At 55.1% G+C, this 137,084-nt stretch overlaps 6 protein-coding genes and 1 long non-coding RNA gene across 10 annotated transcripts; 4 read left to right on the top strand and 3 right to left on the bottom strand.

Annotated features, from left to right (window-relative positions):
• Positions 1-67,412: 67,412 nt before the first annotated feature.
• On the bottom strand, positions 67,413-75,867 carry LOC143167470 (uncharacterized). Its single transcript, XR_012996554.1, has 4 exons — positions 75,787-75,867; positions 75,195-75,224; positions 72,549-72,629; positions 67,413-72,276 (listed from the first exon to the last, which is right to left on the bottom strand). It is a non-coding gene; the product is annotated as an uncharacterized LOC143167470 (long non-coding RNA).
• Positions 75,868-78,082: 2,215 nt separating this feature from the next.
• Positions 78,083-79,394, bottom strand: CRYBA4 (crystallin beta A4). The gene is made up of 5 exons (XM_076352621.1): positions 79,356-79,394; positions 79,112-79,230; positions 78,745-78,886; positions 78,459-78,601; positions 78,083-78,286 (listed from the first exon to the last, which is right to left on the bottom strand). The coding sequence occupies exons 1-5, from the start codon at positions 79,392-79,394 to the stop codon at positions 78,139-78,141; spliced, it is 591 nt and encodes a 196-aa protein (XP_076208736.1). The 3' UTR covers positions 78,083-78,138.
• Positions 79,395-83,721: 4,327 nt separating this feature from the next.
• On the top strand, positions 83,722-88,493 carry CRYBB1 (crystallin beta B1). The gene is made up of 6 exons (XM_076352620.1): positions 83,722-83,852; positions 84,528-84,687; positions 85,604-85,722; positions 87,475-87,607; positions 87,741-87,883; positions 88,164-88,493. Exons 2-6 carry the CDS (start codon positions 84,547-84,549, stop codon positions 88,342-88,344), a joined length of 717 nt encoding a protein of 238 aa, XP_076208735.1. The 5' UTR covers positions 83,722-83,852; positions 84,528-84,546; the 3' UTR covers positions 88,345-88,493.
• Positions 88,494-89,521: 1,028 nt separating this feature from the next.
• On the top strand, positions 89,522-108,722 carry TPST2 (tyrosylprotein sulfotransferase 2). 4 transcript variants are annotated; one of them, XM_076352926.1, is made up of 7 exons: positions 89,522-89,568; positions 99,148-99,216; positions 102,280-103,187; positions 104,822-105,020; positions 106,349-106,399; positions 107,492-107,540; positions 108,298-108,722. In XM_076352926.1, the coding sequence occupies exons 3-6, from the start codon at positions 102,352-102,354 to the stop codon at positions 107,519-107,521; spliced, it is 1,116 nt and encodes a 371-aa protein (XP_076209041.1). In that variant the 5' UTR covers positions 89,522-89,568; positions 99,148-99,216; positions 102,280-102,351; the 3' UTR covers positions 107,522-107,540; positions 108,298-108,722. The 4 variants fall into 4 exon arrangements, with proteins under 4 accessions (XP_076209041.1, XP_076209042.1, XP_076209043.1 ...); XM_076352927.1 differs by lacking the exon at positions 89,522-89,568 and adding an exon at positions 89,664-89,693; XM_076352928.1 differs by lacking the exon at positions 89,522-89,568 and adding an exon at positions 92,630-92,648.
• Positions 108,723-109,080: 358 nt separating this feature from the next.
• TFIP11 (tuftelin interacting protein 11) lies at positions 109,081-118,168 on the top strand. The gene is made up of 12 exons (XM_076353266.1): positions 109,081-109,323; positions 109,789-109,942; positions 110,626-110,782; positions 111,317-111,444; positions 111,930-112,082; positions 112,896-113,405; positions 114,121-114,227; positions 114,464-114,632; positions 114,837-115,080; positions 115,754-115,896; positions 116,161-116,326; positions 117,714-118,168. Exons 1-12 carry the CDS (start codon positions 109,127-109,129, stop codon positions 118,067-118,069), a joined length of 2,484 nt encoding a protein of 827 aa, XP_076209381.1. The 5' UTR covers positions 109,081-109,126; the 3' UTR covers positions 118,070-118,168.
• An 847-nt stretch (positions 118,169-119,015) lies between these two features.
• Positions 119,016-120,990, bottom strand: SRRD (SRR1 domain containing). Its single transcript, XM_076353159.1, has 7 exons — positions 120,848-120,990; positions 120,722-120,762; positions 120,499-120,635; positions 120,313-120,411; positions 120,019-120,173; positions 119,724-119,769; positions 119,016-119,407 (listed from the first exon to the last, which is right to left on the bottom strand). Exons 1-7 carry the CDS (start codon positions 120,988-120,990, stop codon positions 119,126-119,128), a joined length of 903 nt encoding a protein of 300 aa, XP_076209274.1. The 3' UTR covers positions 119,016-119,125.
• Positions 120,991-121,075: 85 nt separating this feature from the next.
• Positions 121,076-136,790, top strand: HPS4 (HPS4 biogenesis of lysosomal organelles complex 3 subunit 2). The gene is made up of 13 exons (XM_076353267.1): positions 121,076-121,174; positions 122,153-122,243; positions 122,795-122,938; positions 123,962-124,069; positions 124,454-124,570; positions 124,699-124,793; positions 126,456-126,528; positions 127,249-127,282; positions 127,911-128,007; positions 128,496-129,426; positions 132,734-132,866; positions 133,759-133,867; positions 135,448-136,790. The coding sequence occupies exons 1-13, from the start codon at positions 121,134-121,136 to the stop codon at positions 135,617-135,619; spliced, it is 2,145 nt and encodes a 714-aa protein (XP_076209382.1). The 5' UTR covers positions 121,076-121,133; the 3' UTR covers positions 135,620-136,790.
• The last annotated feature ends 294 nt before the right edge of the window (positions 136,791-137,084 follow it).

Raw genomic sequence — 137,084 nt, 5'->3', positions numbered from 1 at the left:
CCATGTGGTCTCACTCGTGGCATATCGCAGGCATGGGCTTTCCTGCCTCGTGCACCGGGACCATCCTCACCCCCGTAGGCATCGGTCCTCTGCGGCTCAAGGTGCTGGCGGCTGCTCTGTCGCCTCCGAGCTCCGTGCCGGCTCCGGAGCGCGGGACCGTGCATGTGGGCTGGCCAAGGTTTTTCTCTCTGGGGAGCGTGCATGGCAAAAGCAAAGCGCGGTCTGTTCAGAGAGTTTCCATGGAGCTCTGCTCCCCTGCTACGTGACAACAGATTTGGGCGTCTCCGTCCTTCACACAGCCCGTTCGTAGCGGCTCTGGCTGTGACTCTCTCACAGAGCTTTACTGGAAAGTCGAAACTGGCAAATGGGCACCAAGTTTCTGAGAGCACATTTCTGAGATTAATTACCATTCTCTTACTGCTGGGGAGAGCCTGTGGCTCAAACCCCATTAGGTACAACCCGCACGCCAACCGTCTCGGCACCCGTGGGCTGCCCAAGCGGAGCCCACCCCCATCCCCGAGCGACTGCAGCAAACTGAACTACGCTGAGATCTGCTCCAGGTAGCAAAGGCGCTGAAACCTGGGACAATGTCCGCTTATATCCATTAGTTGCTCACGTATGCCAGATGGGGATGCCCACGTCCATCAGTGGCACGGGGTGAAGAAGGGGCAACACAAACCGCTCCTCATGGTGACGGGTGTCGTGTGGGACTGGGTTTTCAAAGACTGCATGAGACCCCAAACAAGGGTATTGTAAAGCATTGCCACTAGCAATGTAGAAACCCCTCTTTCCCTTTTGTTTTCTTTTTCTGTGCAGAACCAGTAGCCCCCACCCCAGCCGGCCCGTGTCGGCACCAGAGCCGGCAGCAGGCTCAGCAGCAGCAGCCCCGCACCCGGCCGGCGCTGTGAAATCAGGTTTTGTTCCATCCCAGAATGCCTCTCCTGGTGTCGGTGCCTATTTTGCCTAACCATGAAATTACTAGACTGCCCTTAAATACACTCCTGCAAATGAGGACACCGGAAAAAATGCAATAATTGTGACAGTAACTCACTAGGCCAAGCCTGACATGTCTCTAATTGCCTGCTAAAATTGTCTCTGTCTCCTAAAGTGCAAATTATCACCCGAAATGACAAGAATAATGAATGAGTAACTCTGATGTAATGCAACAATTAGCCCTTAAAGACACTGTCTAATATGCTAATTCTGAACACCCACTCCTTGTTATTAAGTGGCTGATAATTATTTAATTATCTATCTGCCAGGATGATTTACTTCGTTTATTTAGCTGCAGATGCAGGGCAATAGCACTCGGGTTTGGGGTCAGGAGGAGGCATCCCAATCACTGGCCGCAGCGCCTGCCTCCGCACACCGTGTCCAACTGCCTGGCTGTCTTCTCTAATCAGCAGTGTCAACGAAAGCAACAGCAAACAAACAGGCTGTACCTGTGTGCAGAGAGTCCCTGCTGCTTACAGGTCAGAGAGATGTCAGGCGAGATCTTCAGTGAAAAATTGCTATTTCTGCTTTTATTCTGTGCTGTCAGAGCCATCCTGTTGCAGCGCATGGTGATGGGTGAACCTCCAGCTTCTGCTTTGGCTCCGCTCGCCCGGTGGATTGTTTTCTGGCAATTTTGTGATGATATGTTTGAAGGTCAGAAAGCATCTTTGTGCTGGAAGTGTCTGCCATCCCTAAATAGCCTTTGCTGCTTCATATCGAGGCAAGGGAAGGCGATGAGACCACCAGGCATCTTCCTGCATCACTCCCATCTCCCAGAAAACAATTAATCAGGGAGAGCAGGTGAGCGCTGTAAGATGCTGGCTTCATATGATCCCCTTGGACCAGTAAGAGGAGCAGAAAATCTATTGACCCGGTCCAAACGGTTTGACTTGGAGTTCAGGAGTGACCGCGGTGACATTACGGCGGCAGAGGGCTTGGGCTGTGTGACACCCTGGAAGGAGAAATGAAAGTTAGTGCAAGCTCTGTCTGCGGGAGAGATGCTACGGCCTTAACTAAATGAAAGCAAGACAAGGAACGCCAAAGACTTTCCATTAGAGACTCAATTCCTTTTTTATTCAACAAACTCTTCCAAAAATTCCCGATTAAGCACAGCCTTTGTAAAAAAAATAACTTTCTATGAGGTGTAAATCCTTTCTTGCCCCAAACACCGTCCAGGGGGACTACACTTTCTGTGAATTAACACTGTCTCCAGCAGTCAGAGGCTTTTTTAATTAGCGGATAGCCCGAATCCTTCCCAGATATATGTTCTGCTTCCCTGTTTGCCTATGACTAATACCAGAGACATGCCAAAGCTTTGTTTATTGCAGCTATTCTGTATCTTGGCCTGTCTTTTCTTTTGTCCTGGGTAATTAAAACACAGTATTTATACCTAAACGCAGGCTCAGTCCCAGGGTACCTGTGAAACCCGCCCTGCCCCTGCGTCCCCACCGTGGCTGTCCATGAACTGCCGGGCAGTGGGTCCCTGGCCAGTGAAATCCCGGTGACACAAGGCAAGGGACCACGTCCCGGGTTTTCGTCCTGAGCCGCCACATCTGAGCGCGCCTTTGACGAGATACTTGACTGAGGTCACCATATTCTTCACTCGACCTCATTAATGCACCATTGGCGATGCCATTAAGGCTGTTGAACTCGAGGTCCCTTCGGTCCCAGCAAAACCTGGACATACTGGTGGGACTGCTTGTTTTCCCGCATTAGCCTTCACATCTCTGCCGGTCGCTGAAGTGCAGTCCCTGGAGAGGCTCCGCAAGGCTGGAAAACATGAACACGTGGCTTTTCCCGGCATAATCCCCTTTCCTCCCCATCACAAGCGTGCAGCACTGCGGGCCTCGCTGCGCCGCTGGTGGGCTGGGGCCGCCCGCTGCCTTTGCTGTTGGAGATTGCCACCTCTGCCCCTCAGAGCGCCTGAGGGCTTACAGGTGCCTGTTATCTTGTTGCACATAATATTAAAAAAACAGCAAACACCACCACCACCACCCCCCCAGATTACGGGCAAAACGCTTTGGAGAAAACCTGTGCCACTGCGCTGGCAGCCAGCAGCAGAGGTGGCCGGAGCATCCGCTGCTCACCAGCCCTGCGGCGGAGGGAGATCACCTTCCCACGCAGCCTGGGCGGCATCGCCTGCTCCGGCAGGAGAGGGCTGGAAAATGCCCCTGACCCAGCACTGCTGCCCACTGCACGGATCGGCGATGAACAGGGAGTGTCGCACACCCTCTGATGCTTTGAAGCATGTATTTTCGGTGCACGCTGGAAGCATGTTTTCCTACGGAACAAATCACTCTCTGGCTACGGCAGAGCAGAGTGATGGACACGGGGGAGGAGGGTGAGCGCACGAGCTGGTTTCTGCTCCGGGATCAGCACACCCACTGCAAAGCCCTCAGCTATCCACTCTGCCCATCTGGCAATTAGCATAGCATTATTTATAATGTTTAATGTACTACCTTGCTGTAATGAAGAAGAATTCTGGTTCTCGGCTTCTGTGGTGAATTTAGTTGACTTTGGAGATTTTTTAATGCAGTAATAACTCCACACTCCCTCTTCCCCTGCGAAGCCAGGGAGCTGTTCATTATCTGGATTCTGTCTAGAAAGGACTTTTTATCATCAAATTCCCAGGACAGAAGCAGAATTTAATCTTCCAACTGCAGCTGAGCCAAAGACCAAAGCCACCTCAAGGTCACCTGGCCCGAGGAGCGGCTGGGCAGCAGCGAGGGGACCCGGCGGAGGTTACAGGGTGGTGGCAGCACCGGGAAGGTGCCAGCCCTGGACAGGGGACAGCCCAGGGACAGCCCTCGCTGCCCTCCCTGCTGCCATTAACGTGACTCTCACCCAAAAATAATGCTCGGGCGGGGGAAAGGCAGGAGGTTTGTGCTGCGTGTCGGGCTCTGAGCGAGGCAGTGCTCAACTGCCGTTCTCTAGGGAAGGGGAAAGGGGATGCGTGGTGGGGTGGGTGCAGCTCCCTCCCTCCCACTGTGGCTGCTGCGGGATGCCTGTGAGGTGGGCAGGCGCCATGCAGGGGTGCCGGCTGCCGCAGCCCCCCAGCCTTGGCTTTGGTGACGAGCCGGCACTGTCGGCAGTGGGGGAAGCAGCTCACGGGGATGGAGGATGCTCCCAACAAATGCTAATTTTCCCTCTTTCTTGCAGCATGAACACCAGGGGCTGGTGGCTGCAGGCAGCCTCCCCTGGGCGATGGCTGCCGCGTTTCTGCTCCCTGCACGCCTGCGGTCACAGGTTTTCCTAAAACCCATTGCTGAGGAGCAGAAGGGAGACTGGGCTCCTTTGCTGTCTTGGCCAATTCTTGATTTTTTTCTGCAATAATTTTTCTTTCTTCTTTCAAGAAGACTTCTTTCCCCCTCCCCCTTTTCTTGCAAACCCCCCTGATACGATGAGTTAAATATCAACTACAATAAGTCAAAAAATTCTGACAGAACCAACAGACCCAGCACCCATTTCAGACTCTTCTCAAAGTGATAACAATTAAGACCTGGACAGTTTGATTTTTTTCTTCTAAACAAAGAATTAATGATGCATGAGAACCTGGGGGAAAATTGCTAATAATTTATGATGGCACTTTTAGGTAAGGGTAGTAAGTTTTGTAAAGTGAGGGGAAGATTTGAAAGGTAAACACTTTGAACAGCAGCCTGCGTAGCTGCTCTGTCAATTTAGAATCTACTACATACCATTAACCAACCTAAAATAACTCCTATGGTAATAACCCTTCAGATACAAATGCTTGTGCAGACAAAGGTATTATTAAGTTAAATTACCCTAAAAGTGTCAGATTGACAGAAAGGTTCAGTCAGTGGTTTGGCAACCAAGGGCCTAAGTGACGCGAGTAAACAGTTGCAAATGCTTAGTTCCAGGAACCCAGTTTGCCAGGCTCAGAAATGGGATTTCAGTTTTCTTCTGCAAGTATTTTAAGCACATTGCCTTCTGGAAGATATTTCAGTGCCTTTTGGAGAGGGCTGATGCTCCTGGCCTGTTCTCAGGGACAGAGCTTGAAGGACTTCTTGCAGAGCAAGGCAGTAGCGGGGCTGGCTGAAAGGCACCAAGCAGCCCCTGCACGGTCCAGCCCACGACCCTGGGTCTTTCCGGATGCATTGCACAGCCCCTGCACCCACCCGCAGAGCAAAGCCTTGGGATCCCTGCGGAGAGGGATGCTTGGGATCACAGGCTGACCTCTGGATGTGCTTCCTCTGAGAATTCATTCAAGAAGCTAGGGGTTGGGGCTTATCAAAAGCACCTGTTCATCTGAAACACTTGCATTTCCACGGCGTTTACCTCCCTAGCAGATTTACAGACAACAGCTCTCTTCAGCCCTTGTCCTGCTGGGATCCCCTCTGGTTTGAACCCTACGCCAACTGCGGGTGACCACGTTGGCATCCAGCCCTCCCTTGGTCTCTGGGGATTCGCCTGGAAGGTTGTGCATCACGGAGACCAGGCGTGCTGACCCCCAGCCCTGGTTAGGGTGTTGGGGTGTCGTTTAAGAAAGTTTGCAGCATCTTTCTTGCGGCACTGGGGGGCTGGAGGCACAACGCCCACCGCCAGCACAGCCCGTGGTCCCCCGGGTGGGACATTCCTGCTGCGGGGTGAAGCATCACCTTGCAGTCAGCTAGCCAGCCTGGCACCGGGCCTTTCACAGAATCATAGAATCATAGAATCATTAAGGTTGGAAAAGACCTTTAAGATCATGGAGTCCAACCATCAACCCAACACCACCATGTCCACTAAACCATGTCCCTAAGCACCTCATCTACACATCTTTTAAATACCTCCAGGGATGGTGACTCAACCACTTCCCTGGGCAGCCTGTTCCAATGTTTAACCACTCTTTCAGTAAAGACATTTTTCCTCATGTCCAATTTCCTAAGAGCTTATCAGCTCAAGAACCAGCAAACCACCCCTCGCTGCAGAGCAGCCCCGACAGCGCTGCTGGCGTTATTTTCCCCAGCTGTAAATCCCCCCCGTTCACACCCCATTATCCGGAGGGTCTGGCACTACCTGGTCTGGCTCCGCGCCGAGGAGCCGGGGGGAGCCGGGGGAGCAGCGCCTGGGGCTGGGGGAGGGACTGGTGGCCCCCGCAGTCCCCGCAGGGTGACCGGGACCTCGGCGGCTGCAGCCAGGTCGAGTCCGTCCGTCCCACCGGGAATGCAGGGTGCGGGCTGGGTGGAGGGGCGGGAGGATGCTCGCCCCCCCCCGAGCCCCGCTCCCGGCTCCTTACCCGAGCGGCCCTAGCCCAGGAAAGCCCGAGCTGCCTCCCTTCCTGCCGGGCTGCAGCAGCACCAGGCTGAGGAGCCTTAATTAAAGTTACTGTACTTGCTTTTATTATAAAACATGCTCGTCTCGGCTCCACTGCTCCACTGAGAGATTTCAGCTCCAGTGTCGAGCTGAGGTAGAAAGCATATTTTAAGAGAGAAGTCTAAGAATTACTGTTCCCCGAGATGTCCTGTCCTCCCTGATGCAGATTCTGACTCCTGTTCCACACTCTGAAGCAAGATAAGCCATAATTAATAATTAATACCAAATAATCCCTTACATTCCTAGAGCTCCGCTTGTCCTGAAGGATCCCCCGGCTCGAGCTGTTCACGGGGACGTGCAGGGAGGGCACCGGCCGTGGCGCAAAGGCTTCTGCCGCATCCTTGGCAGAGGCACTGGGGACCGGCCTCACGGTGAAGTCACTTGGATGGGGGCAAGGTAGAAAAACCTGGGGTCACATTCATGTCCCTGGCCTCGGCCGCAGTGGGACAGAAAGGAAGAGGTGTTTCAAGCTCTTGTCACCGCAGAAAGCTGTCGGTGTTGATCCGCAGGGGCTAAAATTCATGGCAGGGCCTGAAATGGGGAGTGGCAGGAATGGGTGGAAGACCGGCTTTTTGAACAGTGTGAAGTGGGTATTTCCATGGGCCTGTGTTGTTCGCACAGGTCTGGACGTTGGGCAAGGCGGGTGGGACCCACTCTGCAAAACGTGGTGGAGATCCACCTCGTTGCTGTGACAGTCAGTGGAATGTCAGACCGCAGCGGAAAGGGTTTCCAGCCTCGGTTTTCTTCTCTACCACATTTTCCTTGAAAAAAGAAAGACCGCCTCTGTGGTTACAGACCATGGGAAGTTAAAAAATTTTAAAACATTCCTACGTCCCTCCACGTTTTTCGGTCAAGGATGAGCATTCTCAGGATGAAATCCAGCCGCGGAGGCTGCCTGGCCCCCATGCGTGCAGGCGGATCGCTTCCTTCCCAGAGCCCCGGTGAGTTTTGCATCCTCTTCCCTTCAGGAGGAACTCCAACAGGTGGATGCCACACCGTTTTCTCCCCCTCTCTCTCATTTTTCTCTTTTTTTGCATGTTTTTCCCATCCTGGAGGTACCTTTGAAATCTCTCAACGTCAACTGGAATCAGCTCTAGCTTATGCCTTGGCTAATAAATTAAAAATGCCACATTCTCCCAAACTGCATTATTACCGTTTATAATTTTGATTGTTAATTTGCATACGAAAATTAGTCCTGTGACATGTGTGAATTTTATTTGAATTTTATTCTTGAACTAATTATAAACAAGAATGCCACATTATTTACATAACTAATTATTGTTCCTTCTGTTCTCCCATTTTTAAATCACAGTCCCATTCTACATTGGTTAACGATGCAAATGAACAATAAGAGAACATTTCTAAAGTTTCTGAATTTGTTCTATTTGCATCAAATACAAATTCCTTTGAATGGGAGATAATATGCTTTTCCATTTTAATGGACGTAAATTAGGCTGATCTTAATTTATAGTTAATTTGAATGAATAATTCCTGTCTACCTGAGTGTATTTTTTCAGAGGCCAATTGTAGGTGTTTATTAACCCATAAATCTGCTTTTTGGTATAAACAAAGGAAAATTTTGTCCCCAAAAAGTGATTTTCTGCCTTCATTTTGAAGCGGATCCTCTCATTTCGCTTGCTACCTGCCTGTCTCAGACCCGGCGCTCGCCGTGCTCCTGAGCGCGCTGCCTGCTGGGAGGGCGACCCAGTGGCACCGGCCCCGGCCCCACGCGTTATGCAGGGAGCAGCACAGCCCCGAAATGTGGGGCTCCTTTTATCCATCTTTCTGCAATCCATGCACAGCAGGGCTGCCTCAAACACCGACTAGTTCAGCAACCAAAACAGCCCCCGTGTTCCCGGGGATGGCACCCCTGACATCGCCTCTGGCTGCAGCAGGGACGGGGCATGCCCTTGGCCAGAGGGAGCACGCTGCCCCGCGCTCTGCCAACCAGCAAACTCCCGGCCCCACCAAGGGCTGCGAGCCCACCCGCTCTGCTCATACCGGGAGAGCAGGCTAATTGGCTGTAATGGGATTAGGAACCTAATATGTTACGATCGGAATGAGAATTTAATAAACTCTAATGTGAACGTGGGGGAAAAAAAAAAACAGCACAGCTTCAAATACTTCCCTGTGCCAGAAGGGAAGAGATAGCTGTGATTAGACCAGCAAACCGGGATCATTATTTCCAGGTACTCTGGCAAATTTTAATCACACAAGTCAGACATAAGAAAGATGGTGTTTAAAGCAGTATTTTAGGCACAGAGAGGGGCTGGAGGACCAGGGCTTACAGCAGGAGTGGAACCAGCTGGGTCTGGCGTGGGGAAATGCTGCTGACGGTTCCCCATCTCCGAACGGCAGCACTTTGGGTAGACAACAAGATAGATGAAGTGTGGGGCTGTTCCCCTTTGCAGGACTCAGCGACTCCCGTACCGTACCGCCCTGTTTCGCAGGAGGGTGACCCCAAAGCCTGTGACACCCAGACCGGCTCCCGGTTGGGGCTGGAGGTTAAAGCTCGCACGGCTCTCAGCAGCAGAGGCTGACCCGAGGTCGGGATGAGATACATCTTTAGGCTTTAGGGAAGACGTGTTCGAAGGCATTTGATGAAAGTAAAATGTCTAGGGAGGTAATTAGTCCAAATTATCAGGACTGTTGCATAGTGAAATGTTGGGAAAGTACATAGATACTACAGAATCCTTAAAAAATTAGCAGGAATGGTACAAAGTATGAAGCATCAGGGTAAGTAAATGTTTGAGTCCTTTCTCCCTGGTGCAGATGGTCTCCACGCTTCCTTGCTCGCTTGGCTCCAAGCACCCCCAAGTCAGCGGGCACCCCTCGGTGCCGGTGCCGGAGCACTGAATTGCCGTGGCAGGGAGAGGCCATGCCCCCTCCGGCACCTCCTCCGGGCTCTGGCCGGCCGATCCAACAAAAACCTCCCTGCCCACGGCTGCGACCGGCCAGCCCGAGGGGTGCGGTCCAGGAGAGCTGATACATGATGCACGTTTTTAAAATGGCCTCTAAATAAATATGTGTCTTAAAAAAAACACCTCTAAAAACATATCTATCTGATAATCATTAAATTGGCTCCCAAGGAGCTGTTATGTTCTATGTGGTAGAAAATATGAATTTTAAAATAGATCCTAAATACTGCTTTTATACGATAGAGCGTTACAGCTCACAAAGAGCCGTCACAGTCTAGCAGGTGGATAATACACATCTTAAAAAATTGTCTCAATTCTCGCACACTTACAGAAGTGATAAATCTCGAAGCTCGGGAAGCTGCAGGGAGGCAGCCCCCATTCCCGAGCTGGCAGCGGGGGCAGGAGGCCAGCCCCAGCGCCCCGAGCATCCCGCGGGACGGCGCGGTGCTCCCATCGGGCTCCTGTGCCCAGTCGCAGAGGCAGCACGGTGTGAATCGTGGCTGAAGGCTTCCCGCAGTGCCGGGAGAGCACCAAGTATCATGTCCCGGTACCTGCAAACCTGTGCAAAGGTGTCGTTGAGCTGCAGAGGGACTTGTATTCCTGCATGTACATACGCATATTTTTAATTAACCTCGGTATTTTCCATATTAACTCAAATAACACTCTAACAATTCATGGGCCAATATGGGAAGACTGGGCTTAAAATGTCATCCTTATCCCAGCAAGTTGTCACTTCTGCTTGTGAACTTTCTGCCGAGGCAAACTTGCATGAGAGGCAAATGGCATTTTCTTGAGTACCACTTTTTTATTGTTTTGAGTACAACAAAGGTTCAGAACAGCCCAGGGAGGAGGAACCCGTATTACTGGGCTGCCCCGTGCCTGCGGTCCCAGCACCCCGGACCAAGTTCAGCTCTGCTAAGCGCCGTTGCCTCTTTTCCTGCATTTAGCAAAAAACAAAATGCAACGGACAAAGTTTTTATTCAGCTTTTATTCAGCTCTGATCTCTGCATGACAGGGGAATGGAGCTATTCTATCTCTCCTGTTTAATATAACAGGAACTCAGAATAATTGTTCCTGGATTCTTCAGGCCAGATTCAGCTCCTATTAAAGTCAATAATTAGATTTTTATCATCAGTAATTGGAACTGCTGCCCAGCCAGCTGAGCTGCTGTCCTCCGTAACCTGTGCACATGGCAGGGACGGTCTGGGCTATCTCAGCTGCTGCGGGAACAACCAGCACCGGGATATTTTTTAAACATTCTCTGACTGTTACACGCAAAATCCAAAAATATTAGGGAGATGCTTTTCTTCCTAGTGCGGTATGAGCACATCAGAGGGCATCTCCACCTGCCCCAAAGGTGGCACTGCTCTCCTGAGCCAGCGGCAGGACGTGGGACCACGCTGGACCGACCGGGTGTGGTCCAGGGGATCAGTTTTTAATCGGGTGATGGTCTTGCCAGCTGCCGGCTGGCCAGCTGTGCCTGCTCCCCCGTGCATGCTCCCGGAGCAGATACCTGCACTCCTGGCTGCAGGCAGGGCTGCCAGTACCTGCCATGGGGCCAGGGGGACCTGGGAGAAGCTTGGTGGGTGCCACCTTGCGTGGTGGCCGAGGTCAGGCTTGGCGGTGCTGCAGGTCCTTGTCCTGAAGAGCGGGAGGTGCCAGCGGGTTGTCCCTATGGCCTGTCCTCACAGGGAGGCGAGGACTGGAGCTCATTTAGCTGGAAATTTCAATCAGGTTAGTGACCTGGAGGTAGTTTTTGGTTTTACTAATGCGATTAGAGAATCTAATTGTATTAATCACAATCATATTATATTGCCAATAATTAAATTCCCTTTGACACAATTGTTTACAGTTCCATTGCTTATTAATTAGTCTAACATCATTAGTCACTTCTGTAATGGGGAAATGACTCCCCAGTAGCCCCTTGGAGTCACTGGGCAGGAGCTGCTCGGGACGTGCAGCCCCTCCCGCAGCCGGTCCTGCTGCGGGGCAGGGTCAAGGGCAGGGGCAGGGGCTGGGGCAGGGCTGAGCCGAGGGATTTCCACACTCGGGTCCCCACTTGTACAAATGCGCACGCGTGAGGGAGTCCAGGGGCTCAGAGGCCACCCCTGGAGGTCAGCTCCAGGCCTGCCTGGCTCTTCCACCGGCATAACGAGGTGGTAACAGGCAAGGCAGGACCAGCTATCCATGCCTTTCCTGACAGACGTTTGTCCTTCTTGTCCTGAAAAGTGCCATTATCCTTAATCCAAAGCCGAATCTCCCTTTCTTTCATGCAGTCCTCACCTCTTGCCTGCAGGAGCCAGAAGTGCATGACTTTCTTCTTCAGCTGCCTTTTACATTTCCAAAGCCCATCCTCTCCTCTCCCCTCAGACTTTTCTTTTGACCAAGCAAAAGCAGCTTCCTCTGTCTTTCCTTTCACCCCCTCATTCCAGTTGCTTTTTAGATTATTTCACATGGCTCTGCTGAATTCCTCTGCACCAAATGATTTGTAAGTAAAGATATAAATACAAATGGGGAGGAAACTCTTCTGAATCTGATGCTAATCAACAGAGGAATGGGTTGGGAATGCAAAGGCAGCAGGCTGTCTGGGAATGGCCATGAAAAATAGGATTCATAATTCCTCGAAGGAAAAAGGAAGAAACGCGAAGTGAAAAGAGTGGACTTTTAAGAAAGAGTAAATTCAGAGAATGAATAGGCATAGTATCCTTGGAAACAAAACTAATACAAATACAAAAAGAAAGGAAGCCAGTATCAGAAAAGAAGCCAGTTTCTTAAATAAATTATTTTAATACACATAAACAAGCCATGTCAAAATACAGGAATCGCAAGATTCTTAGTGACTTCAAGTGCACAAAGGAAGTGTCTGTAAAGCAGAGATCAGACTGAACTGCTGGGGTAAGGATGAAAGCACTGCCCAGGTACACACAGCGAATGCCAAGAGGCTGAGGCACGGGATGAAGCACAGCTCGGGGGGGGGGGGGGGGGGGTGTGCGGTGTGGGACGAGCACCGGTCTGAACATCACGGGGAGAAAGGTTCCTTCCCCATTCAACAGAGACGGGAATCTGCAACAGGTGAAACTGCTCAGCTTAACTACAATGCCCACAAAAACACTGGGGGACAAAAAAAGTAGCAGTGAGGAGATCAGAGGGAGATGGATGATGGTGGGCAAGTCAGGAGCCAGAGCTGCCCTTGCCTTTGGACAGCAGTGTCAGAGCGGCAACATCACTTTATGGTCAGCCAGGCTGCCCTCTCCTCCCAGTGCCTCCAGCTGGCGAGTTCACCGTTTAAGGCGAGGGTTTTGGCGTTACTGGTCTCTAAATGCAGGACTTTGTGCTTTCTGCTATTCTCTTTCATCCTATTTCTGTTACTTAGGTCAAAGAGGTCGTCCAGTGCTTCCTATGTGCTGAGCACTTCTACTAGATCTGAACTGAGATGTCTCCGTCTTCTTTTTCCTTAGAGCTCAAGGGTTTTTTTTTCAGAGTTCACATCCTTTTCATGGCTTCTTTGCCTTGATCGGAGATATTTATGGTGGATCTCTGAAGAAGGTGGGATATGAGGGTCAGCTCCAGCTAGTCCCTGACCCCGCACTCCTGGCCCGCGGCAAGGGCTGTGGAGGGGTTGGTACAGGCAGCAGGCAGAGCCTGGCAGCTGCCTGCAAGGCGAGGGCCATCACGGGATAAGTGCCAGCGGTCCAAGCACCGGGGCACCGTCCCAGGGCACAGAAAGTGGCAGCGGGAGGGGGGCCTCACTTGGGAATTTGAGCGGGGGAGAGGCTTTCCCAGCACAAGCCGATGGCTGTGTGAGGGGTGTTTAGCACAGTGGTTGCAGCACAGTTAATTGCTAATTGGATATAAAGCTCCCCGTGATAAGCCCTGTCAAGTTGTATCACCACTGCTGAAGTGAATTCATCACTTCTGCGTTGCTCATGGAGTTGCTATTATTGTAATTATAATTACGTATTTCATATGCTCCTTCACAATACCTCGCAGCTGCTTGCTAATTAGTCCTCCCATGCCCCTGCTCCTCCGCTCGGGCCACGCTCCCCTCGTCCTCCCCAGCCAGCCCCCTGCTTCCCAGTTTAGGGTTGGGGAAGCTCACTGGGGCGCAGACATGATGGGAGGGGCTTAATTGGAGCCCTCTGTTCCCGTCCTGGGACCCGTCCTTTCCGCACAGCAGCAAAACAATTTGAGTGTTCAGCCCACGCTAAAGGCTTGGGGCAGTGGGAGGTCAGTTAACTGCAAATAATTTCTCAGTGGCACCCCTGCTCGCTCACCCCTGTGCACTAAACGTTTGATGTCCCTGCGTACAAAATGCTGTCGACAGCTCGCGCCCACCGCGTGGGCACAACATGGTCTGATCCTGCCCGGCGCTCTGCAGGTCTGCCTGGCCCCGGGCTCCTGCTCCGGCTGCCTCGGATCCCGCTTGTGATTAGAAATTGCAATTCCAGACTGGGAACTTTTAATAACGGTGCACAGAGGAATGCCCGCAAGGCTAAATTGCTTAATTTGCATTGTCTTGGAATATTTTTGCATATCATAAGGATCTGTATTTTTGCTTTGCCCTTTTCCCCCTTCCTCCCCTCCCCATCTTTTTCATTAGGAAATGGAAGTGCAAAGCCCCACAGGTTAGATTAATCACACATTGCACATGAACAGAGGAGATTTGCCTAATCCTGTGCCAGTGTTGGGTCTCTGGAAGATGGCACTGGCCCCACGAGTGGGGTCCATGAAAGATGATGACTCGATTGCTGGATGCTTCTGCAGCAGTCCCCCACCTTGTCCCACGGGACCTCTGTGTCCTGCCAGTTCAGGGCAGCAGGAGCTGGGTCCTGCTTTGGGGAACTGGGTGTTTTTGCAGGATTTCCTGGCAAGTCAGCTCTGTTTGGAGAGGTGTGCTGCAGCCACTGGCATCCAGCGAGGGGGAGCAGCCTCCTGCCCCGGCTGCTGGCACGGTGCTTGGCCCCTTCCCAGGTGGCACTGCCATGGGGCTGGCGCTGCGTGACCCACACCTCCCTTCCAAGGACCTGCCAGCACCAGGAGTGTGTACCCAAGGACACACGGGGAAATGCCACCTCCCTCCTGCCTGGGCAACCAAGGCGAGGGTGGGCGGCGTGGGATGTCTCTGGGACACATCATTTTTCTAAGAACAGATTCAGCTTTTTCAGACTAAAACAAATGTCTGTTAGTCTGCCTATGCGTGCTCGCTGCTTAGCCTTCCCGTGCTCCCAGGCTGGAGTTACCAGCAGTAAACGCGGCCAAACCCTGCTTACTATGCATCGGTAATGAGAGCGCAGGATTGATGGATGCTTGCTGAGCCGTCCTTCCCTGAAACAGAGGCCACAGGGAAAACAGAGCAAAGTAGGAGGAAAATCTGCTGGAATCTAATTGTGGAGGCAGGGGAGATACAAAGGGAGAGGCAAGGATTGATAGCTGTCTGGTCTGCTGCACCTTTGAGGAATCATTAACATCTGATTAATTAGTTAAGGTCTGCTTTGCAAATGTAAAGCGCTGTACAAGTGCAAAGTATAAACGGGGTGATCCAGAGTAGCTGGCGATGGCACTCGAGGTAATGGGAGACACTTTAGAGGAGAGGCAGGGAAGAGGGAAGGAAGAAATGCCAGTTGAACACGTAGCTGTACACTAGAGAAATGCAGCCTGAGCTCCGGGCTGGGCAGCACCGGGGGGGCTCGACTCGGTCAGAGGGGGCTGTCACCAGCCACAGAGACTGCAAGGGTCCACGGGCACGGCACGGCACGGCACGGCACAGCGAGGCAAGGGAGCTCAGCTGTGCTGTGCTGTGCTGGCTCTCCCTGCTATGTCCTCTTAGTGCTGCTTTACTTAAAAGGCTGCTAATTATCTCCTAGGGCAGTAATGGTGCTGCAATTATTCCTGCAAAGTGATCCGGTAAGCAGCTGGTGGTTGCTCTCTGTTTGGACTGAGGTTCGCATCCTCCGTGCATCCTGCGATCTCCCTCCTGCAGAACTAACCTGCGGCAGAGAGATTCCCTCCCCTGGGAGCCGGACCTCCAGCCTTGCTGGGCCCTTTTAGCTGAGCTCTCTTTAGTTCGGGGTTGGTTTTTTTGTTCCTATATTAAAACAAACACTCTGAAGCCTCCATGCATCTGTCAGGGGTAAGCAGTGCCCACCCAGCACTGCTCATGTCACTGCAGGTACGTGCAGGTTGTCAGCACCATTTTTCCAGCACAGTTCGGGTTCCTGCCCCTGTCCATCCCCAGCGCTGGGGGCTCAGGGACACCCGGGGGGTGCGGGGGAGCACCCCGGTATCGCTGATCCTGGTATTGCTGTCCCTGGTATCGCAGGGCGAGGTCAGCCCCGGTCGGGGTCCTGGCTGCTGCAGCCGCAGCGTGTGGGCCGTTTTGCAGGCAGGTGGCATCCCTGCGGGGTTTGCCTGGATCCTGCCCCCGTGGTTCTGCCTGTCCGCATTCGGGAGAGAGAGGACGACTGGAAAGCCTTTTGCCAACTCCGTAACCAATATCCATCCTATTAAATAGTTAATACACTTAGATATATTTTAATAAACTCTATTTAATGGCCATACATTAATTGTCTGATTAATTCTAATAAATCCTTATTTGAGATGCTTAATTTAGAGTGTGACTGATTGTCCTGTCATGGATGGATTATATAATTGTTGTCTGGAATGAGATACTTCAGAAGATACTGGACAAAGGCAGAAATCTGGGAACTTCTCTGATAATTGAAAATCACATCAGCATGAAGAACGCTGCCTGCAGCAAGCAGGGCCGGGGTGCGAGGCAGCGGGAGGCAGCTGCCTTCCCTGCTGCCGCAGGATGGGAGAGCCAGGAGGGACGAGCACGTCCCATGGGATGCGGGGACATCTTGGACATATCTTGGACAGCCCCAGGTATCTCCCTTCCTCTGGGTCCCTGTGTCCTTTAGCAGAGGGACCCCAGCCCTGCCTGGACCCCAGTCCCCGTTACCATCGGCTGTGAGGGGTCTGGGCAGGGGCAGCTCAGGGTGGCAGCTGGGACGGAGAGGGGACACTGGCACCCGGGATGTGAGGGGCTGTGTAAGTGTCTGCTAATGGCCCTGGAGGACAGAGGTGCCTCCGTCTGAAGGCCGGCAAAGGTGCCAGGCCAGATGGATTTGATACTAATTTACTTAAAACGGGAGGTGATACCATTTAGGAACCGCTGGCTGTGTTATTGAATTTGCTGCTCGTTCCCTGAGGAGCGAGGAGAGAAGCAAAGGTTACCCAGTGTTTACACTTGGTGACATTTCTATGAATAGCTGTTAAAGACCAATTTTCTCTCTTGCTAGTGGTTGCAGAAATGCCAGCTGAGCTGTGCGAGGGAGATGCACCTGGGCCCCTGGCTGCCCTGGGACCGGCTGGGGTCAAGGAGGCCCCCAGGGACCCCAGACTCGTGCCTGAGTGGGTCCCTGGGCCACCACCTTGGCAGGTGCTGGATGCCGCAGAGCATCAGGGGACCCATCACAGATACGGCGGGTAGCGAGGCTGCTGCTGCAGGAAAACCCCTCCAGCTAAACCTGCCCCCGGCCGTGTGGGGCTGGGGGGGCTGCGGTGGCTTGGGGGGATGCAGCAGCGCAGGGACCCTGGCCCCGCTCCCTCCCAGGGGCTGCAGCCGTGCCCTGCCCAGTGCCGGGGGAAGGAGGCTTGATACTGCGGCAGGTCCGAGACAGGACTGAGATCAAAATCTCACTTTTCAGTAAATACAAATTCGTAGCGGTTCAGCTGGTGGAGATGTTTCACTTCAGCCATTTCAAAACATGAGGGTTCAGTGCTGACCTCTGTTACGTACTTTTACTATAAATTAAGCAAATATCAGTACAGACTATTTCAAACAAAATCTGAACTGCTTTGTTAAATGTCAAAACACAAGTGCTTTGACACTGAAGTGTTGATGTTTCACTGTTTGCAAGGCTCTTTTTTGGGGGAAAAATGAAAAACTTGAAGCTAACCCCTTCCCAGGAGTGTCGGGACCAAACTCCTTCTGAGAAGCTCAGCAAGAAATTCCCAATTCTCTTTCCTTTTGTGGCTGTTGCTTTCACATTTCAGTCCCAGGGTTTCACACTCCTTCCAGGTGCCCCAAGCCCAGCGCCCGGGGCAGACCCTGCCCCGTCCCGGCCCCCTCCCATCCAGGCCTTTCGGGTTTGCCCAAAGCTGTGCACACGCAGGCTCGGGATTAATGAAGCATTTTGCACGCTAGGGAGGGAGGAGGGAAACCCAATGCACACCCTCTTCCTTCTTTTTCCTTCGTACAAATTCTGGATTTCATTTTAGTGCAAGCTCCAGCTTTTCAGTTTATCACGGCCAAAGTGAATTTGTAATCATACAATTATCCTCCTGCTAAATTAATATATTAAAATGTTCAAACAATTGTTCCAGTAATTAAACAGACAGATATTAGAGAAAATGAAGGCATTTTAGTCCTGCTCTATGGAATGTGCTGACCTTTCCCCTTTCTTAGCTGCTACTCAGACAGTGTAGAAATGATTGGATAATTGGATGGTTCATGTTCTTCTGAAATCACTAAAGCAAAAGAAAGACGGAATCACCCCAAAGTTTGCACTGCGCCATGCTGTGTGGTTTTGTTAATTAGATGGCTTTTTTTCCCCTCCACCTATTGTTAAAATTTAGAAATTATCGTCTACAAAAATTGTGAAGGTCACCCCTTAACCTCGCCAGTGCTCGCGAGTGTGCATCCCCTCTCAGTTACAGCCTGTGCCATGCCGGGACACTGACCTGCGATGGCCGCACGCTGCCTGGCCACGAGCCTCCAGGCACCGCTGTCCGGAGGAACATCCCTTCACCAAACTGTCCGCATGGCATCGGCCCGGTGCCTGTGAGCATGACGGCCACAGGAACAGAGCAGGGAGCTCGCGCCGGGAGTTTTGCGGCCGAGGGAGAGCACTGCTCCTTTCTTGCAGTGTCATGCGGGTGCCCGTGGAGCTCAGGCCAAAGAACCTTGCTCTAAGCAACAGCAGATCTCTTAGCAAGACATCTGCTCTTGATTTGAGAACTTCAAGTGATGGGGATTCCAGCACGTTCCTAGCTACGACGTCTCTAGCTGAGCTAAAGATCCCCTTGGTTTAAAACACATCCCGTCTGAATTTCCCAGCTTCAGCTCCCGCCGCTGCACGTTGTGCCCTTCTCGGCAGGGCGAAAGAGCCGCCCACGACCGGCAGGCTCAGCGCCATCGAGGGTCCCTGGCGAACGGATGTCCCCAGCCCCAGCGGCTGGCGGCCGGGTGGTGCTGCTGTCCTGGCCGGCTCGTCCCCGCGTCCTGCAGCTGGGGCTGGCTGTGCCCCTGGGGCGGGCAGGACTTGGTGGCAGTGCTTCCCGCAGGGACAGCTGTCAAAAACCAGAGAGAGGTGCCTTACCGGGACCTGGTGCCACTCAGCCACACAGGGATGCCCTGAGCTGGGTCAGGGTGCTGCTCTGGGGCATTCGGACAGGAGAAGAGGGAAGGTGCCGTCCCGCGGTGCAGCGCTCAAGGGAGTGTCCCGTGTCACCCCTTCCCCGGGGTGCCCACCCCAGTGACAGCACTGGGCTGGACCTCACCCCATATGGGCACTGCTGCCTGCCGTGCTCCCTGCTCCCTGTGCCATGGGCAGGAGCTCTGCCAGCACCAAACCAGCCCTGGGAGCCCACCGGCACCCTCGGCCGGAGAGAGGGAGCAGCTGTGGCAGGGCAGGGGTGCTGGGGGTGGCTGGGGGATGGTGGGTGCTGCCCTGTCCCACCCTGGGCTTGCACAGCGGGGCAGTGGGACCCCCAGGGAGGCCCCCGCATCCACCCCGGAAAGAAGGAGCCAACCCAGAGGCTGTGCCCACACTTCTGGGTGCTGCAGAGCCACAAGTGCGTGTGTCAGAGCCCAGCAACATTATCAGTATTCAGCAAATGGAGCAGGTGCTGGAAATGCCGAGCTCTTCTGGAGGAGCTTGCACGTCAGGAGGGTCAAGTGGCTGCTTTGGTTTCCATTTATCAGCTCTTATTTTCAGGGCCTTACAGTTTGGACAAACTAATATTAGCAGGGTTCATGGGGAGAGTATGCAATACAGCATTCAGGAAATCATTCATCTCCCACCACTGTCAGAGACCAGCTTACAGACAGGCATAAATAAAAGTTTTATTGTCTTGCACCATCACAACACACCAAAGCTGAGGGGAAAAAAAAAATGCAACAGATAATTTATTCAGCAAATGTTATCCTTTCATTAGCTGCTCACAAGCCAGTGCTGACATTCGCCACTGATGGCATTCCTAAATAACACCCGATTCCTCCTCTGAACCACCTCTGAGAGAAGAGCACATTCACCGCCTGGAGCCCGCACTGTGCTGGCCGCTGCATCCCCCGGAGAGAAATGCAGAGTACAACCACACACTCACAGTGCTGGGCTCCAGTGGTCCTGTAAAAATGCCGCCTGAGGAGCCGAGCCAGCCCCCTGCGGCTGCAGAGCCAGGGCCGGGGCTGGCCTGCCTTGCTGCTGCCTCGATTAACTGTAAATTCGTTTGGGCTTATTTCTATTCTCTGAACAGACGACTTGTATAACTCACGAATGCAGAAGGAACTGTGAAATGCTGACTGCAAACTCGTGTTCCTGACTTTCCAATTGAATATTACCTCAAATGCATCTTCAGTAAATATTTGCCCTAATATGTATTTTCCTTGTGTGTTTGCATCAGAGGAGCACAAGACGCTTCGCTCTCTGCACACAGGGACGTGGCCGTCGGGCCACACAGGGAGCGAGGGGCTCGTGGTGACCCCGCGGAAGGGTGGGGAGTGCTGTGGCACTGGCACCGCAGCTCTGTGGCATGGCCCTGCCCGGCGTGCTGGCAGAAACACGGGCTCAGCCCCGCAGCCCCGGTGTCTGCCAAGCCCTGGAGCCCTGAAGAGTTTTGTGCGAAGGCAGCTCGCGGAGACGCTGCTTGGCTTGGAGCTGGAGTGGCGGGTGGAGAGCCAGCACCAGCTCTGTCCCCCCCGGCAGAGATGTCTCAGCTACATGGACAACCACCCTTTGAAGGTGGCAGCGTCCCAGCTGAGCAGGGCCGGCACATTCCAGTTATGGGATGGAAGATCCCATTTCTATGGTGGAAAATCCTCCTTCAGCCAGTCTGGATGGAAGCGATGGTGTGAGCTGGGCTGCGGGTGAATCCTGACTGAGGATGAGACCGTCATCCCTGAAGGATGCTCCCGCGGCTGGAGGAGGACGTTGCTGCCTGCACGTCCAGGCACAGGGCTCTGGAAAACATCCGCTGCCTTGTGAGACCCCCCTGCTCCCCCTGGTCCCCCCCCCCCGGCTGCCCCCACTGCCTGCGCTGCAACAAAGCCATTGCAAAGCCCCAGCCACCCCTTGCTCACCCTCGCGGCAGGGTCCCAGGCACGTCCCAGTGGTGCCCAGTGCGGGGGAAAGGGACCTCAGAGCTGGCTTTGAACTGTCACGGGAATGCAGAGAAACAAATAAATAATTGTAAGAGAAATGTTGAATTCTGAGGGGAGGCACTGAGCAGGTGGAAGAGAAAACAGACTATGGATGCTTTCTCATCTGCCTCTATAATGCGTGCACACACACACACACACACTATCTATCTATCTATCTATCTAATTATCCGTCTGTCTACATATCTACCTATATATCTATTTTTTCATAATACTTATTTTTTATCACCTTTCTATTTTCTTCTACTGTATTTTGACTGGTCCTATAAAGTTTAGAGAGGGAGTTGTGACCTTTTCCAATGTGCTACAATTAATTTTTACTTCAGACTTATAATGAACTACTATTATCCATCACATGCAGATCACTGCCTTATACTAATAAATCATGCCTCACTGTATCACCAGCTGTACTAAAGGTTAGACAACCCATCCCCTTCAGAGCATTCAGACATGCTTGCTATATTTTTTTAAGTGCAGGCAGCTTATTAGCCATAATAGTTTGTGGAATTGGAGCAGAAAGGGTCCACTTGGAGCAGCTAGCTGGAGCATGTCACGCCGTAAAGCTGTGCCCAGGAGTAATATACTTTTAGTGTATTTTTAATTGTGCTGCTGCTTTTCAAAAGATAACTGCTAAGCTGAGGTGAGTCGCTGTCCCGGGGAGATCATAGTGACAACAAACAGAGCTGTGACAAACTCCACGGGCAGTGCAGACCCCGCTGCCGTGGGGGCAGGAACCCCCCTCGCAGCTGGGGGCTGGGGCTGGTGCCCCCCAGGCTTTGCCCTCTGCTCACTTTCCCCTCCCTCCCTGCGGCAGGCATCCACCCGCAGATACCCACCCTGCAAAATCCCCCTCCACCCCAGGCACTCTCGGCTCCGGCTCCTCGTGCCCCTCTGCCATGTCTGGGGGCAGCACTGGCCGAGATGGATGCTGCCCACCATGGATGCTGCCCACCACCGATGCTGCCCACCACCGATGCTGCCCACCATGGATGCTGCCTGCCGTGGACTCTGCCCACTGTGGTGCTGGGCGCCCGGTTTCCTTAGCAGTTGTGATGGTGGGGAAGCTCTGCGGGATCCTTCTCTCTCCCAGGAGGATTTCTCCTGCCTCATGCAGCATGGCGAACAGACTGAGATGTGAAGTCTCCAGTTCAAATGCAATGTGACACAACCTAATGGAGTAAATACAGGTACAACCGGCACTTAAGGTGCTCATAAACTATGTATTGTTTCTTTTTGGATTGCACTGATGTTATTGCAGATACTGTATGAAGTCTGAAATAGGATCACAGCAACTTCACTGCTCCCTTTCCCAGCTCCTTTTACTGAGGGGAAATTACTCGGCTGACATGCTGCATCCCCATCTTTTAAATGTATTTATTGTTCTATAACATTTCATACACTTCATATGCGTTCAGGATATTCAATATACCTGCCAGAACTGAGAGACGCATCAAGCACACAGAAGCAAGGGAAGATAGTCGAAGCCCAGTGAAGCTGCAGTGCTCGGTGACACGGCGGCAGGGCTGGGCATGGACCGGAGGTTACAGCAGGCTACCAGGCACCCTGGCTTTGCGGGGACAAACCTTGCGCCCAGACCAGATGGCTCCGTCCCTGTGCCTCCCCCCCCCAGCTGCCCTCACCCCTGCTGCTTTTGGCAGAAGTTGAGCGCAGCCTGCCCGGGGGGCTCGGGCTCTCCTCCCCAACACATCCCCTTGGCCCCAGGTTCACAGCCTCATGCACGGAGCTCCAGGGGGTTCACAGCACCACAGCGGCTGCGGTTGGAGGGGACGCATGGTTCCTGTACACGGCGGGATGGTGGGAAGCAGGAGAGCCTGACAGTGTTATTAATGATATTAGTTAGTTTAAAGTTACTTAATAGTCCCTTTTTAATCTGAAAGGTGCAGGACCCAGCACTCAGCCCTGGTCTGCTTCCATTAAGATTCAGTGACAAGTACAGAAACAGCTTAAAGTATTGAAATAGAAATTGCTGGTGGAACAGGAGATTTAATGTTAAAATGTTTTAATAAAATAAACCCTTAAAAGCTTCCATTAGTTCACAATTGTCCTGCAGATCCTTGTTAACTTTCTATATATAATACCAAGGAGCCTCGCGTACAGCAGCTGGAGTGCCAGGGACGCTAATGAGAGTATCAGGGATAAGAGGGACCCATGTGGCTGCACGCACTGAGCACCGCTGCTGCCAGCAAAAGCTCCCAGCTCTTAGCGGCTCACAGGGCACGGTGGCACCGCTCTTCAGTCCCTGCAGGTGGGAATGGAGGGAACAGGCACAGCAAACCCTTCTCCCCGCGCCCCGACCCCGTAGCTGTTTGCCAGCACCACCCTCCCGAGTGCTGCATCTCCCAGGGATGGGACAGTGGTGATGTTTTCGGGGCAGAGCCTGGGGTCTTCTTGTGGCTTAACCAGAGCAGAAGGATGTCTGCAGGCTGAATCGGCCCCTCTCTGGCATGGGCATGACTGCTGGGACACGCAGTGTTTGGGAGGGATCCCAACGCAGCAGTCAGGGCAGCCGGAGTCGGTTCAGCAAAGCCTCCTGTTCTCCCTAGTCATTAGCATGCGAATGAGTTCGTTATGTGCTGCCTCCTATTCCTGTTACCAGCCTTGGCACCAGAGCCGAGAATGAGAGTTTTGATTACTCATCTAATCTGCAAAGGCAGCAGTCAATGGCACAACTTGGTGTCACCCCTCTGCTCCCGTCGTCCTGCGGCGGGGCAGCTCCTTGGCACAAGACCCTCACCGGAGAAGACGTTGGCTGCCAGACCTGTGCCGAGCCAGACCCACATCGCAGTAAAGATGTGGCACATCCCGGTAAGAATGTGTCCCATCCCGCCTCTCCTGCAGCCCCCGTGTGCCAGGGAGCCTGGGTAGCACCTGCCCGTGGGTTACTCGTGCCGGGTCTGGGGCAGGAGCACCTTGGCAAAGGGCACATCACAGGGATGCCCCGGCACAGCCCCAGTGGGAGCATCACCAGGGCAGGGCTGGCTGGGCTGGGCTGGGCTGGGCTGGGCTGGGCTGCCCTGCAAGCCCCGGGGAGCCCGGCCAGCGCCGAGGCCATGTGTCTGCATGTGTGTGTGAGTGTGTGTGCGTGTGTGTGTGTGCGTGCGTGTGTGCGGTTTTTGGCACAAAGTACACGCCGTGCACTTCTGTGGGGCTTAAAGTAGACATTGCCTTTAAACACTCTAAAGCGCACTGTTTAATTTGAATGAAATACACTAAATAGCATGGTGTCAGGTGTAATTACATGTTACCAGCAGTGTGCCAGAAGTAAGTTGCTAACACATTGGCATGGTTACTGTACACTTGGGTGAATTTCAAATACAGTTTTGTTAGTATTGGATCTAAGGGAAAGAAGCCAAGTCTGACTATTGAGGAAAACAAGTGGAAGTGCTGTAGACTCATTATTCATCTCTGCTCCTGTAGCTCTTGGATCGAATAACACGCTCCTCTTCCATTGTAACGGAGCCTGCTATCTCACCGGCTGCCTTCCCTCTCCCGCGCCCCGGTGCCTCACCGAGGGGCTGTGGGCACGGCGGGAGCAGCCGGCAGCAAACCGCCAGCGAGGAGCCCGTGCCACCCCAGCTCAGCAGCGCTTTGTTCTGCAGCGGGCAGGGGAACACTGTCCCTCAGCTGACTGTCCCTGCCCTGACTTTGCTTTCTCCCTCCTGCACTGCTGCTTTGGTTCTCCCCTCATGCAGAAAACAAGCCACGGGTGGGTACGGTCCCATCATGCCAGGCACTGACTGCAATCCTCGGGAGGGACCCGAGCAAAACTCAGGGCTTGGGTGCAATCTCTTGGTGCTCAGAGCCTGGGTCTCTGGCGCTTTTTGCAAGGTCAAGCCATGACTAAGCGACTGGCAGAGACGGGAGCAGAGCCAGGAGCCCCCACCTCGCCGTGAGCATCCTCCCGCGAGCATCCTCCCGCGAGCATCCTCCGGCGAGCCCTGCACTGCGCTGCACCAGCCCCGAGGCTCCTGGTTCCCCTTCCCTGGGAAGCGCTGGCGGGCAACAGCCCTTTGCAGCTGGAGTCTGTTGGGCAACCAGCCACACCGGGGCTGCCGTTTAGGGCTGGTACCAGGGACACCGAGGCGGAGGGGCCCTGCTTTGCCCGTCTGTGGGGCTGCTCCCGCCACTGGGCTGCAGCCAGCCCCAGCTTCAACAGGTGCCGCGGTGCTCTCAGCTCCCGGCCACCGCTCACCGCACAGACAAAGCTGCCATCTGGCTGGTTACGGGACTCACATTAAAATGGAGCTATGGCTCCCTAAGTAAAATATTGATGAAGAAGGCCCGAAGCTAGGAATGAAGTAGCCTGACTGTATTTCCTTCCCATTTTTAATAGCTCACTGCTTCATGCCAAGAAGACTAAAGAGTGGTTTTTGGCTCTGGATGAAAATGATTTCAATTGGGTAGTGAGCCTGTCATTTGCATCTTGAATAAATAGGTTCTAACAAGAAGAGATCTGTTTAATGGAGAGATTTGGGGAATTCACGCTGAACCCTGCCTGAGTTAAGGTCCTGAGACAATAATTGGGATGAGCAGACTAAAGCCGAGAGCTCTTCATGAGACTAGACAGCGTATGAGGTTTTAAGTAGAAATTGAACTGTACAACTCTGTCAGTGCATCTGGAATTGGAAATGGGATGTTTATAGGCCTGGGAATTCGCGCTCCCTGCACAAATTGTATATTGTGTATAATAAGCTGGCCTGACTTGTAATGAGCGTGGCTGGAAATTAAGAGACATCATTACACTTTGAGCAGCAAATTGCAGGCTTCCCTGTTATGGCAGAGGCATTGGCTTGGCTCCTGCTGCCAGGTTAGCGGCACTCACAGCCGTGTCACTCACACCGCTGGTAAAAGGCAGAGCCAGGCGGGATCCTGACGGGAAGGCAGCACTTGTGGGGGCTCTACACTGCCTCGGGAGCACATGTCCCCTGTCTGGGGATGGGGACCCTCCTGGGAGCAGCTCCAGCGCTTCCCAGGGAGCCCCTGCTCTCATGGGGCTGGCACTGGCAACCCCTGTGCCACCCCTGGACTTGCTGGGGTCCCCGATTGATGGTGCTGGGGAAAAGCAGGCGACAGAGTGCTGCTCCTCCTCCTCCTCCTCCCTCGTGGCCGTGGCCAAGGAGCTCGAGGCAGAGTGGGAGCAAAAAGGAGAAACAGGCATAGCTGGAAATGGAGACCTTCAGCTCCCAGGTGAAACTCAGGAGCCGGGGACATGCACTTCAGAAGAGTGGGAGCTCCCGTGGTAGTTCCCAGTGTCGGTGATTTGGTGGGTGGTGTGTCCTGGACCCAAGCGAGGCAATGCCACACAGAGCCATGCTGTCGGTGAGCCGGGTCTGCTGGGAGCGGAGCTGCGTTACAGGACTACAGCTCCCACAAGGCACCATGGCAGCGAAGGCCTTGCAAAATACTTCAATTCTTGGCTATAATATTTTGGCTCAGAAGAACTGTGCTTTTCAATTAAAAGTGAAGATTTTTAAGAGAAAACTGATGCTGTTTGTAAATAAAACAGTAAAAAACCCTCTGTTAGAACCCAGTAGGTGCAATAATTTTCAGTGGCTCCGAAACAAATCAAATTCCTGCTCAAACTGTTGCAAGTTGATGAGGCAGGATGGGCATAAGTAGAAAGAGAAGAGTCACAAGACTTTATTTTTTAAGCCTGTTTTAAAGTGGTGTAAGCTGATGAGGAACCCATCGGAGCCAGAGCCTCCCCAGCTGAGCGGGACAGGGTGCTGCCGCGGCTGAGCAGGGCAGGGTGCTGCCGCAGCTCCCGAGTGCTGCCATTCTCCACAGCTGACTGCGGCAGCGCAGAGAACAGCTCCGGAGATGTTACGCTCACCCTGTCAATGTGTACTTGGGGAGTCCTTAATCCACGGGTCGCTGACATGATAAACAATAATGTCTCTTTTGGAGCTGTTACGACTTATCATGTTAATGGGCACTTAGGGAGTCTTTAATTGGTGATTTGTGCATGCACTGTCACAAAATTTTAAAACACATTTACCATCATTTCTGGGGTGTTTTAGAAGCACCAGTTCACTACACTGAGAGATGAACAAGCAAACCCACCTAAAGTCACCCGCCCCGCCTGTGCGCCTGCTGCTTCAGGCTCTGTCTCACAGGGAAAGGGCTGTTGCTGCCTTTATAAAACCTGTGAAGAACCAGGCCGAGAAGGTAGTGGCACCAAGAAGTTCCTCTTGGCAAGATGCTCTGTACCCGCGGCGCCCCGGCGGCGAGCCTGGCGGGTCGCTGGGGAAGGCTGGCTCGCTCGCCCACTGCAGATTGCCTCTCCGGCAGCAAACCGGTCCTGCCAGGGATTCACCGCCGGGGCTGCAGCACAGCCGGGTGTCGGGAGCACAGATTAAAAAGTAATAATGCCGAGAGCTCTGCAAACATCCACCCCAAAGACCTGTCTTCGTCTGTCTAATATTTGGTTTTGAATAGCAGAATAAAGAAATCTTCCTTACTACCAGGCTGAAACTATTTCTGCTCTGCCCCACCCAGGTGCAAAATGCATGGCTGAATTACCGAGTTACTGGTCTAGCACTGGGGTAACTGGGTAAACTGGGCAGCCTGAGACAGAGAGGAGGTCAGAATTGCAGGTTCACCCTCAAGAGCAGGTTGCCCTCATGGAGATGTTCACCCTGCAGACCCCAGACCCCACCCCGAGGTCCTCTGGAGGGGGTTTGCCCACACACCCCATGTGCAGGCTGCGGGGACACCCGCCAGCACGGTGCCCAGGGACCACAGGGTGCTCTTGAGCTCCTCACTGGGGCGGTGAGCACCAGCGCCAGGAGAAACCATCCTTAATGGCACCTGCCCTTGCTGTCAAGTTCTCCTTCATCAGGAATAAAGCGTGTGTCAATGCATAATTAAAATTCTGCATATTTTTAAAACAGTGCTTTCTAAATAGAGCTCCAGTCATCTACAGCAATTAATCCAATCAGCCCGGTGCACTCGCCGTCTTCAGGTGAGTTCATCTCTCGCTCTTCCCATCTCTATTTTTTCCCTAACTCTCCTCCCAACCTTGCTGGTAACAGGAGTGGATTGAGCCAGAGGACTTTAACTGATGAAGTTACCATAGCAATGCTATTCGTCACTGCTTTGCCATTTCCAGCTCATATTCTGCTTTCTGTTTATACAAGGACCTGACTGCGAGCAGCTCCAGTGCCGGCTGGCCGCCCGGAGAGCTGCCGGCAGCCAGCGAGCCCAGCGGAGCTGGGACGGGCGCTGCCTCGCCAGGGGCACCAGCCACCGGCCCCCGCAGGAGCGCGCCCCGGCACTCTCTAACCCTGCTCCCCGGAGGGCTCGGGAAAGGGCAGGCACCGCATTTCATAAACCCTGCAAGGAAAAGCAAAATCCAGAACAAAAGAATAATGCTGGATGCTGTTTAGTACCTGCCATCAAACAGTGACAGCCCTAAGTTAATTAAGATCCAGAACCCCTGGGGAGAGGTGGCACTGGAAGATGCAGACAGAGGAATGCCGGCGCCCAGTGACCTGAAGGAGCCCAGGCACTGGTGCGACCGGCCACCACGTGTCCTCGGTGGATTTGGGAATGGGGTGGTACAGTCCCGCTCACCAGGCAAAAGCCTGGCTGGAGCACACCCTGCGGGGACCACGTCCCTGCCGTCCCCAACCGCCTGGTGCTCGGGCAGTGACCCTGCCACGGTCCCTCTGGGGAGCTGGCCCCAGGGGACCTCCCTCCGTCCCCGTCCCCTTGGGCAGGGTGGGGAGGGGGGCTCAGGAGTGCAGACACCTCCCGGAGGTATCCCTCGCACATGTTGCTGTATTCGTCACACGGAGCAAGTGCCCAGCTGTGTGGGATGAAATGAACGCGGGGCTTCCAGGGGACGCTGGGCGTTGGTTATTGTTCTGCCAGTGTGAGCTTGTTCGCATGAGCATCATCTGGGAGCTTGGGAGGGAAAGAGCATGATAGAGTCTGAAAAATTCATCGAAATGTTGGGTTCCAGCCAGAGAGAAAACATCGCTGAATGGCAACATAAGAGGAAATTGTCCCATAACATTCAGAGAGCACTTCAGTATTTGTCCTCTTTATTTTAAAGCGTTGAGGATCTTTGGGAAACACTCTGCAATGGGTCTTTTATAGAGGATCTAAATTAAACTTCACTTAATATTATAAGCAATAAATCCTCATTGTCGGGTTTTGTTTAGCAGGTATAAAAATGATTGGTAGGTGCTGTAGCTTTTTCCTGAGACTGGAAGATCAGTGTTTTTACTGTACAGCTTTATCCTCAGCGTGTGAGAAGGAGAGACCTCCTCCCAGCCCCGGGCGCATCCCGATGCAGCTCTGCATGGGAAGCAGGTTGTCTCCCACGCTCCGCTCCTGCAAGAAGATGGGCCAGGAGGCTCCTGCAGTTTTGGGACAGATGCACGTTTTCACGTGATTCCAGGAGCTGGAGCTTTGAAGAAGCCATCAGCTTCTTTGAGGAAGACCCCAGGCAACCCACAGGCTTTGGAGGCTCCGAGGGGGCACAGGGAGCTCATTGCTGGTATTAGGGGTCTTTAACACACGGAGCAGCCCTGGCTGCCTCCTGGCCCAGATGCTGCAGGCGGGCGCTGGAAGTAGCAGGGAAATTACCTGGACACCACAGAGCATATGTACCCTGGCCTCTTTTTTTAGCCAGTGTGAGGCAAGTAAAACAAATGAGAGCATTGAAACATGAAATACTTTTTCTTGCTTGAGCTTTCTGCAAACTGTGGTTTTACTGGAGTTAAGGAAATACGTTAGGTCATTTTTTAATTTTTTTTTTTTTTTTAAACTCTGACAGTGTCTCTAGGCTTAGCTGCCTGTCCCTTGAGGTGACCAGTCCAGAAAACCTAAGTCCTTTTGCACTGGGAGTGACCTGATTCCTGTGGCCGTGCCGCTCACTGGCGTGCACCGCTGGTCTCACCCAGGGGCGCGGGATAAAGCCCAGGCAGGCTGTGCCAGGAAGCGCTGCCTGCCTGCGGCTGGCACCCAGACGAGAGGAGGGATCCTCTTTTTTTCTGGAGCCTGCACAGCAGCGCCTGCCAGCAGCCTTTAAAATGATAAAAACCAATTTAGTGCCGTTTATGATGGAGGAATAAGAGAAATCATATAACAATTACTTACAGGAGATTTACCCCATTCTATATATTTAGGCTGAATGTGGCATTTCCAATGACGTCCCATCTGTGCTCCTGGGCCAAGCCGCTGCACTGGGGATGCAATTTCAGAAGAGATCTTTAGGTGCAAATTGATTTTGCTATGAATATTTATGCAGCGTGTGAGTCTGCGCGTGTGCTAAAGGGGGAAATGTGGGGCTCGGCGTGGAATGCCGGAGCAGCCGCCTGCCTTCCTTTTGCCTGGAATAATAACTGGAATATTTATAATCTTCCCATGGATGAAATGCCTGCAGGGAGGGGGTATTCCTGGCACGGCCGGGCTGCTGGAGGCAGCCAGGGTGGGACACCGGGCAGCGGCGGGGCTTGCCCTGCGGCTGATTTGGAATGCGCACAGCATCCCTGCGCCATGCATTCCCCGGCAAGAAACCCAGGAAAGACAAGAAAAATGAAGGCAGGCGCAATCTCATTTTCTGAGGGCTGCAAGTCAGCCAGGAAATGGCTATTATTCCATCGACACTGTCGGTATTAAGTTATTTCCTTCACTAAATACGAGAATGTTCATGAATATCTATTGAGTTCCAGGTACTGGCGTCTCCCAGCACTGCGGCTCACTGATTGTAGCTTTATATTCCTCCGACAACACACCTCAATCTCACATTGAAGTGAAAGACAATAGTATTTTAAATTGGTTAATAAATCTCTAGATTGATGCTCCTGGAAGGCCCAGGAACTTCATCTCTATTACACGAATAAAAGTGATAACATTTTAACCACTGAAGTGCTAGGAATTTGGGAAGATCCTTCCTGATGCCCTTCAGGGCGGCCGCGTCCCTGCGCCAGGAACGCATGTCAGGTGCGGCCACCACGGGCTCTGTCTTTGGGGGGGGAAAGTGTTTGTTTTTCAAGAAATTAATCCCATCCGGGCAGGACGAGGCGATTGCGCTGTCTTGGCTTCTTTTTCCTTACTCAAGCCTCCACTCGGGCCCATATAAGGAGTGGAAAATTCTCTTTTAACACACAAAATGGAAGCGGCTCAGCTCGCCCGCGGCAGCCGCGGCCCTGCTGGGAGCCTTATTTGGCTCTGGGGATCCCTCTGCACCTTGTCCCGGCCCCGGCACCCTCCCTGCGCCCTTCCCAGGCACCAGCAAGCAGCACACAGGGCATTGCAGGGAAAAATGCATTTATACCCTGGGCATCGCCCCCAGCCCGGAGGGGGCTGTCCCCATCCAGCGATGCCGCATGGGTCCCGTGCGTGCTGCTGGCCGTGCGCAGCTGCAGCTCGCACACACCTCCGCAGGGTCCTGGCTGGCTGCAACCCTGCCTGGACCCCGCTGCTCCCCCTGCCCCTGCCCCACGCTCCCCTGGGGCTGGTTTGTGCATCCCCTGCCATGTGCTGGCCAGGGCTGAGCTGTGCCGGTGCTGCAGGTGAAATGTCAGTGGGCAATTTTCCGCTCCTCTCCTCCCCAAGATCTCCTTTTGTTTGTGTGTCGGGAAGCGGAGCGCCGATCCCTGCCTGCTGCCGGTACCAGCCTGCACGGCTGGGGTGGAAGGTGCAGGATGTGGCCCCTCCCAGTGGTGCCGGTGCCAGGCGGTGCACAGCCCTGCTGAGCACGGCGTGACCAGCACTGCCCCAAACTCGCAGTGGTGCCTTTGCTTGGCACCACTGATGCCACTGCTAAATAGGATTTGGAAGAAATAGAGTCCTCTTACTTCTATGAATTCTTATAAATTATAGGGAGATGAGAATATTTTAATATAAACCAGAGTATTTCAAGTACAAAGAGCTGTTCTGAAAATGTATTGAATATTTTTTCACTGATGTTTAGTGTCTGTAAGATTCCTCAGGGAGTTTACAACAAGTGGAATACTTAAGGATATAGTGCCATAGGTTCTTTCAGTATTTTCTTTTCAAGGAAAGTAACCTCTGAATTATCTAGGAAGTACATGAACAACATGAAAGGAAGATTATGCACAGAAAGAAAAAAATATGCAGAGAATTCAATTATGCAAAAAAAGTGATGTGCTTTGCTTAATTCCCCAAACACATCCCCGCACTGTAGTCAAGACAGCAGAACTCAACGCATGCAGACAAGGTTTCCAGGTCACCCTCCTTGGGTCTTTCTGATCATTTCTTGTTACCATTGCTTCTGTATTGTAGGGTGCTTTGCAGGCATTAGAATATCAGGGTTCATTTATGTCTCTCTCCTGTGCTCTGCCGGGGCAGGGGACCCAGCGGGACCCAATTCTGGAGAGAATCGGGGTGGAAAATCATAGAAACATAGAATCATTAAGGTTGGAAAAGACCTCTAAGATCATCGAGTCCAACTGTCGATCCACCACCACCACGTCCACTAGACCATGTCCCTAAGTGCCGCATCTACATGTCTTTTAAATACTTCCAGGGATGGTGACTCCACCACTTCCCTGGGCAGCCTGTTCCAATGTTTAACCACTCTTTCAGTAAAGAAATTTTTCCTCATGTCCAAATCCCACCGTTTCTGGTGGCTCAGGCCAGCTCTGGCTCCGGGGTTACAGGGCAGCTTGGGTCACGGCCCTCCAGATGGGAGGGCAGATGCTGGGGGTTCCCTGTCCAACTACACCCTCCTTATTTTCTGTGGAGACACACTTTCCAGACCCATCATGGCCAGTTTTGCTTCTTAAAGGCATTATTTACCATACAGACAATGTAACGCTTGCTCTTCAGCCTCTAGTGCATCCGTCCCCAGCTGTGTGCCCTCCCAGCGGCTGAACAAGGGGCGATGCTGCGTGATGCAGCTGATCAGCCGGCTCCGGCTTTTGGAGACTCCCGTACACGTGACTGCCCTCTCTGCTCTTGGCCTTTGCACGACGCACTGTGCATCCCTGGGGATGCTCAGACATGTTATAGATAAAGTTTAACAATTGCTGATTTGCCTTCAGTTTTTCTTAACCTGGAAGTGTCCAAGAAGGCTGTTGCAACGCTGCAGGCTGGGTGGGCTTGCAGGGACCATCACCTCCACAGGAACCTGGACCCGCAAAGGGTGCGGGCAGCAGACACTGAGCATCACCGCGCCTGGCCCATGGCATCCCCGCCACCATGGCCGTATCCAGCCCTGTCAGCACCCCTGTTGCAGCTGGGTCTGTTCACAAATGAAAAAAATCAGTATCTTTCTACCCGAGCAGCTCAGCGTGACTGCCGGCAACGGCGATGGGGCACTGGCTGGGAAGACCGGGGAGGCTCAGCCATAGGATGGTGGGCGCGATGGGTGGGAAGCACTTGGGTGGGTGGGAAGCACCCAGGCCCTGCTCAGGGGTGATGGGTGATGGTTCTGCTCTTTATTCACACGTGCTTTGTCCAGGCTTGCTGTGAGGTCCAGGGCCAGAGGCGCAAAGGCAGGGGGAAGGCAAAGAGGAGCTTTACAAAAGCATCTGAGCCTTTAAGAGCCCAATTCTTGTTGCTCCAAAGAAGAGAGAATGAGAGAATTTAGGTGTCCAGCCAGAATGAACATTTCCTTTCAGATGAAAAAGAGCTTGCTCTGAACCTTTCCTATGCCCATCACATCACCCCAGCCTGCTCTCCCCATCCACCATTAACCCTCGGTGCCTATGGCCACCGTATCCACCCATCAGCCTGTCCACACACCTCTGTAAGGGCTTTCTCTGCCAACTTCATCCTCTCCATCTTCTGCCAATGGAGGGACCCTGAGAAGCCTGGCAGGTCCCGCCACCCCGGAGCGGGCTGAGCCCGAGGATACATGTCCCGCCTCTCTGACATTCCCCTTTCTCAGCCAGCAGCCCTATTCGGATATCTCCTACTTGGCAATTGCTCCGGACTGCTTTTCTCTGATTTTATTACTCTGCAGACACTGCCACTTGCAGACCTGTTGTGGCACAGCCGCTACTCCTTCAGCGAGGTGACCCGGCGGTGCTGCACGCTGCAGCTGGGGACATGCTGGCTGTCCCACGGCGGCTGCTGAGCATCGGGGTGCTGGGCAGAATCCCCCCTGGGCTGCAGGGCTGCGGGGAGGTGGCTGCATCACGGTTCTGCACTTGTTCCATTGCTGGCTCAAAGAGTTTTGCAACTAAAACACCTTTCCAGCCCTGCCTCAGTTTTATTCTCATCCCTTTCTTTAGCGGAAGAAACATCCAAGTGCAGAGCATCTTCAGGCCAGGGGGTCCCTCCCCTGTGCCCCAGATCCTCCTCTTGCACGCACCGTGCAGCCAAGTCAAGCAGGGTTACTCCAGCCATGGGAGCTCCTTGGTCTCTTGTTGCCGGTGGCAATGTCATCAGGCAACCTGGCTGCTAATGGGCATGGCGGTGTCACCCTCCAGGGCTGCATCCTCGTGGGCTTGGGGATTCACAGGGAACAGGGCTGGATTTTGCCTGGTTTGCACAAGTGTTTTTGTCTTTGCAGTGCCCTACGAGTCAGCGGGGAAGCAGGAGGTAATGGAAAAGGAGGGTTTGCCCGTTGAGCACACGGGGGGGGAAGAGGCGTTGAGAGCAGCACAGAACAAGAAGTTCAAAAGGGACATTTCAGTCCACTTTTAAATAAATCTCTTCTTTTTGTGCCTACAGCAGTGGCCTGCTGTGCCTGTGCAAGCGTAACTGCAATGTAACTACCCAAAAGCGGGGCGGGCCCCAGAAATGTGTGATGTCTCCAGCTGTAAAATACTTGAAAAAGGAAAAGCAAAGCAAGGAAGAAGCAACTGGTTCGTGGTGGGGAGAGCCCTTCACTCCACCGCCGCTCTGAAGGGCTGTGCTGTGTTTCCCACCGCAGGTGGGGCTTTGCCGTGCACTGCCCAGCCCTCCTGCTGCCGGCGCAGGCAGCTCCCCTGGCAGGGTCTCTGCCCTGGGTTTTCCAGCCTTCCCAAGGCTTCTCCTCTGGATCTGCTCATTGCACAAACTGTGCCTTTTCTCTGTCTCGGCATGCTCAAAATTTTTCTATTAAAAAAAAAAAAAGAATAGTACTTTTCTACTGTTTCAGGGGAGCAAGGGAGAACAATTTAACGATGTTGTGGCTCTTCAGAAAATTTTCCAGATGGCTTTTCCTTGCACACGCTTGGATTGGTTTCACACCTGCTGGTCTCTTGCAGGGTGGTTTCCAGCTCTGCTGGGAGGCAGCGCCGGGGGTGCACGCCGATGCCTTGCCCCAGCCTCTCCCCTTGGGCAGGGCCGAAGGCACTCACTGCTGCCCAGCGCTGGAAAGCAAAGTTCTGCTTCCATCCCCAAAAAGCTGGGCAGGGCCGTGTCCACAGGGTGCAGGGCAGGCTCAGCCCCGAGGCCACGGAAGAAGGCGAGATGCCAGATAACACGGCTGGATGCCTTCGGCACTGAGGGAACTAACCACTCTTTTGCAAATTAACATTTGCCGCTTCGATGCAGCAGAGTTTTGATAACACAGGGGTGCTGTTTGTTTGTTTATTTATTTATGGCCCCATTAGTTGATATATTTGCATTGAGTCTTGGGGAAAAAAAAAGTGTCTTCTCCGAACTGAATGAAATGAATTATTTCGACCTAACTTACTAATTAAGACCTCATTAGCAGCCCAAATTTGTGATAGATCAGCAGTGGACTTGGCACAGTGGTTTAATTTAATGATTTCTTGCATTACTTTGTTAATCATCTTTAGTCTGATTTAATTTATGCCAATGTGACTATCCTAATTTCTAATTAAGGCATTGATGGCAGGGACACCACCACTGCATAAGAATTTCAATCAAGGATAGTACAAAAGCGGCCCCTGCTTCTTATTTCTCGAGGGATGGTGGGCGGGTGGAGGGCTCCGAGCCTGCGCCCAGCCCGGTGCACGCTGGTGCCTGCAGCCCGGAGTCGGGCACCTCTGGCTCCGGCTGGGATTTCTCCTCGTATTCCCCAAGTCTGAGCTGATCCCAGAGCTCTGCAAAGCACCGGTCCCTGCTGCAAGGTGCCGCTGCTCCGGGCTCGCTTGCTGGGGCGGGAGATGATGGGCGGGCGAGAAGCGTCAGCACAGGATCAGCCATGGAAAATTAGAGAGTTTGCAGGAAAGAACATCTGCTAATGCAAAACGTTTATGCTAGTCGATATAAATTTATTTAGTGCAATAAATGACATAATTGAATTTTTATTTCCTTAATATATTTCACTAAAATAACTAATATTTTGAGTATCCCTGGCCTACAGATGTCTTTCATAGGAACGTATTTCCTGTAATATTACTCTTGTATAAAACTGACATTTAAACGGTTTAATAAATGAGCAGTTGTTTGACTTGTTTCAGTTTCAATACATTCTGGTATATTAATAAAATATATTTCAAAAGGAAGCTCGATAGACCATGCTATAAAAATTCGTGATTTATTAGAGATACATTTGCTATTAGTTGGGACAGATACTCAAAATGTCATTAAGGTTAAAATAATAATCAATCAAACTAATTAGACCCTATTTTTCATATGCAAATATAATTAAGCATACATTTCTCAATAACTTTAAAGAGAATTATTGAAGCTGCACAAAGTGTGCTGAGTCCTTACTTGAGCTAATGAAATGACAGCGTCTTCACTTGCATATGCAAACAAAATTGATTAGCCACTTTGCACTTCGCCTAATAACTCAGGGAGCGGCTGGTGGGGAGCCGGGGCTGCGTGTACGGGGGCCGTGGGTGCAGCCGCTCCGGGACCCCTCCACCGCCCTGCCCAGCCCCTCGGACCCCTGCCTCCCCTGGGACCTGGGCTGGGGTTTGGCCAGGGGTGGAGGATGCCTTTGCCCTGCCCCGGTGTCCCGGGCGCCTTCCCGGCGCAGTTACCGCGTGGGGCTTTGCAGATAATAACAGCATCTGCAGATATGGCTTACCGTTGTTTGCTGATGTTTTCCCTGGCAAATCATTCTGACTGTTTATTTCAAGGGAAAAATACCATTTTGCTATGAGAAGGGTTAATAAGAGATGTTTATTTATGAACTCAGCATATTACTGTTGCATAATTTGAATACAGTGCCTATGAGCTTTTTTTATTGCATGCTATAATTTCATTTTTAAAGCTTTCCCTATGCCATACTTTAAAAATGATATCGCAAACAAGAAATAAATTCTGTTTTGCAGCTGTGCTAACTATATTTACCCATGGGATACACTATTTTGTCCTTGACATAAATCCCTTGGGATTTCACTCAGAATTACTTTGGCACGCCACATTCACTACATCAGGGTATTGTACACCAAGTCTATCACGGGGACTCTGGCTGAGCCACCGGATCGCTGTGAAGAGAAAGAGGCACTTGTTTAGCATATTACCATGAAAATCAGTCAACTCGCACATTAACGATTGTCAAGAAACCCAGGCGAGCGAAATAAGGGAAATAACTGCAGATTAAACCAGCGAGGATCCCCCAAGCAGAGGAAGAGGGGTACGGGGGGGTGATGCCCTCCCACCCAGCGCAGACCGAGCATCGCCGTGCTGGTCCTTCTCCCACTTGTCCCATCACATGGCTGTTGTGCCCATCCCTGGGCACCGCCCAATGTCCCCGGGTCCTCCCCGGGTCTCCTTCCATCCACAGGGCGGGGGGCCTCGGTGCTGCTGTATGTGACATATATTTGTTTCTTTTTTTTTTCCAGAATTTGCAGCACCTCGAGGCTTTATCCATCGCTGCTCCGTATGCAAACAGGCAGGTAATCAACATCTGAAGACATGAGCGTCTGTCAGCAGCTCAGGTTCCTGCCCAGCCGGCAGCTCTGCTCCTACAGCCCCAAGGTGGTTAAGCCACCTCTGGATACGGATCTTGCTGTTAATTGGGGGCCTCATTTTCTGCAGGTGTCAGGCTCCAGGACATCAGATTTAACGAAATTCAACTTCCCCACTCAACTGTACAAGCAGAAGCACCGGAGCTGCCATGAAAGGGGGTTTGTGCCTTTTGCACATGGCGGGAACCGGTAGCAGATATGACACTGTCAGCATCTCTCAGGGGACACGCATATTTTTGTCGATCATGTAGCATCAGGTTCTTGTGTCACTGCATTATGGAGCTTGATGGTACTTAATACACCATGACAAGGTGTAACATCAGAAATGGAACACAAAATGAGATCAAACGGCATCGTGGTCCCCAGAGGGCCCGATCAAATCCAAGGTATGGAAATTTGAAGGGAAAAAAAATGCAAACTCTCCCCCCCATAGAAACCTTTTGAATCCTATTATCCTGGGCAGCCAGCAGGCGGGCTGGACTCCCATGGCGAGGAGGATGTGGGGCCCCGTGGGGTGGCCATCTCACCCCGTCCCAGCATGCCACAGGACCCGCAGACCTCCCCGGCCCCAGCCCCGCAGCGGGGAGCAGCCCCAGCGCCTGCGGTCCCCACTGGAGGGGGGGCACCCTCAGCCCCGGCGCTCACCCTGTGCCCGCTCCCCTGGGCTTTCCTCGCCGGAGCAATGCCGGCCCTTGGCACGCACCGAGAGCTGCTCGCCAGCCTCTCCACTTCAATATCCAGTTGATTAAATGCCCCCCCCTTCATATCCATGCAATAACATCACAGAGGGGGCAGAGCAACAGGCTGTCGGCCACGGGCAGGCAGCTCCGGCTGCAGAGCTGCTGGCACGTGTGCTGCCGCTGCCCGCGCCTGGCTGGGTCAGGCAAACAGCCGGCGGTGATAAATAACACAGCGGAGGCATGGGGGATGGCGCATGGTGGGGGGGACCGGGGAGGAGGGGGACCAGGGGGAGAACAGGCAGTTGGGAGAGCAGGCCGTGAGGTGAGGAGTTTCGGGAGGAGAGCCAGAAGAGACCCAGCAAATCCATCAACGAGGAGGGGGGCAGCCCCATGCGGAGGGGGCAAAGTGGGGGGTGAAGGGGACCCATCCTGGGGGTTGAGTGTCAAACTGCTGCCGTGTCCCCTCCCGGGGCTGAGCAGGGTGACCCCCAGGACCAAGGTCCTGCCCTGGCTTCGCTGGGTGTCTGCAGGCAACAATTGACCCGAGTGGGCAGTGGACAGGGAAGGTGTTTCTTGGGAGGGACCCTGACGGGAAGTTTCTGATCGTACAAGCAGGTTCCTTCAGGAAAACGGGTTAAGGACAGAATACTTTAGGGGAAGAAAAAAAAAGAACAATTTTTCACATATCTCAGCAATTTTGAAAAAAGGAAAGAAGCCATTTTTCAGCAAAGAAGAACTCTTTTCATTTGGAAAATGTTAACCAGATGTTCACAAAACGTACGTCATGGAAAGAATGAATGAGATCCCTTGGTTGGGACTAACCCCACATCCCCGAGGAGCTGCTGGGCTGCACTGCTGGGCTGCTTTTCACCGAAAACAAAGGCAGATGCACTTTGGAAGCCACCACTGGCGAAAGAGTTAACACCCAGCGCCCGATGGACGTGGTATAAACCGCAGTGGGTGAAGAGTGTAATTGCAAACACACGCTTGCTGTCCCGAAGAAAGGGCTTCCTTCATCCCGCCTGGCTCTCAGGCACCCGAGCCCACACTCGGTCCTCTGCCGAGACTAATTTCATCGACAGTTCGTAGCCCCAGACGCCGTCACCATCCCGGGTTAAGAGCAGCCACTTGCTGCTCGCAGTAGCTGTGTCTCACCCCCACGCTCTGATTAAAGCTCCCGTTGAGCAGCTCCTGGTGTCCCACTCCCAGTGCCCTGTGCCAGGTGAGCACGACTGCTTGCAAGCCGCACAGGCGCCCTGGGATGCTTATGGGAACGCCAGAGCCATTGAAAAATCAGTAGTGATTCAAATGCAGAACCACTGAAGTTTGCAGAGTTTTAGGCAAACCAGTGATGCCATTTGCAGCCCAAAGCACTGTGTGCCTAACGGCACTGCTGCAGCCACACCGTGTCACCGCTGTCCCCATCTGCTTACGTGTCACCACCACGCTGGTCTCGGTGCCTGGCTGTGGCCGGTCAGTGCTGAGCTGGCGGAGGCACTGCCGCCCTGGCCAGCAGCGCTCTGTGCTGCCGCTCTCACTGCTGCCACGGCCCCTGTTCCCGGCGCGGGCACCGGCACATGGCTCCCACCTCACCCTGCTGCCACGCAAGAGCCAGCTGCCCCGTGCATGCCCAGTGCTGGCCCGTCCTGCACCCAGACAGGGACAAGAGGGCTGCAGCCCATGCCCCCAAAGCCCTGGGGCAGAAAGGTCCGCACCGATGGTGCCCCGGACGTCTCCGTTGGCTCGCAGCCGTGTGCCCGGCCAGGCTGCGGTGGGTGCTGGTGATAGTGGACGTACCCAACCTGCTGCTATATTAACCTCTTTTTCCTGCTCCTGCCGCCGGAGGGAGTTGCCAGACAAGGGGCCCGAGGGGGCGGCTCAGTGGGGGGTCTCCTCCCGGCCGGGCTTGCTGAAGCCCCGCACCAGACTGGAGGCCCCCGGCTTCAGTTCGCCTGGCTGGCCCAGGGGCTGGGGCTAAACTGGAGGCTGGGGAGCTCTCCAGTGAGATTAAGGGCAGGTGATGACTTTTTTTTTCCTGCAAATGACAATTGCCACTGTGGATGTATTTGCATTAGGAAAAAGCCACGCAGGTACGCAACCACACACACACAGAGCTGCGTGCCCGGCAGAGCCAGAGGCAGTTTGGGAGCAGTGGCAGCAGCGCCGGAGTCAGGGCTGGGCTGGAGCCAGTTAGTGCAAATTATGCAGCAAGCCCCAGAGCATCTGCGCTTTTACACTCCTGTCTCTTGTATTTTTTTTTAGTGGCAAAAACTAAGTCCAATCAGAACAAAAGGCCAAGATAGCATCTAAACAACAGCCAGCGCTCTGCAAGGAGGGCTAATAACCGTGTGCAGGGATCCTGGCACTGGTTAAATGAGGAGTTTTCAGCCTCTGGCTTCACCCAGGGCCATGAAGATCAGCAAATCGCTAATAGGGCTGAATCTTCACAAGCAGCTGAATGGAGAAAACCTGCCAGAGGCTGCTCCTGTGCTGTGCCCCGGCCCCAGCAGTGTCCCGGGTGGTGGCCAGCCAGGCCCCCTAAACCCCGCTAGCCCCTAAGTGACAGCAGCACAGACCAGGAGGCGAAGTTGTGAATAAGCTGAGATACAAACCGGGTGAAGGGACTTTGCAACACTGCAAGGTTAATACTGCAATTAAGTGACTTTGTCTATTTATGACGAATAATAATCATAGGTGGTTTTTCTTTGGTTGCCTCAATCTGTCTGTCTCTCCACCCATCCATGTTTGCGCTGTCTCTCTCCTTCTCCTCGGACTACCCGAGTTCATTGCTCTTGCAGCAGAGCAGCTCCTTGCAGAGCGGTTTGTTAGCACAAATGGATTATGATGTTGCATCTGATGAATAGTATCTGTAGCAGCTGCCGAGGGTACAGCACAAACAGGAGCAATTAACACGGCTTCTGAATGAAATGATAACCCAGGACTGCCAAAGCGAAGCTGTCCCCATGCCCCGCAGTGAAGCTCCCTCCAGCCACGCAGGATGTATTGAAGCAAGAAGGGTGGCTCACTCTTCCTCCCTCCTAGCTGCCCACTTGGCCGTCTGAGCTGCTCACCCCTGGTGTCCTCAGCCCCTGCTCCCAGGCATCTCCCAGCCGCTTCTCTGCAGCCCCATGTTCCCCTCTCCCCTTTTCCCAGGGCCACTCCTTGTCCGTGCACCCACGGAGGCTGAAGCTGGGCTCCGCCACCGAGTAGCCCAATTGCCACCTTGGGGACGGACCCAAGCATGAGCGTGGCATCTGGGACCAGCCAGCTCCTGGGACGCATTGCAAGCCTGGTTAGGAGTTAGTTGTCTTTAGGCAGTTGTCTATTAACTGCCAGGCTGAGGGTCACGGACACATCCCAGACAGCAGGTACAGACCTCTCCATCCTCATGGCCAGCATCACCGGTTCTGCTGCACCACTGCTGGGCAGGGTCCGTTCCCGGCAGCCACCAGCAGTATCCATGAACACAACCCCAGGATCCTTCCAGGGGCATTCCTGGGGCTCGTTTGCACAAGCTTTAGTAGCAGCAAGCATCCTCCCGGCTCCCCAAGGCAGGGGAGGACAGCAGGGTGGCCTGAGGACATGCTGGACCTCTCAGCAGATGGCCGCGAGAGCTGCGATTCCTCTGCACGAGGGGCCGGGAGAGATGCCTGTGAGATGAATGCCTGCTGGGGCGAGCTTCGACAGTCGTGTGTCTCCATTTCATCACTAATATACACAATTAATAAACTTAATTACACGTAAAATTGCGGCAGCTGAAAAATGAGTGCAATTCTTTCTCCTCCAGCTTTGCACCAAGCCTTCGCTGAGGACATGGGATGCAAAGACGTCACCACAGCAGCTGGCCCTCCCCGACCACCCATCCGGCCACACGGCCGGCGTCCGAGAGGTAAAGCCCAGGTGTGTGCAGGAGCCTGGCACGAGCTCTGCGCCGGGAGGTGATGGGAGCCATGCAGACAGCCACACGGCAGAGCTCTTCCCTTCCTTTACACCATGCCCTCTGTTTGGAAACCCTCCCCAGAGCCCCCTTCGTCTTCGGCAAACCTCTCCCGCAGGGCCTGTTTGCTGGGTCCTCAGCGCCGGTGCGGGCGCGGAGCTGCCTCGTCTCTCTGATTTAGACTGGGCAGGGATGTTTCTTTGTGTCTGTGATGTGCTGCTCGCTGCACAAAGTAATCAATCCCTGTTTGCTGGAGGATTAAATGAGTCCACAATGCAGAACATCGCCCCGTGCAGACAGTGCTGATCCCTGACACCCTGCTCTGATCCCTGGGGGGAGAGGAGAGGAGAGGAGAGGAGAGGAGAGGAGAGGAGAGGAGAGGAGAGGAGAGGAGAGGAGAGGAGAGGAGAGGAGAGGAGAGGAGAGGAGAGGAGAGGAGAGGAGAGGAGAGGAGAGGAGAGGAGAGGAGAGGAGAGGAGAGGAGAGGAGAGGAGAGGAGAGGAGAGGAGAGGAGAGGGATGGGTGCACACAGGGATGTCAGGGCTCACCCTCTGGAGGGCTGCAATGCTGCCCAGCTCCCTCTGGGTGCACTGTCATGGGAAGACAAAAGAGATGCATGGTTGGGTCACTCGCACCTCACACGGGCGTAAGCAGCCGACGTGGTGCAGCCAGGAGGGTTGGGACACCGGATCTGGAGGTATTCATCAGCCACCATCTCCAGTAGCCTTGTCTGGAGGAGAAAGGGTTAACGGCTCCCTTCAGTGCCGCAGCACTAAAGTTCATTACTTTTGCTAATTGCTTTGAAGTCAGTGATTCAGCAGCTAATGGAAAATGTATCTCTAGGTAATAGATTAATTGGCCACTGCTGACCAGTTTGCAACAGGGTGTCAGGGAAGGGGCTGCAGCCCCGTGCCGAGCCGCCTGCGCCGGGCCACCCAGCACCACTGCCTCTGGCAAAATGTGGTTTCCTGGTGCCTGGCTGGTGATGCTGCACCGCAGCGGGTGGGTCCCAGCCCAGGAGGCCGCAGGGAGCCGCAGCAGATCCGGACGCTGCACCCGCGCAGGGGATGCTGCTGTGTGACTGCAGCCCGGGGCTGCTTTAACAGGCAGCTGGGCTTCGCCTGATAGCAAGGTGGCCAGATGCTGCACTGGGTGGCAGCTCAGGTAAAGGCTTTCACTCCTGCCTTGTGACAAATGCTTTTCTCTAATCTTCGAAGAATTAACATGTTGAAATAATTTGAATGCAGCCCTTTTAATGACACCGCTGGTGTCACCAGAGAAGCTTTACTTTCCCATATAATGAATGTGGCCATAAGTACTTTGCAACCATATGGTGGTTATGTTTAATAAAGGACATTTTGTGTAATTAAACAGTTTTATTAAGGCATTATTAGCCCTTTAAGTTGAAAAATAGCTGAACAGAGGTGTAATAAGGTGCTAGCATCTGTATTTGGTGAACAGATGGATGGGAAGCTCCCATCCTTGTGCCAAGCGCCCGGTTGCAGGGCCAGGAGCTGCACCGTGCTGCGAGGTGCAACCAGGAGCTGCAACACAGGCTGCCTCACATGCTGAATGCCAGGCAGCTCCGTCCGCAGTGGGTTTTGCTCACTGCCAGCACTGGGTCTCAGGACCCTGCCATGCACCCTGGGGCTGTGCCGCACTTCTAGGGTGCCGTTACTGATGTGCAAGGGGACTACCAACTGCCAACCCTGCTGGCACCCCGTTTGCAGGCACAGCACCAGGGTTGTGCCGCCGCATGCACCCGGGAGCGCAGCTACGGCCGGGACGCTGCCACACCAGTGGGATCCTGCTTCCCTTCCCCAGCGCTGATTTGAATAATTCAGTGTGGTCTCGTCTCCGGGGCACCGTTGTCTTCAGCGAAGGCAAATCAGCAACCTGGACAGCCTGTTAAGAGGGCCCCAGCCTGCTGTCTTCTTCTGTAAATCAGGATTAATGAGACGGTGGAGGAAACTCAAAGCCCAGCACAGCTCCGCCGGCAGCTCGCGCCGCGCCGCAGCCGGGCTCACAAGCGGCGGCTGCCTTCATGTCCTCGGGCAGTGGCGGTGCCAGCCAGCAGTGTGCCAGTGACCAGCCCTCGCCCCGCTGCTCCTCCCCACTTCCCACCGCAGCCGCGGGTTCTCCGCTGCCGGTGGCGGGGCTGTCCCACCGAGCCCAGCCTGTGCCATCACACCCCCGGCAGTGCCACGTGGCCGCTGACCCCCCAGCACACACCCCGGGGCTCGGCAGGGGGAAGACGCTGTTTGCAGATAAGCAGGGTGGCTGGTGCAGGGGCACAGCGTGGCAAGGTGGACTTGGCAGTGTTAGGTTTACAGTTGGACCCGATGATCTTAAAGGTCTTTTCCAACCTAAATGATTCTATGATTCTGTGATTCTAAGGCACCGTGCCACCGGGGCTGGCCTGCGGGTGGGATCCTGCATGGACCAGATGCCGGTACCCAGGGGGCCGGGCTGGAGCATCCTCTTTGGAAAGTGCCTGTGCACCATCCCCAGCGCACGGTGGGTTTCGGCCCCACCTTTGTACCAGGAGGTTGTGCCAGGGCCCCTTAGCAATTACCCTGCCATCGCTCAGCCGTGCTCCTGCCAGATCTGGCAGCCAAGGTCTCCCCTTCGGCTGCCGTTGCCCCCTCTCGCTGGCACTCATCATCCTTTCGGCCCTGAGACTCCCCTGGAAGCAGGACAAGAGATGGGGAAGAAACCCTGCAGGAGAGCTGCCTGTGCCACTGCCCTGCGCTGGCAAGCCATGCCCTTGCACCGGAGAAGGGTTGGACAAGAGGGGCTGGGAGGGATCCTGCAACGCAGGCATCATATTTGGTGCTGTTTTGCGGTTGTAAGGAGATGCAGGGTTTGTGTTAGACCCCACCAGCTCTGGAGAAGAGGAGCCATGGGCACAGCCAGCTGCTCGTGCAAGCACTGACCAGAGGGGAGACAGGCGTGACATTGCCGGTAACAGTTTTTTCTCCATCTGAATTTGTGCGGCCTGTCCTCTAATCATTTGTACGTTATCCATCATCCTCTGCCTCCCCATCCCTGCTGTCGCACAGCTCCAGGCAATCTATCTTACAGTTAAAAAATTGTCTCTCTTACACAGGCGCTTTCAAACAAGACAAATAGAAAGAATAAGATCTGGTATTGAGATGCTGTATACAGGGTGTGATACATAAAGCGGCGGGTAAAAGATCCCATCTGATTGTCGGGAGCAGATCTATGGTGCTGTCAGCGTGGCGCAGTCCCTCTGGAGGGGGACAAGCAGGATTCGGCCCCAGCTGAGCAGCAGCATCTCCTCACCGCCACAGCCCTGGGGGCCTGAGCAGCCCGGCTGGCCCCGGCACAGGCACCACGCAGCCAGACCAGCTGTCCTCGGCAGCTTTCCCGACACTTGAGGACGAAGTCTGGCAGCCCGGTGCAGAGCCCTCCTGCACGACCTACCTGCGGTTCCCAGTCTGCTGGGACTGACCCTATTGCTGTGGCTGCTGTTGTTATTCAGCCTGTGAAACCACTCACATCTCGGGTATTTTGAACTTTGCTCTCAGTTGGTCCAGATCATGTTGGGCAGGAGAGGCAGGGAGGGCAGGCAGCACCGCGGGCTGAGCCCACCGCAGCTGCTCCAGGAGTCGGATGGAAATCTGAACACAGAGAACAGCTCAGACCTGACAGTCGGGGAAAAACTATGTGTTTCTGGTACCAGCAGAGATGTACCTGGCCTCTGTTAAACTCTGTTCCTGCAGCGGCTGAGTGTTGCCTTATAGGATTTCTCTTCTTTCTGTAATAAAATTATTGTAATCCCCGTGGTCTTTCTCTTCCCTGGGCAGAGCTATCCGGCGGTGGCTGATGCCACGGGGAGCGATGCCCTCAGTGCAGCGGCTGTACCAGTACTTGTGTGTGCAAAGCTGATGGCGACCTGTGCAAATACTGGGTGTGACCCCAGGAAGCCGGCCTGGGGCATGGAGCTCCCTCATCGCTAACTCGATTAGTTATAGTCTTAATAAGATGCTGATGAGACCATCGACACACCATGGAAGATAAGAGGGGTGCCCGCCAAGCACCCCGCCTCCCCCAAACATTTTCTGCTAAAACACACCTGCTTTTGAGGTGGAGTGGATGAATATATGCTTAGAGCCTGTCAGTGTCTGCGCACGCTCAGAATAGCTGAAGAATCGGGATGAAACACTAAACGTTCCCCTTCCAGCCTGGTTCCTGGGGGTGTGAGCACCCAGGGAGCCGCGGCTGCCAGCGGGAGCCGTGCTGGTGCCGGGCTGCGTGGGCGCTTCCCGAGGCAGTGGGGAGCGGGGGACGCTGCAGCTCTGTTGTGATGCAGAACCTCGCTTTCTCCTTGCTCCTTAATGAGACAAAATAAATTTACGTGGTGCCGGATTCCCCCCCCCTTCCCTCCTCTCACACTAAAGCAAAGGCAGTTTTACGCTAGTTTAGACAACCTCCGCTCTCGCCTGAGCCGCGAAGCTCACAAGCTGCCTGCATTTTTATGAGCTGACTTGTTATATGCTGTGGAAGTATGCAAAATATGTCAAGCCCAAGCAGAGATTTGAATCGAAATGACTCTAATTACTTGTAATAATTTTTGCATTCCAACATAAAACAATGTTAAAAAAATTCCATTACAATAGTTAAAAGACAAATCATTTAGCGAGTCCCTTACTTTATTGCTTTATTAGACAATTTACTTCGCAACATTTTGAACATGTGATTGGGCGATCGCCCAGAGCTATTCCACTGTAAGCTGCTTTAACAGAGAGTTCATCCCTTGTCATTAGTCAAAGAGTCAAACACCATCACTGTAGGACCAATGGCCTTGTCAAATTAGCCACCGCCTCCGGTCGTTAGTGTGGCACCAAACTGGGAGAAAAGCTGGGTCCTCTCCCCCCTCTCCTTCCTTTCTTCGTCTCTAAAATAAGCCGGGTTGATTCCTCCTTTGGCAAGAGCGGCTGACGAGGATCACGGCTGCGGGAGCTGCCCGGCCCTCGGGGAACACCCAGCTCTGTGCAGCCCCAGCGCGGGATGTGTGAGCAGGGGTGGACCAAATTTATTGTAACTGGTGCGAATATCCCTGGGGGATTCATTGCAGCCTTCAGCTGGAGGCTGGCCACGGGCGATACCTGGAGCCCCAGCCGGGCAGCCGGCCGGAGAGTGGGGTGAGCGGGGCGAGGCTGCGGCCGAGCTCTCGCACGGAGGCGTCCCTCGCCGAGACTCACCGGTGGCCCGAAATTTTACTCTTTTCTCAGTGGGAAACTTCCCTGAGCTGGTCCTGCTGGCTACGCGATAGGTTTGCAAAATCTTATAACGATGCTAAAGCAGAAGGTGTCTCATTATCTGGAATAGAGCAGTGTTTTAGCAGCAAAAGAAACTAAATAATGTCTCGTTACTGCAATGAAACTGTGTCCCCTCCAGTCATTAGTGTTTGGGACTAACCCGGCTACCAGGGATGACTAATTCAGCTGCAAGCACCAGCTGATGGCCCATAACTGGTTTTTAGCACTTTTGGGTTAATGATTCCATAAAAATAAAGCACTGCCTGTTTTCTTTTTCTTTTCTTTTCTTTTCTTTTCTTTTCTTTTCTTTTCTTTTCTTTTCTTTTCTTTTCTTTTCTTTTCTTTTCTTTTCTTTTCTTTTCTTTTCTTTTCTTTTCTTTTCTTTTCTTTTCTTTTCTTTTCTTTTCTTTTCTTTTCTTTTCTTTTCTTTTCCTTTCTCTCTTCTCTTCTCTTCTCTTCTCTTCTCTTCTCTTCTCTTCTCTTCTCTTCTCTTCTCTTCTCTTCTCTTCTCTTCTCTTCTCTTCTCTTCTCTTCTCTTCTCTTCTCTTCTCTTCTCTTCTCTTCTCTTCTCCTCTCCTCTCCTCTCCCTCTCCTCTCCTCTCCTCTCCTTCCCTCTCCTCTCCTCTCCTCTCCTCTCCTCTCCTCTCCTCTCCTCTCCTCTTCTCTTCTCTTCTCTTCTCTTCTCTTCTCTTTCTCTTCTCTTCTTCTTCTTTGCTCTGCTCTTTTAAAATTTCTATCACTGCACTGGGAAGGCTGTTAAGTCTTCCAAAGCCCACCACTAATCTCTTTCTCTCTGACCGTGCCTGAACTAGGCAGTTCAGTGCTCAGCTTTTCCGTGTTCCCGCAGCCGCCAATGTTTACAAGTCCAGCACCCACTGCAAAGGGTCCAAGCCTATTACCTTTGCATTTTTGCAAATATCTTCCATTTTGCTGCTAAGTGCAATGTGTATTGCCAGGGCAGGGGCACCCTCTCCCAGCCCAGGGCAATGCTGACATCAGAAGCAGGAGGGAGGCAGCGGAGCTGGCTTGTGTGCAGCAATGACCCCCGGACCCTCCGAACCAGGGCGTGGGGAAAGGCTCAGACCTCCCTGCGCTGGAAGACAGAGACATCCTCTGCCCAGCTGCCGCTGCCTCTTCTGCACATGTGGGGTTTCATCTGCTTGGATGGTGCAGAAGGTGTTTAGTCCAGGCACACCTGGAAGCCCTTCCCCACGCGTGTTCAGGCTCGGAGCCGCTCTAAGAAGGCGAGGCTGCCCAAGCGCTGCGTGTGCGACGGACTCACCCCAGGGACCATCAGGGAGGGCAAGAGCAAGGAGCAGCGTGGTTCAGGATACGCAGCCGGACACACGGGAGGGGCGATGTTTACTCAATCCCAAAAATTTGAAAACACCCTCTCCTAAGAATCTTATTAATGATAAACTTGCATTCTTTTCAAATACTAATAAACACAAAAGATTATGCAGAGTAGAGAGAAATAAACACACATCAGGAATGCCCATTCTCACAGTATTTTGGAAAATTTAGCATAAACCACCAGTACCATGTGAAGAATGTACATAAATATGAATTACATCATGCATCTCTTCCTTATACATTTAGTTTCCTAATTTTTTGCCACCACAACTTGGGTTTTCTTGCCATTCGATGCTGTTATGATTGTTTCAGCGTTCAGGTCCTTGTTAATCTGCATTCTGCACGTGGCGCAATGCACGGCTGTGGCACACGTGGCCCCCACGTGCCCCCGGGGCTGGAGCTTCAGCAGCTCCATCGCTGCATCCTGGCCCTATCACATCTTGCATCACACACAATCGTCTGCCTCAAGCCTGATCCGCACGGTGGTGGGATGGGATGGGATGGGATGGGATGGGATGGGATGGGATGGGACGGGACAGGACACCTTGCTGAACCTCACCCAGAGACAGCCCGGCCAGCCCGGCTTGCAAGTGGTTTCAATAAGCCAAGTTCAAGAAATGAGGCGACACAGTGCAGGTGTGGAGGTGCCAGGGTTTGAATCTCTGCAGCCGGGCACCTGTCAGTCTACTGCTTTTACAGCATCTGATCCTGGTAGTTTGGGCTGCAAAAATACTATAATTTTTATTCTAAAAGAATAATTAAAAAAAGATAAGACGTTGCACAAACTGCATCAGCAAATTCACGGGAAATTCCACTCTGAAGATGGGGTTTGGGATTCCTGGGGGTTTTTTGGGGAAACAAGAAGTGGCTCAAAACGAGCCCCGCTGGCAGGGAAAGCAAGGTTGTCACTGCCGTGTGGTGGTGGCCTCGGCTCCCCACAGCACCATGGTGCTCGGACCACCGCAGGCACATCCCAAACCTCCCAGGAGCTTGAGCTGCTTCCCCCTTCCTGGGGGCGGATCAACAGTGCGGTGCGGACCCACGCACGTGCTTTCGCCCCATGCAAACGGAGGGACCAGGCGATACACACAGCACCCACAGAGCCCCGGGGCAGAATTAATCTCTATCCCAGCAAATCAACATGCATTTATGCCAATTTCTGTCTTATCCATGAAGCGTGTAGGATAGATTCTAATGACTGAATGGATGATTATGAACCATTCCTCTCATTTACACCGTGTGCGTCAGCTACCAAGAGTGTTTTCTGGCTTTGCTGAGGAGGTCAGGCAGTGACCAAACCTGCCTACACTAGCCAAAGCAGGCAAGAACTTTCAAAAGGTCTCCTGGCTTTCGAGAAAATCCTCCCCTGCGGTCACTCAGGTGTGCAGTTTCTCCAGACAGAGCTTGCTGTGCTTTGGCATGTCTTCGCACAGCACCAAGCGCAGCAGGGAACTGATCCCTGCCTGGGCCCTCAGCACCAGGATGGTGGAAACAGCCCATGGGGAACCTGCTCCCAATCCCAGCAGTGGCTGGCAGTGGCACGGTGTCACGCTCAGCACAGCCAGGCAGGGATGCAGCCTCCCGCATGCCCCAGATGAACCCTGGATTTGCAGCTCCTGTGTCCAGCCTTTGTCCCCCTGCATCCTCCCACTCCCCCCAGCCCCTGCGCTGCCGCTGGAAGCTGCTGACCTGGGAGGCACCTCACCAGGCTGCTTCACACACACTGGCTGGGGACCCCCAGGGACCCTCAGCCACAAGCAGGAGGCTCGTGCCTCTGTGCCCGCTGTGGGACCACTGCCAGCCGTGGCTCAGCACGGCCGCTCGTGCTGCTGAGGAGTGTTCCAGCTCACCGCCTGCATCTTGGTTTGTGTTTGTACAGCAAGGGAGCTGACACGCACCAGCCGTCCTGCCGCTGCTCCCACGCCGGTGACACGCTGCAGCTCTGTGCGTGGTGACAGGGGAACTCGCTCTGGCAGCAAGCTCCAGCTGCTGCTCTCACCGAGCTGCGCTGTGGCAAAAACCACCTTGTGCCATGTCACTGGTGGGATTCATACTGAGTGAGGGTTCGTGTGTGAGGGGAACACCCACGCTCGCCATGGCGCAGGGTCTGTGCCCAGAGCAGGCGATGGGCTGGCCCTTGGGGCTCACACAGACGAGCACGCTGAGCCCAGGCATCTCCCCTGGCTCTGCTGGCTGGAGCAGCTAGTGTGGATGGCAGAGAGGTGCAAGGCGTTTGCTGCTGGTGAGATCTGCCCCCAGACTTTGCACTCAAAGCCTTGGTGCAGGCAGCTGCCAAGCTGGAGGTGCGGCCTCTGGATGCATGCAAAACCGCAGGCGGCTCTCTGCGTGTCGGAGCCGGGGCAGGACCACCGTGCACCGCACACCTGCCCATACCCACGTCCGCATCACCAGCATCCTCCCCAGGGGCTGGCGCCCACCCTGCACCCCGGGAGCTGGTCCGGTGGATGTGACTGCAGCCGCTCTGCTGCAAGGTTGCTGCCATGGAGCAGCTGGGCAGGAAGCCCTTACACCCAGGGGGCTTTGGCCCCGTGACAGTGCAGCACCGTGAGGGCAGGGGCTGTCGTTGGGCCACGCTGCCAGCGATCGTGAGGAAGGGAGCGTTAAGCACGTGTCAGCGGCAGCCAGCCCAGCCCTTCATTTAGACAGATTAAGGAAGTTGCTTATTGCCTGTGACATAATTTAGATGAATGGTGTGGGTAATCCATCAGGCAGACCCCTGCGCAGGCCCTGCGAGCAGCCGGTGGGGGATCCCATTACCTTACATGTGTTAACAGCCAAACTCCTTTGTATAAACAACAAAGTGGCTCTCCTGAAAAGGCCGATTTTCCCTCATTGTCTGGGAGAGGACCGGCGGGTCGGCGGTGATGGATGGCGGCTGCTGGCAGGGCGGGATGCGGCCGTGCCGCGGGTGAAGAGGGACATCGTGTGGGGATGCGCCGATGCACCGCAACGTGCCATGCTGTACCACTGCACTGCCGCACGCCGCACCGCTGCACCGCTGCACCGCTGCATGCTGCACCCCCGCACACTGCATGGCTGCATCACTGCACGCCGCGTGCTGCATGCTGCATGCGGCACACCGCACCGCTGCACCCACATGCTGCACAGCCGCACGCTGCATCACTGCACACCACATGCAGCACACTGCACACAGCACTGCTGCACTGCCACTCCTGAGCACCGCGCTCCCCCCCAGCAATGCTTCGCCCAGGCTGGATCAGCAGCACCCGCACCGCTGCCAGGCTCCCTGGGGAGCACCGGCTGCACCAGCCCCTGCTGCCAGCACCTGGCTGATGGAAGCCGCATCTGAGGGGAAGCTCAGCTGCTCCGTTGGGGTGTTTTCTTCCCCTTTCACTGTTGTTTCTGGGGTACAACTGAGTTGTGCCCTTGTTCCCTTCCACAGTTGCACATCAACAGGTTTCTAGCTGCTTAAGCAAAGTGATTTGGGGAGAACATTTATGGCTCGTTCTTCATAAATTCTGAGGTGAGACCTGACTAGTGCAGTGCTGCAGGTGGGGAATCAAGAGCTGAGAAGTCACAAACCTGGCACTTTGGGGCGTCCCCAGTAAAATTAGCTGGGCTGTAAGACACCCCTTGCTTGCTCTGCTCTCTGCAGGGTGCAGTGAGCACTGAGAGCAACGCGTCAAGACACGCAGGTAATACGGGAAAACACGAGCTGTAGTGCTGGTGGGATAAAACTGCAGGAGAAGCGGCAGCTTTTCCTCTCCCACCCCCTCGGGTGTTTGGTTTGGCTGCCCCACTGCTGCATGTCCCCGGGGAGGCTCGCCGGGGCGGGGGGCTCCCGCAGCCTGGCTGCAGCAGCCTCTCCTCCTCCCTCTGGTGTTATGCTCAGTGGTCTCATGGAGGCCAAGGTGTCCTCAGGCTGCAGCCACCCTCGCATTAATTAAACAAGGTTTGGGGGGGGGAGTCAAACCCTATGACTGGGGCTGGGTCAGTCCCCTGGCAACAATCAACATTAAAAATCTCATTAGGCTTTTATTAGAGGCACAGAAAAGAAGAAAAGCAGTTATAGCATCTTAAACATTGAGTATTAAGCAAAGCTTTCAATTAACAAACCATTTATTTCCTTTCCCCTTGGCAAGAGCCAGGCTTTAAACAGGGGAAAACCAAAATTTTTCAGCCAGCAGTGGAGATGGTGACACTGTGCTTGGGGCATTAGCTGAGACTGGCTGGTGGTGCTGCTGCTGCTGTTGTTGGAGCTGATCTTGCTTCCTTGGAGACAAAATAAGAAAAACACACACAAAGGGGAGAAAAACAGCAAAGAGAGAAACTGCTGCTTTGGTGTGTGGCACCCAGCCCTGCTCACTGCCTCGGCGGGCGTGGAGGGAGCAGCACGGGGACCCTGGCCCAGGGCTGCCGCAGGAGGCAGCGGGGAGAGGAGCACAGGCGCTGGGTGGCAGGGGATGAGCCATGGCCAGGGGAGCCGTCGGACTGGTCCTCCAAGAGCCAGCCATGCCAGCGAGGCATTCCCGAGCATCCCTGCTCACAGGCATCCCCCTGGACAGGCATCCCTGCTCGAACCACCCCACCTCCAGGAGTTGAGGTCTCTTTGGGGTCTCGGGGTGATGTGATGGCCGTGCCAGAGACCTGTCGAGGAGGCTTCCCCGAACCAAGCCCTCATCCCCCAGCACAGCCCGCAGAACCAGCACAAAGTGCCGGAGCACACCCAGCAGATGAGCCACCGAAGGTCGTCTCCATCAGGAGAGTCCCCGCCTTACTCCAGCCTTCAAACCAGCCACCAAAGTAATTTCTTGCTGCTCAACTCCCCACCAGGAACATTATCCCTTAATTGCTGCATTTATTCAGACTTATTCTGTATATCTAACAATAATGAGTATATTAGATATGTAATTATTACTGTCATAAATGTAATAGTGACAAAACAATAATTGAAATAGTGTCTATGAGGATAATTCACCATTGCAATTAATACTGCCCTGCTTAGTTAATATGTCACAGTTTAAAATAAATGCTGTCATTACTCCATTACTAATACTGTGTTATAATAATTATTGCAGTAATAATTAAGTGTCTAGAGTGATCATGGATTGCCATAGATGGGAATAAAAATCACTGTAAATAACACAGGAGAAATAGCCACCAGAGGAAGAGGTGAGTTTTAGCAGAGAGCTTGACGTGGGGATGCTCTTTGTCTGCACCGGCGCAATGAAATTCATGAGCGGCAGCTCTGCTCGCTGACCCCTGCCCGCCCCGGCATGTCAGCTGCCTCGCCGTGCCGCTCTGGCAATCCGGGCACAGGCCGGCGCCTGCCGGCATCATCCCCCAAAGTGCTTGAGCATCTTTGTGTGGCACGGTGCTGGGGAGACAGGGGGATTTTCTGGGTGGGATGTGCATCCCCGTGGGGTTGTGCTGGGTGGGAGGATGCACAGTGCCTGCAGCATCTTTGCTTTCCTGGGCATCCCGGGAAAGCATCAGCCATCCAAAGCTAACACCAACCCTTGCAAAATCCCCCTAGTCTATGCTGGATGGGGGTCCCTCTCCTCAGAGGGGTCACCCACGGCCAGATCCCTGCCATCTCCCTGCTGTTGCCAAAGCATCTGGGATGGGCACCTTTCTACAGGGAAATGTCACCCAAGCAACAGCTCTTGTGCAGAGGGGGGTCCTGCACTGTGGCTGAGCCTCTGAATAAGCCCCATTGCACAAGATGGGAGTATAAAAGACCACCAGCAACAGCAATAAAATGCAGATTGCCTAAGCGCTGGCTAGCAGGAGCGAGGAGCAGATTCCCGTGAGCATCTCCCTGCTGCAGCGCCTGCACTCGTGCACCAGAGATGCCCGCGAGCAGCAGCAAGCCTCTGCAGGGGTGCCCTGTCCTTTGGGAAGAGCTGGGTGAGACTGGATTAGCTGCCAGCTTGGTAGGTTGCTCCCAACACCTGCAAGGAGGCTTTAAAGCACCCGGTGCTGCCAGCATCATCAGTTGCTCCGCTTTGACTTTTTTTGGTATGGAAGCTTTCACAGTGCAAACTCTCCTGGCTGGTTTGCAGCAGGCCAGCGTTGCTGGTGCCCTGCAGCGGGGTCCCCTTCACTGCTTTAGCCCCCTGCCCACGCTTCCTCCAGCGCCTTTGTCGAGTGCATTTTCTACCCAATGCGGGTACTTCATGATAACTCAACTTTACTGGAGTTCAACTCAATTTTCTCAGATTAAATAAAATTTCAAAGTGTCACTCACTAGCAAACTATCAGTTGGAAGGTGGTTGATTTTTCTAACCCTATCTCTGGTCCAATTACAATTTTTAATCTATATGTAGATAATGGTGAACAAAACCCCTGTAGAAATGTCAAGAGTGAGGAGGTTATTAGCTTAGTTTTAATTACTGTCTATCATTCTTAGAAAACCACAGTAACCTGATAAATTAGGTGACAGCTCCAGTTGTAGGAGTTTAGGTGGGCTTTAAAGACAGATGATTTTTTTAACCAGAGGTATTTGGGGGTGGGCTGTCCCTCCAGGCGGGCAGCATTAATGTGAGCAGATTTTGCCGTGTCTCCTGTCGCCTCCCCATCCCCGGAGCAGGCACCTGTCCTGCAGCACCCACCCGCATGCAGCACCCAGCCCTGACGGCTGGGAAATGCCCCATGTCTTCCACTGGGAAGAGGCTGGCAAGGCAGCTTATTTGTTCAAACCATCATTTGAGGCGAATTTTGTTTCTAAATGAGCAGGGGATGGCACCCAGAGCTCGTCCCATTGACAAACTGTGTCCATTGCTTTTAAGGAGACAAGCTGCCATTTCACTCCCCTGAAAAGCACATAATATGACAGGTGAAATGTCAGAAATGAGACTAAAGGCTTGGGGAAAACATTCTTCAGCTGTGAAGTATTCCCGCTAGGAATGTTAAACTGTAGATTAAACATAAATGTCTCTAAAAGCCTGGAACGCAGCACACTTCATCAGCTGCGGCCCCCGACGTGTACACACACACACATTGCCATGCATGCACACGCGGGGCCGTTCGGAGTTGGACTCAGCGCCCGCTAACAGCGGCTCCGGAGCTGCCAAGACGGGTCCTGGCCGAGGGCAGGGCAGGGCAGGGGATGGGGAAGCGGCATCAGATGGGGAAGCGGCATCGGCATCTGCCTCCACGCTCAGGGCAGGGGCAGGGTTCATCTCCCGCCTCCGCAGCCAGCTCGCTGCCCCAGGATCTGCTCTGGAGGGTTTCCCAAGCCCTTGCCTCTGAAGATGCCGGTGGGCACACGGCACGGCTTGGAGAGGGGCCGGGCTGCTGGCGCTGCCACAGGATGTCAGGGGGATGCTCCAGCCACGGCGAGGGCCCCCCACGCTCCCGTCCCCGTGCAGGGGCTCTGCGGGCTCGCAGGTCTGCGGGGATCGCCCGGCGTGACAGGGCTGTATCCATCAGCCAATAAACAGTTCATTGCACTGAAAGAATTATCTTTGCTGGCATTAAGGTCGGCTGTAACACAGACATTATTACTAGCGGGAGGTATATAAGTAGAGCCTGTGGCAGATCGCAGCCTGTAACTCTTTATTATTTATATCGAAGCTCCTGGGAGGCGGAGGCGCAGGTCCCCGAAGCCCACAGGGACGGCTGCATTCGCCCCGTGCTTTGTAGGGACACCCTGGGACAGGGCAGGGGAGCAGAGAGCTGTGATGCCGGATCCAGCCGCAGCTCCTCCGTGTGCTCCTGGCGATGGGGTCCTGCCCCTGGCCAGGTCTGTGCACCGCCCAGAGCCCTGCTTTAGCCGTGAATAACGCGGGAGCAAATAAAACCTGGAAGACATTTAGGGACCCGGTGGGGTTTCGGCTGCGCGCTCGGCTACACCAGCTGCATGCCGGTTCTGCTCGCCACGGCCCACTGCTCGTGGTGCTGCCGGTGCTGCCGCACAGTGAAAAGCATCCTGGTGGCAAAGCACCCCTCTGGCAGCTTGGGCAGCCGGCGTGGGTGGCTCGGCTCCTGCTCAGTGAGCCGAGAGCCCTTCAGGAATTCACTAGCCGCATCCTTCATGGCATTAAGCTCAATTTTTCTCTAAATAAAACTTCAAGGAACGCATGCACGCCTACCTGCAGCACGCTGGGCAGCTCCCGCCGAGCCCCAGGGCAATGTTAAATGCCCACATGGGTCAGAAAACCACTGCCATCCCGGCCACCTGACATTGTCATGGAAATCCTGACACCCTTCTGCACTTTTCGAAATTAAAATGTGCCTCCACTATAAGTTGTTATCAAAAATAGAAGCATTTTATCTATCTTTACTACAGAACACAGATTGCACGGAGACATTCAATTTGGAGTCAATTTAAATTTCAATTGTCTGTGAAATCTAAATCAATAGGCTATAGTTCAATGGTGCTTTAATAAAACAGGACATAACAGAGAAATCATTAGGGATTACATATGATAAGAGATTGAAAACAGTGTCTGTGTAATGGTGGAGGAGCCATTAGAGAATTACCTCAAGCATTTGCAAGTAAACCAACAACCTCCTTCTCCTCCTGAGACTAACAAGAAGACTTAATTGTGCTGCAGCGGCTAAAAATACATCTCTGTCAGCCCTTGGATTGGTAGACGATTTACAGGGACATAAAACCATCAGGGTGCTCTGCGGCTCCTTGGCGGGGGTCGGCCAGCTCCGCTCCCCGGCCACCTCTCGTCCCTTGCTGCCAGCCCTCGTCCCTCTGCCCGGCCGGGCTCCGGGAACTGCTGTGCGCCGGGGGTGCAGCAGAGCTGCAGCTCCCCTTCACGTCCCCAGCAGCGTAATCACCATTCCCAGTTAACGGGAAGGTAATTGAGGGTCTGGGCAGCTCTGGACACACAGCCAGGTATTTAGAGGTGGTAGCTACCTGCAGTGATATATTACCCTGGGTGAAACCTCCCCCTGATTTATGCGGATGGTGCGACATAGAGCAGCTCCCAAACAGCATTATTTAACTTTTATTTGCATTTAATAATAATTCACTTTTCCTTAGCTCGTTGCAAATTATCACAATCAGACTGAAGATGAGATTGGATTTCATCAGCCTTGGTTTCCCACTCCTAGATGAGAGAATCATCTGCATAGAAATGGCATTCTTGGGGTGAGAGGGGAGGACGGCGATCACTCATCTGCCATGCCAGCAGCGCTAGCCCTGACCCGGCTGTGCCAGGTCTCCTGGCGAGGTGCAGGAGCGGGGGCAGCCGTCCCGGTACCGCATGGGTGGGTGACCCTCGGGGGCATTGGCCCAGGGGCTGGCTGGGGAGAAAGAGCTAATGCTGAGCGCAGAGGAAGGGGCATGCCACAGCTGTGCCGATCCCAGCTGCTGTAAGAGAGGTGGAGGCAGCGAGGGGGGGAGGAAGAGAGGAGAGGAGAGGAGAGGAGAGGAGAGAAGAGGAGAGGAGAGGAGAGGAGAGGAGAGGAGAGGAGAGGAGAGGAGAGGAGAGGAGAGGAGAGGAGAGGAGAGGAGAGGAGAGGAGAGGAGAGGAGAGGAGAGGAGAGGAGAGGAGAGGAGAGGAGAAAGGAGGGGAGGGGAGGAGAGGAGAGGAGAGGAGAGGAGAGGAGAGGAGAGGAGAGGAGAGGAGAGGAGAGGAGAGGAGAGGAGAGGAGAGGAGAGGAGAGGAGAGGAGAGGAGAGGAGAGGAGAGGAGAGGAGAGGAGAGGAGAGGAGAGGAGAGGAGAGGAGAGGAGAAGGGAGGGGAGGAGATTGGGTTGGGTTGGGTTGGGTTGGGCTGCGCAGCATTGCATCACATTGCACAGCGCAGCACTGCATTGCGCTGCACAGCACTGCATTGCACAGCATCAGTGCAGCATCAGATGAGGTTGCACACACTGCACAGGCAGATGGAGGCGAGACCGGCCCCTCCCCAGGCCGGAGGATCGTGTCCCTGCTGCTGGCCCTGTGCGCAGCTTTGCCAGGCAATGTCCCCATCGGCAATTAAACTAGAAGTAGTTTTAATTGCTGCAAATCCTATTTGCACCGGTCTAGGGGGGAATCAAGGCAACAGAAGACATTGACGTAATCACGAGAGTTTTGCAAGGTTGTCAGAAAAGCCTCAACAGCCAAACCCAGATTGTCCCCGGCCACCGCAGGGGGACACGGCCAGGGCAGAGAGGGGGGTGTGTGCATGTGTGGATCCATGGAGGAGTTTGCTAGACAGAAATTTAACACGAAAGTGCAAGGACTGAACTGACACGGCAATATCCATCTCTCCTGGGCGGTGTGGAGCAGCTGCATGGCCCTGGCACTGCCTGACAAGGCACTGAGCTGCTGCTCGAGCCACTGCCGGGGGGCAGAAAGCTCTGCAGGGCCAGAGAAGGGCTGGGTTTGCCTATTTTATACCAGTGCGATAGGGAAAAAAAATCTAAACCCAAGATTAACAATTTCAATAACAAACCAAGCAAAGTTAAGGGCATTTGAAAAATGTTTTTACAACCTTTGGTTAACCTGCAGTAACAGCTGTTTGAGTGCGTATAAATAAGACTATTCTGTGAAGGAGACAGGAAAAATTGGTTTTATTTTAAAGGACACTGTTTGGCTCCTGCGGTGCAGTGGCATCTGAGGAAATATTGTGTAGCAGCAACTGCGCGTCATGTTTAATACTCAGAAATGCAGCCATGGAGAGCAGTACATTTGCTGGCTCCTGACAGCTGGAAAGCTGGGGTGTATTTTAAAAGCAGCTTCTCTCTCGGAAGGAAAATTTTGAGAGGGATGCAGATGAAAAAAAACTTCAAAGTAGCCAGGATGCTTTCCGGCTGTGAGCCGCCCAGCCCAGGGAGGCGAGGGTCATGGCTTGGGGAGGCTCAGGGTGCACGGAGGAGGCTCGGCGGGGACTGCCCGGCTCTGCCTTGCCGGCAGCGCTGCAGCCGAGTCCTCAGCGCATCCCTCCCACCCACGCCTCGGCTCGGGACCGAGGTGCCCCAGCCCTGGGTGCTGCCACCCACCCCCCCGGCATTGCAGGGACAGGGGCTGCCACCCGCCACGGCCCGGGGAAATACATCCCCTGGAATAACAGCCGTAAAATACAAATAATCCCCACTGCCCCTTTTGTTAGAAAAAATCATGGCCTGGCTTGGAACCAGAGACATTCTTTTCTCCACCTGAAAATAAAAGTGTCACACTGCTTGCCACTTCAAACCCTGCCAGAAAGGACTCAGGAGTCCACTAAAGAGTGAGACTTTAAGCCTCACCATTAAGAATTACAAGAGATCCACTGGGCAGCGTGGAAATACAAGAAATACTACAATGCCAGTGCTAAAACCTAATGAGAAATGGAACAAGCTAAGACAGAAGCTTAACAAGAAATACTGGACAAGTCCCCCAAGAAAAACTACAGGCAGCAGCGGAGAGGAGCTGCCAGCCGGCTCTGCAGCCGTATTGATCAGGGCCGGAGAAATAAGAGGAGGCCTTTGGAAAGTAGATAAACAGGGAGATATACAGCGGGAGAGGTCCAGAACTGATGAAAACAGAAGAAAATGCAGCTTAAATCAAAGGGCAAATACACAGAAAGAGAAAAGGTAATAGGATTTGTGTTTATGGCTAAAGAGGAGAATTGTGGGGAGGTGATCAGACACAGCGGTAATTGAAAAGAAATGGAAAATGGAGCTCAGTATAAATATTTTCTTGGGAGAAAGTGGGCTGAAAACTTGAAATAAGCCACTATTAATATCAGTTCTAGCCTGAATCTGGGAAGAATATGCAGAGGTGTGAGGGAGTGGGGGTGTGGGCAAGGGATGGGGAGTGAAAGTAAGTGGTTACAGTGCAGAATGGCTTCTACCTGCCCGAGGTGGCCCGTCTCTAAGCTGTGCTGGGGGTGAGGCAAGGAGGGTCCCCTCTGGCTGGGCAGAAGGCTGAGCATCCCCCTTCCTCACCTGCTCCAAAGCCAGAGGCAATGCCCCGCTGCCCCAGCCTGCGGCATGCCCGGCCCCTCCTGCCTGCCCTGCAGTGAAGCGATGCTGCTGCGGCTCTGGGGGCTCCTCCGCGGGGGAGTGGGGCTGCGATGAGCTCCTGAGGCAGGGACCATGTAGGAGTGGGATGGTGTGGGGCAGGGATGGTGTAGGGCAGGGCTGCAGGGTCCTCTGCCCACCCTGGGGCAGAAGATGGGCATGCAGCATAGTCCACGACCCCTCTGTCCACGCAGGGGGATGCTGCTGACTCTGGGGGCAGGACGGTGTTAGCCCTGAGGTCATGGGGGTCCAGGGCTTGGGACCGAGCGGAGGGTCCTGTCACTTGCAGCCTGGGAGGGAGGCGACCGGGACCCACAGCACAGCGGTGCGGGGCTGGGGGACTGTGCGCTGCTGGCTGCTGCCTGCCTCCACCTCCCAGACTCCAGCGCCATAAAGCAGGGAGCCGATACACAAATTCTCCGCCTCCTGCCTACTAAATCTCGCCTGTCTCTGACTTGCTGCAAGACACACTCACCAGCATGCAGAAAATATGTGCTGGGTGCGGGAATTTGCAGCCGCCTTGCTTGCTCCATCAGTGCCGGGCAGGGGGGGGAGGCTTCTGCACCGGGGGGCCGGAGGGCGTGGTGCAGGGGGCCGGGGGCTCAGCCTCCCATGTGTGCACCTTGCACACCCGGGGCCTTTCCTGGGCGAGAGCAGGAGCAGCCAGCTCTGCCCGCTGTCCCGGGGGGACGAGCCCCACTGCATGGGGGGAGCTAGGGCCAGCTCTCCGCATCCCACACGGCTGCAGCGTGTCTGGATGCGTGCACAGGGCCCCAAGCCCCAGGCGGGGTGGGGGCTGGAGGGGCTCTGGGTGATGGGGGGCCCATGGCATCCCACCAAGTGCAGCCCATCCATCTCTCTCCCAGAGGGGGATTTTGGGGCAGGCTTCGCAGCCACCCCAGCCAGGGGGCTATTTACAGGGAGGGATACATTCCCCCCCCCCGCCCCGCGCCCTTCGCAGCTCTCCAGCCGCTCCGCCACGGTTGCCATGGCAATGAGAGAGGGAGGAAGGTTCCCCTTCGCCTCCCGTGATGCTCGGCGCCAGCATTCCTCCGCATGGCCATGGCCGTGCTGCTGGGCCGCCGCTGAAATATTAATCAGAGCTAATTGCCAGGAAGCCACCCCCATCCTCCGTGCCGAGCGCGGCAGCTGCCAGCACAGCATCGTCCCCAGCCCACAGCTTGCCCTCCACGGCACCGTGCTGTCCCTGGCAGTGTAGGGAGTCCTGGTGTCCCCAAACCTGGCCCAGACTGGGGCCAGCCATCCCTGCAGCTGGTCCCCTGCGCCTCCTAAACGCCACCAAACCTCCTCATACCGCACTGCCAGAAAGCCAATATATTTCCCACATCTAAAAAAAGTAATTAAACGGAAAGGTCGTTCTTATTTATTCTTTTGTTACGCAAGCCCCGAGCTATCAAATAGTCAAATTAAGTCTTGGAAGCATTTAATGAAGGATCGGGGCTGGAGGCAGGGGCTGGTGGGGAGCGGCGTGGGGCTGCTCTGGGGCTGGGCAGATGCTGCAGAGACGCATCCCACGGCGAGGGGCGGGGGGTGGGAGCCGGCAGCCCCACAGCTCTCCCTGGCCAGGGGTTTAGCGGCTGCTGCTGCTCTGAAAAAAACTTGTGTCTTATCAGGAGGCAGATTTGTGAAAAGCAAAGCAGGGGCAGCGGGTGGGCTCCCAGGAAAACAGCACGTTAGTTCAAACAGCCATTTGTGTTGCAAAGACATGCACATACGCCGACGGGGCTGCCCCAGTGACGGCACTGCGGGGTGCACCCTCGGCGCTGCACCTGGCGGGCACCAGCGCTGCCGGGCAGGGACGGGGCGGCAGCAGCGCTGCAGCCGCAGCCTGATGCATTACCCGCGCAAGAGTACAATATTCGCAGGGGAAGAATTTTTTTTAATAGGGCCCCATGGAGACATCAGAGCAATTTTCAAGGAGGTTTGAAGCCACCGGGAAGCTTATTAGATCCGTTCTGCGGAGTTAATTTGATGTTGGTAATCAGTGAGCAAGTTAAGCAGTTAAGGAGATAGTGGCTGCTGAATGGTTTGGCCTGCTTGTAAGCAGTGGTTACTAATGAGTGGTTCATGAATATGAATGAGAGATGATTACAGTGTGGAAAGGGCAGTCAGCAAACCATAAACTTAATTTTAATCTTTTTATTATCAAAGTCACGTTATTAATAATAGACTTTACATTAAGACCAAGCTTCATCAGCCAATTACTGCACTCCCTTACATCCCCTGCTCAGCACCAGGCTCTGCGGGGGGCCGAGGACGGGAACTGCCGCGCTGTGACCTGCCCATCACTGGGGCATCTGGTCTCCTCCATCAATGTGGGCCGGACCATGGGCGACCCTCACCCGCCCCCCTGCCCTGGGCCGATGCTTGTAGAGTGATACAAGGAGCCAAGCGCTGAGACCACTCCGCCCTTCTCCTCCTCTGAGAGCAGGGTAGCCCTGTCCCGCCAGCCATGAGCATCCCGGCCACCACTGCCACCACGGGGGTGGCACATCGCAATGGAACACTGTCCCTCACTCCCCGTAAAAAGGTCCTATTGTCTCTGTGTCCAACTAATTGTAATTATTTTCTTATGGCACTATCGATAAGGGCTGCTCGTGTAATGAGGCGGCAGTTCCTATGTGAAATGCTGAAGCAAGGAATGTAGAACATGTTAAAAAATATTAATCTACAAATGAAAATGATTTTAATTGGATTCTGCCTTTGGGGTCGGGTCACTGTTACATTTTCAATCAGAGTTGTCCAGTCAGCAAAGCGGCTGCACAGCCCTTTCAAATGGAAACGGCAAGTGGCTTGCAGAGGTTAATAGGAATGTTGGAAAATAAATAGGTTATTGATTGATAATAACAATAAGCTGACTCTAGTCCTACCTTGGTGACCTTCCCTCACCCAACTTAGAGAAAACTCAGTTAGCATCTAATTATGGATCGCCTTACAATCCCACGTATTAATGAGAGCGTGCGGCAGTGCGGGCCAGGAGCCCGCTCTCAGCAGAGGGGAGAGCCCGAGCACGGCCGGCCAGAGCAGCCGTGGCCGCTCCCGAAGGCACTGCGCCCCAGGGAGACGGCACAGGGGACCCCATGGCAGGGCGGACTAAGCCTATTTACCAGAAATCACCCTGAGCCCTTCCCCAGCCCTCGCCACTGCGCCGCAGGTGCCACTGCTGCCCCCCATATCTGCTGGGCTGGTGGGAAGTGAGTTTTTTTCTAGTGGGTTTCTCAGTCAGGAATAGCCAGGCTGTTCTATCACCAGCACTGATCACCCGGCTGGGCGACCGAGAGGCTTTTCCTTTTTAAAGCATCCCTGCCTGCCGGGAAGGCGAGTCCCCATGAGGGGGATGCTCGCCCGGCTGGGGCTGCCGCCGGCGCAGCCACGTTGCGCTTTTCTCCAGGCAGGACTTAAATATTTATCCTGGTGCCCAACCAAGTCGCAGTCACTGCCTTGTTCTGCAAAGGTGGAAGAAGAAAGGATGGTGGCTTTGCACGCACGGAAGTTTGTAACTGATATTTTAACTGCTTCAAGATGTGCCGGGATCTCCTGCCTTAAGCTTCGGCTTTACTCATTATTCCACACATGGCTTTCGTCTCTGTTTGCTGCAAGATATGAAATAGTCGTAACCATCTGGGAAACAAGTGGATTCCAGCCAGTCAGCATGGCTCTCATGGAAGGAGGCTCTTCCTCGCCCGGAGGCCAGCAGCCATGCCGACCGCCCGGGACAGCAAGGCACCCACTTAACCCCCCCCCACAGGGAGATGCCATCCCTGCCTGCACAGCACTGCCTGCACAGCGGTGTGTGGCAGCGGGGTGATGCCTGCAGCTAACAACAGTTTGCCCATTTAAGGTGCATTGGCCCTTCCCTGCTTTCCCCTGGTTTCCAGGGGTATTTCAGTGCAGACCCTCCCAGGACAGCGGGCAGGGTGACCCGGCAGTCCCAGGCACAGCTCCCAGTGGTGCATGGCTCCTGGCAGTGCATGGGTCTCTGCAGGGTTCGCTCCGACATGGGGCTTGGCAACGCAGGAGGCAAAGCGTTAGCTGATGCAGATGTGTTTCCCCAGCTGGCACCACCACCGCCCTGGGTGTAAACGCCATTAAAAGGCACCCAGAAAGTTCCCGAAACATGTTTCAGTTTGCACTGCCCATCTTTTTATCATTTTCAGAATATTAACTCGGTGGAGCATTAGTTGTGGGAATGAAAAGCGGCCAGAAATAAATTAAACCAGGAGAGAAGCACAGTTTGGGACTTCATGATTTTAATTAGTATTACTTCCACCTTCCTAATGAGGTTAGGTCAAGAGGGTGTGTGTGCAGCTGCATTTCAATCCACACTGCGACACCTGGGCCAAACATAGTCCCCCCGCAGTGTCCCTGTGAGGTGCTGGGGATGGCAAACACACAACGCTTCCCAGGATCAAGCTCCAGGACTTGGGGAAAAACCTTGCCAAGGGTCAGTGTGACGGGTGCATTGCACGGTTACAGCCCTGGCACTGACAGCTGCCTCCAGCACCCACGGCGTGAACACAGCTCTGTTTGCCTCCCGGAGTGAAGGTGGGGAGGGGAAAAAATGGAACATTAGTATTTTTTTCTAATGTCATTTTTGCAGATCTGGGAACAGAGACACAAGCCTCCCCACGCAGCACAGTGCAGCTGGGACTTGGGCAGAGCTGCAGGCACTGGGACGTTTCACGGCTCCTGAGCTACATCCACCCCCAGCGAGCATCCCGTGACCCCCCGGGCTCTCTGGGCACCCGCTCAAGGGGTCGGTACCAGCACAGGCGAAGCCGGGCAGCGTGAGAGCCAGGGGAAGGGGGAAGAGACCCGGGAGCGGGGGCATCTGGCGGGACTGAGCCTCCCCCCACGGCATCAGCAGCCTCCCGCACTCTCGAGGCTCCGGACACAGCCGTATTTTTTGCCGTGTGCTGTCCCAGGACCTGCTCACCGGGCTGGCACCCTGCCCGCCTCCCCAGCAGGTCCCTTGGTCCCTTGGCAGCTCCACGGCCAGCACTGGGGCATTTGGGGAAGCTGGTGGTGCCCAGGGCTTTCATAATCCCGCTGGCAAAGCCCTTCCCGCGGGGACCCTCCCCGGGTCCCTGCCTGCGGTGGCAGAGGCACCCGCGCCGCTCGCAGCCTCTCACAGAAATGCCATGTATCAATTTCACAGAATCGCTTCGCAATTTGATGCAAATGAACAACATTTCTCTTGCTTGTACACATTTTCTGTCAACATGTGTTTGAGAGACTTGCTGTGACATGTCAAAATGCTGCTTACTGGGGGGAAAATAAACACGGCGGTTTGGCTGCTGCCTTCCCGCACCGCCGGGAACAGCCGGGCAGGGGCCGGAGCTGGGGCTCCCCTCCCCGCAGCCGCGGCAGCCGGTGGCTCTCCAGCCTCCCTCCCGGGAGAGGGCCAGGCGAGCGCCGCGTCCCTGCTCTGCGTGACCGTCGTGCCCCGGGCTGGAGCTGCCGCCCTGCCCAAAACGCCTCCTCCACAGCTGCCGTGCCCCTGTGCTTTACCCCGGGCAGTGCAGGACGCGGGCTGCCGCGCCGCCGGCTCCGGCAGGTCCCTCCCGTGCTCCCCTGCCCGCTCCGGGGAGGGTCTGGGCTGAGCCCGCCGGGAGCAAGGCAGGGACGCGCCAGGCCCCAGCGCTGCTGCTCACGCCGCAGACACGGGTTTGGGCTCCCCCAGCTCCCGTGCCCCCCACCTCCCCGCGCTGGGCAGGAGCCTGCAGGAGCTGCTGGCCGCTGCGGGGCAGCCGGGGTGCTGGCCGTTAGCCCCTTCCCCGGGGGGAGTTCGGGGTGCTCTGCAGCACCCAGGCATCAGCGGCACATCTCCGCCCGGGGGTGCCCTGCGGGACGGAGGGCTGGGCCGGTCCCTCTGCCCTCGCTGCACCACGGCTGCCGGGGCAGGGCTGCCGGGCAGGGCACCGCCGAGTTGCGGGCAGGGCTGCAGGCAGGACTGCGGGCAGGGCTCCGCCGGGCTCCGGGCAGGGCTTTCCTGGAGCACGAGCTCCACCTGCCGCCGCCCTCCCGGACCGGGCCGGTACCGGCGGGTGCCCAGCGCCCCATGGGCAGGGCCGGGCAGGGCAGGCAGCACCCTGCACCCCGGGCCGGCCCCCCGCGGCCAGGAGACGTGGCCCCGCACGGGGGGAGGCGCCCCCGCAGCCCCCGGCCGCTGCCCACCCCGGCCCCGCGCCGCCTGCGGCTCCCCTCCGCCGAACCCCCCCCCCCTCGCCCGGCACCCCGGGCACGTCCCCGCCGCGGCGGGTCCCGGGTGTCAGCGCAGTTTGGGGAGTGTGCGCGCCGGCGGCTCCGGCACCGCACCCCGCGCTGCCCGGGTGTGCTGCCTGCCCTGCCTGCGCTGCCTGCGCCGGATGATGTCACCTCCCCGCTCCAGGGCCATCCTCCGGCAGTGCCCGGGGAGGTGACACCCCTCCTGCGCCCTCCCTGCCCCGGCTGCCGCGGGACGAAGCCCCTTCCCCCCGCCGGGCACCCAAGGACCGTGGCATTTCTGTCCCCTCCTGCCCTGACCCCCCGCCGGGTGGCCCTGGCTGCTCAGCGCGATGCTGAGATGGCCGCGGTGAGAACCGCCTGTCCTGAGAACCGTGCCCCACACTGTGCCCCACGGCATGGGGCGCATGGGAGCTGGGGCACCCCCAGACCACCCCCGCCTGGCTGCCCCAGCCCACCATGCCCCACAAAGACACCAGACTGCAGGCTGTTTGCACACTTGCCATGTTCACAGCAGACATTACAGGCAGTAGGGACATCCTCGGGGCCATGGGGACCCGCGGGACTCCTGCTCACACCACTGAGGCAGCCCCAGGACCCCCTTCCCCAGACCGTCCTCACCACGCACCAGCGCTCAGCCCCGCTCCCGTGCCCAGCCCCACCGCAGCCATGTCCGCTCCCACCGTGCCGGGTGTGGGGCGGCAGCGGGGTCCCAGCAGAGCAGGGGCAGCCCTGGCCAGCTCGGGCCAGCGTGCCCTGGGCAGGATGGTGTAACCCAGGGCTGGGCGCCATCCCCAGACTTCTGCCCACATCACTGCTGGGGTGACCTGGCCCCACGCCTGCCGTCGCTGCAGCTGGTAAAGGGGGGGGGGGGGTCTGCACATCACGTCCCGCTTGTGCCACCAGCTTCCCTCTTCAGACAGCTCTGGGGGCACCAGCAAAGGAGGACGGACAGACAGACAGTCAGCTCCTCTCCCAGCCAAGGGAAATGGGGAGCAGGGGCAAGGAGCCCCGAGGTGCTGGGGCAGAGCAAAGGAGCAACCTGGCTGTTTTGAGAAGCCTCTCTCACCCCTCAGCCCCTCTCTGTTCAGGAGTGGTGGTTCTGCAGGAGTGAGCAGCCACCCAGCGGGCACTGGTGGCCTGTCCCTACCAAGGGGTCCGTGGGCAGCACTTGCTGCCTGTGCGGGGTCGCACTTGCCCAGTGCATCCTCTGGGACATCTGGGTGACTCGTGGTCCCATCGCTCCCCTCAGTGACCAGCCTGGGGAGGTCCCCCTGAGCATGGGGCTGGCTGGAAGGATGCTCTGGAGCTGAAAGGGGGGTCTGTGGGGTCAGGGAGGGCAGCCCCTTGTGACAGGTGGGCTCTGACAATGCCAGCCCAATGCTCATGGTGCTCCTGACCTGTGCAGGAGCCCTGAACCTGCCTGCCCGGATGGGTACCCGCCTGCCCTGTGCCCAACCCAGCTTGTCCTCCTGCCCCCAGCTCCTTCCTTCCCCACGCCTCTGCTTGACCCTCTGCCCACAGTCCACAGCAGGGCCCTGCCTCCCCCTTCAATCAAAACACAAGAGCATCAGCCCAAAAATCCCCCCTGGTCCCAGCCGTGCAGAGGAAAGGGAGGCGCGTGGTTAGTGGGTTAAGGTGGAGGTTGGGCAGCCATGGAGCTGGGTGGGGAGGGGAGCCCCATCAGCATGAAAGCCCAGCAAGACCCCCCAGCTGAAGGACCAGGCTGTGGTCGGTGCAGAGCGGGGATGCCAAGGGGAGGTGGGCAGCATCACGGGATGAACCCGGCTGCCCAGGGGACCCCGCTCTGGCTCTGCCTTCCAACAGCAGGCAGGAGAGCTGCTGTTAGGTGAGACTGAAGCTGGCCTGTGACACTGGGTTATCTGGGGAGGTCCTTGCCACGGGGTTAATGAGCACAAGCCAAAGCCAAGAGAGAGCAGCCAGATCTGGATGGTGTCTGGATCTGTACACCCCCCGGACAGAGCTGCCCTGACCCTTGGTTGAGGCAGCCCCCCCAAGCTGCCCCACTGCTGTGTCCCCCCAGCAGCCACGGTCTGGGATGTCCTCATGAGCCAGCCCCTGTCCCGGCCAGCAGCACGGGGCCACCGTCCTCTCCTAGCGTGCAGGGCTTAGTTCTGCCCCACTGGTCAGCGCAGCACTGCTGCTGGTACAGCCAGCACTTAATGCTGACGGTGTCTTCCCACAGATCGCTAGCCTGCCTGCCAAACCCATACAGATGGGCCAGATTCTGAAGCCTTAACCCCAGCAGAATCCCTGCAGAGGCAGGGGATGTTTATCTGACTGACAGACGGACAGAAAGCAAAGTGCGGGCTGCGCCCCCGTCCCAGCCTTACAGCACCCTGGCTCTGCCAGGCAGCCGGCAGCAGAGTCACCCTCCACCACCTGCTGCCTGCTCCTGCCCGTTCAGCTCGTGGCTGGGGGGACCCTGCAAGTACCAACCCAGCAGTTAGACGCAGCCCTTGGCGCCGTGCGGTTAGTCAGGACCACGCTGCCGGCAACGGCTTCCACATGCATCAGGGTCACAAGATAAACTGTGGAGAGACAAAGGGAGTGAAGAGAGGAGCCCGGGAGCACCCTGCAGCCGCCCCGGCGCCCGCGTGCCGATGCAGGGAGCAGCACAAGACCATTCCCCATGACAGGTGAACTGGGGCCGCAGGAGAGCCCTGAGCTCCGGTGGGGCTCACGGCAATAGCATCGCTCTTTGGCTGAATCTCTCCGCAAAATGGGTTTGCTGGACCTTTACAGCCATTACGCATTGTCCTATTTCCACTCAGCCTCTTTTCTTCACTTAGCCACATGAAATTTCTTGGGAAACAGAAGGCCAATAGGGAAATTTTCAAAGTCCCCCAGCCTGAGCATCTTCCTTTCCATCACACCGAATGGGAGACAAAGATGCTCAGCAGCACTGAAAATCGGGCTGCTGCAGGTTAATAACCAAGAGTCCAGGAGGAGGCCACTGTTCATTTGTCATGGCAAAGAGCATCCAAGAGTTAAAGTGCAAAGAGTATTTGTTAGTAGCAATAGAGAAACAAGTCAGGAACGATTAGTACAGGCGGTTAGTAACACAAGCATGGCACAATCAGTCTGACTTAGAGGACATACATACTGGAAGAGAAATGAAGAGAAAAGCAGCAATGGTTAGTTTGTTTAATTCAGTTCAGGAATGTGTTAGTAACAGAGATCTACTGGCTTAAAAAGGAACTGAAAAGCTTCTGCTGATAAAACCGTTTTAGGCTCCTAGTCAGCAGCAGACTCCACAGGCAGACCCGGGCACGGCGAGCTGGGGAGAAACCCCCTCCTCATGCCGGCGAGGGCTGCCTGCGTGGGGCAGGGGCTGCCAGCTGCCTCTCCTGCCCGCTGCAGGGGCGAGGGCTGCCCGGCCCTGCCTGTGCAGCCTGTCACCAACGCAGCAACACCCGGCACTTACAAATGTACTTACCCAGCTTTTCCGTTCCCCTTTAAAGACAGCGCTGGCTGCCTGCAGTTAGTGGGAGGCGAGACAAAGCCGGTTAGTAGGGCATGCGCTGGAGCCGGTTAGTGGGTTAGTCCATTTGTCAGGGGCTTTGGCACCCCTCGCAGAGGGGGGCGGCAGGGGTCCCGGTGGGTTAGTAGGTTAATATCGGAGCACAGCAGCAGCATGCAGAGCCGGTCCCGGTTAGTCCCCCCGCCAGTGGAGGAGCGCTTTCCCGGGGAGGGCTCTGCTTGGCTCTCGCGGAAGCAGCAGGGCTCCGGCTCACGGGAACAGGAGACGTTTTTGGGCTTTGCCACTGAATTGAGATTTGGGAAGGCGTTAGCGGAGGGTTTAGCCTGCATAATATAACCTACTTTCTGAATTAAATGCTTTGCAGCGATCTGCCACTATCATCCATGCTGGTGAGGTACAAAATGCCCCAAACAGCATGTGCCCCCACGCAATACGTGTTTCCTAGCCCCAGTACTGGTGAAGATAATAGACGGGCTGCACAGAGAAGACAATCCCAGCAGTGCCAGACTGTGACGCGGCATTGCAAGGCTCTGGGGTAAGGGTGCTAAAGGAGCTGGAAGAAGCAGAGAGATGGAAGGGGTGAAAACATCGCTGGCAGTGCCTGGGGCAAAGCTACGGGCAGCTCTGCAAAACCAGGGCTTCTGCCGAGACAGCGATGGCTGCTCTGCGTCTCCACGGGGCTCCCACTGCCCATGGAGGGAGGATGAGGTCCAGCAGGGAAAACCACAATGTGGAGCAGAAGAAAGGTGCCCAATAGCTTATCCCCTCCCCATCAGAAGCTGCCTCTCCACAGGGCTGCCTGCAGGAGCAGGCGGCTGAGCAGTGCTGATTGCTGAGGGGCAGCAGGAGCAGCAGCTCTGCACCGTGCCCTGAGAAATAAGGCTGGGAAGGGGCACCCAGGGCACCCTCTGCCCCATGTACCTCTGGGTCACCTCCTCCTGCAGCACTAGCTCCCTCTGGTCCCCACGAGGATGCTTCTCCATTTTGGACTTCAAGGGGCTGTAATGCCTGCCACGAGCCTGCCATGAGCTGCGTCTGCCCTCAGCCCCCAGCCCACTGCACACCCAGCCCTCCCACCTGCTCGCGGGACACTTGCTGGAGCGGGCAGCTGGGCAATGGTCGCACCCGCTTACGGGACCACTGTCAGCCCCACACGGCCCCACGGGGGCCATGCCACAGACTTCTTGGAAGGAGGATGCGCTGCCTGTGTACCTCCCCATGCTCCAGGCTGCTCCACAAACCAGGTGTTTCATCAAAGCAGAGTAGAGGCAGGGTCCCACTGGGACGTGGCATCAGCAGTGCAGGGCACTTCCAGAGCAGAAAGCACCAGGACTTTGCTGACAGAGAGAGGGACAGGTGGGATCAGTGGGGACAACCAGGGTTCCTTTGGGCTCTGGCCATCATGTCTTCCTGAGGAGCTGGCACAGCTCCGCTGCCATCCCCTTCCCCTTCTCCCTCCTCCTACGTTGCACTCAGTGAAGGGGACAGGTTTCATCCTGCCCATGCCCTGCCCATTGCTGGGGAGGGCACATGGGGAGACCCATGCACTGGGTCTGGCTGGGATGTAGCAGCAGGAGGGAAGGGGACCCCAGCACCTTGCAGGAAAACCGCGCACACACGCAGACCCGTGTCCTCAGGTGTTGCCACCACCGTGTCTTCGGCCATGTCCCCCGCAGTGGCCGGGCTCGTGGCTCCGGCCCATGGCAGCCGGCATCGGGTCGCTCTGCTGGGGCTGGCCCAGCTCTGGCATCTGTGCGTGGGTGGCAATGGCAGCTCCCGAGCCCTGGCTCCCCTCTGGGCACAGCCGGTCTGGCTGGGCAGGAGCTGGGGCTGTGCCCCTGGGGCTGGTGGCGCTGGGGAGCAGAGATGCTATGAGACCTCGGGCAGCGCAGCGGCTGCCCCCTCCCCACCGCTGGGCACGTGTAGGGGATGCGTTCCCGCGTGCAGGTGACCCTGGGGACGGTGTGACCCCACGGACCCAGCTGGAGCCTGGGGAGAGCCCACGAGGGGATGAGACCCTGGGGAGGAAGGCTGGCTCCCGGCTGCCCAGAGTCCTCCCGGGTCGCGAGGGGTGGGGAGAGCATGGGGCTGGCACCATCCACGTCCCCCTCCCCGGGGGTCCTACCTGTGGTCACCGGCTACGCGAGTGCCGTGCAATGTCCCCCCATCCTGTCTGGCTGCTCCGCCACCACGGCCGCACAGGGGACTGTGTGTGAACAGACCTCAGGTCAGTCATTAGCAGCTGCAAAAGAAAGCAACCAACGCAGCAAAGGAGGGCAACGCAGCACCGTCATCCCCGGGCAGAGCCGAGCTGAGCCGGCGGGGGATGCATCATGCTGCTGGGAGCCTGGCAGAAGGGCCGGGCAGGGCAGGGCAGGCAGGAACACAGGCAGAGCCTCCCTCGGCTCCCCCGCCATCCCTGCGGCTCCCCATCCCTGCAGGATTAAACCCCTGAGGCGACATCCTCTGCTCAGAACCCCACCACTGCTGGCACCGCTTCTGGTCCCCGCAGGGTGGCTGGGCGCTGCCCAAAGCTGGGGGCAAAGGAAGGGCCAGATCCTGCAGGTCTGGGATGTAAGACCTCTGCAGGGGGAAATGCCATGCCAGCAGCTGAGCCTGCCCTGCACGGCTTTCCCCTCCTGTGCACTGGGCTGCCCCGGGGAGCGGGGACAGGCCCAGGCGTCCTCCCAGCTCAGGCAAACTAACACCCCTGTCCTGGCGCTGCCTAAGTGGGTGCAGCGGGTGCTCCCCGCACCCCATGGGTGCCCACCAAAGCCAGGACTGTCCCTCGGCTCCCGGGTGCTCACAGCAGCTCATGTGGCTGCAGGCAGCTGGTGCTGAGCTCTGCTGTGGGCAGCAGCGGGACAGAGGCAGGCAGGGCAGAGGTAGGGGAGCTCCAGGCCACGCTCCCCGTGGGGACCTGCACTTGCCCCCTGTGTGGGTCTGCTCAGCTGCCCGCCGCTTGCTCAGGGGCACCCACTGCCCAAGGAAATGCCACCTTTCCCTCCTATGCCTGTCCCCTTGCAGAGCTGGGGGGAGCTGGACCTGCCACCAAGCACGGGGGGGCACCAGGAAGGACCACACTAGAAATGGTGGCAATGCTCCAAACTGTCCCTGTCTGCTGCTGGAACTCCCTGCACTGGGGACAGGGACTGCCTGCCACTGCCGCTGCCTCTCCACTGCTTCTGCCACTGCCACTGCTGCCTCTGCCACTGCCACTACTGTCACTGCCACTGCCACTGTCACTGCCACTGCTGCCTCTGCCTCTGCCCTGTGGTTAAACTGGGTCACTCATTCTTGCGCGTGCTGCAAGCACTGGCTGTAGCGGAGCGGCCGGTGGTCACAGCTGCGCTGCGGTGGGTGCTGCTCCACCTCTGCAGGGATGTGGGCACGCACAGCCGGCGCCAGCAGCCAGCCTGCGCCCACAGCCAGCCTGTGCCTGCAGCCAGCCTGCGCTGCCTGCCCTCCTCCTGCCCTGCCCGCATGGAAAAGCCACGATGGCAACAGGTCCCAGGGGAGCTGGGTCGTGATGACTCTGCAGTTCAGCTGCGGAGCCGCTATTGCTTCCCACAGTTCATTGTCACCGCACGTTGCAGGCGCTGCCTGCAGGACAGTCCCTCCTGCAGGGACAGCACGTCCAGGCAGCATTTGCAAACCAGCTGCTGTGGGGCCGGGCAGCGGGAGTTGGACTCAGGCTCGGTGGGGGGCTGGGCAGCGGCAGGCACCAGAGATGCCATCGAGCATCTGGCAATTGTATTCCCTGCCTGGATCTGAGCGGGAGTTGCCTGTGGTGGGGCAGGCGGGATGTGTCTGCACAGGGTGACCGCTACAGGATGGCCTCTGTCTTGCCCAGCAATGAAGCACATCCCAGGAGACAGGGAGGTGAAAAACAATTTTGTGCGAGCAGCACTTAACCAAACACTCGTCCTGTGCATGGTGGTCGTGAGCTCGAGCTGCCCCTTGCCACATAGGGTTGGTGGCATGTACAGTGCCCCGGGGCTGAGCACCCAGGTGCAGCACTCAGGTTAAACGGGGGCTAAAAACCCCCTCAAGCAAAGAGGAGGCCGGAGGGGAGCACAAGCTCCGCCGCAGGCAGGAGCAGGGAGGTGAGGGCAGCAGGCCCGCCACCGCTGCGAGCTGCCCGTGTGCTCCAGCCGCGCCGCAGGCATGGTGACGGCTGCTCTGCTGCCCGTGACCGGAGAGGCCATCTCCGAGATGTGTCTGGGCACTCCCAACCCCCCGGGTCCCAGCAGGGGAGCCAACACACCCATACCCTTGCCCCTGCCAGCGCTCCCCGTCCCTCGCTGCCACCCACCAGAGCCCAGGCTCTGGTGCTGCAGCAGCGGCACCTGGCACTGCCTCCCTTTGTCTGCAGCTCTTGGGGCTGGGCAGCCCGGGCAGCCCTGGCAGAGGAGGGGGGAGAAAGGCTCACTGGAAGCCCAGAAGCGACTGAAAACCTGATTATTTCTGGGCTCCTCTTGGCTCCCCAGGGCAGGATGTAATTGCACACACAAAAGGCGGTGAGACAATGAGGGAGAGAAAATGGCTCCCCAAAAGGAGCCCGGGTAGCATCTGTCAGGTTAACTCTTTGCAGGGGAAAGGGCTGTGCTGAAGCGCCCTGGAGGGGTGCTGGCCCCAGCCTCTCCTCTAACCCCCTACCTAAGATCACCAGGTTTAGGAGAAAATGGTGGTTTCAAGACAAAGAGGTAAACCAGCATTTTGGCTACATTTCCTTCCAGGAGCATTGAAAATCAGGCAAGAATCCATTTACCTGTCTCGAGCCCTATTCTTGATGAGGTTTCTGAAAAAAAAATACAAACAAGTGGTGCATCAGTTAATATTAATTTTGGTACGGGGGCTGCAGACGGTGCCCAGCGGGACCCAGGCTGCCCGGGTGCCACCGTCCGGGCCGGGCATCGCCCCGCCGGGCCGGGTCTGTGGCCAGGAACACGCTGTGGATGCGCTGCCGCTAACAAAGGGAGCGGGGCCCAGGCTGCCCCCAGCCTGGTACCCCTTGGGAGAAGCTGGTGGCTCCTGCCACTGCGTGTGGGTTCGCGTGGGAATTATTTATAACCAGGGAATAAGAACACATTGGGGGTGGGGGGACATTTTTTTTGGAGATCGAGCGGACGGAGCCACAGCGCCTGCCGGCCCCGCAGCCTCCCAGCAGCGATGCCCGCAGGACCAGCCGCGTCCCGGGGCAGCACCTCTCCCCGCTCCTGCCTGTGCATCAGGCCCCGAGGCGGGGGGCGGCCCCCGGGGCTCCGCCTGACGCCCCTGCGCCCCCAGACCCCACCAGCGCCTGGAGAAGAGCCACATTTCCATCCGGAAAATAGCAGAGAGAAATGTAAGCGCGGCTTTACCTGATTTCCAGGGGAGGGCTGGGCTCGGGGACCGCCGGGATCCGCACGCTCCTGGCCGCCGTGCAGCTTCTTTGTGCTGGAGCTTTCCAGAGAGCATCCCTGAGAAAGATATTGCCATGCAAACTCCTCCTCCCCGCAGCCCCCGCCGGGCCCGCCCGGCCCTACCTACGGCGCAGGAGGATGCTGCAACTCCCATTAAATTTTAATGCTGGAAATGCAGCCGAGTCACCTTCCTCCCTCCCGCACCCCGCCTGCCCGCGGCCCCTCACCGCTCCCTGCTGCGGCAGACCCCGGGGACACCCACCCCTCTGCAGCCGGGCCACGGCGGCGACCGGCCACGGCTCCCGCTGCAAAGGCCACCGTCCATCCACCCCCTGCCAGGACACCGGCCCGCCGTGGTGGCACGGGCTCCCGGCAGCCATTTGGGGTGGCGTGGGCACCCCATACCCATGGGGTTGGCACAGGGGACGTGGGGTAGGGGACACGGGGCAGGGGATGCTGGTAGGCAGCGCTTGCGGGCAAACCACTTGGGGACGTGGTGCGCAGGATCCGTCGTGCTCGGTGGGGAGGAAGGGATGGCAGAGAGACCAGCCCAGCCTGGGGACACGTCCGTGGCCGCGGTGCCAGCACACGGGGGGGGCCGGGAGCGCCGCAGCCCTGCCCGGCCGTGCCCAGCGGGGCAGACCCCCATCCCGGGGGCCGGAGGGGTGGGGCGGCCCTTGCACAGTGCTTTGCAGCTGCTGGGCTCTTCCATTGTTCTCCAGGTCCCCGTTGGGTCCTTGGGGACCCACCGGCCCCGCCGCCAGCTGCCCGCCGTGCCTGGCTGTGTGCTGGCCCTGCTCCCGGCCCCCCACATCCCCCCCAGGTTCTGGGGCTGGGCAGGGGCAGGGTAGGCTGGCTGGGACCGGGCTCCCCACCAGATGTGGCCATGGATGGGCCAGGAAGCTCTGCTCCTCCAGGTCTTGCTGACTGGCGGCCCCAGACGTGTTTGTCCTGGGGTGGCAGGAGGGTTTCACTCAGCCCATCCCAAAACTTTTTGTTTCTTCTTCTATTCTGCATTTTAAATTATGATTTCCTGCAGAGAGAATCCCTTCCCGGGCAGCATTGTCTCCGATGGTGGTCCTTCTGCTGCAAATGTCAGGAATGGGACATTTTCATCACATCAAACCTTTTCTCCAGAGCTCTTCTGAAATGAGAAATTTTTCCAGAGCAGCCTTTCCCTGTCACATTTTCAGCTTCAGTTAACCACCGCCTTCTCCTGAGCTGAAGAAGATCAGCAGCCTCTGACAGCTTCTTGCTGCCCCAGGTTTCCTGCAGCGACAGCCCAAGGCCAGGCAGGGAGGAGCAGGCCCTGCCTGTGCCCGCTGCGCTGCCAGGGCAAACATGGAGCCGCGAGCCCACTGTGTCACCTCGCTGCTCCAAGGCCAGCACATGGTTTGGCCTGGTCCTCTGCACCGCTGTGGGCAGAGGGGCTCGCCTGCCTCTGCCCTGAGCTGCCCGCTCTGCTCTGGGCATGGGAGGTGCTGTGAGGCCGGCGGGTGCTGCAAGCTGGTGTGGGTGCAGGGGTGTGTGAGTGGGTACAGGGGTGTGCATGAGTGCAGGGGTGTGTGCACAGGTGTGTGCATGGGTGCAGGGGTGTGCATGATGTGCAGCTGTGACTTGCTGGATCCTGCAGCTCCTTCCAGCTCCCAAGCAAGGCTGAGGCTCAGCAGTGGCCGCACAGTGTCCTCCTCAGCCTTGCTGGAGCTGCAGCACAGCCCCGGGCAGGTGCTGGCAGAGTGGATGGGGTCTGCAGGGCAGTGGGGTTGTGTGGGTCCTGCAGAGCCCCTGAGCCGGCAGCCAGGCTGGCGTGGGGATGGGACAGACAGACAGTCCTCGCTGGTGGGATGTGCAGCATTGTGCACAGGCTGCACCGCTGTTCCCACTGGCTCAGCGCCCGGCTCCTCACCCCTGCACTGGGCCTGACCATCCTGCCCTGGCCTCTGGCCCCGCAGCTCCACGGGGTCCGGCAGCGGGGCTGAGAGCAGGCCATTGCACTGCATTGCAGCTCTGTATGTGAGCTGGGCAGGGGCTTCGCCTGCCTGCAACAAGGACATGTGGATGCCTGTGCTGGCTGCAGGGGCAGAAAAGGACAGTTGTCATCCCCATCCCATCCTTGCCCCTGCAGAGACCCGGCCCTGCCCTCAGGCACAGCATCGCTCCCGGCCACGCACCCCCATGGCACCCCCTCCCCAACTGCCAGCGCGCCACCTTGGACAACTGAGCCTTTATTGAGCTTTGGCCCCACTGTCCCGTGGGAAAGACAGTGCCCAGGGCATGCGGGCGGCGGCACAGCGGCTCCGGCGCCGGTGGTCACTGCTGGACCCTGCGGATGGACTGGACCTGGTCCGTCTGCGCATGGGAGCCCCACTCCCGCACATGCTTGTACTTGCCCGCGTGGCTGTCGCTCTCCAGGAGGTACTGGAAGCCCCGGTACCCTGGGTACTGCGAGCAGACCCACCTGCGACAGAGCAGAAAGCAGCGGTGGCTCAGGGCTGGCAGCACCACGAAGCACCCTGTGCTGCAGGCACTGGGCAGCGGGCAGGGTGCCAGTAGCTGCCAGAGCATCTTCAGCTCCGGTATGTGCGCCCGGTGCCAGGTCCCAGCAGGGTGCAAGCCCCCGGGGTACTCACGCGCCAGAGCGGACGAGGAAGGAGCCCACAGCACTGCTGCCCCAACCCAGGGCAGGCAGCGAGGGGCAGTCGTCACTCAGCTCCCCCCGCCTGCCCTGGAAGTTCTCCTGCTCGAAGAGCATCAGCCTGCTGCGCCCATGGTCCTGCCGCCGAGAGGGGCACGACGTCGGCACAGTTGCCCTGCCTGGCCCCCTGGCCAGTGGCCGGCGATGGGCTCTGGCGACCAGCCCGGCGGTGGGCTCCAGGGGTCAGCCCCACAGCGGGGAGCCGGGGCGGGGGCACTCACAGCGCAGGCGATGGGGCGGAAGGAGCACATCCTCTCCACGTGATAGGCATTGCTGCCGCTCCACGCCTCCCAGCACGGGTACTCGCCGCGCTCCAGCACGAACTGCTGCCCCTGGAAGCCACAGTGCTCGAAGCCTATCCACCTGCCAGGGGTGGAAGGCGGGGTGAGACCCCCGCGGCACCCACCACCCCGCTCACACCTGGGACAGAGCCTGCTGCACCCCACGGGGATGAGGCTGTTCCCCAGAGGAGGTAGCCCCATGGCTCAGGTGGCAAAAGGCACTGGAGACCTCCATCCTCCAACCCCCCTCCATCTGTGGGGTCCCACAGCACCGTGGGGTCGCAGCCCCCTGTAACCCCCCACTCACGCCCCACTCTCGATCTTGCAGGAGCGGACGGTGCTGAAGCCATGCTCCGGGGTGCTGTAGCAGTCGGCGGTGAACTCACGTTTCTTGCCTTGGAAGAAAGCCTCGTCCCACACCACAATCTGGGGAGGACGGAGTGGGTCAAGGGGCTCCACAGGTGCAGAGGCCCCAAGCAGACACTGAACTCCCATGCCCGGGTGTTCACGGGGCTCAGGCTGCGTCACTGGTCCTTCCCAGGCTCCCGTACCTTCCAGAGACCAGAGGATCTCCTGCAGCGATGGGTCATGGTGGCTCTGCCAGGGCACAGGGGAATGGCACCGTTAAAGCCTGCCCCGGGGCTGGTGCATCGCTGGCCCCTGCGAGCCTGGCCTCGCCGCTGCAGCCTGGCCAGACCCACCAGCCCTGCGCTGGGGGCTTGGCCCTTCCCTGGGACTCCCACGTCCTGGGATCGGGCTTCAGGCCATGTGTTGCATGGGCAGTGCAGGCAGATGGAGGCAGAAGCCTGCAGCCGTCTGCTCTGCTCTGCAGGGCTCACTCCAGCCTCTGCCTGGATGAAACTGCCCTCAAGAGCCTGTGCACGTCCCTTCACCAGAGGCATGGGAGGCAGTGATGGGGTGGCTCCACACCGGAGCAGGTGCAAAGCACGGGCCAGGGCTCTCCCAGCCCACCCAGGGCTGCCATCCGGGCCGTGCGGAGCAGCGGGTATCTGGCAGGGCAGCCATGGCCCTGGCAGCACGGCACAGCACTGCAGCAGGGTGAGCACGCTGTCTGCCCCTGCATGGGGCTGCCCATGGCTGCCCATGCCCAGGGAGACTCGTCCTCCTGCAGGCAGATCCCTGAGCCAAAGTCCCTGTGCCGGCAGCCGTGGTGCAGGCAGCCCCGTGCAGGTCCCCAGGCATGCTCACCACACGCAGGCAGGGCCAGCACCTGGGGCTGCAGCCAGGGCAGTGCTGAGCCAGGAGCACTGCAGAGGTGGCCGCATGCTCACACTGAGCAGCAGCACCCTGCCCCGCTGCTACAGCCAGCAATGCTCCCTGATCCCCCCACCAGCATTCCCCCACTCCGAAGCGTGTGATGGCAGAGCAGTGCCATAGCCTGTCCCCGGCGGCTGCCCTTATCTTGCGTCCTGGCTGCAGGACCCCCCAGCCCCCGGCTGGGTCGTGCCTGTGGACCGAGATCCAGCCCCGGCTCTCAGCTCCTCCTCCACACGTCCCCGCAACTGCTCCTCTCCCAGGACCCAGCCATGTTGGGCAGGGGCAGCTGCTGCCAGGCTCCCACGCTTACCTGGGGTGAGGCGCTGGTGCCCGGGGAGGTGACATGTCCAGCAGCCCTCTGGCTGGGTTTTTATAGCCTCCAGATAGAGACAGAGCCCAGGAGAGCATTACTGAAACCCCTAACTCAGCACATGGCAGGGAGGAGGGACTGGGCAGAACAAAGGCGACACTGCAGAGAAGCTGATGAGCTGGGACGCCGCGGCTCCCGCTCCCCCAGCCCACCAGGCACAGTCTGTGACCCCCGGCCCCGCAGTTCCAGAGCCGGGGCATCTCCCCCAGGGTCTGCCAGCGCTCCTGCCACGTGCCCTGCGGCTAGGCTGGGACCATGCCCCCCAGCTCTGGCAGCGCTCCTCCTGCCCACGGGCAGCACTGCCTGCCTGGTGCCTCAGCTGGGGGTGTGGGGAGGTTTTCTCACTTGAATTTCTGGGAAGTAGGAGGAAAGACATGTCTCCACTTGCAGCAGTGCTTGCTCTCCCTGCTAGGGCAGCGCAGCTCTCCCTGAAAACCGGAGCAGCTCTTTCGCAGGTTGAGCACTCAGCAACCACAGAGCATCATAACAAGCGGGGACCGGGGGCACGGGAAAGCAAGGGGCAGGTTTGCAAAGGCATTAGAGGAACTAAAGATGCAGATCAAGACTTAGGGAGTGCTGCAGCAGCCTCCTGCCTCTGCGAAGGGACCTGGAAAAAGCCCGCTGCATCCATATTTTGGGTACCTAAAAACCTTCAAGCTTTGCTCATGGTGACCCCCACACCAAATCGTCCTGGGGCTGTGCTGGGAGCGTGCAGGGCTCCGAGAGCTGGGCACCTTGCAGGGGCACCCACACAGCCTGCCCCTTGGAGGGGGGAGCAGTGGGGCAGCAGCGAAAGGAGGCTGTTGGGCTGGGTGGAAAAACCTGTGTTCCCAGGTAGTGCTGTGTTTTGGGACAGCATTTGCCAGGAAACTGCCAGGTGGCTGAGCTGCAGCATCCTCCTTCATGCAGCCGCAGCCCCGGCAGCCCCGGGCACCGCAGGGGAGGCAGAGCTGGCGAGCACAGCAGCTGTGGGGCTCACATGCAATCGGCTGCTCCTGGCCGTGGTGGGGCTGTGCTGGCTGTCCCCGACATCTGCAGCCCCCAGCAAATGTGTGTTTGGTACAAGTTGCCCCCAGCCTCTCGCTGTGGCCTGAGCTAAACTCAGCTTGCTGCCGGCCACCAGTGCAGTGACCACAGCTCGCTCGCTCTCCACGACATGCCCCAGCACGGGGACGTGGTCGTGTGGAGCCCAGGCTGCGGCTGGGTGCACCCACGGTGCCGCTCAGCGCCGGGCAGGGGACACAGCAGCGGGAGCTCCACGTGCAGCAGGACTCACCAGGGCAGAAAAAAACCCTTGCACTGGGCATGCGCCCGTGCCTGTGCCTGCTAGGGCCAAGCTGGGTCAGCTCCAGCCATCTGCACCAGGGGTGAGGCTTGGGCAACTCCTTGCTGTGTTTGAGCTGTGCATCCCACGTGCCCCCCCATGGCGGGGCAGGACGGTGCAGCGAGGGGCCAGTGCAGGATGGGACGGTGCAGCCAGGGGCTTTCCAAAGCACCTGCAGCCGGCAGCAGGGATGCTCAGTTGGGAGGGCAGAGATTTTTTGTCTGGGGGGCTCAGGAACCGCTAAGGACAGATCCCTGCTGTCAGCCCATCCACAGCACCATCTCAGGGAAAATCACTGGGCTGCCGAGTCCTCGGAGTAACGGCCAAAGCAGCGTGGAGCAGCTGTCAGGAGTAGAGCTTGGTCCCTCTGAGCATGGTTTTCCAATGCCCAAGTCCAGAGGCGCTGGGAGCTGGGAGGGAAAGAGGAGCCAGGAGCAGGGCAGCAGAAGCTAGGGGGTGGGTGACACCTGCTGATTAAAGCCCAGGAGCCGCAGGCGAGGCAGTTAAAAAACCCACCCTGTCTCCAAGAGGAAGAAAATGAAGCTTAACATAGAAATCTGTCTAACAAACATGAAAATGAATGCAAATTGAAAGCCATGAATCATAAAAAGCTGCCCAGCATCAAGGTGAGAGACCAGACTGCGGGGAGTGCCCAGGGGAAACGGGGCAGCAGCACCCGCACCCGGCCATGCCTGTGGGCACGGCACAGCCCACCATAAAACGACGGGAAAAGAAGAAGGAATCAATAAATGCTTTTTGTTTGGGATTTTGGGCAATAACCCAGAGGGTGCAGCTGGATCCCACCGCTGCTGGTTGACACTTCACGCTGGAGGAGAACGAAAGACGATGGCAAAACTGAGGGCTCTGAGCTTTCTGAACATGTAGCTTTGGGTGAGTTACTGCTGCCAGTGATGAAGAGCCAGGCCAGGAGTGCTGGTGCTGGATGCTGCGGGAGGCTGGGTGTATTGGAAAGGACCGGGAGGAAACAAGTGTGCAGGTATTTACATGATGAACAGGATCACAGCAGGCAAACAGGGAGAGCAGCTGATCGGAGGCTCGGTGGGAGTCAGGGAAAGGTCCCCCCAAGGTTCCTTCTGGTGTGGAGAGCGGCCGTGGGGTGCAGGAGATGCAGCACTGCAGGCTGAGCCGCTGCAGGGACCGGCGCCCAGCGTGTCCCCGGCCAGCCACCCTGCGGCCCCCTCCGCCTGCCGTCAGTCAGAGGCAGCACTGATGCACCAAAACGCCACGTGGGATTCGGTACCGTGCAGTGTGGTGATGGCAAAACTAAGGATGGTATAGAATGAGCACAGCACAGGTTAAATGGGCTAAAAACTAGCTAACGTCCATGCCAGCGGATGCGGTGAGCCGGGACATCCTCAAAGGAGAACACCTTTTTCAGGGACCGAGATGGTTTGGAAAGTGTCAGCTTCGATTACACGTCATTTGGAAAAAAAACCCAACTCTTGAAGCATTTCAAAACACTTAAGTCTTGTATCCTGGCATCTTCAGGGCGGTGCATTCAGGCATTTGCGGGTATTGAGTGATGTTTAAAGCAAGAGATTTAGTGTTTAGAGGGGAGAAATGAGCACAGTGCAGCCATAGGGCTGGGCACCATGCAGCCACAGGGCACGGGGCCGGTGCACCCTCCCCGGCTGCAGCGGCACTGGAGCTGGGTGCCCATGCGGGTCCGGCGCCAGGGGCGGTGGGCAGGGGAAGGCGGCGTGCCGGCGCCGGCCGGGCCGCGCGAGAGCTATATATGCCCTGTTGGGGCGGCCGCGTGCGGGGCAGTGGGTGCCGCCACGCGCTGCAAAGTGGCACGGTCAGGTCTTCTGTTGTGCCGCGGGCACAAAGGAAAGTGCTGGGTTCAGCGGCTGGGCACAGGGCCGGGGAGAGGCTTCCAGCTCGCCCAGCGCTTTGCCGGATGTGATGACTGGGCGGCCGTGCAGACACTGATGAGCTGGCAGTTCCTTTGTGCGCCCGCCCGGGGGTCTGCCCTTGCCAGGCTATAAAGTGGGGGCCTCTCTGCGCCCCGAAACACAAGCCCGCTCACTCCAACAAGAAGCAGCAGCTGCCCAGGTAAGAGGACAAAGTCCCCAGGCACCGGGCTGCAGCCGGACCCGAGGTGGGGAGAGGGAAACGCAGGGTCTCAGCTGTGACCACCGCTGTGGCCATCACATCTGGGAGCGCCCTGGTGCTCAGTATCCCGCTGCCCTCTGCCCCCCCCGCAGCCGCTGGTGACACTCACCTGTGGGGCCGCTGGCAGGATGCCCACTGGAGGGCTTCATGCAAACTGGGCTGTCCCCTTTCCATCCCCTCACGCGCTGCCCCGGTGCCCAGCTGGGGTCCGAGGCGCACCCTGTGCGGGATGGCCCCAGCACCTGGTGCAGCGTCAGGCCCCAGCCCAGCTGGGGAGAGCAGGGAGTGGCTGGGCATCAGTGTTTGGGGCTGTCCTGGGCACCCCTGCAGTGGTGGGACCACGCTCAGGGCTCTCCTGACCACAAAAGGAGAGTGTGGGCACCCAGGACCTCCCACGGTCCTCCGGGTGAAGGCAGGACCCTGCTGCCTGTGCCTGCCTGGAGAACCTCCTGGCAGCTCCTCTCCTGGCCCCAGCCGCCCACCCCATTGCTGAGCCCCCCATCCCAATGCAACCGTCCCCAGGGCAGGGCAAGGGCTGGGACGGGTGGTGGGTGCCCACGGCCATGCATCCCCTCTAACCTGCTGCTGGCATCTCTGCCTGGTGCCCTGTCCCAGACGTGAGCCCAACACCGCAATGTCTGAGACCACAAAACTCGCTGCTCCTGGCCAGGCTGCGGAGGAGAAGGAGAAGGCAGCCACAGCACCAACTCCATCCCTTGACCCTGCTCCCGTTGCAAACAGCAAGGGCGAGGAGCCCTCCACAGAAGCCTTCAGGGTAAGCCCTGCTGCTCCCCACACACAGGGACACGGTCCAGGGGTGAGGGACAGTGGCAGCATCTCTGGGGCAGTCAGCAGGAGGAGAGCGCAGGCGGCCCAGGGGGAAGGACCCTCCTCCAAGAGCAGGAGGAGAGCGCAGACAATGCCGTCCCTCCCTGCTGTGTCTCTCCTGGGCAGCAGCTCTCTAGGTGCAGGATTCAGGCAGCCGCTTGCGGGGCTGCTGCAGGAGGGATGCTCCAGGTGCCCCTTGGCTGGGACAGCTCGTTGGGGACCACAGGCTTTCGAAATGCTCTCCCCCGGGTCATGGCATCAGGGCTGGGTGCTGCCAACTGATGCCTCTAGTCCCCCTCTGCGTGTGGGGGTCCTGTGGTGCTGCGGGGGGATGGAGGAGGAGGCTGCGGGTGACAGGGCCAGCACCAAAACACCGCAGTGACGCTAGGGCAGCATGCCACCGAGGTGCTGCAGTGGGGCTGGGAACAAGGGGCAAGCGATGTGAGGGCTCCGGTGACAATTCTGCACATGCCAGGCAGCAAGGGCCACGGCGTGGATGCAGCTCCTGGAAAAACAGCTCCTTCCCAGCCCGGCTGGGGCCCAGTGTGGGCGCCGGCAAAGGGAGACATGGCTTTGCAGCAGCAAAACTGGGGGCAGGAGGAGGCTGTCTCAGAGCAGGGATGGCTGTCAGGAGGGGATCTTCCTGTGCTCAGCCCGTGTTGGGATGGGGACTGCTCACGCACAGAGCCCAGTTCAACCTGCCTGGGCACCAGACCTGAAAAGCTGCAGGAAGCCTTGGAGAGCTGAGAGGGACACATGGGGCGGTGGGCTTGTGCACGCAGGGTCCATGCAGGTCCATGCAGCACCGCCCTGCCCTCCTCGAGCATGCCTGTCCCCGTCCGACCCTTTCCCTCTGCCCCCAGATCGTCGTCTTTGAGCAGGAGAACTTCCAGGGCAGGCGGATGGAATTCACCACTGAGTGCCTGAACCTGGGGGACCGCGGCTTTGACCGGGTGCGCAGCGTCATCGTCACCTCTGGACCGTAAGTGACCCCAGCCACGGAGGGGACCGTGTCCCTAGGGATGCCCCAGGGAGTTGGGGCCACGGTCTTGGGGAGCAGCCCCGGGCGCAGCATGATGTGCAGGGCATTTCTCCGCAGCGCAGGCAGAGAGCGGAGCAGGGCCAGCGCAGGAGCAGAGCTGGGGACCCCAGGTCTCCTTCGAGGAGGGCAGGACAGCCTGGGCAGGTGGGAAGGATGCCAGGGCCATTTGTAAAGCAAAGGGCACTAGAGGCAAAGCCGAAGGCTGAGGAAAGGTGTCCATCAGATCTGCTACCTGAAGCCGTCCATGAAATGCAAGAGAGCTGTAGATTTTGGAGAAGCCAAGGTGAAATGAGGCGCGTGCGTTGTACTGGGTTGGCGGCCAGGGCCACCGCAGAGACAAGGCTGGAGCGGGCAGGGGAGGGCAGGCAGGCAGCCAAGCAGTGATAAAGGGGCTGGGAAGGTCCGAAAGCCATGGGAACAGTTGATGCAGGCAGGGACAAAAATGATCGCCAAACTAGATGATAACTGCACAGACAGATGATCTTCGTGTTGAAAGAGCATCTCACTGCGGCCGTGCCTGGCTGGAAATGCCATGCCTGGGAAGGCAGCCTGGCAGCAGCGGGACAACCCAGGGGGGGCTGGCAGTGCTGCGGGGAGGATGCACGGGACACGGCTTGCCTTGATGGCAGCCTTGAGGGACTGGGCAAGGTGACCTGTGGTCACCTTGAATGACACCATGTAGCACCAATGACAATTTTTTTATTAGGAACCCAGAATAACCAACTCTTCTTGAAACGAAAGGGGGATGGAGCAGCCCCAAAAGAGCCCGGGTGTGACACATGGGAAGCTGCACCAGATATAGAAAGGATGGAACTTGGAGAACAGAGTATTTAAGTGTCATTGGCGTCCTAAATCCTCAGAGTCTTCTTGAGAGTCACTGGTGAGACTCTGTGCCCAAAAATTTACTTCGGGAAAGACAAAAGCAAAATCAACCAAGCTCAGCCTTAGAAGTCAGTGTAAGGTCACACTGCCTGTGGTACTCAAACATGTCTCCTGCCATTAGAAAAATACCTGTTGGCACCTGCAAAATAGCCCCGTTTTGCAGGGAAACAGGAAGCAGCAAATGCAGGGCTGTTCTGACATTGAGGGCTTTTGGATCCCTGAGCCTGTGACATTCACAGCACAGCAGCACCTTGTGGCATTGCTAAAGAGGTGACATTACAGCTGAATAAGCCCTGAGCAACCGTACCCTGGTAATGGGATGAATACCAGAGCTGGCTGAAGCTGGTGCAGTGAAGCATGCAAGCGTGCCGGGATTAGACAGCCTGGGCAGCCCTGGCCCGGGCTCGGTGGTGCAAGAGGGAAAACAAAATCCTGAGATAACGCGAGGACGAGTCTCTGGTGCACAGCGTGCAGGGCTCGCCAGCTGCCTCGGGGTCCCACCACTCCCCAGGCTGAGGAAGGGGAGCACTGCGAGCACGCTGGTGTCTGCTGCCAGCCTTGGATGCGTGCACCAGTGAGCACTCAGCTGGGAGCCTGCGGACTCACTGCTTCATGGCAGCTGCCAGCTCTGTGCATGCTGTAATGCCTGTGCTCTGGGAAAGGTGGGAGCAGGATGGTGGGGCTAGTCCTGACACTCACAGCCTTTTTGGGTGCTGGGAGCCTGGTTCCGGCACCCCGCAGGCTGGCAGAGCAGGAGAGGAGCTGCTGGGTGGCATCTGACCCGCTGTCTTATCCTACCCCTCTCCCCAGCTGGGTGGCCTATGAGCAGGCCAACATGCGCGGGGAGATGTTCATCCTGGAGAAGGGCGAGTACCCTCGCTGGGACACCTGGTCTAGCAGCTACCGGAGCGACTGCTTCATGTCCATGCGTCCCATCAAAATGGTGAGTGGTCCAGGAGTAGAAAGCACCCAGCGGGGTCTGGTCAGGGCCGGATCTGCGCTGCTCGATGCCTCACTGCAGCAAGCTCCAGGGCTTACGGCCGCACGACCCAGTGCCTTCCCTCTGTCTTCCCCAGGAGGCTGAGGACCACAAAATCTCCCTGTACGAGTCTGCTGACTTCAAGGGCAACAAGATGGAAATCCAGGAGGACGACGTGCCCAGCCTCTGGGCTTACGGCTTCTGCGACCGTGTGGGCAGTGTGCGGGTGCCCAGTGGAACGTAAGCCGGGCCGTGGCGGCGGCTGCCTCCTGCCAGGCTCCCCGTCCTCCCCCGTGCCCTGGCTCGCTGCCAGCTGATCCTGAGCACCCGCATGGGGCTCTTGGGCAGCCAGAAAGCACTGCACGGCTGTTTTCGGTGGTGTAGCCTATCACCCAGAGGGTTGCACCCAGCGCACGGGAGGCAGGGGGCTCTGCCGGCTTCCTAAGAGCGTGCCGGCCATGTCACTGCTGCCTGTAGCGACCGACCCCGCTCAGGTGCCCTCTGTTTGCTTTCCCTGCAGCTGGGTCGGGTACCAGTACCCTGGCTACAGAGGCTACCAGTACCTCTTTGAGACCGGAGACTTCCGACACTGGAACGAGTGGTCTGCCTTCCAGCCCCAGATCCAGTCCATACGCCGCATCCGGGACATGCAGTGGGACCAGAAGGGCACCTTCGTCATCCCTGATGCACCCTCCAACTGAGCGTGCCGCCTGCTAGCTACGAGTCCCGGGCCCCGTGGGGCACCCCCACCTCCCTTCACGCTCGCCTGCTCAGCACTTTCCTTGTACATTGCACATTCCCTGGATGTACTCTACCTTGTGAGGCAAATTAAAAAAACCAGAAGACTAGAGCTGCTTGGGAGTCGGTGGTGCGTGAGCGTGGCTGTGGGACGCTCTGCTTCCGCTCAGCTTTTCCGTCCTGCTCAAGCCTCGTGCTGGAAGCTGGGTGGGACGTGGTGGAGGGTGATTTTCCCAGGGGAATCGCTCTCAGGCAGGACAGCCCTGCCACCCTGGGGCTGCAGCGGGGACAGGGGAGACCCCAGTAAAAGCAGGAGCATGCATGGGAAAGGGGGGTGGCAGGAGGCTCCTCCAGCCTGGCCTCGCCAGCCCCTGCGGGGCCTCTCGCGGCTGGGAGGGCGCTCAGGGCGTCCCGGCAGCGGTCAGACCATGGGGGGCTCCCGGCTCCCTCCATGCCTGCGGGGTGGGGGGCAGCGGGGGCTCACGGGGCCCTGCCGGTGGGTACATGCCAAGAGGCAGGTCAGTCAGCAGCATGCAGTGGGATTCACCTGAGCAGTAAATAATTAGCAGCAGTAACTGCAGTCAATCAAAGACCAATTCACTTTCAAGTTTTTTTTCCCCTCGGACGCTGTCCCTTCCCCCCCCCCCCCGGCGCTTCCCCTCTTTCCTCGGGCCTCGTTCCCCCTTTCCCATCCCCTGTCCCTCCCGGTGAGGCTCTTTCGGTGGCGTTTTCCTGCGCTCCCGCTTTGCCGGTTAGCGGTTGCAGCGGTTGCAGCGCTGCCGGGCACCGTGCGAGCAGCACCCCGGGGCTCGCCGGGCGCCGGGGCTGATTGCTGCCGGCGCGGGCAGCCCGCCCGGGAGCACCCCCCGCCCTGGGACCCCGCAGGGAGCGGGGCCGCGGGGCGGTGCGCGGCCGCACGGCCACGGCCGTGTCCCAGCACCGGCACGGGCCCTCCCGGTGCTGCCCGTGGAGCGCACGCGTGTCCCGGGCACGCGCAGACACGCGCACCCCCCCGGTGCAGGCACACCCGCGCCGCGCAAGCCGTCGGCGCGCGCGGGCGCGCGCGCGCGCCCGGTGCCGCCCGCCGGCCGCGGGGCGCATGCGCAGTGGGGCGGCGCGGGGATCCCGGCCCTTCGTGCGCGTGACGTCGCCGCGTCTCGCGCCGCTCCGGGCCGGCGGCGGCCCCGGTGAGTCGGAGGGGGGGCGATCGGCACGGCACGGCACGGCACGGCACGGCACGGGCTGCGTGTGCCGCCAGCGCCGCTCGCACCGGCACGGTGCCCCCCCCGCCGCGGCGCCGGCCGGCCGGCAGGTGACAGCGGCGGGTCTGCGCGGCGGGCGGTGGGTGCTCGGTGGGTGGTGTGCAAGGTGCTCGGTGCAAGGTGCGCGGCGAGCGGTGCACGGTGCAGAGCGGACAGCGCGCGGAGCGGCGTGGGATGCTCGGTGCTCAGTGCGCGGGGGACGCAGGCTGCACGGCGCGCGGAGCGGTGCAGGGCGCGCGGAGCGATGCAGGCTGCATGCTGTGCAGCGCACGGTGTGCGGAGGCTAGCGCTTGGTGCACAGCGGGCGGTGCACAGTACACAGTGCAGGCTGCACAGCGTGTGGTGCAGGGTGCTCGGTGCAGGGTGCTCCATGTACCTTTTTTCCCCCTCTTTCCTGCCTTCCGGCACGCTCCCCTCACCCCCGGTCTCCCTGGCACCCCTCTGAGAGCCGAGCACCGGGCTGTGCCCTCCATCAACCGCGCATCGCCGTACGGGACGGTAGTGCGGAGGGCAGGCTCGGGCACACCGCCTGTCAGGAGGCACCCACGGGCCGGGGCTGTCCGTCCGTCCGTCCAGGCACCCGGAGCTGAGCCCGGGGGTCGGGGCTGCTCTCTGCTGGGGCGAGCGTAGCTGCCTGTGTCGCAGTGGCCTGGGAAAGCAAGCGCTGGGTGAGAGGCTGCACCCGCGGGTCTCGCTTGGTGTTAGCCTCAATTTTGGGGACAAAAGTTTGGCAGCAGCTGAGGTCTGGACAGCTGCAGCTTCTGCTGAGTGGTCGCGGGGTGCGGGTCCCTTGGCAGGGGGGTTGCAGACAGGCTCCCGAGCAGCTGTGTTGGTGCCTCGCAGCCCACGCAAAACATGGATGCTCTCCCTGCTCTACCTGTCTGTCACGGGGCTGCTGCCCTGCAGTGCTGCATGGTAGGGATGCGAGAGCCATGCTATTTCCATAGCAAGCTCAAGTTCCTTGGGACTCGTGGCCGGAGTCACAGTCCCTGGTGCTGCTGGCAGCACGTTCCCACTGCCAGCAGTGTGAGCTGGGCCGCGATCTTCCATGGGAAGGGTATGGTTTGCATTGCATGGGCCTTTGTTCTGTCCCTCGCTGTGTTTGTTTGCATGCTCAGTCTTTGTCCAAAAAAAAATCTCACAGCTTGAAACCCCTTCACACATTTTCCTCTGCGAGTCAGAGCCCGGCCCCACCAGCTGCTTGTACTTAATATATGGGCGGTGAGTCTCCCCTTTGCACAGCTGTGCTGCTCTTTCATGCTCGGGTACTGAGCAAGGGCGAGTAGAGAGATTAAAATGATTTCTGCTAACAGGTTTCCAAATTTGACGTTGCTTTTCTGGGAATACTGCAGCGTGCTCGTGGGGAGCTTGTCAAGTGCCAACGCAGGTTCAAATGTTTCCTCCAAGCGTGCCTGACTGCAGCTTGTGCTCGGTGGCTACCTGCATGTGGCACCCGGCAGGAACAGACGTGCTGTGCTGCCCACAGAGAGAGCCAAGGGTCTGCAGGGTGCTCACGGAGGGGATGTGGCCCCTGAAATTGGGGGATGATTCCCAGCACTGACCTTCGTAACCACCCCATGGTCTGCGTGTGAACCTGCGGGGGTGGAGTCTGAGGAAGGGGCTGGTGGATCTTGCTGGTGCATCGATGAACGCCATTCCAGCAGCCTGGTGTTTTGGTGCAGAGCGCTGAGCTTTCTCCATTCCTGCGAGTTGCTTCTGTGCCTGTGTGTGCGCTCGGGGGGCAGTGCTGCTCTCCGGGGGAGCAGCAGCTGGCTGCTGCCCGCAGCTCCGCGTTTCCCTGAAGACTGGAGCGTCGCTGCTAGAACCTGCCCATGAGAGCCGTTTTCCATGTCTCGATGTTTGGTGGCACGTCAGCTGAGATGGGGCAGCCACCACCGTGCTCTGGGCCCCTCTCTGCCGAGCTGAAAGCCCCTCGCCTGGGGCGAGCAGCAGCATGTCCCACAGCAGCGGCTGAGCCATGCATGGTGCTGCGTGGGTCCTTCCTGGCATCACCCGGAGCCGGTGCTGCAGCTGGCATCGGGGGGCATTGCTGCAGGGGGATACCGGCAGAATCATGCCCTCCACACTCGCACTGGTGAGATGTCCCAGGCTGGGGACACGGAGGCGGGAGCTGCCATGGGTCTCTCTGGGATGTGGTTCTCTGGTGGGCTCACCAGGACGGGCAGGCTCGTGCTGCTGCTGTTCTCTGCCTGTAGGTTTTAAAAACTGTATTAGTAATTTCTGTCGCTATTTTAGGAAGATACTTCCAAAAGCAGTTTGCATTACAGATACGCTGAGCCTTCAGGGGATGTGCAGGATGGCAGGAGTGCTATAAAATGCAGTGACTTGTTGAGAACATTTTTGGAGAGAGAAAACAAACACCCAGCAGGTGGTTTCATTTGGCACCATACGATGCGTCTTCTGATGAATTTGTGATGTGTTTAGGAAGCCTCAGTCTCATGCCTCAGCAGAGCGTGTTTCACTTCGGATTTCGCAGCCCTCCGAGCATAGACAGCGAGCGTGCAGGCCGGCAGGAGAAGCTTGCTGTGTTGTCATCTGCCTGCTTTGTCGCATACCATTTTGCAAGCCTTTAGTCTGTGCAGTTCTCCTAAGCCCATGTCTGCCTCCGGTATCGCAGGGATTCTCCTCTAAAAAATCCTATCTAAAGGTGAACGATGCTTTTTTCCCCCCTTTTCATCCCCAGTCCATCCTTTTGTGCTGGCCTCACAGTGCGGGTGCAGGCAGGAGCGCAGGCTGCGTGATGCTGCCTGGGCCTGGCCCTGCCCGTAGGAGCCATGCAGCGTGTGGGAGGTCCCGCCAAGGAGCCGCCCCGAGCCCCTCTCCCCCTCTCAGGGTCTGCAAACAAGAACCACTGATAGCAGCAGATGGTTGCTCAATCCGCAGCGCTCGGAAGTTAAGCAAGCGGCTGGTTCCCATTGCGCGTTCCCAGGCGAGTGAGCCCAAACTGAGACCGGGGAATCCACAAGTAGCTGTGGTGTCGAGAGGTGGGAATCTGCAAGTAGCTGTGGTGTCGAGACGCTTCTCCATGGAGAAATGACCTCCGGCTCGTCAGCTCCGGAGCCACTGCAGTCGCAGACTGCTGTAGTGGGGCAGGGAGAAGCAGCTGGTTTTTTTCCAGTGCTCCTGTTCCTGCTCGGTGCTGGGGGTGGATCCTGCGTCTTGAGCGACTGTTTCTGGCAGTGGCTGTGCCCAGACACGCTGTAAGGGGGGTGGGAGAGCACCCGGCCCCCCCCGCTCCCCCGGGCAGCTGTGCTCACAGCTGGCTGCAGGCCAGCGCGGCTGGGCGGCATGCAGAGGAAGGACGACATGCAGAGGAAGGACAGCATGCAGAGACAGCCCTCGGTGGCCCAGCATTTGCAGATGTAAATGGCAGCAGAGGACCCAGGGCTCACAGCTGGGCTTCTGAAGGCAGGAACCGAGCCGTGAAGCACTCGGATGTGCTGTTCAGGGTAATTTGTCTTACGGGTCAGCCACGCCGCGCACGGAGCAGCATGTCTCGGAAGGACCTGCTTCCGTTTCTTCCATCCATGGTTTCACAAGAAGAGCTTCTCCCGTGCCGGGGCTTGGTGGAAAGTCGTTGCACATCCTCGCTGGGGGCTGTGCAGGCACACGGGCTTTGCGCCATATCGAGTGGGAGGCCACGTATTCACACATTGCTGAAGTCGGTGCTGGGCAGTGCTCTGTGCCCTTCCCAAAATCACTGGCTTTGTGAAAATGCCAAATGCTTGCCCTTGTGGCAGGCGACACACCAAGCCCAGCTGGGCCACGGTGGAGATCCTGGGGCTGGTCTGTGCTCAGGACCGTGTAGCCGCAGGGCTGCTCCGCACCGGCAGCCGCAGGAAACGGGGCAGGGAAGAGCAGAAAGGGGCTGCGGGGAGGTGGGGTACAGCAGCGTTTCTTCCTCACCTCACTGTCCAAGGGGTATGCAGCGTGCCCCTCTGCCCACGTTACCCTCTCCTCAGTCAGTGCCTTCAGCTCTGGGGACGCCTGGTGTTGCTGCACTGGGAAATAAAATATTTTGATTTTGTTTCTTAAGCAAATTTGAGGTTTTGGGGTTTCTCTTGCAGAAACAACCTTTTATTTGCAAATCCTGATCTTTGTGTGTGCAAGAATGGAGCTTGTTGAGACTTAGGATTTGGCGTGTGGATTTGGAAAATATTTTTTTGAAGATACTTAATATTTTTTCTAGCAGTTCCTCTGACTTCTTTTTCTCCCTGTTGTATGGCAGGCTCTGACCACCCACATCTGTATGGGGAATCTTTGTTCGGTTTCGGGAGGGAAGAATCACGTTTGCACCGAGTGCAGTGAGTTAACGTGGAGGCTGCAAACTCCAGCTCCCCTCGCTGTGCGGTGCTCCCTGTGCCCCTCTCCAGCTTGCTGCAGGGATCCATGCAGTCCCCAGGAGTGGGAGTTCCTGGGACCTTCCGTGGATGGGGGCTGGGAGCTGGAGGGGCCCCGGATGGAGGTGCAGGGAGGAGGAGAGGAACGCCTCCGTGCTTCCCGAGAGCCCCCACAGACAGCTCTGCGGGGGGAGTGGGGCGATGGGAGCGTGTCTGTCTGTCTGTCACCGTTCATGCAGGTCCTGCAGCGGCACCCGCGCTGGCTTTGCCTTTGTCCCCCTGAGGCAGCAACTGCAGAGTAATTAAGAAAAGGTAAAGCTCTGTGAATTGGCGCTGTGGGTTGATTAAAAGTCAGAAGTGCAGAGCTCCTGTCCTGTTTCAGCACAAGCGCATCCGAAACGGAGACTGAGCCGATCTGCCGGGTGGCCCCATCCGTCGCTGGGGGGTCACGGACACCCCTCCTGCCCCGGCTCCTGTCCCTCGCAGCCTGCAGCATGGGGCGGCGGGTGCGTCTCCCTTCCCCGCCTGTACCCCCTCGCTCTGGCTCGGTCCTTCCAGCGGCAGCTGTGCCTCTCAACCCTGCTCCTTGAGCCAAGAGGGGGACATGGCGAGCCCCTTCCCTCCTAGCTTTGCTGCAGCTTTGCTGGGGTGTGGTGGGAACAGTGCCAGGTCGCTGGGGTGGGTGCCTCCATCGCCGCCTTCTGCCAGCAGCTTTCACTTCAGGCGTTTCATAATTAATAAGCCAGTTTGAGAGAAAGGCTGTTGCCTTACGGAGAGGTTTGCAGAAGTGGGTACTGTGGTTTCCATCATCGGACGATAAAATACCATTGCTGTGCTTGGAACGAGAGGCAGGCGGAGTGAAGATGCCGTAAATTGGTGGGATTTTTATTATTTTGGGAACATTGTAGCATTGAGCAGGATAATAAAATGTTTTTCTAATCATAACAGCCTCGAGGCGATAAACAAACAGTACATTTGTGATGTGAAATGTCTGTCGATTCTTTGTTGATGTGATTTAGAGCCTGTTAAAGCAGGCTGGCGCACTGTGCATGCATCCCGGCCAGGCTCTCCTGGGATTGTGTGCTGGGGTGCTCGGCTGGGAATGCGCTGCGTGGCTCGGGGCTTCCACCTCGCAGGCTTTTCTGAGTGAGAAAGCCAGTTTTTAAAGCCAGTGCGTGCTGCCTTAATCCTTGGGGCATCAGATTCTGCTAGTTTATTTTTCTAGGTACTCAGCCGTGAGAATAAATTCTCCCGTGTGTGTCCCCCCGGAGGAGGGCTTTGTGCTTTGGGAGAGAAACGGTCTTTTGTGAAACCCCCTTGTCCCTGCAGGGGCAAGCCAGCGACCTCCAGGCTGCAGGAACACGGTAGTTGTGGTGGTGCTGGGGAGCGGGAGCTGCGCTGCGGTGGCGGGCTGTGCCACCGGACCCTTGCGCCCAGCTGCTGGGGTGGCCTCAGCATCTGAGCAGAGCTGCCAGAGCGACGGCGAGCGCCTTTCGCAGTGGAAGGCGAAGAGGGAACGTTCGGGAGCTGGCGTCGTTGCAGGGACTCTGGCTGGCGCATCGTGTTGAGTGCGTTCAACTGAAAGGAAATGGGGCAGGACCTGTAAGCGCAGCAGCGCTGGCTTGCCCTGCGGCTGTTGTGGAGGTGAGCTGAGCCGGCTGGGTGCTAAGATGCAAGCTTAAACACCGTCCTTGTGGTTTGGGTGGTAAGATGTGTGCTTAAACACCCATTCTTGCAGTCTTTTGACTATGTCTTCCAGTTTTACTTGGGATGATGTCAGCGGTGCAAATGCAAACCATAGTGCTGTTTGTTCTATTTGGGGATTTTCAAAGGGACGCATAACCCTGAAGTGCTCTAAAATCCATGTATTTTTATTGGGATTGTTTTCTGATTCCTGTAGATACATCTGGGTTTGTGGCCTGCAGTGCATCTCTAGCTTTAATAAGCAAAAACTGTTCTGCTGTCGATGTTGCTGTTCTCGCCACTTGGTGGCCTGAAAGCAACTTCTTTTTTTTTTTTTTTTTTTTTTGAGTGCTGTAGGTGCCAGCTACAGCTTAAGTTAACCCACATAAAAGTGGGTTCTTCTCACACCGCCCGGAGCCTCAGGCCGTTGCTCACCTCCAGCAGAGGTTTGTACAAACCTCCTGTTCTGCTGCGAGCGGCTGCAGTATCGATTTGGGGTGGGCAGCAAACCACAGTGTAGGCTGGACTCTGCTCCTGCAGGCTGGCCATCCCCGTGGAGATCGATCCTTGCTGTGCTGGGGGTGGAAGAGCATGAGCTGCGAGTTGTGCAACAGGGCTGACGCTGCACTTGGGTGACCCTCAGCCTCTGCCGTCACCTTGGCTGCCTCTCTGGGCACGCAGCAGCAAGCAGAGATCGGTGCTTGCTCCATGCTTGCTGTTTTCCAGGGCTGCCTATCGATCTCTTGGTGAATGTTTTAAAATTTGTTGATCAGCTTTCTCTCGGGCTGCTTTGAAACTGAGATGGAGAAACACCCCGTGCGTCTGCGTGCCAGCAGCCCATCCCTTCCCGCTCCTCGCCCTAAGCCCCCGTTGGCTCTTCCCGGCTTTCCTCTCCCGGGGCTCGTTTGACCCCTTTCCTGTTTGCTGCTGCCTCCTCAGGACGTGAGCATCTCTGTCCTGCTAAGGGAGATGCCTTGGAGTCGTCGGGTGTTTTGAAACGCACGTTACGAGTTGCCGCCAGGAGAGACCAGGAGAAGCATGCCTGCCTTCAGCGGTGACAGCGCTTCTGGGCGCGTCATTTGTCTGAGCTCAGGTTGGGATGGCAGCAGTCGCCTTCAGGCAAGCTGTGTTTATTTTTGTGTTGCATGCCACGTGTGAATTAACTGGAGACTCTCAATTAAGTAATTAAATTTTGCTGTTTTGTAAAGATGCGAGTTAGCTGTATTAGGATATTTCTTGCTGACCACAGCTTCTGCTGCTGTTTCGCCACAAAGACGTCTGCAGTTCCTCACCCTTTTATTAAGTACCAATCATTTGAGCTAAAATTTTCCAGGCCACACCTATGTCTTTTGGGGAAGCTGCAGTTAATAGCAATCAGTTCTGGGAATGGTTTAAAGAAAAATGCATTTTTTGATGATACTGAGCTTCTCGTAAAAACTGGTTTTGTTGTTTTTTTGTAACACTTTGCTGCTTTAAAAAATGGACTTGAGACATTGCTTCATCACTACAGATGGTGCATGGCTCCCTTGCTCCGGCGGCCCCGGCTGCACCGACACCGCGCTGTGCCGGCGCGCGGGGCTGCTCTCCAGCAGTGGTGGTGGTTTAGCCGTTTCACAGCAGCAGGTGAAGGAGGACGTGGAGGCTGCAGTCGGTTGGTGCTCGCTGTTGGTGCTCGCTTGGCTGCGGTGTCTGCCCGGCCGGTGCAGCAGCTGCGTGGTGGCACGCTGCACGGCCCCACGCTGCGGTGGGAGGCGTCAGGAAGGAAGTCTGCAAGTGTGTGTGTGTCTGTGTGTCTGTCTGTGTGTGAACGGGCAAGAGCTGGAGCTGTTTCCGGAGCATGGTGTCTCGGGGCTGGGCTGCTAAACCACCGCCGCTCCGTGCACCAGATCATTCGTGGCACTGCAGAAGCACAACCAGGGATGCAGCTGCTGCTCCGCGGACCTGCAGCCTTGTCCGGACCTGAAATCCCATGGTTGATGGAGGCCAGGCCAGGGTCGAGCAGAAAGCCTTGCAGGGAAGGAGGGCGATGCGTGCACTGCGGATAAGCTCTTGCAAAGTTCGTGCTGGGTGGAGTTTCCCTCTAGTTTCTAATCAGTGCTAAAGTGGAGGGGCTGCGTGACGTTCAATGGCAGCTGGGCAGGAGAGGAGACTCTTGGGTGGCTGGAATAACAATTAGTGTCCGTACTTGAAATGTTCTCAAAAACATCCTCTGAGGCTGGGACGCCGTCATACATCAAGGGGGAGCTGACTGTGGGAAGGGCCCGACTGCAGCAGCCCCACGACGAGCCCGTGGTCCCGTGCGCGCACTTTGAGCCTCGGAGCGGAGTGCCATCCTGCCTGCCCACCAGGTCCTGGCCCCTCAGGGTGCTCCGCTGCAGCACGGCCCCCTGCATGGTGGCTTTGCTTGGAAAGCTGCAGCCCTGCTGGGATGGGTCCTCCCCTGCTGCTGTCCTCCCGTGCCTGGAGGAGGGTGTCCTGCAGGGACACAGCTGCTGTACTGCTGGTGGGACGCGGGCAGGACCCCCGCACAGGCGTGCTGTCACTGGGATGCTCTGCGCTTGCAGGACAGCTTCAGCCAAGGCAGTGCAGGCAGCTGCTGGGCTCCCCAGGATGGGTGCAGTCCTCGTGGGTGCAGGTGTCGTGTCCATGTGGGAAACCTGGCATTTGGGCTGACGTGCGGGTTTCGGTTCCCTACCTGGTGGGGTTTGCATGCTGCAAGGGGCCAGCCTGCTGCCTCAGCGGGCGATGAGGCTGGAGAGAGATTTGTTCCTTGGACTGGAGCCGGGGAGATCCTGGCAGCGTGGGCAGCTCCTAGTGCAGAGGTTGGCATCCCCATGACCCTGCCTGGAGGCACGAGCGTGACCTGTCAGACCTGGGGAGTCCTCCGGGCCCCGTCTCCTTTTGCTGTTAGTGGTTTGGGGACTCTGACTATAGTCTGACTTGTGCCTGATTTCAGCATTTGTACCAAAGCCTGTGGCAGGCAAGTCTGGAACTGCTTCCTCTGGGATGGACTGTTGTGCCGGTCACTTGTGTGCAATGGAAGCGTGCCATGTTTGGACTGTTGTCCCCCAGGTTTTAAACATCCCAGCTGCTCCTGTCCCCCTGAGGCTTCTCCCTTCCAGGAGGCTTCATTTCCTAAAAGAGCAGCCGCCTTCCTGCTTCCCTTGGTTTTTCCTTCTGGGTCAGCCCTGCAAAGGCCGCCGTGGTGGAGCGGTGCCGGTGCCTGAGGGCAGATGGCCAAGTCGCAGGCGTGCCGCGTCTGGCTGCCAGCACTGACTGTGAGCCGGGACCACCGGCTCCACCGGGACCACCTTTCCCCTGGGCTCGGAGGGAGGCTGTGGGCGGGAGGGGTGCGTGCGGCAGGGGAAGTTGCCAAAGAGGAGAGCATCACTTGTCACAGTGTGTGCAGATGTCTGTGATAAATAAGCAAATCGACACTGTGGCTTTTCTTTCCCATTAGGTATTTTCGCGGCCACCTGTGTTTCAGCATGAAGCTCGGCTAGCAGCAAAATGAACTTACTGGGGGAAGGTAAGTACATATGGTTGGCAGTGCCGGAGCAGTTGATTCCCCTGTGATGCTGGGTGTGGGCTGATGAATACATCTGCGCACACCGCCACTGATGCCCCGTTAATATTGTATTGCCTTCACAAGCTGACAAGAAACGGTTTAAGCTTTGTTTATACTAATGTCCGATCAGCATGCAAAATAAGACTTTCTGCCTGTAGGACCTCTTGTGTCCTTGTTTGTCACTGCTCTGCTGTCACTTCCCCACCAGCTCCCATCCTTGCTCACGCTCTCTGCTTTTGGTACCAGCCTTGCCCTGATCACAGTCGGGGATGGAGTCCCTGGCTGTGGGTCACAGCCCGTCCCTGTCCTGCAGTGTCCGAGCTGCACTCAGGGGCTTCAGCCCAGGGTCAGCTGCTGGCACTTTGATTTCTACTCCCCGTCACCAGCTGCAGTGGTTTTCAGTCCCTGTGATGTGATGTGCCAAAGAAGCCCCTGAGAGCTCCCTAATTCCTGCTGGAGTGGAAAGCTCTCAGAGCCAGCTTGGGCATCTGAAGGACTAGAAGGTTGTCTCTGATCAGACAGCTGTGCTGCCTAATTATGCCATGACATTTTCCACCAGATATCTGCTGTGGAGGAAATTATCCATCCCTGTTCTCTCATAGACTAATAAGCCCCATACATTTTGGGGAATTCTTAGTGGAGGATTGCACAGAACAGTTGAAAATAAGCCGGGCTTGTTTGCGGTTGCTCAGCAGACCGCTGCCAAGCACACTCACGGATGCTTGTTCAGCCCGCCTGGGTACACTGGGGTAATCCCACTGGAGAAGTGTGTTCTGCTTCAGCCCTCCCGGTGCCCGTGGCTGCTGTGCAGGAAGTAGAGCGGGGCTGTTCTGCTGGTGGGAGCGGTGGCGTGCTGCAGCAGGAAGGGAGAAGCTGTGCTCCTCGATGGCAGCCGTCGACACCAGCCTCTCTGCCTTTCCTGTTGCCCCACAGCAGAGCGAGAGCTTCCCCGTGCTGGTGGCGTTGGATGGGCAGCGGTGGGGGCTGCGTGTCTGCCCTGGCCGGGGTGGCAGGGTGATCCCCAGGGACATGGCACTTTGTCCCGCCAGGTGCTGCCGGAGCAGGGCCGGTACCGCGGGCTCCCAGCCAGCCTCCCGCTTCGCACAGCAAAATGAGTGAGTCCCTTTGTTCCGCTCCGGCGGCACTCGGACTGGAGCTGCTGGGAGCATCTCGGTGGGAAACGCTCACTGTAAAGCCGTTTTTGCAAAGAACAGAGCACTTCTGTGCTCCCAGCCTCCTTTTTAAACTGCAGGTCTTTCCTGCTAATTAGCCTGTCTTGGTCTGCATAGCTGTAATTATTCCAGTTGGCCTTAAATCCTGACTGCTCCGGCTACAATGCATTGAAGTGGGTCTTGCAGCATTTGCAATTATTTTTAGAGTGAACATTTGAATATATTTACATGACTGAAACAGATCAAGATAGCAGGATGGAGCAGATGAGCGCTTGTCTTTTTAATGGGTCTGTCTCTGGCTTGGTGCTGCATAAATACCAAGGCTGTTTGTTGTTCCCTCTGATTTACATCTAAACAAATGGACCAGCATTTGACCTTCTGACTTTTATATAGTATATGGGCATGCATTTGAAACTGTTTAACCTTGGTATGTTAACCAAGCAGTTGGCCACGATGTTAACAATGGTGCTAAAGAGCCGCAAAAATAATTTTGGTGGTGATGTTACTTTGCTGCTGGGATGGAAAAACGCATGCCTGGGTGGGCAGAGAGGCGCTGCCGCTTCGTGTTGTGGTAATCCGATGGTTTGAGCAGAAGTGGATAAAAGCAGAGCGGGTGGATGGTGAGCAGCTGACTGCTTCACCAGTGCAGGTAGGTGGAGCGGGATGTCAGGGGTTGGAAGGGGAACAGAGCGAATCCTTGAGCGCCCGGCCGGTTCTGGGGCCGCCTGTGCTGGCAGGTAGGGCAGGGGCAGGGACGCTGCCTGGCTCTGGGGCGGCTCTCCTGCCTGCTCTCCGCCGCAAAGGGGCTTTGCACGGGCTGCTGCTAAATGTGCTCTTTCATGGAGAGAGTCGAGAGGAGAAAACGTTTTTCTGAAGCAGTTCTTTGGATTGTCAGCAAAACAAAACGCGTGGACGTCCCGTTCCTTCCACTCCATTCAGCTCCTGCCCCAGCCACATAATCACAAAGAACTTGAAATCCCTGGGTGAGCCCAGGGGAGGATTGCAAAACCTGTGCTCACAAATGGAGCAGAAAGGGGGAGGGTGTGGGAAGCGGTGCCAGCGTTCGCACGAGTTTCGCAGGAGTCCCTCCCGGGTGGGCAGCAGAGCAGGGGACTTGCAGAAACTGCAGGCTTCCTGCTGGATATCCTACGGAGACACAGAAAACCCAAAAAGCCTTAATGCCAGATGAAGCCTTCAAGGATTTTTATGTAAGGTCAGTCTCCGGAGGAAGGGCGTTTAACACTGTGTGTTGCTGTTAGCCTTCAGATGGTTTAATTTCTCAAAGTGTTCCATTCTAATGGGTAACCGCTTCTCCTGACTCAGACCCTTAAAATGTGCATGAGATGCTTTTGTTTTTCTCTTATTTCAGCTTTCCCCCCTGCCCTGTGACAGCACATTGAAACTAAAGAAAATGTAGGAAGGAGATGGGTGGCTGAGAGAAGTGAGAAGACGGTGGTGTGCTGAGCTCAGTTTTGGAAGGAAGGAGAACTGCAGGGAGGGTTTGGGCTTCATCTGGGATGGAACAGACTTTCTGTAAAGATTTTTTTTAAGGACTGACTGGGTATGCGTGGCCCCTCCTCTCCGAAACGTTCCTGGAGCTTTGCTTCAGCTGTAAACCTCTGATTCTGGGTACGCAAACAGTCCAGAAATAATCTCTTTGGGTGTGCTCTGAGGCAGACTTTAATTACCTCCTGGGTAGAAGGCACCTAGCCTGGAAGTTGCTGATAAGTGAAAGAGATGACGAAAGCCTGGGATGGTGTCAGCATCCTGAAGGAGCCAGGCTGGATGCTGAGGTGCCGCCAGGCTGGATTGCGGCTCCTGCTCCTCTGACCGTGCTGTGTTTCTCTTGCAGATGCCCGTTGGGTTGAACACTTGCTAGCTGAAAGCTGAAGCGTGGTCACCAGCCTGTGTGGAGGAGAACAGGATGCGGGTCACCATGAGGAGGGTGTTGCTGGTGGTGGGCTCGGTGGTCGCCCTGATGGTGACTCTACACCTCGGCCAGCAGGTCCTGGAGTGCCAGCAGGTCCTGAGCGAGAGGAGGCACAGGCTGATGAGACCCGAGAACGAGGAGCTGGTCATGATGGACTCCAACCACATCGAGTACCGTTACAGCAAGGAGATGCCCCTGATATTCATTGGTGGGGTCCCACGGAGCGGCACGACGCTGATGAGGGCCATGCTCGATGCCCACCCTGAGGTGCGCTGTGGAGAGGAGACCCGCATCATCCCCCGCGTGCTGGCGATGCGGCAGGCCTGGTCCAAATCGGGGCGAGAGAAGATGCGCCTGGACGAAGCGGGGGTGACGGACCAAGTTTTGGACGCCGCTATGCAGGCCTTTATACTGGAAGTGATCGCCAAGCATGGCGAGCCAGCCAGGTATTTGTGTAACAAGGACCCCTTCACACTGAAGTCCTCTGTCTACCTGTCCAGGCTGTTCCCCAATTCCAAATTCCTCCTGATGGTTCGAGACGGTCGGGCTTCGGTCCACTCCATGATCACGCGGAAAGTGACAATCGCGGGCTTCGACCTGAACAGCTATCGAGACTGCCTGACCAAGTGGAACAAAGCCATCGAGGTGATGTACTCCCAGTGCTTGGAGATCGGGCGGTCCCGATGCCTGCCTGTCTACTATGAGCAGCTAGTGCTGCACCCCGAGCAGTCCATGCATGCCATCATGAAGTTCCTGGACATCTCCTGGAGCGACACGGTGCTGCACCACGAGGAGCTGATAGGGAAGCCTGGCGGGGTGTCGCTTTCCAAGTGAGTGTCTCGGCTCCTGCCCTGGCTTTTCGAGGAGCATTTTCGTTACACAAAGCAGGTCAAGGCTAAAACTGGGGGCAAAGATGCATTGCTTGTGTTTACGCATGCTTTTTCAGGGGCAGAGTGGCAGCACGTCCAGTTTTGCTGCAATAGGTTTTGTGTTTCTGAGTAGAAGACGGCTTGAATACTATCAATCTGTTGTACCCAACAGAGCAGCTTGTCAGGCGAGGATTTTAGGAGCAGGTGATTGCTTTATTCATCTGTCTTGACAGTGCAGAAATTATTTTGGACTCTAATTTGAAAAGAACTGCTTGCTCTGAAACGTGGGCTCTTTAATGCCTCTTTTCTCCACCCATCCTCAAATACCTCTTTACCACAATTAGTTTTGCTGCTAATGAATGGCTTTCAGCGGTGAGCAGCAATTCTTGCCAGGTTTGGTGCTGGTATTGCAGAATGAAAGAAATACCTGCTCCGCGGAGACACACCCCAGCACTCCCTCCTTGGCTGGGGTCCATCTCTGGGTGCTAGGGGGGTGCTTGCCTGCTCCCACCTTCTTCTCCTCTTTTAATGCTCTTTATTTCCTAAATGGAGGCTTAAGTCTAACTTGGCAAAATTTAGTCAGTGGTGTAAAGGAACCATACAAGCCGTCTTTGTATAAATTGCTTATGCCCAAGTGGTGAGGGCAGCTGTGGACACGCAGCTGCTCCGTTTCTCGGAGGCGGACGTGGGTGTGCGGCCAGGCTCCGCTTCCCTCTGCCGTGAGATGCTCTTCCAGACGAGGCTGTGCAGCATTGCCTGTGCCTTTGCAGTTGGTAAGTGGGACGTTCTCACGAGGCTCAGGATCCGCAGCCTCTGTGCCCATTCATCCCTCTTAGGACGCTGCGTCGCCTGTGCTGCGTGGGGTGTGGTTTCCTTTGGCTGGAGTCGAGCAGGCGGCTGCTCGCCCCAGGCCAGCATCCCGCCGAGCACAGGGTGCAAAGGGGGGGCTGTACCTGCGAGGGGCTCGCTCCTCGGGGTTTGGAGGGCAGGGAGCATGGCTGATGGGGAGCACGTCCCAGCACCCTTAGCCCAGGCGGACCAGGAAGGCAGCTATGGTGTAGGATAGAGAGGTGCTGGCACCTTTGATGGCTGAAGCAATGGTTTCTCCAGGGCTTTCATCACTATTTGCTCAGAGTAAATTTTGCCAAGGTTGCCTAAACAGATAAGTTTTTGGATTTTCAGTGGGGTCATGTGGTGTATCTGTGCTACAGACAACACATCTTTCATTATTTTCCTGTAATAAGCAGGGGTGTCCTGGTAACACCCCGACCCCGGTGCAGGATGGATCCCCCCGTACAGGGGGACCCAACCTTTGGGGCTATGGAAACCCCTGCCAGGATCCGCTCCCCCAGAGCAGGGCTGTGAGTGGGAAGCGGCTGCCCCGGGGCTGCCCTGCAGTGCCTCGCACCGGCTCTGCCCCAGGCGGACCCGGCAGGCGACGAGCGTTTGTGCTGCACACGTGTCTTGGGCATTGGAAGCAAAATGTTGAAGTGGCAGTGCACCTAGCTGAAGGCTCTTCTGTCTGAGCCCAGTACGTGCGTGAAATCTGACCTCAGTGTCTTGTTTTGGTTTTTTTCTTTATTATTTTTCCCCAGGATAGAAAGGTCAACAGACCAGGTTATCAAGCCGGTGAACATGGAGGCGTTATCTAAGTGGATCGGGCACATCCCGGGGGATGTGCTGCAGGACATGGCCCACATCGCACCGATGCTCGCCAGGCTCGGCTACGACCCCTACGCCAACTCACCCAACTACGGCCACCCCGACCCCTTAGTTGTAAACAACACGCACAGAGTGAGTGTCGCTGCCGTCTGCCTGGGGCGCTGCCGGGCGGTCGCGGGGAGGGAGCGCTGACGTGGGGCTGTGGGTCTCTGCAGCCACAGGGCCCTCTGGAGCAGAAGAGGCTGCTGAACCCAATCAGAAAAGAGCAGGGGAGACGCAAACGCTCTCTTCCTTTCGGGAGACTGGGAACGACAGACACGCAGTTACGCTGAGATGATTTCAGAACAGATGTGTGTGGTAGATTGAGTCTGGCGTGGCTCAAACTGATGATGTTCCCCATGATTTTTGTGGTGGTATTTGTTTCTTCTGTTGCGGCAGATACTGCCCTGTCCCTCCCTGATCCAGCCCCGCTCTCAAACCCAGACGTGGGAGTTACTGGTGTGTGTGCTGATGTTATCTAGGTGCACAGCTGTAGGCACTAGACACGCCGGTCTGGCCCCAGGAGGACACGCAGACTGTGCTGTGTCCGTGTGTAGCTCACCAGCCACTCCCATGGGGAATGCAAGTGGAGGCTCATAATGCATTTGGGCAAAACCAAAAGGGGTTTTTTTTAGAATATTGACTCATGTCCCTGGAGCAGAACTGGGAGGAAGAAGCTGCAAAGCCACAGACAGCAGTTACTAAACAGAGGGAGTTTCTCATGCTTTGAGGTGGACGGGTTCCTCCCCAACCTGAGGCTGGACTCTGCAGCCCCCTCAGCTTTGCACGTGCTCCCCGTGACGGTGCCCTTGGACGAGGTGTGCTTTGTCACACTGGTGGGAGCAGGGGAACGCCTGTGGGTGGGACCAGTCCCCGCGGTACTATGTGCAGATTGTGGGCAGGCAGGCAAGTAGCAGCACTGACCTAGAAGGTCGGAAGAGCTGGAGCTGGTCCGTGCTCTGAGTGCTCTGGTCTCTTACGGCGCCTCCTTGCTCTCTGCTTGCTGAGAGCTGTTCTAGGACACAGGTGATTTGGGTGAACATCTGCCCTGGGCAGGGTTAGGGACCCTGGGTCTCTGACATGGACCTTTCTGTACTTCCTGGGATGAATTTGGAGAACTGGCACGATGGTAAAGACTGAAATACTCTTCCGTCCCAGGCTAAGGGGGGAAGCAGAGAATTGCTTGTGTCGGTTCCCTGCCCCAGCAGGATGCTGTTCCCCGTCTTTGCTTACAGTCATGAAGGACGAAACCTCCCACTATTGCCCCAGTATAGCACCTCGATGTAGAAGAAATGCCCATCACGGTATTTCTGCTGGTTCAGGTATGCTGGGACATAGGACGCAGTTAATGAGGTGGACTTGCCGATGTTCATAGAGCCACTGCCCCAGAAGGGTCACTCCCAATTTTCTCTTTTCCATAGGTTTTAAAGGGGGATTATAAAACGCCAGCCAATTTGAAAGGTCATCTGCAGGTAAGAGTCTGATGTTCCTTCTGAGGGCTTTGCCCCGTTTGGTTAATCCTGGGTGCCTGGTCCCTTGCTCCCTCTTATGGGCATTTGCAGGCTGGGCAGCCGACTGTGGGAAACGTCCCTGCTCTCCTGCCTTGATCCATGGGGACGATGTGCCTGTCCTTCCTGCTAGAAGTCATCACTGCTCCCACCCTCCACACTTCTGTTGTTGATGTCCTGTGTATTCTGTGCTCCTCAGACCCTGCTCATTCATCTCTCTCACCTCCTTCCTGGTCTGCTCGTGTGTATGGTTTTGTGCTGTGGAGTTCTGCGTTCACTCATCAGAAATTTTGCTCTTCATTCTCCGACTTCAAGGCGCTTCCCACCTTGCTCTCTGTTCCAAAACTCTTAAAGTTTTCGTTGCCGTGGGTCTTGCCTGCCTTAGGGAAGGGTGGCTTGTCTGATTTGCAGGTTACAGATAGGTCTTCTAGTTCTTGCACTTCGGTGATTGCGTTCAGGTGTCAAAAGTAGACTATGGGGCTCCCTCCCTAAAGAGCAGTGCTTGAAAACAATTAATAACCATCTTTTGTGATGCAGAGCAGTCCAACAGCCATTGTACATACAGACTTAAAAAAAAAAAAAAAAAAAAAGACTTCTTGACTCTCCGGAAATCGCTACCTGCACAGCATGGAGATGCAGTAGGTTGGTGTTGATGTTTCAATCCAAGGTGCCAGGTCTTGCCTGCTCAACACGTGGCCTCCTAAAGAAAGCAGGGGGATTGAGCTGCGTCGCCAGTGTCGGGCGAGAAGATGCAGAGCCCAGTCCTGGACTGAGGAAGCAGGGCTGCTGGTGAAGCGAGTGTGTGGTGGCTTTCACTGCAAGAGGTGTGGCTGGTGATTCCCAGACGGCCGCCCCGGGTGGTTCGTGTTGCGTGAAGGGTAGCGAAGCAAGAGGCTGCAGTCTCGTGGCAGCGTCTCCTGGCTGCTGGTTCTCTGCCCTCGTGCTGCTTTCTGTGTCCTAAACATTTCCTTTTCTTGCTTCTGGAAACACAGCGGGAATGTTTTGAGTTGCAGATGGTAGCTTAAAGCTGACCCTTCTGTTTCCGGGTTATTCTAGGTGACTCAGAACACATCATCGTCTCACTAGGAAAATTAATGATTTCCAGGTAAGACCTCGTACATCATTTTGGGACTCAGGCAAATCTGCCTGCATTGCTCCAGGGTTAGCATTTTGCTTGTGTAATTTCTTGTGCCTGTGGATTAGCCAGGCTGCTCCAGGCACGCTCGTTATACAAATGATCTTCACAGTTGCTCTAGGTTTTCAGAACAATACCGTTATGTGAGACGATTTGTCGGAAATTCTTTTTCTGAGCTCTGAAAACATGCTTACTTCAGCAAAATCTAAATCAGCCGCTTGGGAGAGTTATTACCGACTGTCCCTGCGGAGAGCATTGAAACGGGATGTGGAAATGTGTAGATGAGCTGAGCTGCTCCCCAGCTGTCTTCTAGGATGTGCCGTGGACCCGTGGAAGGGAAGATAAAGCAGTCACATCTGCTGTCAGTTTGAAAAAACAAAGCTGCTACCCTGGGCTTCTGCTCCAGATACAACTGTTGATATGTTAGATGTTTTTCCATCTCTCTCTTCAGCTAGCCGCCACGCTAAAACATAAAATGTCGTTTTTCTTACTACAAATGACCCTTTAAAAACTAGTTTCTATGTAAAAGCAGTATATTGTGCTAAAAAAAGAAAATCAGAAGCGTTGAGTGAGAGTAGAAGTTGTGTGCCCGTCATCCTGGGAGCTGGGACTCGGTTTCTTTCCAACTGTTTTTTGTATTGCGGCTGCTTTAAAACCATTAGTCGGGCGCCTGCTGTGCCGGCGTGACTGGATCCTGCTCCTGAGTCCGTGTGTTTCTTTCTTCCAGAATGCTGCAAATGGCCTTTTGTTGTCCAACAAGGAAGAGTTTGCAATGGCACCAGTGGAAATCGGTTATCCAAGCATATTGCTTGCTAATACTATTGCCAAAATGACTGCTATACGAGGAATGTATTTGCATTTATTTGCAAAGGCCAAACGTTTTGCACGTCGGATCCCCGTCGTCTGCCTTTTCCCAACGCTCCGTGGTGAAAGCATCTGTGGAAATTCATTCCCGACGGGGGCGTCGGGAAGGGATTTTGTACGCCGTGGCCGGAGGACTCGTTAAATCGCGTTTAAATGTCTCGTAACGCTGTTCTCTAATTCGGGGGTCAGAACCCCTGACCTTGTAGAGCCTTTGTCGTGCCAGTGACAACACCTCCCCCCCCCCCCCCTTCACTGTGACTTACAGAGGCTATTGCAGAGTTAATATATGAGCCCACCCCCCCGCCTCCTTCCTTTGTTGCACACCATTAAAGTATTGTTTTAATAGCGCAGGCTCTGCCCTCCCTCTCTGCTCCCGGGGGGGGGCCCGGCCTCGGCCCCCCCCCTCCCCGCGGCGGTGCGGGCCGCCTGGGGCCGGGCCGCCAAACCATAGAGGAGCCGCTGCGCGTGAGGCCCTAGCGCGGCCGCTCCTTCCAGCTCTATGGTTGCGGGCGTGGCTCAAGCGGCGCCCCGGCGTGCGTCACCGGAAGGAGACGGTTCAGTTCCGGGCGGCAGCGGCGCAGTCGGGACCGGCGGGAGGAGCGGAGCGGAGCGGGGCCGGGCCGGGCCGGGCCCGGGGGCACCGGGGGCACCGGGGTGTCCGCGTGTGGGCCGGGGGGGTGTCCGCAGGCGCCATGTCGATGTCGCACCTGTACGGCACGGACGGGGAGGATGGCGTGGAGATGGAGAACTTCGAGGTGTCGGACTGGGACCTGCAGAACGAGTTCAACCCCCACCGGCAGCGCCACCGGCAGAGCAAGGAGGAGGCCACCTACGGCGTGTGGGCCGAGCGCGACTCGGACGAGGAGCGGCCCAGCTTCGGCGGCAAGCGGTACGGGCCGGGGGCGGGGGGGAAGGGGCCCCCGGGCCCGGCCGAGCCGAGCCGAGCCGAGCCGTCCCCTCCCCTCTCGCCCAGGGCTACGCGTCTGGCGGCCCCCGGTTGTGCCCCGCGTGGTGGCTCTGCAGAGCCGCGTGGGCAGGGCTCGGGTGGCTGCCCCGTTTCGTGGTGGTTTTCGGGCTGCGAACGCCCTCCTGAACGGCCCCGCCTGGGACTGGGGCTGCCCTCGGGCACGCAGAGCTGCCTCTGCGGGGAGTTCGCGTGTGCAGGCGTGTCCCTGCTGCCCGGGGGGAAAGAACGGCTGTCTCCTGGCAAAACCAGTGTGAAACCGCTCGTCAGTTTTTAAGATTTCATTTTAAGGGGGGGGGGTGTCTAAGGCATGGTAGTCCCCGGACTTGTCTGGGAATGCGCACTGGTCCACTGGAACAGAATTCACTCACGGGTCTTGTTCTGGTGTAGCTCTAGGGATTACTCGGCCCCCGTGAACTTCATCAGCGCCGGGCTGAAAAAGTCGGCGGCTGAGGATCTGTCAGAAGAAGACTCTGATGAAGATGAAAAGCCTGTTAAGCAGGAAGAAATCCCTAAAGAGTTTGTGCCGAAGAAGTTAAAAACAGTGAGTTATCCAGGAAGTTTTCAATTCTGTGTAACGTATTTATGAAACTTAGGCTGAAACAATAATAGAGCACTAAAGAAAAGAAGAAATAGTTAAAACGAGAGAACCACACGTGACAGTGTGCAGTTAAGGGAGGTATTTTCTCTGTCTGTTGGAGCTATTCTGATGTATCGTTGTTTGTCCTTGGGAACATCAGTCTTTTTGGGCCCTTTTATCTCCCTTAATATTCCCTTTGGTCAACTGAGGTTAAAATAAAAGAACATCCATGGTTTACTTCCTTTCTTTGGGTAACAAAAATTCCAAAGACTTTTTAATCTTACAGAAGAGTATGACAAGTCTGAGCGTGGTGTAGATTAAAATTAAAGTTCTTATTTTCAGTTACCAAACACAGAAAGAATCAGGAATCAGCTTCAGCTAAAGTCAGTGGTGGAGCCTAATAACTGGTAGCTTGTCACTCTAAGCTCGTCAGGCCTCTCCTTTTCTATCTAAGGAATTTCAGGAAAGTCCTTAGATCTCAGGCAACTTACATGGATGCATGAGTCATGACATAGTGAGCTGTGCGGTGTGGTGACAACTGAATTGCTTCTGGGAAGAGCTTTCCTTTTGAGTGAAATTATGCAGAGCTTGGTTATTATGGTGCCTTAATATTGTGTGGGGGGTTTTTTGTTTATTTGTTTTAACAGGGTGGTAATTTCAAGCCTAGTCAGAAAGGCTTTGTAGGGGGGACAAAATCTTTCGTGGATTTTGGCAGCTGGGAGAGACACACTAAAGGAATTGGGCAGAAGCTTCTCCAGAAGATGGGTTACGTCCCTGGAAGAGGTCTCGGGAAGAATGCTCAAGGTACTGTGGTCGCGCGTCTGGTTGTTTATTGTTAACGAGTAATTTGGAGAGAGATTGGATTCTTTAAAGGACTGCCATCTCCAGGTGGCTTACGACTTCATTCTTGTTTTCTTGCATCTCTTGCAAGTGAACTGCGTCCTCATGATAAGATTCAGTTCTATTTAACTTAAAATAGACCAGTTTTATGCTCTTCTTATTTTGCAAGAGAAAAAGAGAGAGAAGTAAGGGAGATAAATTCCAAAGGTAGTCAGCTCACAGAAAAGGAGATGTTGTTTTATGTGATAGAATAAAAAAGCAGTGAAATGTAGATGTGAATAATACTACGCTTTGGTTTTTTTGGTGTGTGCTGGAATTAAGTGATTTTACAGCCACTAAGAAATTAGTGAAGTGGTAGAAGATACCATGGCGATAGAGGCAGAATACCAGGCTGGATGTTTGTGCTGATTTGATAACTTGGAGTACTGTAAGAAAAACACTCGTCGTTCTCTCTCAGTAAACAAACTGCTCCTTCTGATCTAACTACCGTCCTTTTAGGTATTATCAATCCAATTGAGGCCAAACAAAGAAAAGGCAAAGGAGCTGTGGGGGCATACGGCTCTGAAAGAACCAGCCAGTCTTTGCAGGACTTCCCTGTTGTGGACTCGGAAGAAGAAGCTGAGGAGGTATTTGTATGGTTCTTGGTATATCTGCTTCCTTGATGTGTTGTATGTACAAAATTCAGTTCTGGTATCAGCTTCTGTGTCATAGAAAACTGTTTGGGCTCATTTTAGATAAGCTAAAGACATAGCGCGTGAATTTCATTTAGACATATTTTTCTCATCACTGTAATGTTCTTTTTGTTGTTTCTGGCTCAGTTTATTCCAGTAGTCTTGCTAGAACCCCACCTTCAAACAGTTCCCCCAGGTAAATAGTCTGTCTTTTGTCTAAAGAAAAGAAAGATCAGAAACGTACTGCCGGCATTGTGAATAGGGCGGTTGATGGGACCGCAGCATCTGAGCCAGTTTGTCACTGAGCTTTACCGCATTCCCAATTATTTTGCTGTACAGCGTTCTTAACTGATCTGATGGTTATTTTCCTGCAGAAAATAGAGGCAAATTTGGGGCGTGACAAAGAGCGGCAACCACAGCTCCTCTTTGTTTTTGTTTAGGAATTTCAAAAAGAGCTCAGTCAGTGGCGGAAGGATCCTAATGGAGGCAAGAAAAAGCCCAAATACAGCTATAAGACAGTAGAAGAACTGAAAGCCAAGGGTAGGATCAACAAGCAGCTTTCAGCCCCTCAGAAGGAGCTGTCTCAAGTCAAGGTAAGGTGGGTTATCCAAGAGGTGGCATCTCTGGGAAACAGTTTGTCCGCTTTGGTATTGTGAGTGCTTTTTAGCCATCGGTAACCTTAATAGAAGCTGGTTCTAAGAACTGCCTGTCTGCAGCCTCGTGAAAATCAAGGCCTCAGACTCATCACTGAATCATGTAATAGGTCACTGTGTCGCCTCGGACATTGGATTTGTTTTTAAGCAACTTCTTTGGCCTCAGGAAAATGCAAATTAACTTAAATGTGGAGGTTTTTAAATTGCAAATCAAGTTTAATTGTTTCATGTTTGTCATAAATAAAATGCTCATCTACTTCTGAAAGCACAGATGTCCTTATTGGGATTGTGCAAGTAAGCACATAATTTGAGCCATCTTCTACATAAAAGGGATAGTAAGGGATTTGTCTTTTATGCACTTAATAAAATTATTCATCTAAAATGAACATGTCTTTAAAAAAGTATAAAAGTACCGAAGACTTCCATGCAATAATGAATAGTATACTACTTGCATTGTAACTGCTTGTAGAATTACTCAGTGAAATGGTAAAACTGAGATCGGAAGAGGAGTCTCTTCCAGCTCTGATTCCAAACTGTTTCTTATTCATTCTAACTCCTCATGTCTGGAGTAGGCCTGTTTAGAGGTAATCGCTAGTTGCCTCACTCAGAATACCTCAGTGTATTAGTAGCTTCCTGGAGTAATTAAGGTACTTGGAAATCTCCAGTTTTCAATTTGGAGTCAGGGATTTCCTCCTTTTTTTAAACATGATATGCAATTTTTTTTAAGACATGTTTGTTCTTGTTTGTTGGAAGGTTATAGACATGACGGGCCGGGAGCAAAAGGTTTATTACAGCTACAGTCAAATTAGCCACAAGCACAATATCCCAGATGACAGTCCTCAGCAGCCACTGGGCAAAGACTCCAAGCCCCAGGGATTTGCCTTGCCTGAGCTGGAGCACAACTTGCAGCTTCTCATTGACATCACAGAGCAGGAAATCATCCAGAACGACCGGCAGCTGCAGTACGAGAGAGACATGGTTGTCAACCTGACCCATGAGATACAGAAGATGTCTGAAGTTCTCTCGCACGAGGAGACGGCAATTAACAATCTCAGCAAGGTGCTGGAGATGGTGGAAGAGTGCGAGAGACGGATGCAGCCCAGTTGTGAAAATCCCTTAACCTTGGATGAGTGTGCAAAGATTTTTGAGACGCTGCAAGACAAGTACTATGAAGAGTACAGAATGTCTGATAGGGTAGACCTGGCAGTAGCAATAGTCTATCCTCTCATGAAAGATTACTTCAAGAACTGGGATCCCCTCAAGGTGTGTATTAGTTTGATTTATCTGCAGTTCTTACTTGATAGCTTAAGTAGTCTTTATTATCTTGACTCCCTCCCCCCATTCCTTGTCCCAAATTCCTATCAGTCTGGAAAGAAAGAGGAAGAAAAAGCGCCTTCCTCTTGCCTGGCAGGGGAGAGGAAGGTTCCAGAGAAAACCCCCAGCGTTCATGGCAGAGTGAGATAAACGTGTGCAAAAAGGTGGACCCACTCTGCACCCACTCTGACATTTGCTGCGACTGAAGGCTGCCGTTCTGTAACGTGGCTAACAATTTAGGAGCTTGAAGGTTAAAATCAATCCCTTTCATGGGTGTTGGGAAGAAAAAGCAGATGAAAGCTAAGTCTCTAGTCCTTGTTTTTTAGCAAAAGCAGGAGAGGTGTGTCTTTCAAGTAGTCAGATACGTGCTGTCTATTCTTAATGCCATTTTGGCTGTGATAGGTAAGAGTCTGAATTCTCTTTGTACACCTGAAAAAGTTCAGACTGTCCTATTCCCCCCACCCACCCCTGGAGGTACGTTAAATCCATAAAGTGGGATCTTCCTCTTGTGGGGCTTGACTAATCACAGCTGTGAGCTCCTAGCTTGCCTTTGAGTGGGTGAGAAAGCTGTCGGTAGCCGGGCATACCATCAGCCTGCTCTTTGTAGATACCAGCTGAAATTACTGAAAAAGGATAAAGGCTGCTCATGCCTTATCATTTCCAGGACTGTACGTATGGCACGGAGATCATAGCCAAGTGGAAGAGCCTTTTGGAAAACGATCAGCTGTTATCACACAGTGGGCAGGACCTGTCAACAGATGCTTTTCACAGGTAAAGAGCAAATGAGTTGTACCTTGTGCAGCATCTTCAAGTGCTGCTTCTTCAGAGATGGAAAAGAACAGATACAAGCGTGCTTTCCAGATGATTCTCTTGATGTGTCTGTTAAAATCCAGCTGTCAGCTATATAAAAAGAAGTAGCTTTTAAATAACAGTTACCATTTGGTTTATTTAGGCCTGGGGCTATAGCTTTAAGCTTAACTTTGACATTTCCCCCCTCCCCCCCCCAGACTGATGTGGGAAATCTGGATGCCATATGTCAGAAACATAGTGGCGCAGTGGCAACCGAGGAACTGTGGATCAATGGTGGATTTCTTGGATAGCTGGGTAAACGTTGTTCCTGTCTGGATACTGGATAACATTCTGGATCAGCTCATCTTCCCCAAGCTACAGAAAGAGGTAAGACGAGAGGGCTGCGTTAGAATGAAGCTGTGTTCTGAACCAGTATTTGAATTTCAGTCAACTAGAACTTCTAAAATACCTGTTTGCTGCCTCTGCTGATGCATTTAGGAGTAGGGGGGTTGCATTATGGCTCTTTTTGCATCTGGCAAGACTTACTGCTGATGGCTGGACTTACCTTAATCTTTTCTGTTTTACCTCAAGGTCGAAAGCTGGAATCCTTTGACAGACACAGTCCCAATCCATTCGTGGATCCACCCCTGGCTTCCCCTGATGCAGGCACGATTAGAGCCGCTGTATTCTCCCATCCGAAACAAGCTGGCAAATGCACTGCAGAAATGGCATCCCAGTGACTCCTCTGCCAAACTTATCCTTCAGCCCTGGAAAGATGTGTTCACACCTGGGTCATGGGAGGCTTTCATGGTCAAAAACATCGTGCCTAAACTAGGTGAGACAAGCCAAACGGTGCTGAATTTCTGGAATCTGCTTGTTGCCATCTCCTCCCTTACACCTAAAAAAGATAGGTGTTAATATGGTTGCCGGTGTTACTTCAAAGAATATTATTAGGAAGTTTAGATCAAGCTTGCATCTTCTTTTCTGCTACTAGTACCGTGCATTTTTGTCAGAGGCAGACATTTTAGAAAATATGGGGAAGTGCTTGGATTATTCTCAATGTTTTCTGTCTTACTCTTCTAAATCATCTGATTCCTCTGGTCTTCAGCTGACAGGAATATCTGCTAGCTGTCAGATAGTATCAAGCTATAAAATACCTCTCTGTTACTCCTGTATTCTTTGGTCTATGCTAATGCTTTCACCGTGAGACTTTTGTAATTCACCATTCAGCTATGCAAACTGGCTAAAAGGCTCTGTAGTCTTTTTTAGACTACAGTCAAACGTTTTAAGTTTCTCAGTTCTGGCAGCAAATTGTAATCACTGGAAATGGAAGCACGCTGTTTCGGTGGCAGGGGTCAGCCAAACAGTTTAAAGACCCCGAATGTCCCTTAGGGTAATATGCAACACAAGCGCTCCTCAAATCATCTGTGTTGCTAGTGAAATAGGTCAGGGCACTGATAAAAACTGTGAGGCAAGTTCTTTTCTAACTCTTCTCCTCCTTTTCCCAGGGATGTGTTTGAACGAACTCATCATAAACCCTCACCAGCAGCACATGGATGCCTTCTACTGGGTGATTGACTGGGAGGGGATGATTTCTGTCTCCAGTCTTGTTGGGCTGCTGGAGAAACACTTCTTCCCAAAGTGGCTGCAGGTGAGAAACTATCAAGGCTGAGTAAACTGGCTTGATTCACTGTGTTTTAGTGACTCCTGCCTAGCAATTGCTGCCCCAGTGCTGAAATGGTTTAACTACCAAATGGGGTGATTTCCACTCATAGCTCCATACACATCAGAACAGACTGTTTCCTAATACTGTTGCGGTCCTTTCTTTTACTGAAAGCTCAGTAATAAGTGATAAGGACTCTCTTCCATAAATGTACCTGTCCTACTGCATTTGATCTGTCATGTTGTTTTGCAGGTGCTGTGCTCTTGGCTTAGTAACAGCCCCAATTATGAAGAGATTACAAAGTGGTACTTGGGTTGGAAGTCCATGTTCTCAGACCAAGTGTTAGCACATCCATCGATCAAAGACAAATTTAATGAAGCTCTTGATATCATGAACCGGGCTGTCTCTTCCAGTGTTGGTAGGTGGCTTATGGTGATGGCTCCGCTTACTGTGATGGCAGTACAGCAACGTTTGGTTCCTGTGAGTCTGCATTTAGGCATGGCCCGGCTAATCAGCATTGTAGCAGCTCCCATGAGCAGTGAAATTCAAAGTGTGTTGTACCTTGCTGTGTCCATAAATAACACCCCTAAGGTGCTACTTAATAATTGTCTGTGCTTCACTGAAGCAGAAAAAGATTTTGGTTTCTGGGTGCCAAAAAGGACTGTTGTGCTTTAACCTCAGCCAGCAACTGAGCACCGCACAGCCGCTTGCTCACCCTCCCCCCCCCCGCCCGGTGGGATGGGGGAGAGAATCAGAAGAGTAAAAGTGAGAAAACTCGTGGGTTGAGATAAGAACAGTATAATAATTGAAATAAAATAGTAATAATAACAACAATAATAAAAGAATATACAAAATAAGCGATGCATGATGCAATTGCTCACCACCCGCCGACTGATGCCCAGCCAGTCCCCGAGCAGCGGCCCCCCCTGACCAGCTTTCCCCCAGTTTCTGTACTGAGCATGACGTCCCATGGTACGGAATGTCCCTCTGGCCAGTTGGGGTCAGCTGTCCTGGCTGTGCCCCCTCCCGGCTTCTTGTGCACCTCCGGCCTTCTCAGTCAGTAGAGCATGGGAAGCTGAAAAGTCCTTGACTAGTGTAAGCACAGCTTAGCAACAACTAATTAACAACATCGGTGTGTTATCAACATTGTTCTCATGCTAAATCCAAAATGCAGCACCGTACCAGCTACTAGGAAGAAAATTAACTCTAGCCCAGCCGAAACCAGGACAAAGTGTTATGTTTATTTCTGTGGTAAAATGATACAACTACAGGCAAGTGTTGCACAAAGAGGAATTCACCTATGGAGAAATTTCTGGCACGGTCCTCGTGCAGCCACAGAGTGAACTGGGGCTGATAGCGAAAGCACTCCTGATGCAATGCTGCTTCCTGCAACGTGGTACTGCTCCATCCTTAGCCTGACTTTGCAGCAGTAGCCGTTTGTAACCCAGCGGTGGCCTGTGGAGACCACAGCCCAGGTTTTGGCTTTGAGGAGTATTTTTTTGTTGTTCACATTTTTCCCTTTGCCAGTAGCAGTGCAGCATCCTCCTCTCCTGTGCGTGCTCAGATACAATTTGGGATTGTAACAAATCCTGTTGCTTCTACTGCAGTTCTCAAATTCACCTAGCTAGTCTATGTTGTATTAGCAATAACAATATAAAACTTAATGAATTAGAATGTGTAAAGGAGGTTTCAGAGCATTATTGATTGACTTTACTGTATGTGTCCTGGACTGGAAGTTTACCCGTAGACCTTCCACCAGAAACGGACTGGGACCTTGTTTTCACATGTTTTGTCTCTCCAAACAGGTGGGTACATGCAGCCAGGCGCTCGAGAGAACATCGCCTACCTTACTCACACCGAGCGGAGGAAAGACTTTCAGTACGAAGCCATGCAGGAGCGTCGGGAGGCTGAGAACATGGCCCAGCGCGGCATCGGCATGGCCGCCAGCTCTGTGCCAATGAACTTTAAGGACCTAATTCAGACAAAAGCAGAGGAGCACAACATCGTTTTCATGCCTGTGATTGGAAAGCGGCACGAAGGGAAGCAGTTGTATACATTTGGGCGGATTGTCATTTACATCGACAGAGGCGTTGTGTTTGTACAAGGAGAAAAGACTTGGGTGCCAACCTCTCTCCAGAGCCTCATTGACATGGCTAAGTGAGGCCCCCGCTTCGAACTGTGAAGACCATCTTGCTAATATTTTTAGTGTAACTGTCTTAGAATAAAGAAGCTACAGATTTGTAAATAGAGTGAAACCGTAGCTGTATGTCAGGGTTTTTTTTCTTAGAAGAGCTGTTCAGGCACTGTCAAGAGATGAAATCACGTGTGGAAGTCGGTGCCAAGGGAGGAACAAGCAGTTCCGATGCTTGTGTAATTGCCACCTGTGACAGAGGTTTATCAGCAGGTTAGGAGGGACCATGGGAGGTGATTCTCTGCTCCAACAGCAAATGAGCGAGGGCTGGTCTAGCTGAGTCCTGAAGGTGACAGAGATGTCACAGCTCTGGCAGCGAGTTACTGTCCTACTGTCCCAACAACATCCCTCACCCAGTGGGCTCCTCTCTACCACGCACAGCTGGGACTTGTCCCACCTCTCCCTGGGTGTGCTGGTGGCTCCTTCAGCCTGGTGCCTGCCCACAGGCCATCAGCTGACCAGGGTGCCCTCTCTGCCCTGTCAACGCAGAGCTGGAAGGGGGGAGATTTTTTCCAGCAAATTCACAGAACGTGTCCTGTGGGACCGCAGCAGTTCAGGGCACAGAGGTGAGGGAGGGAAACAGAGGCTTTTTGTCCCTAGAGGGAGATGACCTGATTCTTCATAGAACAGATAAAGTGCTGATTTCAGTAGCGCTGAGCAGCTGAAGGCCCCTGCCACTGAGAAAGCTTTTCTAAGCCTGCATTTGGAACTAGATGCCAATACCTTCAACTACAACCCCCTCTCAAATAATTCCCCCTTCCCGATGCTTCGAAATGTGCGTAGTACACGCAAAGGCTTTGAATTGTTTGTGAAAGAGGAGGGGATCAAAAGAACAATCATTATGCAGTACGGATGGCTTAAAAGGCAGGTTTTAGTTAAATTTGTTCGCTGTAGTTAAGTGAGTGTAAGTCAAAGCACAGCTTTACCTTTTATTAAGTAATTAGGATACAAAAATGTCCCATCACGCTCAGTGTTTGGGTGCTGCCGCTTTTGGCGGAGCACGATGATGCTGCCGGTGCTTGAGCTTCATCTCAGCTGCGTAGGAGCTACTGTGGGACAAGAGACGGCCCCAAGGCCCCACCCCTGCTGCAGAGAGCGGTCAGGACTCCGCCGGTCAGCTCTGTCCTCCTTTCTGATGATCTCCAAGTTGTCACAGTCTTGGTACGTCGGCTCCTCCGCGAAGTCCCAGACCTCGGGGGAGAGTTCCTTCAGTTTTTGTACAGGAAACCAGTGGACGGAGGTGTCGTTAAAGGTGTCCAGGTACCGAGGGTGAGCGGGGAGTGCCACTTCCTCTGTCCCTTTCAAGACCTAAGGAGTATTTTGGGGAAAAAGTTAACGTACGACGCAGAAGAACTTTTCTGCAAAGCTCAGTTAGGAGTCGGTGAAGTTGAGGACGGTGTTACGTTAACCCAAGCCCTGTGTGCAGCGTGTTCTGCAGGTCATGTAGAATGATCCTAAAGCAATTCATTTTTTATATTGTAGTGGCCAGGAAAAAAGATTATAAATTGGAATGGGAAAGAGGAGGGTGGTTATTTTTATTTCCTTTCTCATTAAAAGGTGCTTTTAATGAGAATGTTAAAATAATGTTAAAACAACAATAATGTTAAAAACTAGTGACTCGTACCTTTGCTATGTAAGAATAATCTCTCTCCAATATTCGTGACAACAACCTAGAATAACACAAGGTAGCCAGCATTAGACACATGACGCTCCCGTGAATTTGGACAGCTTTTCTGAACAGCCGCGTGGGATCGAAAAGGTGGGAGGTGGCTGATGACCGCAAACAGGACAGCAAGTTGAAAGCGAGCAAAATCTGGAAATCATTGTCAGAAGCAATACAGAAAAAGGCGTAAAGGAGGCGAGGAGAGGAAAACGCCGTTGGAGGCACCCGCCCCTTTCCCTGCGGGGGCTGCACGCACCTCTCCTCGATTCCTTTAAAGCTGTTCCCGATGATGACCATTTTGGACAGTGCCCCTGCGGACCAGTTCCTCCACAGGAGGTTGTTGTACAAGGCTTTCCCGCAGTGCACCATGTAAAACAGCGTGGCCGATCCCTCAATGTCGTGTTTCCCCTCCTGCACGTAAACCAACGTTTCCCGTTACAGCCGAGCCCCGGCAGCGGGGGCTAGGATGGTGCCCCCCCTCCCCGATCCCGGGGCCGGACCGCCCCGGGAGCCCCGGGGATCGGGGCCCAGCCCTGCGGGCCCCGCTCACCTCGTTGTCCGGGAGGAGCCGCAGCCCCAGCTGCCCCAGCGCGGCCGTCTCCTGGGGGGAGAAGGCGGGATCGAACAGGGAGCACCGGCCGGGCGGCACCTGCGGGGAGAGGGGCGGCCGTGGGCGGGGGCCGGGGCGGCGGGGGCCCGTCCCCCCCTCGGGTTCTCCCCGCCGCCCCGTCCTCACCCCCAGCTCCTCCAGCAGCAGCAGCAGGAATGCCAGCTGGTGCCGGGCGGCCGGGCTGCCGCTGAACCGCCCCAGGCCGAAGCAGACGCAGCGGGCGAGCGGCTCCGCGCTGCCGCCCAGCAGGGCCCGCACGGCTCCTGCGGGCACGGAGAGAAGCGTCAGGCCCGGCGTGGTGGGGGGGAGGGGGGGCGGCCCGTTCTCCCCTCCCGCTCCCCGCACGCACCGGCGCTCGCCGTCCAGAAGCCGGAGCTCAACAGATCGTCCCTGCGGGGAGAGCGCAGCGTCAGCGGGGCCCGGCAGCCCGGGGCGGGGGACACACGCGCACGCGGGACGGGGGCCGGGCACTCACCGCGCCTCCTGCAGCCGCCGCAGCACCGCGCCGCTCTCCGCCGCCTCCCCGCCCGCCCGGCCCCGCCGCCGCCGCCGCCGCCGCCCACCCGCCTCCGCCATGCGCCGGCCGCCGTAGCGCGGGCGGTCACGTGCCGCTGTCATGGGACCGGGGGGGGGGGGGGGCCGCCTCCCGGAAGCGGCGGCAGGAGGCCGGGCCGCTCAGCCCCGGTGGCGGCGGGCCCCGCCGGAGGGACGGCCCCTCTCTCGGCTCGTCCCGGCGACGGCCGCCGGGAGCCCGAACACCGATGGCCCGCCCCGCCGCGCCGGAGCCCGGCTCGGCGCCGTGGTGAGCCCCTTCCCCCGGGCCTCCCGCCGCGGCCGCGGGGCTCTCCCGCTCCCTGCCCCCGCCACCGGCTCGTCGGTATCGAGGAGACACCGGCGCTGGCGTGGGCCGGTCGCGACCGGCCGCGCTGCTGCCCCGCGAATGCGCGTTTGTCCCTTTTCTGGCGGGGAAACGCTTGCTCCCCCCGGTTGCGGACGGAGCGCGGGGGCGGGGAGCGCCTTCCGGGGGCCCGGCAAAGCCGGGAGCAGGACCCGCATCTCCTGGAAGCCAACGCAGGGTCTCAACAGCTTCGCCTCTCTCCGGTGAATCGCTCCAGGAGCGCGGAGAGACGGTCTGAGGCGGCATTCAGCCTTGTTTTCCTGGCCGGACAGTAACTTGTGCTCTTCGGCTTCTCCTTTTGAGTTGCCTTTTGCTTTTGTTCCGGACTTCATCTGTTCCCGCTGGAAAGCTCTTGTGTGCAAAGCTTGTAACTAGCGGCTTACTAGTAGGAGCGGACAAAAAGTGTGGTTAAATACATACGGCCTTGAAATTGCACGCTGAATAATATTACGGAGCAGGCCATCTTCTGAAGGAAACCTCCTCCGCCTTGCCCTCCTTGAGGCCTGTCGTGTACAGCCAGCAATAAAATGAAAAGCAGCAGGTTGTGGGAACTGTTTGGACCGCACATGGTTGACGCTTAATGATAATTACTCCGTGTGCTCAGGACAGGAGAATATCTCACAAGTCCGTATCTCCTTCCTCGTGTCTTAGCTGCAGGGTTACAGAATCTATCTTAAACCCACAAAAGTGGTCGAGTGTGATAGCGTGGGACCCCTCTAGCGCTGCTTTCACGTCTAAACTCGGCGTGGTTATGTAAGAACCACGTCTCCTTTCATTTGTCATAACCTTTTTGTTGCTCTACCTGAAATAATAGAAAGGAGAGGGAGAAGCGTAACAGTTTTCAAACATACAGTCATTTCTGTCAATGCTTTGCTTTTTTAGGTGGAATTACTTTTTCCTTTATGATGGTTCGAAGGTTAAGGAAGAAGGAGATCCTACAAGTGCCGGGATTTGTTATTTTTATCCTTCTCAGGTAATGTCTGCTTTTATTTCAGTGCCTGTAAAGGAGTGCCTGTGTTGTGAGTCAGTGCTGATAATTCTGGTTCAGGAACGGTCAGGCTTCCAGGTGGAGCTTTGGATTAATTCTTATCCAGTATTCACAAAAGTTTTAAGAAAACTCATGCAACTAGAACCAGCTGGGGTGGTGCTCCACCAGACTCCGTGCACGGAAGTCCTCGGGCTTCTGAGGCTGGGCATGGTGGTGTTGCACTCTGCTCCCCCGCTGTGGATTCTGGTCAGTGGAGTCCTCCGGCAGAGTCCAGGTCTGCTCTGGTGGTGTGAATAAATACACACGAGGGATGAAAGTGCCCCTAAATAAGCTCTAGGCCCTTGTGCTGCCTGAAAAAAAGCAGTCCGGTTATTTTTTCCCCAGAAATTTGCCTGTGCTACTGCATTTGATTTATAATTAAATTGAACTTATAATTCATTTTTATTTATACCTGAATACAGTAGTGATTTTTTTTCCAAGTCCTTTTAAAAGGAAAAAACCAAAAAAAAGTCTTTCTTCCCGGCCTTCCTCGACAGACTCTCCCCGACCAGCAGGAACTGCTGTGTGGACAGATTGCCGGAGTGGTGCACTGCATGACTGAGATTTCTGGAGTTCCTCCAAGTCTCATTCGCCTGAGGAAGCTCAAGTTTGCAGTTGTAGTGGATGGAGACTATCTGTGGGTGAGTTCAAGGGATCTGGAGGCAGTCGCAAAGCTAAAACTGCGAGGGAGTCTGAGCTATTTTATCAAACAGAGGGCTGCTTCTTTTCGCGGTATGGGCTGCACGCAGATAGACCTGGGGAGAGCTAGGGTGGGAACTTGCAATGCACAACTTTTCATTGCAAGGTAACTTAAATTTTGTTTACCACAGCCTACGAGCATGTGTCGTTCGTGGCAGTCGCTTCAGCTGTTCTGTAAAAAGCTTCACGTACCTCATTTGTGTGTCCACACCCAGCGTGTTTTCTTAAGATGTGCCTGGCAATGGCTGTAAAACACTAAGCTCTGCATCGTTATGTGTATCCGTGGGTTACTGGCAATGACTCGAAACAGGATTCCGTGTGCTGCAGTTTGTAATAAGGACTCAGTCTCCCTTTTTTGGTAGTCTGACCGTTCCTTCCTTCTAACCCTCAGCATTCCCTGCTGCAGAGCTTTGTCAGTGTCAACAGATATTTAGTATATAAAGAGCAGTGTGCAGCAGAGTCGTGACAGAAATGCCCCAAACCATCCCCTGGAAACTGGGCTAAGACCGGTCAGACCTATTTAATCGGCAGTGCTGTTCAGGCTCAGTGGGCTCTCTCTGAGGCAGAAGGCCTGGCGCTTCTGTTTCTCTTGGCAACTCAAAAACTAAATGAAGCATCTTCATCGCTGTAAATAACAAGTTAATTTGAATATTTCTAAGTACTTAGTTTCAGGAAAATGTTCTCAGCTATTAGAACACCGAGCTAGGTCATCTAACGTGGGAAGGGAGTGTGTCTAAAACGCTGGATTTCTGATATCATTTATTTATCCTGTCTGTGCCAGGGCTGTTCTGTGGGTATTTTTGAATTTCCTTTTCCTGTGACTTGTGAATCTGGGGGATGTTTGCCAGCCACAGAACTGCTTGTACGCCCTTGATACTCATTTGAAAGCGATAAGAGTTGTTGTCACCTGCTATGCCTGGGTTTTGTCAGTAAACATTCTTCACTCACGGCTTTCTGTATTAAAGGTTCTGGGCTGTGCCATTGAGCTCCCTGATGTCAGCTGTAGACGGTTTCTGGAGCAGCTGATCAGCCTCTTCACTTTCTACAATGGACCTGTGCACCGTGCGTACATGGTAATTAAAGATCAGCAGCCATGATGTTTCTGCCTAGGAAGAGGTCTTAAACACTTCCCATATTGGCCGAGCTCTCCCCAGGCACGTACGCGCTGGCATATTCCCTTATGTTGTCTTCCTACTAGCAAGGGTCAGAGCAAGCTCACGTATCAAAGAATTGCAACCTGGAAAAGTGTACAGGCCCATCTTCCTGTTGCACTGAGGGCGTCTACTAAAAGTTTCCTAGATGTTCAGTCTAAAGCAGTTTCCTCTCAATATCATCTTCCTCCTTATCCTCACAAGATTTGTCACTTATAGGTACTGTCCCAGATTGACTGCATCTAACCATCCTGAATGCATTAAGGCCTGTGCAGTGACAGCCGTGTGGATTTTTGTTGTCCGCAGGCATTTTCTCAGGAGGAACTGAGCAGGCAGTGGGACAGATATATTGAACACATCCAAAAAAACACCAGTGACCTCCACAAGATTTTCAATTCTCTCTGGAATCTGGACAAAACCAAGGTAAAAGCCTGTCCCCTGCAGTGTCTGGCTCTAGAGCTGCCTTAGTGCCGATGCTTTTGTGTTTATTTGCTGCTTTGAGCATTTCCCAGGATTCTCTGGCCCAACTTCTTGTGGTTCTCCTTGTCTAGGTGGACCCCCTGCTCTTACTGAAGGCAGCTCTCATCTTGCAAACTTGCCAGCGGTCTCCCCATGTCTTGGCAGGCTGCATTCTCTACAAAGGCTTGTAAGTAATCAGGCATTACCCAAAGGGTTAACCCGCGCGTTAAATCTGCCCCTTCCCAGGGCTGTGATCCCGGAGTGCATCCAGGGAGCAGAGCAAGGGCACCAGCTGTACACACAGGGCTGCTGTTTGTAATTGGCAGGAACATCAATGCTTCAGGCAAGGTAATCCCTGTCTGCTGGTGTATTTCAAAGAGGATAAATGGTTATTTGTGTTTATCAGTAGGAGAAATGGAAGCATGAAGAAATTCAAGGTTTGGGTTTTAGTAGTAATCTGCTGTCTTTGATATTCAGCAGGATGTGAAGACTGAACTTCTTGAGCTTCTTAGGTGGAAGTCAGCAAGGAAAAGAAAGACGTGTGAATATTATTCTTTCCCCTTAGTGTTCTCTTTGCAGTCTTGCAAATACAGCGCGCGTGTGCGTGTGTCTGTATGTATGTATTTTTTGACTGACTTGTTGGCCAGGACCACTGTCTATACTGGTAGAAAGTGCGCAGAAGAACGAGCCAGCATTTCCCGCAAGAAATGCTGCCTTCTTTCAGCCGATCATAGCTGAAGATGCTGCAGGTGTGACACTGAACGACATCAGGGAAAGCCTCGAAGGTGGCCTTGAAAGACAGGAGGTGGGGGATTCTGAGAATTTCTTGGCAATAACATTCAAGCACATTTTTCCTTTGGCATAGACTGTTCCTGTAGCACCTTTTATGAGCACTGGCAATATGCCACGATGCGTGCATCTTTCCAGGTCTGACAGAGGCAGGCCAGGCATTTTTAAGGGAATGATCTCATACGTGCAAGCAGGACACTGAGCGTGAGTTACGGCAGCACCTTAAAGCTGGCAGCATGTTGCAGTGGAAGTGAAAGTCTGACTTGAGAATGGAGTCTTGTCCTGCGTCTGCCCATCACCAGCGTGTGTCTCTCGTATTGCTGGTCTGTCTGGTAGAGATTTTTTTTTTCACCAAACGTCATCAGAGTTCTCTGAACTCTGAATCTCACTACAGTGCTGCAAAGGGCTTTGTACCTGAGTTACACTTCTCCTTCTTTAGAGTTTTTTTGAGACTCTCCAGAATGTGGATCTCAACAAGACGTAAATGGGAAGACTGAGAATACCTTTGGAAGCCCTGTCCAAGGGACCTGTGCTGCAGTACTTTGAGTGCTAGTCTTTCCGAATCTTCTCCACTGCCCACAGCTCTTCATGGGGTGGCAGGCAGCCTGTATGGATTGGTCTGTCTTAGGTCTTGACTCAGCAAAACCAGATTTGTTGGCCCAAAGTAAACGCCAGCAGGCGGTTTTCCTGAGTTTAGAGTGGAACTGATCCAAAGAAAAGAAGAAAATGAGAGTCCCGATGGTCACCCAGCTTGTGTTCCTCTTGTTTGGCAATGTGTTAGCTCCAGCCCGTGTCTGGGGCTGGCCCTTCAACCCTTGCAGAGTGTCTGGCAGGACCGGGAGAGGTGGGTGCAGCGGAACCCTAGAGACTCCCCCAGAGATCACCCAGCTGTGAAATGGGGCCCTGCAGCACTGTCAGTTTTGCTCAGAGTACAAGTAAAAGTCTAGTGCGAGCATTGCTGCTGGCTCTGCCTGTCCTGATGCCCGGAGTGATGGGAGTCTATGGCTGAGCTTCAGGAAATGCCACTCTGCTCATGGATGACTTTGTTTTGTCCTTTTAGGATTGTGAGCACGCAGCTGCCACCTCCTCTCACTGCCAAAGTTCTCCTCCAAGGCAATGAGTCTCCAGGCCAGGTATGTTGCTAAACACGTTCCCTGCATGCAGATACCCACTTGTAAGGATGCGGTGTGGGAGCTCTTGTCGCGTAGATCTTACGTGTGCCATTACTGGGAAGGACAAATATTGATGCTGATGCTAAAAGCTTTTATTAGTTATGATTGAGTAAGGTTTCAAGACTTCTGCACTACGAATTTGCTTTTTTTTTGGTCTTTAAGTTACTGAATTCATGAGTTCTCATCTATGTGATGTTTTGATTAGCTTTTTACCCGAGTTTAGGTATTTAGTGCTAAATATACACACAATGAATGCCTGAAAGTGACAAATAGATCAATTTTCGTTTGCATTAAAACTTGTCAAAAGTAATTATTTATGTGGTTCAAGATCTTTTACAAAAAAGCCATCAAGATCCAGATATGAAGAAGGACTCTGCTCTTACTCTGGTTGAGTGAACCAAGTTTTTGTGCCCTGAGCAGGCAGTAGTGGCAAAGGGTGGTATTTGTCCTTGCTTTCAGGTGTATTTTGGTTCTTGGGAAGTCCCCTTGACTTTGAGGTCTTCTACCCAAGGAACAAATCACTGCCCAGCATGGTAAACCAGTCATAGCATTTGCTGAAGGGGATGGTCTGGGGTCTGCTGTAGTCACAGGGAGGCTGAGGAGGCTGGAAGAGATGTCCTGGTGGCACTGATGGCAAGTGTTGAGTCATGCCGCAGAGCTGATTCTTGGCTTTTCTTTCAGAGTGAGCCTGGAGGTGAGGAGCAGCGGGAGCCTGGTGAGCATCCAGCTGCAGAGTACTGGTTGCCAAGTGCACAGCAGCAGCATATGGGCAACCCTCTGGGCCTGCATTCTCTGCAGGGAGAGCATGAGCTGGTTCTCTGGGATTCATGTCAAAGCTCTTGCTGGATGCAGGAGTATATCCCTGAGGGTGTTGCTGCCACTACTCAGCATGTGCCAGTGGGTGTTGTGTAATCAGAACTAGTTCCTTCCTTTGGCTAAGCAAAGGAGTTTGCTCTTTTGGGTTTAATTGTCAGTTGTGCAGATTCCCAACATGCCTGCTTTAATTCCAGTTATCCATGTGCCTACTTGGCCACTGACGGAGCCCTGAAAACAGATGGCTGATGCTTTCAGTCCAAACCTTCAGAGCATCAGTTTATAGATATTCTGCCAGGATGGTTAGAAAAAAAATGCTAAGGGAAAGTTTAACTGTGTCAGGCATTAAGTGTGTGAGGAGGATGGGAAAATGCTGCCTAGTCAGACGTGGTCAGTTTGTGGTGACCCAGGATACGGGATGATAGCACACCTTCTCCTCCTGCAGAAGCATTTGGGCTGATGGAGTCTGGCTTCTGTTCTTTATGCTGGGGCATGTTAATTTAATCCTCAAACCTCCATTGCTCTTGCAGATTCTCCATTGCCACAGGGTGTCTGTATCATCCCGGTATTCCTAACAGAAGATGAAGTCTCAGTGCTCCGAGACTTTCCAGTGGAGTGGATGACTAGGTAGGAAATCAATTTGATGCGTAGAGAGGCTTTTGCAGCAAAGGAGCTAATATGTGGCGCTGTGTCCTCGCTAGCCGTTATTGCTGTTTTCTCTGATACTAACTTGAACTCTGTAATCTGGCTGTTAAAGCTGCCCGAGGTCTTTCAGGCTGGACAGAATTTGTGGTCTCCATATCTCTGTTGTGAAGCAGCCTAAAGCAGAACTGTTTCCCGAGGCCAACTGCCATGTTCTGTTGTTTCTCAGCTCGCAGTGCTGCCTTTGTGCTTTGTAAGTAAGGGAATGACGTTCCCAGGAGTCTGCAGTGTAAGAGGCCCGTGCTTTTCACCTTTGTTAGACCTTAGCCCATCCTTTTCCGAGGTAGATGCTCTTTGTAGCAGAGAATAGATCAGCTATTGAACACTGCCAGGAGGTGATAGTGTTATTAGGTATGTAATAACTCCAAACAGATCCTACTCAGTGGTTTAATCAACTTGTCATCTCCCTCTAGGTCATCCGTGTCTCCAGCAAGCCCTAGAGGAGAGAAGAATGCTCTCTGCTCCCAGGCAGTTGCAGAATCAACAGGAGTTTGTGAAAACCAAGACCTGAATAATATCTCTGTGCAGGAGTCCCCTGAGCAAGCTTCAAGCACAGCTGCATCAGAAGATGCTGGGCAATCAGGCAGCCTTGCAAACACAGGTCCTTTGAAGGGCTTCCCTGAAATGGAAGCCAGTACAAAGGATTCTCCAACTGCAAAACTGAGCAGCCCAGACAGCAAAAGTTCAGAGCTCGGTAGAAAAGCATCCTTGCCATTAGAGAGAGACACGAAGCAGCTGCCAAGCCCTTTCACACTCCATACTGCTGAGTGTGCTCAAACTACAGGTCCGTATCTGGAAGGCTTTTCCTTTCCAAACCCTTATGCCCAGGAGCAGGAGAGTCAGAGCATGGGGAAATCCCCTGTGGACTCTGATGTTGAGCAATGCAGTTTCCAAAGTTATCCTGCAACCAGTGGCAGTCTGGCTATTTGCTCTCCTGCGCAAGAGTTGAGCAGAAGGAAATCAAGTGAACAAGACGAGCAAGGGACTATGAGCCAAAATAGTGTCTCTGGAGAAAGCAGCGGTGCAGCTGGTGGCAATGTGTGGGGTTTGGATTGTCCAGCCACTGCCGTGCAACCAGAGCTCCAAAGCAGGAGTCAGCTGCCAGCTGTAGAGGTTCAGGAGAGTCTGCCCGGTGACCCAGCAGAGAACATGCACTGTCCCAGGAGCAGGGAGAATGACTGGCTGCCTGAGGTGGACAGTCTGGGAGCCCAGGCTGGTGTGCAGTCAGGCAAACAGTGCAAACCAGTTAAAATGAGCTTGTATGTTCACTGTGTTAAGGGGCTTGTGCTCTCCCTGCTGGCTGAAGATCACCTCCGAGAGGACCAGAGTTCCATTGAAGATGTGGTAAGTGGGAAAGCTCCTCCACACCTGCAGATACGCTCACTGCTGCTTGTCTGGTGGTGGTGGTGGGGATGGGGGTTACAACTGAAGAGCGAGCATTGGATCGCGCTTCCCATCTCTTTCCTCACCTGCTCTGTGTTGTGCAAGGCAAAGCCATTTGGCTTAGGGTTCGTCACCACAACCAAAGCTACGTGGGAGGTTGTTCGCGAATGTCAGGCAGCGAGCCTGAGAGGTGAGAGCGTTGTCTCACAGGCAACTCCTGTTGCCTGTTGTTGTCTGTCGGTGCCAGCACCGGAGCAGAACGTGTAGGTGTGACTGTCAGACAGCCCCGCGGGCTGCCAAAGGCCTGTGCTGGATTTGGGATTTGTTGGGAAACCCTGTCAGTTTTGTAGTGCTTTTTGGAAAGCAAGGTTTGTTCTCTGTTTAACCTCCACTTTGCATGTCACAGCTTCTCACTCTGGAAGCACCAGAGACGTGTCTGGCAGCAAGTCCCTGAAGCGTTTCCTTTCTACGTGAAAGTCTGGCTGTCTGTGTCCCCAGCCTGCTCTCCCTGGTGCTGCTCTCCAGGGGCCGGAGCGAAGGGTGCCATTTGGGCACTGCAAATAGGTGCTGTACCAGAGCAATCCCAAATTACTCTGCTGCGGGATTTGCTTTGGCGCACAGGCTTCCCTGCCAGGCAGCGCGGTGCAGCTAATGGGGCTGCGGGGGAAGGATGTGCCGGCCCCCGGCGTTTCCCAGTGAAGCATTAGTCTGCAGAGCTGCTGCCTGGCCTCTGCTTCCCTACCAGGGAGCTGAGTCAAAGCTGCAGAGGCCTGTTTGGTATGCCAGTTGCCATAGGAACAACCTAATTTCTTTAACTGTCAGACTGGAAGGTGGAGGGAAGCTCAGACTAACGCTGGCTCCCAGCATTAGTAGAGCCTCAAGGTTACTCCTTTTACTTCCGAGCTCTGGGACTCGGAGACTGTGGCTGTGACCCCCCACCCTCCGCCCCATAAGCAGGGGGAGCCACCTCCGCACAGCATTTGAGGATTGGTGTGCCCAGGAAGGGATTGCTGCAAAATCAGCAGAGGCCAGGAGGTGCAGCCTTGGCCTTTTGCACCAGACATGGCACATTGCTCTGTCCCCCATTTCAAACAGGCAACTGCACAACGGCTCCCACTCTACCATGTCTTCTCCAGTTGCGGGGAGAGAGGGTGATGCAGGCAGGTAGGAACTGATGCTCTCGAGAGCTGAAGGTTGTCCTCATTGCACAGGTAGCCTTAGCTTCTCTGGGTTTCCTGCAGTTGCAGCTCTGATCTGGCCGGCTGGCAGTGCAGCTCTGCTGTGCGGTTCCCGGCAGCCTGTGCGGCACCCGTGGCTGGAAACCAGCCTCTGCTCTGCTTCATGTCTGACCTGCCATGAGAAGGAGTGTCTGAAGGAGGTAGCTAGCATGTGAAATGCCTTGTTGCGGGGGTTAGCTCTGCTAGTGACACATTGCACATCCCCCTCCCATCAAATGCCTGGGCAAGGCCAGCAGTGGGCCCAGCCTGGCTCAATTTGTCATTTGGTTCATTAATCATAGAATCATTAATCATCAAGGTTGGAAAAGACCTCTAAGATCATCGAGTCCAACCGTGAACCCACCACCACCATGCCCACTAAACCATGTCCCTAAGTGCCTCATCTACACGTCTTTTAAATACTTCCAGGGATGGTGACTCAACCACTTCCCTGGGCAGCCTGTTCCAATTAAGCCTCAAGATCAACTGCCTGACAGTGGTGCACCGCACTTCAGTTGATTTTCTTTATGTATTGCCCCAGGGTTGCCAAAGCCCTGTTCTGTTCGGGTTCCTCTTTTCCCAAACATGCTGCTTCCACTTCACATACTCTTGCTTTGGATCTCATCTTAGCAAAACTGTACTTTCACACAGCTTGGATTTTGACTGTGACTGGGTTCTTCTGACTACACCCTTTCTCTAGGTGCAGGTGTTTGTTATCTCTTAGGAGAGATGCACTGCGTGTCCCGTCATCCCAGGAGGAAGAGTATATTGTTCAAGGAGGTAGTGCTGGGCTCTGCTGCTGGCGTCATGGTGGACTTGAGGCATAATCTCGGCTTGTCTGTTCCTTTGTTTATCTGTAGATTAAAAATGACCCTCAGCTCTCGGGGATGTCCAAGCTTAGTTATAATTAATGTTTGTCGAATGCTTTGAGGCCCCTGAATGACACCAAAGAAGGGTAAAATATGCTACTCGTGCAGCTGAGAACAGCAGGCAGTACCGATCATCCCTCTGGGAGGGCGGTTTCCCATACAGGCTTTCCCTGCAGAGCAGGAGGCTTTGGAGGCTTTCAGGCTCGCTTCCTGCCTGTCTTTAGGTCTTATCCTTTCATTTCACTGCACAGAAAAGAAAATCTGTTCCGTGACCAGGGGGGTCAAGGGTAGGCCAGGCGCTGCCGTCCTGCTGAATGGAGGCTTGATCCTCTCTGTGGTGGAGGAAAGCACACGGGCAGGCTGGAGGATTATGGAGTTAATCTTCCCAGCACTGCCGGAGGGCCCCTGAGCCCCGCCTGCTGCCTGGGAGCCTCAGCACGGCCAGGGCAGCTGGGCTGCTGAAAGTCCAGTCAGGAAAGCAGCTTGGCTTTCCTGTTACTATGATGTTGTGCGAATCCATTGCTCCGTGCTGGGCCTGTCATTACCCCACATGTGAGGCTGTTTCCTTGGCTTTTCCTTTTTTTTTTTTCTTTTTTTTCTCCTCCTGGTGATAGCTCAGTGCCTGCAGTCTGCAGCTGGCCAGAAGCTCAGCACGGAGGCTGGGTGCCCATTAGAAGATTTACTCGTGTGTTGAGAGGGTGCTGCGGGAAACATTGCAGGCAATTAAATCCAGCCCAAGCGTGTAAAGCTGCATCCTGGGTTGTACTGTCTGTCTGGTGTAATAAGGGCTGGTAAGCAAAGGAATATTCCTTGCTGTGACTGAAAGTCATGGCCAGGACGTGAAAATGAGCCCTGGAGAATAATGTTTGATGGTAAATTAATGGAGTCTTGCATTTTCCTGTAATTAATAGCATCAGGTGGTTTAATGGCTTATTTTCAGGTTGGAGTGCCTTTTTCTGAGTCCCCGTCTCACTGACTTGTAAGCTGTGAGACTCGTCTGCTTTCCTCTGTGCCCAAGTTTCCCAGCTGTTCCTGGGTGGGAGCCTGGGCAGCAGAGCGTGGAGGGGTCCAGTCCCTTTGTTGTTGATCTCGCTCACCCAAGCTCCCTCCGGTACCTCCTTGGAAGTCTAGGCAAAGCTGGCCATCTACTCTAACACTTGCCTTTTTTTGCCCTGCCTGCAGTACCACAGCAGTCTGGCTTCTCTGAACGGCCTCGAGGTTCATCTGAGGGAGACTCTGCCCAAAGACTCCTCTTCCTCAGCCAAGACAACCTACAGCTTCACTCACTATGATTGTGTTCAGAACGTACTCACGGGTAAGCCTTCGTCTTCTGGAACAGCAGCCGCTTCGGAGGAGGGATTAAGGAGGGGAACAGGGTTTATGGTAACTTTTTCTCATGCTTCAGAAACATTGCTTGCTATAACTCCTACAAAATAGCCTGGATATAAGGCCCTGTTGAGGAAGCTTTGTCTCTTGTGAGTTTATAATCTGCTGAAGGTTTGTTGATCGCTTTGTTTGGATGAGAGCCAGAGGCCCCTGGGAGATGGAGCCGCTGCCACTGGTGCTTCGCTCAGGAAGATGTTGCTTGGGGTTCTGCTAAGGGCTAGGTCCGAGCACAGGACTTGACATCCTCTTCAAACCTGCCCTCCCTCCGACTTCATTCATCCCTGGTGTGATGCCTTTTGTCCCGCTGTACAACAGAGTGTCAGTCGTTTTTGGCTACAAGAAGCAGGAACTGGGAACAGGTAGTAGCCAGCAGTTCGGAGACTGCTGGCCTGGATCGATGGGTAGACCATCGACATGCAGAAAGCCCCGTGCACATATTGTTCCAGTTCATTCTAATGTTTCCCTCTTTCTGGCAGCCTCACAGGCAGTGTCCCACCTCTCTCCAGCTTAGAAGTGCTGTAGGGAAAGAGAGAAACCCCAGTGATTCTAGGTAACCCAGGTCTCGGGCCTTTTCTTGTCACCCCTCTGATGTGGGGGGTGGAAAGGTACCCCCGGCTTTTTGTTGTGCATGGCTGAGCACGGTGCAAGCTGCTGACTAACTTCACTGAGGTCACACTGGGGCTTAGGGTGTCACCCAGTCTCTGTTCTGTAGATATCCAGGGTCTATGAGAGAGGTCCACAGCCTTTTTTCTGCTCAGTAAATGGGGGCACGCTCCTCTACAGAGCAGCCTCTTAACACACCCCTTACTCCTATTCTGCAGCCAACCTGCCCCACACACCTGGCCCTCTGGATCGGCACTTCCTGAGAGCTGCTACGCTGATCCACTCCGACTTCAACCAGCTTCCGACTGCTTCAGAAATGATAATTAGGTAAGGTGTGCTTGTAACTCCCTCCTCTTCCAGGCACAGGAGTGCTGTGTGGCACACAGAATAGGCAGAAGGGGGGGAGCCCCTTTTCTAAGGCTGGCTGAGGTTTGGCACGTGTTGCAATCACACCAGTGTCTCTTGCCAAGGGTCAGTCATGTCGCCGTATTCCCTGAAGTTTGCTCTTTAGATGTGGGCTACTTAATATTCTGCCTGCAGTGTGATCTGGGTATTGAGAGGCTAGGATGGCACCAAGGCGAGTGAACTGAAGGCACAGCTGAGTTGTGCCACGGGTTTGGATTAAAATATAATGCTAGAATATTGCTAGTTCCTGGCACCATAAGGTTCTAAGACGCAGTGTTAAATATAGCTGTTCCTAATAAATTTGTGTCTCGGCTGGGAGCCAAAGGCACCCAGAATTGGCAACCTAGATTTTGTTTTCTTGCACGGCTTGTTGGGTTGGAGGAAACACACTGTAATGTGCGTGGCAAACTCAATTGTAATGCGCCAGGCAAGATGGTCTTATCACAGCCAGAGCCCTTCCACACAGCCGTGGCTAAAGCTGATCCTGTGCTACAGCACTCCCCCTGTTCCTGTAGCTGATCTCAGGGGGGATGGTTATGTTGTGAGTGCGCAGATTCTGCCTGCCTGGCCGTGCTTGCTTGTCCAAAGCATGATGAAATAAAGATGCTTCTGGGAATTACACTGTTTCACTTCTCTGACACAGCTTGCCAAGGGAACGTGAATCATACACTTCAATGCTGGAGAACTCCTTGTTAAGCATTAGTTTGACTGGCTCCTTAAATCCTATACCAGCTAAGCTGGCGTATTCTGTGTTGCCCCAAAAAAAGCAACTCCACGTGTGAATCAGACTGAGTAACAAGATGACTAAAACTGCTTTCTTTTATGGAGAGTTGTCACAGAAGGGTGTCAGCAAACATACCAGTTGCTGCTTTCCTCCATCAAGGAGGAATGCAGAGTCCTCTGCTTTGCTCCCTGCCAGCCCTCTTGCAGGCAAATACTGAGTGGTGTTTTTTAATCAAGGACCTGAGCCTTTGTGGTTACAGTATCTGATTATTGTCTGACCTTCATCACACCTGTGACTAAACAACCTCGTATGGTTCCTGCTGCAAGGGTGCCGGGCTGGGATTTGCTTATGGACAGCAGCAGTGAGATAGGTTCCTCCAGGAAAGAAGGGGTGTTAGACACGAGGAGTATTTAACTACCAGCTCTTGATGTACTGGGCTGGTCTGCCAGCAAGTGAAATACTCAAAGGATGGCTACATGCATGGATGTTAATGCTGCTGAGTAGGTCCCAGAGGATGTGACATACGATGCTTTTTCTTTTAGGGTGCCAGGACTCTTGAGAAGAAGGGTCTGGTTCCCTGTGGCCTTCTGGTAATACACTGCAGGGTTTTGGTGGCCATTTTAGCTCTGTGTTCCTTTGCTCTGCTGAGACCTAAAAGCCCCTCTCAATAGCTGGGAGTCCAGTGCCACAAGCATCCCAATGCCCAGCCTGGTGAGCTGAAGGGGATCCTGCACAAAGCTGTAAATCCTGACCACTGCCTTCTCTCCTGCCCTGCTAGGAATGCCTCTACAGCCGTGTACGCCTGCCGGAATCCCGTCCAGGAAACCTACTTCCAGCAGCTGGGTGCTCCGCTCCGCAACTCAGGTGTTCCCAACCCTCATGACAGTGCATTCAGCTTGCCAAGCAAGGCCAAGCAAAAGCTGCTGAAGCATGGAGTGAACCTGCTTTGAACTGATGCACTGAGGCAACGCGTCTCAGCCCGTGCTGAAAGTTAGTTCATCTTCAATAAGTAAAATCTCAAAGCCATTTATTCCGTAGGAGACACAAGGCTCTGTGCTACATCTATGGGGTCTCCAGCCTGCCTTGTCCTGAGGAAGGGGCACTCTTACTGCCCTGTTCCTGCAGCACGTTTTGTGCTAGTGCAGAGTATCGTTGACGTTAGCACTTACCAAAGGCTGCAGATAGAAAATAGCTGTGTTGGGGTGCTTGGTTTACATTGACTCTAGGACTATCCATGGTGCTCTGCTGCCACAGGCAGACACTCCTGGAGTACCTTGACCTAAAGTAAAACCTCTTCTTGCTCTAAGCTATACAGACACCAGGCTGCTGGGCAGTACTGGCTTTCAGAGATGTCAGTCAGACACTGCATCTGCCTGGAGTTCTGTGCCTACACTTGCCTTGGTCAGACTTGGGCTTTATTTATATCTCTTAATCTATAGAAATGATCCCCTGCCACGATGTAATGCCTTACCTTGATTAACAGAGCCTGCATGTTCTCGGACTAACTGGAATAGAACAAGTGCTGCAACACTCATAATCCTCCTACAGGCGCTGTCAGGAGGTTTTTATACTGTAGCTGAATCTGGGAGATCCTTGTCCCTCCACGCGTGCCTGATTGGTGATTGTGCAGCACAGTGCTGCCTTCCCTGCTGCCCACCAACGCAGCTGTAACCTGCCAGCCTCTCCAGGGGCTGTGGTGATGGTGGTGGTGTGAATGCACTACACCTCCTGCCTGCTTCTCGGCCTTCCGCTTCCTCCCCTCCCTCCTGTTGGAGGACCTTGTTTCACCTCCTTGCTCTTGCTGCTCAATTTGTCTACACTCTGACAGAAAAGGCAAGTGGGAGCCTCTTAAGCTAATGGGACCAAAGAGGTTTTGTAGCTCCTCGGCAGCTGTTCTCTTGCTGCTCAGACAGACGGCGTGTCGCCTGTGAGCGACTGGCTGGGGGGGGATTGGCAGTGATGGCTGCTTAGACCTGAGTGATGGACACCTGCGTCTGACTGTGCTGTATGTTTCAACGCCTGCTGCTGTTACATACACACACATCACTGTGACTGTGAAAATAAAAGGGAGTCTCCAAGACTCATCCAAGCGCTATGTGTCAGCGGCCAGAGTCCCACTTACTGCTTGGTCGTCGTGTTTGTGATTCCTGGTGTGAGGGTTTGGGGTTGGGTGACCAGTTACCCCTAGCTAGCTCCCTGCCGAGCGTGAGTTCCTGCACTGGTGGGGTTGAACAGGCAGTGCCTGTTGCTTTGATCACTCCTGCAAAGTAGCTACTTGTCAGGGTCTTAGAAGATGGCTAAAGGTAGATGTGTTACTGGCTTTACTGTGAAACGGTGAGCAGACTTGTGTCAGTGTTAGCAGGGCACTCCCAGGAGATGGACATGGTAAAGTCACCATCGTCACAGCTTCTTGTT

This window comes from Aptenodytes patagonicus, chromosome 15 (assembly GCF_965638725.1).
Source record: "Aptenodytes patagonicus chromosome 15, bAptPat1.pri.cur, whole genome shotgun sequence".
Classification (NCBI taxonomy): Eukaryota; Metazoa; Chordata; class Aves; order Sphenisciformes; family Spheniscidae; genus Aptenodytes; species Aptenodytes patagonicus.
Note: the sequence above shows the minus strand (reverse complement) of the source record. Positions and strands in the feature narration are given on the sequence as shown.

What these genes read in the sequence shown, in the direction of transcription:
- CRYBA4 (XM_076352621.1), bottom strand. Translation starts at nt 79,394, where the DNA reads ATGACCCATCGCTGCAGGAGATCCTCTGGTCTCTGGAAG. An exon ending in TGCAAGATCGAGAGTGGGGC is followed by an intron (nt 78,887 to 79,111) that starts GTGAGTGGGGGG and finishes CACCCCTGGCAG; the next exon opens with GTGGATAGGCTTCGAGCACT. An exon ending in TTCCTCGTCCGCTCTGGCGC is followed by an intron (nt 78,287 to 78,458) that starts GTGAGTACCCCG and finishes GCTCTGTCGCAG; the next exon opens with GTGGGTCTGCTCGCAGTACC.
- CRYBB1 (XM_076352620.1), top strand. Translation starts at nt 84,547, where the DNA reads ATGTCTGAGACCACAAAACTCGCTGCTCCTGGCCAGGCTGCGGAGGAG. An exon ending in CCATGCGTCCCATCAAAATG is followed by an intron (nt 87,608 to 87,740) that starts GTGAGTGGTCCA and finishes TGTCTTCCCCAG; the next exon opens with GAGGCTGAGGACCACAAAAT. An exon ending in GTGCGGGTGCCCAGTGGAAC is followed by an intron (nt 87,884 to 88,163) that starts GTAAGCCGGGCC and finishes CTTTCCCTGCAG; the next exon opens with CTGGGTCGGGTACCAGTACC.
- TPST2 (XM_076352926.1), top strand. Translation starts at nt 102,352, where the DNA reads ATGCGGGTCACCATGAGGAGGGTGTTGCTGGTGGTGGGCTCGGTGGTC. An exon ending in TTGTAAACAACACGCACAGA is followed by an intron (nt 105,021 to 106,348) that starts GTGAGTGTCGCT and finishes TCTTTTCCATAG; the next exon opens with GTTTTAAAGGGGGATTATAA. An exon ending in ATTTGAAAGGTCATCTGCAG is followed by an intron (nt 106,400 to 107,491) that starts GTAAGAGTCTGA and finishes GGGTTATTCTAG; the next exon opens with GTGACTCAGAACACATCATC.
- TFIP11 (XM_076353266.1), top strand. Translation starts at nt 109,127, where the DNA reads ATGTCGATGTCGCACCTGTACGGCACGGACGGGGAGGATGGCGTGGAG. An exon ending in CCCAGCTTCGGCGGCAAGCG is followed by an intron (nt 109,324 to 109,788) that starts GTACGGGCCGGG and finishes GTTCTGGTGTAG; the next exon opens with CTCTAGGGATTACTCGGCCC. An exon ending in AGAACTGGGATCCCCTCAAG is followed by an intron (nt 113,406 to 114,120) that starts GTGTGTATTAGT and finishes TATCATTTCCAG; the next exon opens with GACTGTACGTATGGCACGGA.
- SRRD (XM_076353159.1), bottom strand. Translation starts at nt 120,990, where the DNA reads ATGACAGCGGCACGTGACCGCCCGCGCTACGGCGGCCGGCGCATGGCG. An exon ending in CTTCTGGACGGCGAGCGCCG is followed by an intron (nt 120,636 to 120,721) that starts GTGCGTGCGGGG and finishes CCGTGCCCGCAG; the next exon opens with GAGCCGTGCGGGCCCTGCTG. An exon ending in GGCTCCTCCCGGACAACGAG is followed by an intron (nt 120,174 to 120,312) that starts GTGAGCGGGGCC and finishes GTTTACGTGCAG; the next exon opens with GAGGGGAAACACGACATTGA.
- HPS4 (XM_076353267.1), top strand. Translation starts at nt 121,134, where the DNA reads ATGGCCCGCCCCGCCGCGCCGGAGCCCGGCTCGGCGCCGTG. An exon ending in GGAATCTGGACAAAACCAAG is followed by an intron (nt 124,571 to 124,698) that starts GTAAAAGCCTGT and finishes CTCCTTGTCTAG; the next exon opens with GTGGACCCCCTGCTCTTACT. An exon ending in TGTTCAGAACGTACTCACGG is followed by an intron (nt 132,867 to 133,758) that starts GTAAGCCTTCGT and finishes CCTATTCTGCAG; the next exon opens with CCAACCTGCCCCACACACCT.